We start from the raw sequence: 144,179 nt of genomic DNA on the forward strand, positions 1-144,179 counted from the left end.
CTGATAGGAATCTGTGTGTCCATTTTAGGGTTAGATATAGGTATACTATATCTACAGCAAAGGGTGATTACACGACTTTGCCCCAGCTGTCATGCAGCCAGTTGTGTCAAATTTAGGAGGCCAGCCAGGGGTGGCATAATGCATGCTTCAGCCCCTGGTAGGCCCTGGGTACACCTATGCCCTGAGTTACAGGGTCTGATAAGGTGGCCCAGTACCAATTGGTAAATGCACCTAGGGTACACGTTGTAATTTAGAGAGAGAACAGCCAGGCTGTGGGTCTGATTGGCAGGCCCACAGCCAGAGAAAGTCGTAAACCAGTGAAACAAAAGCAAAAAATCTGGGTGATCATAGGATTGCAGACCCTACTCTCCTACAGTTACATCTTTAAATACACATTTTTTTCAAGCATAGTGGTCATGTGACATTAAACAGTGAAGAGATACTTTTGTTGACATCATGTCCTTATACATCAGTAGTGACCAGCTTATGCATTGTCAAACAGGCTTTAACCGTTAATGTTGGATATGTATGTCATTTGCTGCATAAATGCAATAAATAACTAAAAACCATATATTAGTTCATTTAAATCTAAGTTTCACTATATTGTTAGCAGCATTATAGATTAAGCGAAAAACTATAGTGAAATTTCCAGCATAAATGCCTAAAATTCTTTTGTGCAATATGGCGCAAAGGCTATGTAAACAACTCATAATTAAGATTTCATATAATTATAAATATGGAATAAAAAGTCTAGAGCTAAAACATATCGGCATAAATGCCTGAAGCCTCTGTGTGCAAAATTACGCGTTTTAGTGCAAATTGTATATTTGTGCAAATACCGCAACTCGATAAATTAGTGAACTTGATTAATACACAACCAACAAGTTTGAATTTAAACAGAGCCTATATGTACAATGCAAACTGTCTTACTTGATTCCATATGGGCTAAGAATTGGGTTACATGGCGTTAAAAAAATCCAAGCCTGGAAATCCAACACCACCCCTCCTAAAAAGCTCATATGTTCTAAAATCCATTAAGTCAACAAAAAGTGCATAGTGCTGTGCAAACATGAAAAAATACGTGTAGTGGTTAAAAGATGAGAAATGAGAGGTTACTAATTGACATATAAAAATTTGTTCAAAAAATTACCAACACAGTTTTAGTTTTAAATAGCATTCCTGACCTACTACAGAAACGTGTGCATATCTTCTGTGGTGTTCAATCCATTAGGAGACTTACTATTAAGATTAAGAATATATTTAGTCTCCAGCTGCCTTAGCATGCTTTCTCTATCCCCACCTCTTTTCGGAATAGGCACTGCGTCAATGACATAATAGGACAGACACTTGATGTTTTTGTTGTGTGTCACTTTAAAGTGCCTAGCTACTGGGTAGGTGGGGTCGCTGTTGATGATTGCTCTAATATGTTGTAGTATTCTCACGTGCACCGGTTTTATGGTGCTCCCCACATACCTTAGGCCGCAGGTGCACGTGAGAATATACACAGCGAATTCTGTGCGGCAGTCAAAGTTCCCCTTTATTTTCAACTCTTTTTCGCTAAAGGGAGTGCTGTATTTGCTGGTATTAACACCAATGGTGCACGCTCGACATGTGGAGCATTTAAAAAAAAACTTGTTTTACTGGCATCCAAGTTGGAGCAGATGCCCTGGTTACTGATGGTTGTGTTAGCTGGACAGCCATATTTTTACATCTCCTGAAGGTCACCTGTGGTTTATTAGGGAGGATATAATATCGTTTTTTTGCTATGCTTAACATGTTTATGGGTCACAGCATAGTTTTGATTCAAGTGACTTGATTAGATGTTTATAGGTCTCTGTTTTATGAATCTATCACAATATGCAAATATTATCATAACTATTTTATCTACAAGTGCTTCCCTATTGGAAAGCAAAAGCTTCAAGTACAGCAACACTTGAAAGTCTGAGTTTATACAACTTAAAATCTCAATATATTATCTTTCTTATACATGTATACTCTTTCTATGTAGTTATGTATCTATATATTCATTACTTTACTCCTACTGTAGATGAAAGAAAAAAGGGGGGAAAAAGTTCTCGCTCTCCCATGCACTACTGTCTCACACTATACCTCTCTCTATATCCTCTAACTCGGAGAGCAGTCAAAATATAAAAAATAAAAAATTGACCAACACTAATATTGAGTTGATAATATCGAAGGGACAGCATATCGATGTTCAGAATATTGATGGACAGAATATCGACCAAATGGGTAAGTAATATCGATTTTTTTTTAAATCGATGTAAGTAATATCCAAGTTAGTAGTATCGATATCAAATATATCAATATTACTAATACCGATGTTACTAATATCGATATTATATTATTGTTATGTATTTTATTATGTATTTGTTATTTTTTAGTTCATAGCGGTAGGAGAGGGTTTGGGATGAGTAAATGGGAGGAGGAGGGGGATGAGTCAGAGGGAAGGGCAGGGCTTTAAGTGGGATGAAAAAACTGGGGGGTCTCTCAAAGGGGCGTGGCCAATGTAATTATGGGTGTGGCTTAAAACACCCAAGCTAAAAATCTGTGCTTAGCATAGTGTGCCGCCCGACTTGTATTTTGCTTTTCTGTCACTGTATCCAGATATATGCTACAGCAAGTAAAATCATACCTACAACAAGTCCGGACTATTGGCTTTGTCAATAGTTGTTGGTTGCATAAGATAAATATTCAGCAACTATGGCTTGTATACAATATTGAAAAAGCTTTCACTTAAAGCCCTGGTGCCACCACGACAATGCTGCTGCTCCTGAGTTTCAAAAAGAGAAGGGAAATCCAGAGAGAAAATTACTCTCTTTAAAGGATTTCCCTCCCCCACAACGCTCACCTGTCATGACGTCATGACATAACTGCTCCACTAGTGAGAAGTGAACGGTGTGAGCAGCGCACATCCATGTGCCCGCTGTCACTGACCGCCTGTGGCCGGGCACAAAACAGAGCCCTATAGAGACCCGTTTCAAGGACCCCCTTTAAAAAACTGCCGGTGCTCAGACCCGGCCGACTTAAAGCCCTGGGGAAGGGTTTAGAAGGCTTGTTTTGGGGGATCTGAATAGTAAAAGAAGAATGAGGTGATGCAAGGAGAGGTAGAGGAGGGAAGAGTTTAGAAAAGGTACTTGTGTTTGGTACCCTCCTGCAACTTGCACTCACCACTTGGCCCTTGTAACACACGGTTTGCTTCCTCTCACATGTTTTTAGGTCTCGCCTGTCGATGCGCATGCGCATCGAGCAAGGCGAGAGTATTGGGACTTATCCGCTCTTTATCCACACTGCAAGGAATCGTGGCGATTCCTTGCAGTGCCCGTGACTTTTAAGGTCAATGCGCATGCGCATTGAGCTTATGCGCATGCGCATTGACCTTAAAAGCGCGTGCACGTCCGTCTTTGTTTACCCGCTCCGCCCCCTCCCCTTCCCGCCGTGTCGCATTTCTCCTCCCCCCTCCCCTCTCTTCCCTCCAGCTTGTTTTTTGTTTATTTGACCCGCTCCGCCCCCTCCCCTTCCCGCCGTGTCGCATTTCTCCTCCCCCCTCCCCTCTCTTCCCTCCGGCTTCTTTTTTTGTTTATTTTACCCGCCGTGTCTCCGATCCTTTCGCTCTCCTCCCCCCTCCCCTCTCTTCCCTCCGGCTTTTTGTTTATTTTACCCGCCGTGTCGCCGATCCTTTCGCTCTCCTCCCCCCTCCCCTCTCTTCCCTCCGGCTTCTTAAAGATTAAAAGAATTTGCAAGCAGTAGCATGTCGAGTCAAGATTGTGCCGTTTAAAACACAAAGGAGGTTCTATCTTACCTTCCTGTTACTGTATTACGGCCGCTCTAACTGCAAGTCAGAAAGAATGCTCTCAAATGCTACTTCCAGTGACCGTAACTAAGAAAAATCCACTATCACTTTCCCTTTGAGTCACCAGGAAACACGCGCTTGGAATGAACTTCACTGCCCCTCCCACAGTTGCAAAAGAGATGCCAAATCACTTCCATGATCACGTGCTCCAATATCTGAGCACATTTCCCGATAAAGTCATCAACATTTGTACATGCCCTAGAGTTTAAATGTATAGCCTCCGTTCATTTTCTTACAATGTGCTCTTCTCCCCCCTCCCCTCTCTTCCCTCCGGCTTTTTGTTTATTTTACCCGCCGTGTCGCCGATCCTTTCGCTCTCCTCCCCCCTCCCCTCTCTTCCCTCCGGCTTCTTAAAGAATAAAAGAATTTGAAAGCAGTAGCATGTCGCGTCAAGATTGTGCCGTTTAAAACACAAAGGAGGTTCTATCTTACCTTCCTGTTACTGTATTACGGCCGCTCTAACTGCAAGTCAGAAAGAATGCTCTCAAATGCTACTTCCAGTGACCGTAACTAAGAAAAATCCACTATCACTTTCCCTTTGAGTCACCAGGAAACACGCGCTTGGAATGAACTTCACTGCCCCTCCCACAGTTGCAAAAGAGATGCCAAATCACTTCCATGATCACGTGCTCCAATATCTGAGCACATTTCCCGATAAAGTCATCAACATTTGTACATGCACTAGAGTTTAAATGTATAGCCTCCGTTCATTTTCTTACAATGTGCAGCTGCACATGAGCAAACAGGGGAGCCCCAGCATTTGTAGGGGTCCCCTGAAAGAAACCAATGTGATGAGCTCCCGCTATGACCAGAAAGCAGCTAGCACGAAGGGGAATGCAACAGTGAACCATAACAGAAGGTCATCACTCAGAACATACTACCTGCATTTTGGCTAGTTATAAAGTGCGTTACAGCATAACCGAAATAAAGAAGGGATTTAAAAAAAATCTCGAGGCAAAGAAATAATAATTATCAAGGGTAACATACCCTCAACCCCTCACCCTCACTCACCCTCACTCACCCTCAACCCCTCACCCTCACTCACCCTCACTCACCCTCACTCACTCACCCTCAACCCCTCACCCTCACTCACCCTCACTCACTCACCCTCAACCCCTCACCCTCACTCACCCTCAACCCCTCACCCTCACTCATCCTCAATCCCTCACCCTCACTCACCCTCAACCCCTCACCCTCACTCACCCTCAATCCCTCACCCTCACTCACCCTCAACCCCTCACCCTCACTCACCCTCAATCCCTCACCCTCACTCACCCTCAACCCCTCACCCTCACTCACCCTCAACCCCTCAGCATCACCCTCACTCACCCTCAACACCTCACTCGCCCTCACCCTCACTCACCCTCAACCCCTCACCCTCACTCACCCTCACCCACCCTCACTCACCCTAACTCTCACTCACCCTCAACCCCTCACCCTCACTCACCCTCACTCACCCTCACCCTCACTCACCCTCAACCCCTCAACCTCTCACCCTCACACAGTGCAATAGGTCTCGGAGCATTTGAGTTAGAGCTTTTAGATTTGTTTATGGCTTTTTTTATTTGTAATTCTTTAGCATTGGCTACAGGAAACAAAAATGCTAAAGATTTACAAAAAAAAACCATAAACAATTCTAAAAGCACTAACTCTAATGCTGCGAGACCTATTGCATTTCCAATGCTTGTTTACCTTTGATACTTGCACAAGTGCCACTTTTGCCTACGTAATCGTTTGTTCTTGTGCTTGAGTGTGTAACATATATTGCAGTATTATACCGCAAATTATACTCTATTTTCTCTTGTAGCCTGCACACTTGTCACTTTTTCCTCCTGTGCACTTTTTACTACCTCATGTATTTTTGGTAGCTCACAAGTGTCACAATTACCTTGTCTACCTCATGTATTTTTGGTTTCTCACAATTTTTACTACCTCATGTATTCTTGGTTGCTCACAATTATCACTTTACCGTATGTAACGTAACGTATGCCTCTGCAATCTGTTGCTCGTGTAATGTTCTCAGTTTGTATCTTTTCTGTTCCTATTGTGAAGCGCTCTGACACCTTCGGGTAAAGTCCGCGCTATATAAAATTGCATAAATAAATAAATAAATAAATAGTAGTGGTATGGAGATGCCCCGCCCCCCCCCCCCACACACATCTCTTTCCATACTCTCTCTACAGGACGTTTACAAAAGCCAGACTTACAACCCTCCTTATGAGCCCCCTATTACGGTCACACTTCGCTCGCTCTCCACGCGCCCTCCCTGCATGACCCCCACGTCACACCCTCTGTGCACTAAATGGTCCCGTCCGTGCAGTGACTAATCTTGCCCCCACCCCCATCACGTGTACTGAATGGTCCTTCCCGTGCTCTGAATGATCTAATCCGTACAATGAATACTCCCCCCTGCAATTAATGACCCCCCTCCGTGCAGTGAATGGTCCCCCCCTGCAATGAATGACCCCCCCTCCGCGTGCACTGAATGCCCCCCTCTCCGTGCAGTGAATGGTCCCCCTGTGCAGAGAATGACCCCCCTCCGTGCAGTGAATGATCCCCCCCCCCGCGTGCAGTGAATGGTCCCTCTGAGCTGCATCCCTGTATCTTCCCATCAATGCTCCATTCTGCGCGACCCTGGCCTCTCTTCCTGCCGGCACTGTATGCCCCGCCCTCTGACCCCTCCCTGTGCACGGCGCGCCCTCTGATGCCCCGCATGCAACACCCCCCTGCTGAACCCGCCCTTCTGCCTGTAATACAGACCCCTCCTGGCACTGCCACAGCCCCTCCCTGCGGTAACGTTGACCCCCCTCCTGGCACTGCCAGGGCCCAGAGCCCCTCCCAATAATAATACAGACACCCCCCCCCCTTTTTTTTGTGGCGGAGCCATAGCCCCTCTCGGCCTGTAGCACAGATCCCTGCCCCCCCCTCTCTGGCACTGCCATAGCCCCTCCCTGCGATGACTTAGACCCCCCTCTGGCACTGCCGTAGCCCCTCCCTACTATGATACAGACCCCCCCCCCCTTTTTTGTGGCGGAGCCACAGCACCTTTCGGCCTGTAGCACAGATGCATGCCCACCCCACCTCCTGGCACTGCCATAACCCCCCCTGCCTGTAACACAGCCCCCCCCCTCTCCTGGCACTGCCGTAGCCCCGCCCTGCAGTGCACGCCCCTCCCACCGCTCCCATCTCCAGGGCCTGGTCCTCCCCCCGCTTCCTCTTGGCTCTGCCGGACGCTCCCCGCGCCCCTCTGCCCGCAGCCGCCCCCCTTGAGCCCGCTGCTGCCCCCTCCCGGAGGCGGACTCTTTGCTCTCGCGGAGGAGCCCCTCCCGGGCGGTGGTGCGACGCCATCTTTGGTCCTCTGACAGCAGCAGCAGCTCTCGTCTTCCTCCTCCGGCTCCATCCTCATCCCCGCGGCCGCCATGGATGAAGAGTATGACGTCATAGTGCTGGGCACCGGCCTGACGGTGAGTGACCCCCCCATCTCAGCGGACCCCCCACCCCCTCCGACTATTGCATAATCAAGGCATCCTTGCCCCTCCTATTGTCACCCTGTGTTCATGCATGCCCACTTATCACGAGGTGTTAAAGCCCCCCGCCCCATGGCTCAGTCATGCCCCCCCACCCCATGGTGAAATGGTTACACCCTCGCCTCCCTTGGCATACCCACGCCCTGTTCCTGATGCCCTGCTGTCATTATTATGGTTTCTTCATGTCCCCCACCCCCGATTAATCATTGCTCGTTCATGCCTTCAAAAAGCTGCCCATATAAATGCCCCCACCCCCTTATCATGGCAGGGGTATACTTTCATTAGAAACCTACACACCCGCCCATGTGTTGATGGAATGTCTGTGCCCCCCTCCCCTGCATAGAATGTTCACATCTGCTCACAGGGGACATGGTTTGAGCCCCTTAAGTCCTGAGCGCACCCCTATCTCCCTGGCATGCTTAATGCCCCCATTGTGGGGTGATGGAGACACTATTGAGATCATAGCGCTGCTCTGAACTTGCCCCGGAGTCTGGGAGCGTAAAGCGGGGACTGCCCACAGGTCTCTTTCAGTCAGGGCAAAACTCCCGGGGATGGCAGTGCAGGACATCCTTATGTAAAGGCCATAAGGAAGTGTGTGCCACGTGAGGCACCCGGGGCTTCCCTGCTCTGGGGTCGCTCATTGCGGGGGTGTGGCTTATGCCCTGGGGTGCCCCACCGCACCCATGCCCCGCTGCCCGCGCCTCTGTACAGCTGCCTGGGCACCCATGTGCACATCTCAGCCACTGATGTGCAGCGAGAGGGAGTGTGTTCTTGTCTCATGCTGTCTCCCGGGTGCCTGTTTGTGGCTGTGTGCGGTGTCTCGGTCTGTGTGAGTCCTGTGTGTGGATCTATTTGAGGTTGTACTCTTGTCTGTGTGCGGTGTCTCAGTCTGTGTGAGTCCTGTGTGTGTGGATATATTTGGGGTTGTACTCTTGTCTGTCTGCGGTGTCTCAGTCTGTGTGAGTCTATTTGAGGCTGTATGCTTGTCTGTGTCTCAGTCTGTGTGTGGATCTATTTGAGGTTGTACTCTTATCTGTTTCTCAGTCTGTGTGTGTGGATCTATTTGAGGTTGTACTCTTATCTGTGTCTCAGTCTGTGTGAGTCCTGTGTGTGTGGATCTATTTGAGGTTGTACTCTTGTCTGTGTGTGGTATCTCAGTCTGTGTGAGTCCTGTGTGTGCGGATCTATTTGAGGTTGTACTCTAATCTGTGTCTCAGTCTGTGTGAGTCCTGTGTGTGTGGATCTATTTGAGGTTGTACTCTTGTCTGTGTGTGGTATCTCAGTCTGTGTGAGTCCTGTGTGTGCGGATCTATTTGAGGTTGTACTTGTGTCTGTTTGCGGTGTCTCAGTCTTGTGAATACTGTGTGAGTCTATTTGAGGCTGTATGCTTGTCTGTGTCTCAGTCTGTGTGAGTCCTGTGTGTGTGAATCTATTTGAGGTTGTACTCTTGTCTGTGTGCTGTGTCTCAGTCTGTGTGAATCCTGTGTGTGTGGATCTATTTTAGGTTGTACTCTTGTCTGTGTGCTGTGTCTCAGTCTGTGTGAGGATTTACTTGAGGTTGTATTCTCTTCTGTTTGCGGTGTCTCAGTCTGTGTGAGTCTATTTGAGGTTGTATGCTTGTCTGTGTGTGGTGTCTCAGTCTGTGTGAATCCTGTGTGAGTCTATTTGAGGCTGTATGCTTGTCCGTGTGGGGTGTCTGTCTGTGTGAATCCTGTGTGAGTCTATTTGAGGCTGTATGCTTGTCTGTGTGCGGTGTCTCAGTCTGTGTGAATCCTGTGTGAGTCTATTTGAGGCTGTATGCTTGTCTGTGTGCGGTGTCTCAGTCTGTGTGAATCCTGTGTGAGTCTATTTGAGGCTGTATGCTTGTCTGTGTGCTGTGTCTCAGTCTGTGTGAATCCTGTGTGAGTCTATTTGAGGCTGTATGCTTGTCTGTGTGCGATGTCTCAGTCTGTGTGAATCCTGTGCGAGTCTCTTTGAGGCTGTATGCTTGTCCATGTGTGGTGTCATACTCTGTGTGAATCTATTTGAGGCTGTATGCTTGTCTGTGCGGTGTCTCAGTCTGTGTGAATCCTGTGTGAGTCTATTTGAGGCTGTATGCTTGCTGTGTGCGGTGTCTCGGTCTGTGGGAATCCTGTGTGAGTCTATTTGAGGCTGTATGCTTGTCCGTGAGCCGTGTCTCGGTCTGTGTTAGTCCTATGTGTGTGGATCTGTTTGAAGCTGCATACGTGTGTCTGCGGTGTCTGTCTGTGTGAGTCCTGTGTGTTGATCTGTTAGATGTTGTACGCTTGTTTGTGTGCGGTGTCTCAGTGTGAGTCATGTGTGTGGGTCTGAGGTTATACGCTTGTCTGTGTGAGGTGTCTGTCTATGTGAGTCCTGAGTGTGGATGGATCTACTTGAGGTTGTACGCTTGTCTGTGTGCGGTATTTGTATGCGTAAGTCCTGTGTGGAGATCTATTCGATGTTATGTGCTTGTCTGTGTGCGGTGTCTCAGTCTGTGTGAATCCCGTGTGAGTCTATTTGAGGTTGTACGCTTGTCTGTGTGCAGTGTCTCAGTCTGTGTGAATCCTGTGTGAGTCTATTTGAGGCTGTATGCTTGTCTGTGTTTGTCTGTGTGAGTCGTGTGTGTGAATCTATTTGAGGTTGTACGCTTGTCTGTGTGCAGAGTCTCAATCTGTGTGAATCCAGTGTGAGTCTATTTGAGGCTGTATGCTTGTCTTTGTCTGTCTGTGTGAGTCGTGTGTGTGAGTCTATTTGAGGCTGTATGCTTGTCTGTGTCTGTCTGTGTAAGTCGTGTGTGTGAATCTATTTGATGTTGTACGCTTGTCTGTGTGCGGTGTCTCAGTGTGAGTTGATCTATTTGAGGCTGTATACATGTGTGTGTGGTGTCTCAGTGTGAGTCCTGTGTGTTGATCTATTTGAGGTTGTATACATGTGTGTGTGTGTGGTGTCTCAGTGTGAGTCCTGTGTGTTGATCTATTTGAGGCTGTATACATGTGTGTGTGGTGTCTCAGTGTGAGTCCTGTGTGTTGATCTATTTGAGGTTGTATACATGTGTGTGTGGTGTCTCAGTGTGAGTCCTGTGTGTTGATCTATTTGAGGTTGTATACATGTGTGCAGTGCTTAATTTGAGCAGGTGCTTTCAGGTGCTCAGCACCGGCACTTCTTTGACAGGGCCGGGGCTACAATTTCTGACCCTGCAGGTGGTGGTCTCAATATTAATTGTTCAAATTTAAATAAAAATAATAACATACATTGCAGGGTGAGTGGCTGGTAAATGTTCGTAGACAAGCCAGCATACGCCTGTCCAGGCAGGCATGATTGTGTATCACCACGTTTGTGATGATGTCATCACGCCGATCACAAATCCAAGAAGTCATCGGTAAACTATGGCTTGCATTCTATTCCCCTAGTCTGCTGCACTGACTGAGCCTAAGCCTTCCATTGGATAATAGTAGTTGGGGGCTGGCTTATGACAGAGTTGAGGCAAGAAAGCTGCGAGAGTGCATTTGGAACTTAGGAGTTATGAATGAAAGTTAGAGTGGACTTTCCACTTGCTGCAAGCCAGAGTAGCCTATCCTGCAGCCCTGCATTGTCGCTATGCTCAACGTGCTCAATGCGACTGTGGCCCAACACAACTTTTGTGCGCCATGGCGTCACCTGTAGAACCTGTGCGCTGCACCCCAGCATGGTAATTGCTGAGCGTGCATGAGTCTAGTATGCACCACAACCTTACTTACCAGCATTGGTAGCATTACGGCTGGGGACAATGCATGTGCTGTAGCAGGCAGGGCCACAGCAAGCTGAGCAGTGGTTGCCGATGATGCCATCGCCATCCCTGGACATACGAATTACAGGCAGCACTAGCAGTGACATCACCTGCTGTGCTCGAGCAGTCGTCTGTTCCGCAATAAACCCAGTCATACTGCAGATAGATCAACACACAGGACTCACACTGAGACACCACACACACATGCAGTGCTTAATTTGTAAAACAAGAAGTGCAGGTGCTGAAAATGTTGCCAAGGAGGCCACAGCTCACGTCTTTCTCCGGTGAGCCCCACTTTCAACACTCTCACTGCCTCAGTCTCTATCTTCTAACCTTGATCTGTTGTCTGTCCCCTAAGTCTTTGTTCTAAGAGTCTTTCCTCTCACCTCTCAATTTGTTTTCTATCATCTTTGTCACACGTGGTGTGTTACCTTATTCCCTGTATTTCTGATTTGCCCTCTTTTGATTCTAGCCCTGCTCTTTTTCCTCTTCACTTTTATCCATGCTCTGCTCTCTCCATTCGATCTTGGCTCTTTACTATCGCTCTTCTAGCAGTGATTAGCTGTGTCTCCTTTTTATCATCTGTCTGCTTTTTTTTCCCCCTCTCCTACATACTTTCATTCTAGCTTCTCTCTTCTTAATGCTCTCTTCTTCACATCATGGCTGCTTTCTCTTTGTTTCTGATTTGCTCTCCTTTTCTTCTACTTAGCTCTGTCTTATCTCTCTCCTCTCCTGTTGTTTCTGTCTCCTCTTTACTCCTGCTCTCTCTCTCATCTATAACACTGCTGCTGCCTGTGACCCTTGTCGTTAGCCTGTACATGTCCCTGCTATTTTGAACTCTGCGTTTTCCTGTTGTTCTTCCTAAAGAAGTGGAAGATGGCATGTTTTACTTTCTTACCTAGACCGAGTGCAAAAACAAAATGTACACCAAATGAAAGTGCTTTTTTGCATATATTTATCTGAGGATTTATTCGGCCTGTGTAAGCTGGGTCGAGGGTGGGCTGGGCAGGCATCAGGTGCATACTTGTCTGTGTGTGGTGTCTACACTGTGCGTCTGTGAATACTCATTGTGGGAATGCGGTATTTGTATCCACGTGTAGATGATGTGTGAGTCTGGATGTGTAATTTGTGCTGTCTAGGTAGCTTTTCATTCCTTACCCTGAGCTATGTGTGAAGTTGTTGTGTGTGTGTGAGTGATACACATCTGTCTGTGGGTGGTGCCCCCGTGACTCTGGACTGTAGTTGTGTGTAATCCATGTGTGTTGTCAGTGCTACATACATGATACCCTTTGTGGTGCCCGTGTGCTGTCCGTTGTGCATGTGTTGTTAGTGTTACATACATGGCCTGCGTGCTGGGCGTCTGTGGTTGGTTTATCCGGCGCCCGTTCTGTTCGTCGTGTGATGGCTGCCGTGTGTGTGACGTGTCTGTGTCATGTCGGTGCGTGTGATGGGTGTTCTTGTAGTGCACTGTAGATCAGGTGATGGTGGTGCCTCGCGGGCCCTGGAGCCCTTCTCCCGCCTTCCTCCCTCCCATCATCTTCCACGTTTCCTTCTCTCTCCTGGTGGAAGGGAGATGCAGCCAGAGCGACACGCGGCCAGCATCCACCCCCCCCCCCCCCCCCCGGCCTGCCCCAGCCCACAGACGGGCCCAGCCTGCACCAGCCCCCAGACGGGCCCAGCCTGCACCAGCCCCCAGACGTGGGCCCAGCCTGCACCAGCCCACAGATGTGCCCAGCCTGCACCAGCAGCAGCCCCCAGACGGGCCCAGCCTGCACCAGCAGCAGCCCCCAGACGGGCCCAGCTGCACCAGCCCCCAGACGGGCCCAGCCTGCACCAGCTCCCAGACGGGCCCAGCCTGCACCAGCAGCAGCCCCCAGACGGGCCCAGCCTGCACCAGCCCACAGATGTGCCCAGCCTGCACCAGCAGCAGCCCCCAGGCGGGCCCAGCCTGCGCCAGCCCCCAGGCGGGCCCAGCCTGCACCAGCCCCCAGACGGGGCCGGCCTGCACCAGACAAGCCCAGCCTACACCAGACAAGCCTAGCCTACATCAGCCCTATATGGGCCCAGCCTGCTACAGCCCCAGACAAGCCAAGCCTGCACCAGCTCCAGACGGGCCCAACCTACACCAGTCCTATATGGGCCCAGCCTGCTACAGCCCCCAGACGGGCCCAACCTGCAAAAGCAGCAGCACCCAGACTGGCCCAGCCTGCACCAGCAGCAGCCCCCAGACTGGCCCAGCCTGCACCAGCAGCAGCCCCCAGACGGACGGGCCCAGCCTGCACCAGCAGCAGCCCCCAGACGGGCCCGGCCTGCACTAGCAGCAGCCCCCAGACGGGCCCGGCCTGCACTAGCAGCAGCCCCCAGACGGGCCCGGCCTGCACCAGCCCACAGATGTGCCCAGCCTGCACCAGCCCACAGATGTGCCCAGCCTACACTAGCAGCAGCCCCCAGACGGGCCCGGCCTGCACTAGCAGCATGCAGACAGAGCGACACGCGGCCAGCATCCTTCACCCCCGCCCCAGCCCACAGATGTGCCCAGCCTGCACCAGCCCACAGATGTGCCCAGCCTGCACCAGCCCACAGATGTGCCCAGCCTGCACTAGCAGCAGCCCACAGACGTGCCCAGCCTGCACTAGCAGCAGCCCACAGACGTGCCCAGCCTGCACTAGCAGCAGCCCCCAGACGGGCCCGGCCTGCACTAGCAGCAGCCCCCAGACGGGCCCGGCCTGCACCAGCAGCAGCCCCCAGCCGGGCCCAACCTGGACTAGCAGCCAGCCCCCAGACTGGCCCAGCCTGCACTAGCCCCACCAGCCCTCTGACGGCCCCGGCCTGCAGCAGCCCCCAGACGGGTCCGGCCTGCACCAGCAGCAGCCCCCAGACGGGCCCAGCCTGCACTAGCACCAGCCCCCAGGCGGGCCCAGCCTGCACCAACCCCAGACAGGCCCAGCCTGCACTAGCAGCAGCCTTCGGATGGGCCCAGCCTGCACTAGCAGCAGCCTTCGGACGGGCCCAGCCTGCACTAGCAGCAGCCTTCGGACGGGCCCAGCCTGCACTAGCAGCAGCCTTCGGACGGGCCCAGCCTGCACTAGCACCAGCCCCCGGACAGGCCCAGCCTGCACTAGCAGCAGCCCTCGGACGGGCCCAACCTGCACCAGCAGCAGCCCTCGGACGGGCAACCTGCACCAGCAGCAGCCCTCGGACGGGCCCAGCCTGCACTAGCAGCAGCCTTCGGACGGGCCCAGCCTGCACTAGCAGCAGCCTTCGGACGGGCCCAGCCTGCACTAGCAGCAGCCTTCGGACGGGCCCAGCCTGCACTAGCAGCAGCCTTCGGACGGGCCCAGCCTGCACTAGCAGCAGCCTTCGGACAGGCCCAGCCTGCACTAGCAGCAGCCTTCGGACAGGCCCAGCCTGCACTAGCAGCAGCCTTCGGACGGGCCCAGCCTGCACTAGCAGCAGCCTTCGGACGGGCCCAGCCTGCACTAGCACCAGCCTTCGGACGGGCCCAGCCTGCACTAGCACCAGCCCCCAGACGGGCCCAGCCTGCACCAGGAGCAGCCCCCAGACGGGCCCAACCTGCACTAGCAGCAGCCCTCGGACAGGCCCAACCTGCACCAGCAGCAGCCCTCGGACGGGCAACCTGCACCAGCAGCAGCCCTCGGACGGGCCCAGCTTGCACCAGCAGCAGCCCCCAGCCGGGCCCAGCCTGCACCAGCAGCAGCCCCCAGGCGAGCCCAGCTTGCACCAGCCCCCAGACGAGCCCAGCTTGCACCAGCCCCCAGGTGGGCCCCCGCAATCCTCGGACAGGCCCCCCTCGGCCTTCCCATACAGGCTCCCCTCTGTCATCTCCACACAGTCCTACCTGCCCTCCACAGACTATGCCAATAGCTCAAACTCTTGTAAATGCGAGACCTATTTCACTTCAAAGAAGCAGCCGCCATTGTCATGGGCTGCTTGGAAAGTGAAAGCGTGCATGAATGTTGTAGGAAAGCATGTCGTGCCTGCAGTAGGAGAAACTCATAAAAAAAAACAGTGCGTACAGAGTTAAAAAGACGTACCGTGTAACAACAGAAGTAAAAGGGTCCGTCCTCCTGGGAGGTTACAAATGAAGACAAGCGGTACTAAGGAGGGACTAATAAACCCATTAACGAATCAGAAGCCAGCATTTACAAAGGACAATGACACAAGCCAATGAAAAATATGGGTGGAGAGGGCTTCAAGTACATAGTCTGATACAGCATGCCTTGCAGGGCATGCACTACCCAGACACGGCCTAATAAACGTGACAAAAATGTTGACGTACCTCGCTGCTATAGATCCATTACCTCCCATCCTATTCCGGCTGGTGGTATAAGGAAGGAGCAGAAAGGTGGCAGGGAGTGGTGGTGGGAATCGCGTACGAGGAGGGGATCAGGGAGACCCCGAAGCATGCCCTCCTAGCTGAGATGGGAGGCCTTCACTGCTGCTCGAGTAGTGGGGGCCTCTGTAGGGCAAGACTGGGGTGCCCTGGCCCTACTATGCATGTCCAGCACGGATACGGCAGGGGTGCGAGAAGGTGGTTCATTAATATGCAGAAAACAGCTGGTTTGTTACTATCCACCCTGTAACGGTTTTCTTATGCACAGAGTAGCTTCTCAAACAACCGGTTCATTACTATGCACCTCGTAGCTAACTCAAGCAGCTGGTTCAGTACTATCAACCTTGTAACTGGCTTATTATGCACAGAGTAGCTGATTCGAGCAGCCGGTTTATTACTGTGCACTCTATAACTGGCTGATTATGCACACAGTAGCTGGCTCGAGAAACTGGTTCGTTACTATACACCTTGTAGCTTTCTCCTTATGCACAGAGTAGCTAGCTTGTGCAGCTGGTACGTTACTATGCACCCTGAAAGTGGCTCCTTATGCATAGAGTAGCTGGCTCGAGTAGGAAGTTTGTTACTATACACCTTGCAACTGGTTCATTATGCATAGAGTAGCTGACTTGAGCAGCCGGTTGATTACTATGCACCCTGTAGCTGGCTCATTATGCAGAGTAGTTGGCTAGAGCAGTTGGTTCATGACGAGGCACCTTGTAACTAGCTCCTTATACACAGAATAGGTAAATTGTGCATTTGTTTTATTACTATACACCCTGTAACTGGATCATTATGCACAGAGTAGCTGGCTCAAGCAGCTGGTTCATTACTATGCACCCTGTAACTGGCTTATTATGCACAGGGTAGCTGGCTCAAGCAGCTGGTTCATTACTATGCACCCTGTAACTGGCTTATTATGCACAGGGTAGCTGGCTCAAGCAGCTGGTTCATTACTATGCACCCTGTAACTGGCTTATTATGCACAGGGTAGCTGGCTCAAGCAGCTGGTTCTTTACTATGCACCCTGTAACTGGCTTATTATGCACAGGGTAGCTGGCTCAAGCAGCTGGTTCATTACTATGCACCCTGTAACTGGCTTATTATGCACAGGGTAGCTGGCTCAAGCAGCTGGTTCATTACTATGCTCCCTGTAACTGGCTTATTATGCACAGGGTAGCTGGCTCAAGCAGCTGGTTCATTACTATGCACCCTGTAACTGGCTTATTATGCACAGGGTAGCTGGCTCAAGCAGCAGGTTCATTACTTTGCACCCTGTAACTGGCTTATTATGCACAGGGTAGCTGGCTCAAGCAGCTGGTTCTTTACTATGCACCCTGTAACTGGCTTATTATGCACAGGGTAGCTGGCTCAAGCAGCTGGTTCATTACTATGCACCCTGTAACTGGCTTATTATGCACAGGGTAGCTGGCTCAAGCAGCTGGTTCATTACTATGCACCCTGTAACTGGCTTATTATGCACAGGGTAGCTGGCTCAAACAGCTGGTTCATTACTATGCACCCTGTAACTGGCTTATTATGCACAGGGTAGCTGGCTCAAGCAGCTGGTTCATTACTATGCACCCTGTAACTGGCTTATTATGCACAGGGTAGCTGGCTCAAGCAGCTGGTTCATTACTATGCACCCTGTAACTGGCTTATTATGCACAGGGTAGCTGGCTCAAGCAGCTGGTTCATTACTATGCACCCTGTAACTGGCTTATTATGCACAGGGTAGCTGGCTCAAGCAGCTGGTTCATTACTATGCACCCTGTAACTGGCTTATTATGCACAGAGTAGCTGGCTCAAGCAGCAGGTTCATTACTATGCACCCTGTAACTGGCTTATTATGCACAGAGTAGCTGGCTCAAGCAGCAGGTTCATTACTATGCACCCTGTAACTGGCTTATTATGCACAGGGTAGCTGGCTCAAGCAGCTGGTTCATTACTATGTAACTTGTAACTGGCTCCTTGTGCACAGAGTAGCTGGCTTGTGCAGTTGGTTCGTTACTTTGCACCCTGTAACTCTCTCATTATGCACAGAGTAACTGGTTCGAACAACTGGTATGTGCTGCTGGTTCATTGTAGTGCGCCAACTAGCTGGCCATTATGCAGAGGGAAGCCGGCTCGAGCCAAGAAACCAAGAAACGGTCTCATTATGCACAGGATAGAAAGGACGTATTATGTTGCCCACAGTCTGCTCCTTTCTAAGGCAGTATTTACAGCAACAATGTCAGACGGCAGGAGGGGCTGAGATCTCAGACGGGACAAGATGAGGTTGGGGGGCAGTTGATTAATACTTTTTAGATATGTCCGTGACGCTGATCTGCTGTAATTCGATGCCATAGAACCAATTTTTAAGTCATCCAATGTTACGTATGGATCTATATTTTTTTGCACAGTGTGTGTGATTCCTCACCTCTCTCTCCTTGTTTAGGGGGTGTGGGTGGGGGAGGGACAAGTTGATGAACTGTATTGTTGTTTCGTTTTTAAAATCAATAATTTTTTAAACCTAAATAAAAAGAAATCTCAGTCAGGGAAGAGGTGGGTTTTGAGCACCTTGCGAAAGGTGAAGTGAGTCGGTACAGCGGGCCTTGCAGGCCTCTGCTCCATGTCTTGGGAGCAACTCACGTTGGTGGTGACCCATGGGAGATACCAGTCTCTCTTAGAGACGGGGTGGTTGGAGGTACCCTATGACCTGAAGTTAATGTAGCCATCAGCTGGAAACCGGCGCAGCGAAGGTAGTGGCTGCGATAGGGCAGATTTATTTGCACCCCTGACTGGACGAGCCTCGGGCGCTACCCCTAGTTTGAGAAGGCACGCAAGGAAAGTGGTACCGCCACCCAGAAAGGAAGTCACAAAGGCAGGTCCACCCTCCAGAAGCTTTCTGGAGGTCCTAATGGTTTCCGCTTCCATGAAAGGCAGGGGTGATGTGATAACAAAGTCCTGTGCAAACGTTTAGTTAAATCAATTCAAAAGGACCATAAGTAACACCAGTTTTGTTCTGGAAGCAAAAAACAAAAAAAACAGAAGACCGGGTCGACAACCAGTAATTGTTTTTCTTTGTTTTATGTGATTTTTGGTACTCCTTCCAGAGGAGACACCAAGAAGAAAACCAGCCGACACGTGTTTCATCAAGCGGGTCGTCACCCGTGACTCTTCAGGGCTGAAAAAATTCCAATCTAAAAGGGATCGGCGAACCAGTGATAATTCCAACTTGGTTCTAAACGGGTAATGTGCGCAGGAAACCGGCCATTAGTGGCAATATAGATGGTTTAAGGTAAAACTCCCATAGACCGGGAGCAGAAAAAAAGACGGACGGGTACAACCGTCAAGATCAGAAAATGCTGCAAGTGCAGTTAGGTCGATGAGGAGGTGTGCTCTGTCCGGATATCCTTACTTTGTACTTACTCCTACTCTCACCGCTACCCGTTATGTGCGCCAATTTTTCCTGTATACTGAAAACCCTACGCAGAAATCCTCAAAGGTAGCGGTGATGATGTGTCGGTTCGGGGATTTTGGCCACAGGCTCAGAGAGGAGGATTGGAGAAACCAAGAGATATGTCTAATGTTACAGGAGAGATCGCTATTTCTACCCAAGATAGTTGATTTAATCGGGATTGGGTGGAGGGTTGAGGGTCGCGAGGGTGGAGGAGCAGAGGGTCAGTGTTAGGTGGATTTAACTCCGGATACCAGGACTTCCTGACCACAAGGGAGGAGGGTCGGTGTTGATGCCTCTGAGATGGGCCTGAGAGTTTAGAGATCTGATGGCTCATGAGTGATCATTGTAGCCAGATCACGGACGGGCACCGCGGAATGGTCCAAGCGCAGGCCAGGATGGACCACGGGAAGCAGAGATGACCAGGACAGGGGTTCCGCGGAGGTCAAGGGGGGCTGGATCCAGACCAGATTTTCAGGATTTCTGCATAGTACAAATTTACACCTAATAAATCTGTTAGAACCCCTCGGGGGCACTGTGCAGTCAAGGGTTACTGGGACCCGACCGTGGTGGCTGGTGTGCTGGGACCCACCCTCCTGTGCCGCTGCAGAGTGGACCAAGTGCTCTCTTATCGCACTTGACTCTCAGGGTACAGAGAATGAGCAGGCCAAGGTGTCTTGGGTAGTGTTGGGGTTAGAGATTTAGAACTCAACTAGCACACGAGCCACATTAAGTGAATATCCAGCCCTTACTTTTCTTTTAGAAAAAAGACCTTCTTCAGTCACACTAAACTTTAAGGGTAAACATCCTTCACACCGACTGCGTTACAACGCTTGTCATGACTCTGCATTTTTTACCCCACAGCAACTTTTACAACGCAGGGCTTTACACCGCAAGCCATTACAACACATTCCCCATTACAACACAGCACTGGAGTTAGAATAGTAAATTGCGTTGTAATGGACAATGCGTTGCATTGACTTATGGTGTAAAGCACTGCGTTGTAAAAGTTGTTGCGGAGTAAAAAATGTGGGTAATGGCACGCGTTGTAAAGGCGTGCGGAGTAAAGTGTCATATTCAACATTAAGAAGCAGCCCTGCTGCGATGCATAGTACAGGGTCTACTACTCAGTAAAGTAGAAAGTTATCCAAACATTTATGCACACCGAGTGCTTTCTCCTGACTTTGCCTCGTTTGTCACTGCTTTCTCCGCGAAGCAGTTAGCAACTCCAGCGCCTTGACACCCTCACGGGTGATTTGCTGTGCTTTAGAAATCCTGATTGATTGATTCAGATCATGCAAGCACAGGCTCTGTGCACGGGGCGAGCGGTCACCATGACTGTTCATGGCAGCCTTGCCTTCTTCTCCCCGTGTCGGCTAGTGACAGGTGCGTCGGCTCAGCGAAGGACATTGCTCTAGCCCCTGCGCTGGGGAATCCGTTCCCTCTGGTTTTCGATGCTGAGATGCAGGTCTTGGGTACAGCGAAGGAAAAGTATAGGTTCTCTATCCTCTGAGGGTGTCCCCAGAAGCAAACACTCAGGTGATGTTTTGTTGACTAACATGTTCTTTAATGGACCAGAAAAACCTTCAGTCTTTTGGGTTCATGCAAGTCTGCTCCGGCACACTCCTGTGGACAAACTGTCTTTCCTCAGCAGCTCCTTTCCTAGACTCAGCGGCTGGGGTTCTCTTCCTCAGACAGACAGCTCCTGTGGGACCAGGTGCTCTCCTTCCCTCTCAGCAGTCAGACACATCTCCACGTCTCGGGCAGACCCCTCCTATAGGATCAGTTGCCCTCCTTTCCTCTCAGCAGTCAAACATGCTTAGTTAGGCAGGCAGCTGCTATGGGATCAGATTCTCTCCTTCCCTCTCAGAGGTCAGACATGCTTCCTTAGGGCGAAAGCTCCCATGGGACCAGGATCTCTCCTTCCCTTTTAGCAGTCAGACACGCTTCCTCAGGCAAACAGCTACTACGGAAACAGGGGCTCCTCTTTCCTTTCAGCAGTCGGACACGCTTTCTCAGGCAGACCACTCCTATAGGATCAGGTGCTCTCCGTCCCTCTAAGCAGTCAGACGCTTCCTTAGGGCAGACAGCTGCTATGGGACCAGATGCTCTTCTTCCCTCTCAGCAGCCAGACATGCTTTCTCAGACAGACAGCTCATAGGGGACCAGGTGCTCTCCTTCCCTCTCAGCAGTCAAAAATGCTTTGTTAGGCAGACAGCTGCTACGGGATCAGATTCTCTCCTTCCCTCTCAGCTGTCTGACACTCTTCCTCAGACAGACAGCTCCTATGGGGCCAGGTGCTTTCCTTCCCTCTCAGCAGCCACACATGCTTCCTCAGACAATCAATAGTTTGGGGAACCCAATGTACCCTTGGAGGCTTGGGCAGTGATATAAATGGTAAAAGGATCCCACAAGGGATTTGATTCACACCGATCTTTTGTTATTCAAAGATGAATCAGGGAGTTAAGTCCTAACAGAACAAAAGCCGAAGTGTCATTAGACAACATCAAGCAAAAATATATCTTAACATGAAACACACGGGGAAACCTAGTAGTTTGAGAAATATGTCTTATTTTATATATTAGGTTCGAAAATGGAATACAAGTGAATAAAATCATTCAGCAAATAATCATGGAAAGAAGTAAAATCAAATTAACCTAACAACACATGACTAAACCACTATTCCAATTGAGTCATAAGCAACAAATCTCTTGATGAGAATACGTATTGCTCCAGAATAACAGAATTTCTTAGGAATAGAGGATGAGGTCGACGTTCCGGTCTCTTCGGCTGTAGTCCATCAGACCATCTTCGGGACGAGAAAAATTATGGCTGAGAAGAAAGACTCTTATTAAAGGTAGCAAAAAGCAGCCTAGTACCATGTACTGGATCTATGGTTACTGCTGCGGATGAAGTACTGTAATGTAAGAAAATTAATTTGGTCAGTGAAGCGCATTGGATCTGGAGCCCAGTGGGGAGGTTGGGGTCCCATGCTTGGACAGAGTTTTCCCAGCGGGATGGGGATTCAGTGTCCCCAGCTCCGGATCCAGTTCGTGCTGGTCCCTTCTCATAACCTTGTTTCCTTTCTGCAGGGCCAGTGCTCTTGCAAGGTGATGACTCTCACTACAGCTATTGATAATGCTGGCGTCGAGCAAGAGTGTCCCTAACACGAGCACAAGGAGTGTGAAGCGCTTCACCTTGCTGTCGTCCATCTTGCTGGCCACTCCAGGAATGACAGATGGACAGGCCCTGCCTAGAAACGCCTCTCCCTTTGTCACCTGAATCTGATGATTCACGCTGCACCCTACCATTCACCAAATGGCAGTGCTCAGAAAGGACTCCACAGTAGGCCTGGGCGGTAAATTCCGTTCCGTTCGCGGAATTTGGATCATTTCGCGTTCTGTGGCCAACGCAAAATTGCCCAAAATTCTGCGTTCCGCGACTTTGCAAAATTTTTTGCTTGACTGCGCTCTCAAATGTGTGTTCACGAGATATTTCCCCACGAGCACGCAATCGGCGATTGCGAACAGTAAAAAAGCACCACGAACAAGCAATTCCTCGTGTCCGCAGAATTTCTGCACGTTCGCAGAGATTTTTTACCGTTTCACAGAGATTTGCGTAACGCGATTCTGCAAATTCCGCCCACCTCTACTCCTCAGCAACCCCTTGCTAACAAGGAACTCTTTGAATTTCTAAAGGTTGCTCTGTCTCCATCCCTCCCCACTTCAATGTCTGGCTGCAGCCTTTAGCCCTAGAATGCAGGGAACACATTTCCACGGTCTAGGAAAGCTGCTTCACAGCCGCCATCTTGGGCCATGTCAAAGCCAAAGGCAATCCAAAATGGATCCCACTGGCTGGAAGCAAACATACACCCATAACCAATATTGAGTCCGGCCAGCAGGCACCGTACACACAACATGCACTCAACACACACATGTGGATGCCACTTTATGGTCTGGGGTTGCCTCGAGCAGGCTGACAGTGCTTGCTCTCTGTTCTGGAAAGCAGGAATAAGGCTGTTCCCACACTAAAGATTCAAGAGCAGTGTGTGTTCTTGGACAGAGATGGTAGCCACGTGCCGCGACAGCCGCATGCTTTTGAAGTGCCCCACTGAACCTCAGAGGCAGGCTCTGGGTCCATTTCGAGCCTTTGTGCATGGTTTTGTGGATTCTGGGGCCTAAAGAAAGTCAGGATACCAGATTCACTTGCAGTTAGGTAACTAAGGGCAGGATGCAAGGTCATGTGCAGTCCTGTCCGAACAGAAGCTAAATTAAGGACCTGAACATTTGGCATGGGTCCAGTCCTTCTGCACCTATGTTGGACACCCTGAAATATAGTAAGCTTTTTTTGTGTCCTCCCACCCCACCCCCTCCTATAGAAACTAGTTGCTAAGGGGTGTGGTAATCCCTAAAATGGTTGGGTATCCGATTCCCTGCAGCTCTAAATAGATTCTGGATGCAGGGAAGTTTTGGGTTTGAAAATACTTTCCATCTGTAAGTGAATCCAGAGGCACACAGTAGTAAGCAAATAAGAGAACATTTTCTTGCGCTGTACGGTGTAATAGTCTGTGTGTCAGAATGAGGAGAATGGAGTTGGGGGACTGCAAGGGAACCTTTACTGTGCCTTTTTGAGTGTAGTTTGGAGTGTGTGATGCCCACATTGTGTGATGCAAGTGAGTGACACATCTCACCTGTCTGATGCAAGTGATTGACACATCTCACCTGTGTGACGCAAGTGAGCGACACATCTCACCTGTTCGCCCAGACGCACTCGAGGATGTGTGACCAAGCGTCATGGGCAAGTCACCTGTTATTGAAAGACAAACACACCTGGCCCTCCCGCCTGACTCCACAAAACAGAGTAAATACTGTAAGACAATCAGTGATTCTTGTCTAGGACACAGGCTTTAGCAAAGAATTTACCTAAGGTGCCCACAATAGGTCAATCTGTCCAGGCATGTATGCCGCAGTGAGCACACAGAGGCGTAGCCGCACTATTGGTGTATGAAGGTGCAAGCGCCTCGGTGAACGGTTCATGGTGGGAACCAGGCCTTGCAGAAGTGTCCTCGAAGTGCCCTGAGGTACAGGCCTCTGCCCACAGCCACGGCTGGCTGCCCTTCGGTGGCATCGATGAAGGCTACTAATGGGCGTACTAACGCAAGAGTTGGGGACCCCCTCGAAGTAGGATCATTTAAGGTCAGGGAGAAGAGGGGAACACAATAACACAATATAAAGAAGTTCCCTCATGACCTATCTTGTTGTATCAAATCTATGAGTCAGTTTCAACATGGGCTAACAAAGTGTGTCTGAACAACAACAAAGTATGAAGAGAAGGCATAACAATTCTATGAAGGTTTATTTAACTTTTTTGGTTTATTTCCATATCAAACATTTCTTTACTTTTTTTAAATATAAAAATATTATTTCAAACACATACAAGTGAACATGATGGTTAAATAAAATGTTAAATACAAGACATATTTGAATGAATCACCCCTGAATGCAAGTTCATAAGAAAGGAAATCTTTCATACATACTACACTACACACATACAACCTCGTGTAGGAGAACACCAGTACGCAAAGTGCAAACTGAGGTAGGTGTGCAATCAACCACTGCTCACCGATAGACAGTGGCATGCCACCTTCAGCTACAAACACACACACACTCACACACTCACACACTCACACACTCACACACTCACACACTCACACACTCACACACTCACACACTCACACACTCACACACTCACACACACACACACTCACACACTCACACACTCACACACTCACACACTCACACACTCACACACTCACACACTCACACACTCACACACTCACACACACTCACATTCTCTCTCTCTCTCTCTCTCTCCCCATGATGACGCTGAACCGAGCTTCCGATGCCTGGGTCCAGCAGATCGAAGTCGCAACGGCCACCTGCTGTCATGCGGCAAACATCCAAAGAGCCACCATCAGCCGCACAAGGATCCTTGCGTGTCCCATGCGTGGTCGGGTGTGTCATAGCTGAGCACAGCGCAGGGCTTGGGCTCTGACCTCCTCAGGAGTTCTGCTTCTGGAGGGCATTGGGGTTGTGGCTCTTCTAAGGAACCCAGCACCAGGGGTTTATTTTAGTTTGGTTTGTGATGGGAACTAGAGCCAGTTCAGCCTCCTGGCGCTTCTCCAGTAGTCAGTCTGGCAGATAGATTTGAGGTTATTGGTGCAGGAGAAGCCTCCTCTTAATGTAGAGTTTTTACCAATAGGCGCTGGAATCTGCTCCTCTGCGCTGAAACGTATGGACTTTGCCTGTTAACTTCTGTTGATGTTGGTGGATCGTGCGTGAGTGAAGGATGTCTACGCTTGCTGCTGGTCTGTGTGATTGGGATGCTTGTCCGTAGCATGGTGCTACGGTGGAAGACCTTGGTCTTCTGTGGTCTGGCTTCTCGTAGAGTCGTATGCACTGGGTTGTCTTGGAACCAGCTCACTGAGACGCTGTGGCCAATCCCATTCTGCTGTATCCCTGGTCATTTCCTCGCGACTGAACCTCAGAATGACACTTGCCCTAATGTGTGAGCCTCTTTACCGCAGCCGCATGTCACACCAGGCTTCGGTCCAACTGTTGTCATCGTAGCATCGCAACTTCGTTTAAACATATGTCGGGAGCATCTCCCTTGCTACTTACATAGAGGAATGTGTCTAAGGACAATCTAGAAATGATGTGACAGTGGAGAGCAAAATGCTTGACAATGTTTCTTGTACAATAGTACGGCCATCGCCTAAAATTGCGCTGGGGCCGACAGAATGACTACCCAAGGCTCTTGCTTGAGAGCGGCCCAGATTCTGGGTATGGTCCACTAAGAAATGCCCAAGACAAGGAAACGGCACAAGGAATCCAGCCTGTATTGTTTTTTTCTATGTTCGGCCGTCTCTTCTCTTCACTAGAATTCAATAGAATCTTCCAAATGGAAGAGACACCAGGGTGTATCTTCAGCAAATGGGGACACCGCTGAACAGAAACACACACCTCAGTGCGACGGTCAGTCATTTCATTGCGTCTTGTACCTAGCGATCCACAGAAATGTGGGACTGTTAGTACAGTGGCCTCAAGTACTTGGTGCGTGTGGACTTTGTTACTTGCCCTTGTCGACGAGGCTACTAAGAACATTCAAACAATCTCAGACCATTTCATTGGGCAAACACTGACTTCCCCCTTGCGGGCACCAGAAAGAAGTGACCATAGCAAAGGCGTGCCAGATGTTGTTTGTCAACTGTGGCTATCCAACAAAAATAGGCTCTATTCTGGGAAGGGCTTTGAAAATACACTGTTCCGAGGAGTGTGATCCTGTTAGAATAACCCCTGCCTACTGTCTGCATGGGGAGGATCAGACCAAACTTGTTAACTAAGCACTGCCTGACATCCTGAAACCACACCAGAATTCAGTGTTGAGCCACAATGGCGCCACCCTCCACCGCGGGGCATACCTCTCATTCATATTTAGACGGTCACACTTTTTTTTCCATCAGGCACCTTTGCATATGTGCTTAAAATACAAACTTCGGGTTGACCTGCCACATGTCTGAAAGCAGACTTTGCAGCAGAAGGGGGTCAAGTGGCATTTGTCCACTGTGATCCAGGGAGGTCCTGTCCCCCCCTGGACGGCATTTGTCCACTGTGATCCAGGGAGGTCCTGTCCCCCCCTGGAGTGACAGCACAAAGCTGGCCTGTATCCCAGCTGAGGGACAGCATGGGCTCACAGCAGAAAGCTCTCGTGATGTTGCTGCTGAGGCAGAGCCAGCCAGTGGCTGCAGGTCTCAGAGGGCTTTCCATGCTCCGAAGTGACTGGCCGTCACAGTGAGGCATGTGTTTCTGCCCTGTAGGGTCTACATGTCTGTAAGATGGCGCCCTATGTCTCTTGCGATTGGAGAGCTCCATTGAATTCTAGTGATGTGAAGAGACAGCCTAACAAAAAGAACCAACTCAGGCTGGATTCATTGTGCCATTTCCTTGTCTTGGGTGTTTCTTATTGGACCGTACCCAGGATCTGGGCCTCTCTCAAACATTTTTTCCATACCACACAAGGATGCTTTTTCCCCATCCCTTTTGGGGAGAGATATTTGTCTCACTCTTGGGGGCACTTGGTGACGGATGTACCCCTCTCCTGAGTTGGCACGGCTCCATGTGTTTAATGTCACGGAGGCTTAGCGATACCTCAAAACGCTATTAAACCCCGGAGTAGTATTGCCTCACTGGGGCATTGCCCAACTGTGACGCACTGCAGACCATCCCACATTACACGGTTGGGTGTGAGGCTTGAACAGACAATACTTCTCGAAGAACAGTCTTACAGAGCAATGGTTTGCTCTCAGAAGCTCCAAAACTTTGGGGAGTCCTAGAAGGACCAGTACCTGACCACCCCGTCTCTCTCGTAGCCTCACATTATTCTTATTCTTATTGTGAGTTTTATATAGCGCTGGCTAGACCCGAGGGTATTAGGGCGCTTTAAAGGCTACGCGAAGGCCAAAATAAAAACATAATATGCAGCACTGAGGTAGTCAACAATCAAGTAAAAAGAGCGAATAACAATACAATGTAGAGGCAAAAACCTGGTCTGGACCCAGCTCCCTTGACATGGTTACACATCAGCCATGCCTTGTAACGTGCTCCTAATGCCTGTATCCCACCGGCTCTTGACTAGATGCTTCGCTCCCACTTCCTTCAGGTCAAATTTTGCCCCTCATGAAAAACTGTCGCTGAAGTTTACCAAACAGTTTGTTTCCTTGGTTCCTTTTCGAAAGATGTGCTACTGTAACCATATTGTTATTTGTATACCTTTGAATTCTGGTAAATAGTTCTATTAAAAAAAAGATTGGTAAAAGGACAACGTTTTTTAGGTTTTGCGCCTAGCGTTGCAGTGTGCAGCACTGCACGCGCAGCGAGAGACCTCAAGTAGGGGCTTCAGAAAGCTGACCACATGCTCGTGCATGTGTTTTTGTTTTCGTCAGCTTCTCTTGGCTTTAGCGTGGGTCTTTGTAAAAAAAGGCAGCACGCCATTGGTGAAAGGCATGTGCATGTCCCAGCTTCTTTACAAATGTAACCGCCCATGTCCCATTGGTGTCTGTTACGCGCAGCATTGGCATCTGAGACCTAAAAATAAGCATGTGTTTCTAATTAGCGCGCGTTCGCTTTGCTGCCGTGCTCCCTCGTCCCCGCTCCTCTGTTGTGCGTGCACACCACTGGTTTTCCCTTACCTTGATGCTTGCACACTTGTGGTGACCCCAGTGACGCCCGTGGGAGGAAGGGAAGCGGGGGCCCTCGGCCGGCTCTGAAACCACGCAGTAAGCTGCAGTGCGAGGCAGCGCTGCAACCCGAGCACCGGGGGTTATTTCCATCGGGGACCCGAGCAGTTACATTCCTTCTCTTCTGCAATCTCTCAGGCATGCGCGTCCTCACTACAGCAGCAGATCAAATCCGCGCAAAAATATGAGGAAATGTGATTTTGATGAACTGCGATGTGCGGGAAAAAGGTAAACTCGGAAGGTAAAACCAGTTCTGCAGAACCCGGGTTGTTTCTCAAGTTAGTGTCAGACATGCGCGAAGCATCTAAATGTCCTTGTAGAGTCGTTTATGAACTTTTCTGAATGTTTAGGAAGTGAACTTGCTGAATGTGTAAACATTGTGTCTTAATACCCCCTCCCCGCCCCCCAGAGTGACGTCAGTCAGTACCACTCCTCACATCTATCCACAGCCTGTGGTCCTGATGCCAAGGTCGGTGCCCCTCCCCCCACCTTACGTTCTTATTAAGATATATTAATTCCTCATATATCTTAGAATGACATAGATGTCCAATGAAATGTGAAATTTTGAAAATGTCCAGATGTCGGTGGGATATTTGTAAAATCTGTAGAAAAATTGCTGACAAAGTAGGTAGAATATACTCTGTATATCTGGATTGCGCTACATAAAAGGATGCATGATGTGGGTGGTCTGCTTGATTATCGCATTAGATGGCCATGGTGGAGGTCTGTGCTGCTCAACATGTGGTGAGATGGAATCATAGCTCACACAGCTGGTTGGAATGATTCTTTGGGTTGTATTCAATATGTCCGTGCCTTGTACTGTCTCTGGTTGTCGTTGCGTCCTTGCCCTGTCCTGTTTCTGGTTGTCGTTGGATCCTATCCGCCGTTCGTCCATGGCACAAGATTAATGTGCAAGGGCGCCACACATGATCACGGCGCCCACTGAAATTTAATATGCACGTGCGCCGCGCTTGATGTAGCATGGCGCCCACTTTCATCATTATTATTCTTAAGTCATCGAACCTGGGCCTCTCAGTGCCCCATTTGAGGGCGGGCTCACCGTCAAAATCACTAGCCCGCGACAAGGGACAGAATAGGAGCAGTAGCCTGGAGCCAGTGGCAATGTTCCCTAACAGCACCTAACGTCAAGAGGACTCCCACCCAGCGCTGACAATTTTTAGTGATTCGGAAAGCATGACAACGGAATGAAAGTTACCAGTTCATGTGTTTTCCGAATGTTATTTTTAAATATCCGCATTTTTGCTCTGCATGGTCATTATGCGTCAAAATACTCTGGTACGTAATTAAGCATTCCAGTCAGAATAATTATAGAGTAGCTTCATGTTTGATGACGACTGAAGATAGGCTTGCAATATGAAATGATTGGGCTTAAACTGCACCAAGATTGCTTCTATAATGGGTGGTATAGAACTGCACCTGGAGATAATTTTGGATTTCAAAATGGCATGTTCTCTTACAGGTAGCAACTGAATGAAAGTTCCATGCCTATAAATATAATTGTTCATAATGGGACAATTGTTATTCTTATTGGGTATAAATTACAGTGTTGCATGTGACACCCAGCTGCTTCAGGGAGCTAGAAAGGCATAGCACCAGGCTATCGTCAGAAAGCCAAGGGGGCTATGCAAACGATTAAGGCAGCAGAATTTGAGTTGTCAGTATAAGTGCACACAATGTCATCTTCACTCTAAGGCCGTTGTAAGTAGAGGATCTGTTCTTAACCGTAAATCATAAGTAACACTATACCAGTCCGTATCGCACTGTATGTCTTTCTCATCGAAGCCTCAAAGCACTGCGAACAAGCATTTGCAATGCAATAATTCTCGCATTACTAAAAGTTTGAGCTATTGGCGTTGCATTATTATTTGCAAATCCAATAGCTCAAACTTTCAGTAATACAAGACCTATTGCATTGCAAATGCTTGTTTAATATGCTTTTGAATGAATAGGCCCTTTAAATGAAGTAAGATGGTACCCTCACTCACAAAAGGATGCAAACTCCTCACCCACGCTAGGTGGCTTGCATCGCCATATTGGCACTCGAGTGTCCGCAAACGTTGCTGTTCAGTGGGCTCACCCAGAGCTCTGGTTTGTGGGAAATTTGTTTTATGTGAGAAGGGTCACACATTTATTTTAATTGTATCAAGTGTAAGGATATTTAAATCCTTTATTCTATGCTAACCATGACTTACATAAAGTTAAAAGCAATAAAGGGTGGACTTGTGAATGAATTGAAGAACCCGCCCTCATCACTTAAGTGAAGGCAACATGTTTCTGTCCTCTACATATGTGCCTACTTGTCACAGGGCTTTTATTAGTATCTAAAGGACCCTGACTGTGCAACCCATCCTACCCAAGACATCAGGTGTAGTAGATGGAACATTACTCCTGTTACCATGGGATTCAGATGTACAGGAAAATGTCCCTAACAAGATGTGTCATTTACAGACGAGACTGAAGGCGGTGGCCACAAGACACCCTTTAGTATCCACTGGGAGGGGGATGTGTCTACTTTTTCTGGGTAGCCCGTGTCGACTCACCAGTCTCTGTGTTGACCAGTGTACACTTAGTGGGCAGGCGAACTGAGTAACAAGAAGCTTGCGATGGGCTTCAGAGATGGTTTAAATGATTGCGTAAAGGGTGTCGGGTGTTATTCTTGGAAAGGGTGGGCACAGTGTCCTTCATTACTGGGGGAAGTCATAGGTATACTGAGTTTGGAGGCCTCTTTAGTCAAGAGATGACCAAGGAGATGATGTCTGAAGAAAGGAGTTTGTAAGTCTTTCATGATATTAATTAAGTGGAGAAGCAGGAAGGATTCAAGAAGCCCTGATTAAGGGTCTTTCTTTGAACTGGGGACCTCCATCCTGGCTTAGGCTTGTCTTTGAGTGAAGACGGGAGCCTCTCAAGATGGTATTTGCTCATGTACGCGTGCTCATTGCTGCCGATTATCGCGTTTCCTTTGCTTCGAGTTTTGAAGGGAATTGGACTTGGAGTGGTGGCCTGCTGAGGGTGATCGTTGGTTGGGGGATATGGTTGTATGTGTGGGTGCATTTGATGATTTCAGTGAGGGTGGGCAGTATAGACCCCTGATGTTTTTGCATCTCTTAACCTCTGTGACACTGAAAAAGCCTTAGATGTTCCTCCTTCCACCTGCTAACTTTCCAGGGATGGTCCATTCAACATCTGGTTCACAGAGGGCCCCTCCACAGTAAACATAAATAAAACACCTCTCTTTCATTGTTAGCTGATAAATATTTTCTACATTCATTGCTGGCTCCTAACTCATCTCTCTTGGAGACCCCCATGGTTGCCAAGCCATATAGCATGGAGAAGGCCTGACTGGCCAATGTCTCTGAAAAGTAAGTAGGCCTTTTGTTTACTTCTAGGTCAGGCGTGCCAGCGTCGTCATGATAGTGTCACATACTGACTGAGGCTGGGCTGTGGTTTGTGTTTGCAGACCTGGGCCATGAATTTGGACAGAATATTAGCCTGTTTTTGCTGGCATCTGCCAGTATGTCTGATGTGATGCCAGTGTGTACTTGCTGCTGTTTATCTATAATAATGGATGGATTGCCAGGCTGTTGTACCTGATGTTGATCTGGGGATGGTTAGATGGCAAACCTGCACTCTGCTGGCACCAGTCTGTGACTTTGGTTGTAACTGGGTACAAGTGAAATTTTAGCTTTCACGTAATTCGTAATATATTGTTACCTGAAATTGGAAAATTATTAAATTTGCCCAATTTTGCCTCTAGAAAAATTATCCTGCAGAAATATATTTTACAAGAAACTTCTTTCACAAAATGTAGTAAGTTTAAAACAATTCTAATGATTGTTCACATATTTTGCTGAGGGGAAAATCTGAAAACTCCCTTTCGCTGGGGAAAATAGACTACAAGATGCTGCCTTGCCATATATTACACTGTCACAATACGCAGAGAAAGGTGTGGATTTTTGACCCAGTTGGCTCAGAAAACAAAATTGCCAAAATGTTATGTGCTGCGTTATCTTCCCTCCCAACAAAATTATGGAAAATCCTATGCACGCTATGTAGGAGATTCCATTTATTATTCAGTTTCTGAACAACGTAAACAAATTACTTTATCTTTCAAATGCAACCTGTTTTTTTTTCTAAAAAAGTTGAAAATCATCTAAAATGTTATAGTATTTACAAAAATGTTAATACCTTATCTCAACTTTAAGACAAGGTTGAAAACTCGGGTAAATAACAAGTGATAAAGAGCTGAGAACCCGTTTAGATTTTTGGGCATAATCTTTTGGGAAATAAAATATCTTGTAAAATAGTTTTTTTTCTCTTCGCTGACCGTACTTGGGTGAAAAAAAACCCTAATCAAAAATGCAACTTCATTTTATACGTATTACAGATAGTAAAATAGAGAGACACCTGAAATTTGAAATGGATATTATTTGCCATTTTGGAGACTTAAAGAAAGTTTTCATTGAGCGTAATGAGGCAAATGGCAATAGGCAACTTCACTGAAGTAGCCCCTACAGCCTTGATGATGCACCTATAGAAAAAGTTGCATCACTTTACTGACCAATCAAATTTCAAAAATAAAAAGTGGCGTTCTAAGTCATTTAGGAATGCATGTTACTACTGGTGACTTTTAACATAGGTAGTGGTGAAACTATGAAAAAAACTTCAGCAGAACCATTCCAAAATGTTTGATATCTCACACACCGCACCAGGGAACCCCAGAAACGCAAAATAAAGGCCTCTTTCAAAGGATTGCTCTATTATTTAATTGAAAACACTGCTAAACTCCATGGAATAATTCTGCAGAAAGTGCCACTGAGCTTCACCTGATAAAAAGCCAAATCCTTGCATTGGGATTTAAATGTTTTGGGTCCAAAAGTTTGGGGAAAAAAGTGAACTAACGTTGCTAATTGATGTACAATTATGTACCAGATTTCAGGTATATAGATGGATTTCCTAAGAATATTAATCTGGGGACTATAAAACTATGAAAATATTCAAGAATTTTTGAGCACACAATTTGTTACATTTGCAGACGTCAAAGTGCCCAGTTTCACGAATCCCTCTTTAGAATGACGCGCTGCTCTTGGCTGCATCTGAGTTTGACTGGAATGTCCATTTGTTGTTCGATAATGAATGTTGTCTGAATCCTCCCATGTTCTTGCCAGTAATCGGCTATTATTGCAATAAAGGTGCTGTATGTTAGAGAGTCATCCTGTTCTTGTACACCTTGGAGAGTTGGTTGGACTGCTTGTAATTTTCCTGTTAGCGTTGGCTGGAGAGTAGGGTTTGAACGACACTCCGTTTCGTTGTCATTGATGAGTTTTGTCTGAATCCTACCATATTCTTGCGAATGTTGATATATTGATATCATTAGATTGCTGAATGTTGTTCCTGCTGTTGGGCACCTCTCTGGTTGGCGGTCATCCTGTTCTTGTAAACTTTACGTAATTGTTTGAATGCCTGATCTTCTCTTGCTGTGTTGGTCAGAGAGTAGGGTTTAAATAACAGATAGGTCCTGTGGGACTTAAGCCCTTAATATAATTTAAAAATCTATCTGTCTTTTCATGCTGATGCCAGTTAGTCAACTCACTGTGGCACCGACCGCCGATACTGGAAAACTGTCGGCTTCTTGGTCGTTCCTCATTTGACCTTCGCTCCCTGCTCATCCCTTCATTGCCTGCACGTATCTAAACGCTGTGGCAAAAACCCTGTAAAAGGCTTAGCCTTTGCTGCTGGGCATCTTGGTTGGAATGATTTTGTGTGGGTGGTAGAGGTGGGATTGTGTATCCAACAGTGTGGGACATCGAGGCGTGCACTGCCACAGATCTCCTTCGTTTCTCTACTCATCCCAAATCCTAACTTCGACCTCTGCTTTCTCTCTTTCCTTCAGGAATGCATCTTGTCGGGCATCATGTCTGTGAATGGGAAGAAGGTACTACACATGGACAGGAATCCTTACTACGGTGGCGAGAGCTCGTCCATCACCCCTCTGGAGGAGGTAAGAGCACGACCGCTGCACAGCAGGGAGCGCGCATTGCGCAGCGTCGAGGGCTTGACATCGCTGGAAGAGCCATCCTTGTGGGCAACATAGCAGAGAGCGCGCAGTGGTGGGGCTAGGAGGGCTTGACATCGCTAGAAGAGCCATCCTTGTGGGGACCGTAGCAGAGAGAGCGCGGTGGTGGAGCTAGGAGGGCTCGATATCGCTGGAGGACACCACAGCAGAGAGAGCGCAGTGTGCAGCGAGGAGGGCTCGATATTGCGAGTAGAGCCTTTTTTGTGGACACCACAGCAGGGAGCACAGTGCTGAGGCTAGAAGGGCTTGGTATCGCTAGAACGAGACTCGTGTGGACCCCATAGAAGGGAGTGTGGTGCTGGGGCTAGGAGGCTTTGATATCTCTAGAAGAGCCTTCCTTGTGGACACCCCAGCTGGGACGGGGAGTAGCGCAGCGAGAAGGGCTTGATATCGCTTGTGGACACTAGAGCAGAGAGAACGTGGGTCTGGGGCTAGGAAGAGTTGACAACTACTGTACGACAAGGTGAGTTTGTGGCTGGGCATGAACACGTGTTAATGGCAGGGACATCACTGTAAGAACCTTGTCTTTATGACAGGGAGAGGGTGAAGTCATTTTCCTCTTTATAATAAAGCAGTCTCCATGAGGTCATACATTTGCTATGGTTTAATACTATCGTGCTGAATTCGCTGTGAAAGGTAGGTCAAGGCTTTTATTTGAGATTTTTTGGAGTGGGCCCATCATCTATTGCTGATCCTAGCCATGACCTTCTTCACCAAGTACTCACTGCTGGCGATTGTCTGACGGCAACATGTACGTATTTATTCCTGTGGTATTTGTGTAGCGGAAATCGGGCAAAAAAGCAGCAAAGCTCCGTCTAGATTTAAAACCAAGGATATAGTCAACGAGTGATGTGTAGATCTTGTACTCCCTGTAACAACAGGACCTGGTGAGCCCCATTGACAGACAAGACACTCACCTGATCTTACACAGTTTGGTAACTGTATCATGAAACTAACTACTTTGTGGTGAGGGTGTCCTCTGTGGGTAAATGTTGCTCCCCTTTGCTTATATTTGACTTCCATGGTTGGTTTCCACCTTGTTTTTGCGGACAGCTGTATAGTTCATCACGGACTCGGAAATCTTCCATTTACGCGTGCTTTTGTGGGGCAGTCAACATTTCTAGTAACTCTACGTCCATCTTGTTGAAGTCCTAATCAAGATTTATCATATTATACATCTGTTAAATTCAAGAGAAAACGCAAAATGCCAAAACATCGCTTTTTAAGTGGACCTTTCCACTGCTGCCCGCGAGTCCAGTGGTAATCAGGTGCAGTCACATGTATGACCATGACACTACTGCCATCACAGTGGGCCCCACAAAAATGTTATTCAGCTCTTATAGCAATGTTACCAAAGAACACGTGCCGGCTTACGCTTCTTCCACAGAGACTGACGATGGGAAACAGAAGAATTTATCACCCAAGAGTTTGGATTTAGTTTCATGAGCCCAGAAGTCTAGGATTAAATTCCCACACATGAATCTGCCACCAAGAGATATTTAGGTGATAAAATAGGCAAGAAAACCGGCATCAGAAGGGCAGCTCAGTAAAGTGGACGCATTTTGCTCTCTGGTGTAAAAACAATGGGTCTCATCAACAAACAACATTGAAAATTAATGTCGTACAAAGCCCCTTGTATCTACTAGACAATAAACGTCTGGCATCCATCGGTCAGACCTCATTTATCTCCAGAAGACTGGGGCAGTCAAATCCAGCCAGCCATGTAAACATTTGCAAGGGGAGAGAAGATGTCTCCTTCACGTACAGTCACAGCGCCAACTTGGAACTGATATATCCTGTTTTAGGGAGTCTCGCGAAGTCTCCATTTGTACCAATGTGTAAAGCGACCTTGAAGCACTTTACTAGAAAGACAGCACTTTTTATCGCTATTACTTCTTTATATAGGTTTAGTGACAGTGACTCCCTAATAATACAAGGACATTATTTAGCATTGCAAGAAGTTGAGGTAGCTTTGAAAACAAATGTTAAATGCATTCCCAAGGTACAATCTAATTCTCATGTGAGGTCCATTCAGTTGCAATTTTTCTTACAAAACTCAGGTATGGTTGCAGAAAGACATCTGTCTACATGGAACATCAGAAGTGTGTTTGTGCTCCATGCAGGATACTAAACCAGTGAGAACCACAACAATGCTCTCTGGCCCACACTCCCCTCAAAGAAAGGGAACACCAGTCTCCATGAAAACAATTCAGTTGTGCCCCTCCTTGGCAGGGAAAGCAACTGAGATGAAGCTAAAGTTACCTTCAACAAGGAAGGAAGGAGCTGTGTTAACATACATGGTGCCTCCTCCATGAATGCTATTTGAGAGCAGTAACGTGGTGACGTAGATGCACAGTGACCGGGGAGTCACAGTCTCAAGGAGAAGCTCAGGTCGGGCAGAGCGACACTACTTCTGCTTCACACCCTCCTCTACAAGGGACACTGCTACTACATAGTTTATGCAAATCAAGGAAATGTAGGCTGGCTTCACACTGCAAAAGAAATAAGATATTCGCTTGTAACAATAGTTTGGGTGTTTGAAATCTTCTAGATTCACATGGGACACTCCACTGCCCTGGTGAAGAGCCGCGCGCAGGGAAATAATCTTTAAAACAACAAAACACTTGGTGTGTGTACTGTAAAGGTAAAAAAGAGCCTGGATATTGAGGCCGTGTACTGGGGCATTATGGGTTTGCGTTCGAGGGCTAATGACTCATACAGGGGCCACCTGTGGTTTACACCCAGAATAAAACTTTGTTTGATCTGAATAATATTTGTTGACCCAGTCACTTGAATGTTTGGAGAATTAAACCGCGTGCACGTCAACTTGAAAGCTATTGTTTGGGTAAGTAACAGGTTTCTTTTCATGGGCGCGTTTCTACCTGTGCCTTACCGCTTCCTGAGTCCAAGTGGTTCCGACCCCTCGCTTGCTCCTCTTGTTTTCACCTTGAAGGATGCACTACGCTGTCTCCTTCCAATATCCCTCAAGCTGTCCAGGTGGTCTCATTTACAAGCCACTTAAAGGGTGTTTCTGCTTGTTTTTGAATTGGTGTCTTCTGCAGGTTGTGTAGAAGCAGGCGCAAATAGAGGTATACAAGTTCTTAGCATCTTTTATTGGACATATACTCGACAACGAGAGAAAAACTCTGTTGTTCTTAAAGAACAGAGTTTTTCTCTCATTGCGGTGGGTATCTCCATCGCTATTCTTTCCTAATTTACTGGGTTCTTTGTTTTGCTAAAATTGTACATGTGAGGATGGCAAACCCAGTTATTCCTCTTCCCCCCCCCCCTCCCCCCCCCCCCACACACTTTTGATAGCATCTTTTATTGCCCAATGTTAGTATGAAGCTGGGGGAATCGTACATAAAGCCATATGTTTTTTACCATCGGAATTAGTGCTTTGAAGGGCAGAACCCTCTTTGTAGGCACTCTGAAAGGACTCTCCCTGAGAGAATCTCATGTTGTATTGCGCCCGTGTACACTACCCTGGAAGCAGAATCTTCAGATAAAGTTGAGGTTCTGCCATGAGACACCCCTGGATGTTCATGGCCTCTTACGTAGATGACAAACTTCTTGGTTTGAATGTCTTGGGGCTCAGGTCTGCATTTCCGGCTCAGACGCCCTACTTTTGCTCATCAGAAGGAACCTGTTCCTTGTCTGTGTAGACAGCAGAGCTCCACCCTCCAAGTCAACAAGCCGCGGACGTGCACACTCCACCTTCTTGTGTCTCTTGGACAGGGGGTTGTGTTCCATGCTCTCGTCATGGACCTCATGTATGCTACCCTCATAGCGGGGCGTGAACTAGGAATGTGGACAGGCGCACTCGATTACATGAACCCATTACTCGTGCGGTCTCTGCAAGGTAAAAAGGATTTGGAACCATTCGGGTGAGTCCCAGATAGACCTATCCGCAAAACATAGTGCCCCCAACACATATCTCGGTGAGCGAGGGGCATGTTTGTGTGGGTGTGATCCCGATCTACCATGGCCGAACATGTCCCTGTGTGTCTTTCCTACAAGGCATGCATTATAACGTGGGTCACAACTACGGAATCCCCTACATCGGCTGAACAAAATAAGCATGGTGTAGTTAAATGTAAAATTAAAAAATAGTAAATATGGACTTACCTTGATTATGCTCAGCAAATCTTGACATATTCTTGTTAACCCAGTTTATCCCTGGTGACGCTCTCCTGGTCTGCTCCTGCCTTGCTGGTCAGTTATACACCTTGTTGTGGTGCTCTTCCAACTTGCTGCACCAGAAACAGATTCCCTTGGCCACCTCCCCTTCTGACAAACATACCCTCGCTGGGTGATTTCATTTATTATCTCTATGGTAATGGCCTCCGTGTCCTCTTCTCTCCCACCTCACTCTGTGCTCAGGTAAGTAGCTGCTTCTCTGAGACATTGGATTGCCACACCGCGCCCACCACCAAACACAAGCAAAACCAAGATCGTCGACTTTGCTTTGTCTACTGCACCTAAAAACATGAAATCCTCTCTCTTCTCAAAGCACAAGTCCATCTTTCCATCGCACTCGGCCTGCTGCTTCTCCGTTGTCTTATACAGCGATATGTGCTCTACACCTTTGTCCTCTCCTCAGTCTAATAACACAGGCCGACATCTTTCAAAGTCTGCAACCAATCCTCTTTTCACTCCAACACCTGAGCAATGCCTGCATGAGACTACCCAGCAGCCTCCTTGTTGACCATGCTGCCATCTCCTAATCATCCCTTATAGAGTCCTCCAAGCTCCAACCTGCTTTGTTTTCATCTTTCCCAGAGTGCTTCCCTTACTGATGCCAGGCCCCTGCCTTCTAGTACACGCTTCTCATCTTTGAGTTCAAATCAGCCGAGTCTTCGCCCCTCCTGGTCTAGACAAATCCTGTATCTGTGGACCCTGGTTTGGCCCCTTGTTCATAAACCCTACATGGCTTCAACGATCCCGCTTCCTCCTCTGTGGGATCGGATCTCCTTCCGTTGATGAGATTCACTGGAAGAGGAGCTCTCTGAACCCGCTAGCCATCACTACTCCTCAGCACCGTCAGGACGCCCCTCAAGCACCTCCTCCCTACACTGAAGAGCCCCACCATCTCCACAACCCCATGGTTAATGCCCCTGGCACCGTGCATTGAATTAAACGCTGCAGACATCATGGTATAGTGTTCACTGTCAGGGTAGCCATCAACTTGGGGAGAGGAGTTGTCTTAACGGCTAGGGCGGTCGTCCTCGAATCTGGGGAACTGGGTTCGACTCTCGGCAACGACGCTGAACATCCTGTGATTCTGGGCAAATCACTTAATCTCCCAGTGCCTAACAAAAAATTAATGTGTCCTTCTGTAATGAAACTGGTGCTATGTAAAGCGCTTCGATACCCAATACCTTCGGGTCAAGTTCGCGCTATATAAACTTACAATCCTCCAGCTAGCATCCTATCCCTCAAATACTACCGGGGACTGCGGTATCTTGTCATCCTTCTTCACTCCCCTAATTCTCTGCCAAGCACTCACCTTCTGAAAACACCTTGTGTTAAATTCTTATATGCTGTTTATTGTAACTTCTGTAAGCTTTACTGTTCATTATGGTCAACAAATAAATACAAGCACAATGTAATCGTCCTTTAAAGAGGCTAATTTGTTACCCACGTTGGCTGCAGGCAAAGGCAATCTTTTTGCTGCGCCCCATGCGTTCAGCAGACACCGGGCGCGGGAAACAAGTTCTAAAGGCGTAGTTCGGCCTGATCAGGCCATTTTGAATAAATATTTTAACTTAATGTGAAGGGCTAGCGGCTACTACCAGACAAAAGAGGTGGTGCGGGGAGGAGGAAGAAGGGGAATAAAAAAAATAAAAAAAACACTTACCTTTTCGCCGGCCATTGCCTCACCTCCGTCTTCTTCAGCTTCCTTCTTCCTGCAGTCCTGGCAGCAGGAAGCACCTGGCACCCAGCCTCCCCACGGCCAATCACAAGGCTACAATGCAGCGTTGTGATTAGTCTGAGCACCGACGGGGACTGGGAGGGTTTGCATGTTCCTCACCAGGCTGTGTAATGCAGCGGAAGATGCAGAGTGCGCATGACTGTTTGGCCGGCCCTAGTCACGCCCACTTAAGGAGTGAAAGCCACTCCTTCCCTGCTCTGCCCAGCCCCGCCCAGAGAAACACTGAATTCAATAGGAAAAAGGTAGTGATCATAACGGTACGTTATAATCATTGTATTTTTCCTTTTGATCAGTGGGGCAAATCTCCTCCGCCATTGAGGAGGAGCCGCCTGCCCCTACAGAAAATCCACCCCTGAGAGTTTTCTCATGTGTGTGAAAGGGGGCTTGGGAGTAGATAAACACAGTACTCCCAGTAGTAAGGGCAGTAGTATCGCAGTTAAGTCCCGCCTTCGTTCACGGTGACTACCAGTCTCCTTCGCTCTACCCCCAGGTATGTACACCCGCCGTACGAGGAGGAGGTCACCTCAACGGAGTGGACTTGTGGGGCGCCGGACAGCACATGACCTAAGCCCTCAATGTTCTGCTGAGGCCTGTGCTCTCTGGCCCTCAACAGAAGATGAGGAGGCCTCTGCTTCGAATGGTTTCTGCACATCACGGCTGAGCGTTCGCTTGAGGCATCAAAGAGTGGCGTTTCTTTTTTCTTCGTGTGTAGCAATTATTTTATTAGTAAAAATTGAGAATAGAGCAATAACAACAAATACAGTGGCTTGCAAGTCGAGCTTAATTCCATATTACAGATGTTAATTGTGTGGTACATGCGCCAATAACAAACTATATTTATTTACAGTATTTAAGAAAATATGGAAAAAGGGAGAAAGGGATGAAGAGAATAAGCTATAGAAAGAAGTAGGTAAGGAGAGGAAAGGAAGAAGGAGAAAGAAAGGGGAGGAAAATCTGGAACTACAAAATGGAAGATAAACCGGTTCTGCGAAGTCTAAGTTTATTAATCCAGGTGGGAGGATAGAGGAGGCGCAGTAACACTGACGAGGAAGACTTCAGAATCCATGTGAAGTGGAGTTTGTCTGTCTGACCTTCGAAAGATGACTGACTGCACAACAATGTGTGGTGAAACCTCTGCAACGTCGATGCCTTTGACACGCGGTGTGATTGTTATTGTGGTGACGTGGGTGCCTGTCAGGTGAGGAGCCTGCTCTTGTCACACGAGGGAGGTTGGTAGAGCCGAGGCTGCTGCTGCCTGTGACCCTGTGGAGTCCATCACCGCTTCTCTACCTCCTCCTGTTTGAAGTCCTTCCTTGACGGCCCTTGCTCCAGCAAATCAGTGTTAGTTCTGAGTCCCCCCTATGTGGCCAACATCCAGATGTGCTCTAATATCTCAGGCTTTGCATCCTGCCTTCCTGCCCGAGCGTCCTGTCCCTGGACAGGATCCAACTTCTTCTGCTTAAAATTGGCCGAGGCGGAAGTAATGATTATTTGTGCAAACAGCACAGAACGGGTTACCCATTTCACCTCATGTGTTTGCTGTACACGAAGACCCCTCCGTGTTTTCCTAAGGTTAGGGATGCTGGTGGTTGCCTAAGTAACTCTTAGACGTGGAGGCAAATGGTAGAGCACTCTTCAATGTCTATCATTTATCGTAAATTAGAGATTCGAAAATTGTATTTATTGATCAGGAAATTCAAAAACCTTTAATTGGAGCAGTTACAAATTTAACTTCTTTCTTTTATTTTTGTCTCCCCGGTCTGTTTCTCTTCTACAATGATTGCAGAGGGCTGAAGTTAATCCAATCTTCGAAAGCCCCGTCAGTAGTTAAAAGTCAGGAAGGACCAGGAGCTGCCTGCTGGTGGAGCCCAGACTCTGATTCAAAGCACGCGCTTTGACGCATACGTACACACCTGGCGTGGCACCGCGTGCCTCAAGGCAGTGTGCACTTAGACAAAGTGAAGTCTTACCATCTAGCTCTAAACATCAGACTCTCCACGCTCAGTGCTTTTGAACCAATTGTCACTTAAGCTGAAAATCTAGATTTGCATCCTTCTGACCCACACTTCTTGCCTTATTCCTCGGTTGCTTTTGAGGTTCCATAGAAGGATTTACACAGGTGAGGGCCTGGAAATGATTTTGTTAGCAGTGTGTGCTAAACAAGCAAAGTAAATTATATTTGAGCCAAACTTAAAAAGAATACTTGTTTTGAAACCTTCAGTTGATCCGTAAAAAATGAAGGGCCCTCAACAATGTGAATTGATTACGAAATGTAAATCTTTAAAAAGGTTCACGAGAACTGGCTAACTAAAGACAAATGCTGGACGATGCACAAAATGTGGTGACCTGGTTACTAAAGAACAAGTTACTTACCTTCTGTAATGCCTTACCTAGTAGAGACTATACCTAGCCGCAGAGTCCTTACCTTTGAATTTCCCATGTGTCTGACTGGATCCGGAACCTTTTTTGAGCAGTACCCCTGTATGGCGTACTTCGGCTCAGCATGCGTCGTCTGCATCGTCTGCACTGGAGTCACCTTGTGATACCTATATTGGCGTCCCCAGCCCCAGGCATGTTGACGTTGATTCTTTTCTCAAGCCTGAAGACCTCAGTTAGAAGGAATGGCAGAAACAAGATGCACAGAGGAGCAAGAATGGTGCACAATAGTATCTAGCTGTGCTGAGTTTGTGAATGCTGGAATGAGTGCGTTGGAAATGCATGGGAGACCAACTCATTTTGAGGGCTTTATGATCTTGTATGAGGGGTACCTGTCCTGTTGAGAGGCCTCTATCTCCTGTTGACCTGGCGGCGTTTACAACCCTTTGTGGTGTCTTGACAGGTATGTTACAAACCCATGCCTCCTGTGTTTCCGCGCTGTCCATCCGGCACATGCAGCCAGTGTCCGTCTCTCTGACCCTTTGTGTCTTTACCCCACAGCTCTATAAAAGGTTTGACATCCCAGATGGACCCCCAGAGAGCATGGGCCGAGGCCGCGACTGGAACGTGGACCTGATCCCCAAATTCCTGATGGCAAACGGTGAGTATCATTTTTCTCCATACCCCCGCGGTCCGTCTGCTGCGCTCCATTCCCCTAACCTCGCTTTCCCCGTGTCTGAGGCTGAGCTGCACACCGCGCTCCCAGAGGCTGTCATCGGTGTGTGCTGCAGCTGCAGAGAGTTGTGTGTGCTCTATGAAGCGCTCTTGCAATGATCTTTATGGCGTGTAGTTTAACAGCCGGGCTTAAGACACTGTGTCCCACGTGTCTAGTTGTGAGTCTAGTGCACCGTGGATCATGTGGATGTCTTGTGTGCCTAGAACGCTTCACGTGCTGCAGTGGTTGACTCCAGAGCGTGTTTGTGTAGACTTGCAGCAGAGAGCTGTGTATGTGCTGTTGATCTTTGTCATTATTACTCTCCTCTGCCAACTCTACCTTCTCTCTCCTCTTCATTTATCCTTCATCTAAATTCCTTTTATGGATCTCTCTCTTTTTACCTCTGTCTCATTCTTTCTCTCTTCACTTCTTCCCTAGCATTCTCAACCACCCTATTTCACTCCCCTTGTTGGCTAATATCCTTCCTTCTCCTTCCTTGCTTCTGTTCCTTGGTCTCTTCCACTTTCCTTCCATGCTCCCTCTTCTCACTTGTGGTCCTTGTTTCTAATCCTCTTTGGTTACCCACTTTCCTTTTGTATTCCCTTGATTTGCACCCATTCGTTCCTCCCATTTCTTGCTTCGTCTCATGGTTGTCCCTGTGTCGTGTCCATTCCAGGCCAGCTGGTGAAGATGCTGCTGTACACTGAAGTGACCCGTTACCTAGATTTCAAGGTGGTGGAGGGCAGCTTTGTCTACAAGGGAGGAAAGATCTACAAAGTGCCTTCCACTGAGACTGAGGCCTTGGCTTCCAGTGAGTACCATCTTGCATGTTGTATCTCAGTCGTGTACACTGATCCTGCACACTCACCATCTTACCTCTTCCTGATTGGTCATACTCTCTTGTCCAGGCTTGTCCTCTCTTGTTGTGGACTAGGGGTCAGCGTTTATTTACTTCAAATAAAAATCATTTCTCAAAGGTTCAAAAAGGAATTACAAAATCAAAAATTCAAATGTTCACCACAATTCAATTTCACAATTCATATTTAATAAGCATAAGGTTACGGAGACTCAAAGCAAATTTCATAGCTCCAAATGTATAAATCAAAGCATCTGGTTCTAAAAATCCAAAATACATGAATAACTCTTGTGATTCAAAGTCATCTGTATTGCATTAAAATTTGAACGTGCTCACAGTGAAGAGGAAAAAAAAGGTATTTAGGTAAGATGGGGGTGATGAGATAGGTGGGGGACTGGGTAAAGCTGGTGGGTATACAACGTTTACAACAAGAGCGTTACAACGAAGTACCATTACCACGCGGTTATAACAACAAAAGTTGTTACAACGAATTGCGCTGGGTGGCGCTCAAGGATAGTAAATCATTTAATTTACTATCCCAACACCTTCCCTACTATCCACGGGGACTGGTGTTGGAATAGTAAATTATATTTTTTAAATTTGCGCCCCCCCAACGCAAGTCGTTGTAACGACTTGCGTTGGTACAACCGCGTTGTAATGGTACGCGTTGTAAAAGTGTGCGTGGTAGTGACGTACATCCAGCTGGTGTGACAATAACACAATCACATTACAATCAGAAGAAGACCTTTACAGTCTAATAAGATCTGCGGTCCCTAGATCTCTTCACACATAGGATAGGTTTCTCAAACTAGTTTGATCCTATGATGCGAGAGAGTTGAGTGACCAACGTTTCGACCCCGCTGGATGTAAGGGTTAGTCACGCCTCATTCTTGGGTCTTCATCAGGACATTGTAGTGTGGGAGCACTTCATAAGCGGCCTCCATTTGACCGTCTGTCTGAGACCTTCAAAAGTTCCTTGGTTACTTGTTTAGTTATGGCGATGTCTTGGCAACTCGGGGTATAAATCTCCTGGTTGTCGTTCATGAAGTCCAATAGTCTATTTCCATGGCATAAGGCATATGGACTATTTTTAAGAACTCTGTTTGTTATGCAAAACCCAAGAATTTGTTTAAAACATGTTTTTCCTCTGGTGTTTTCTGGTCATTCGAGACACTTTGCACTTGATTTAATTCAGTGTATGTAAAACAATTGCAGGTGTTATTTGCTATGTTTGATTATGATCAATATTGTTTGAAATCATAATGGTGGTCTGGATTATCAGTATATGATTACAGCATTCATTCCATTTGACTATCTGGAACCATCTAAATGATTTATTAATGGTTTAAGCAATACCTACGAGGGCCATTGTTTCAATTTAGCATTTACACTCAGGCCTCCTAGGTTTATGGATCGCTCTTGTAGCGCAGTAAGACGAGATCAGGAGAAAGGTGGTAAAAGGAGAAATAACCACTCTGTGCTGTCGCAGCATCACCCTGTAGGCCATTTGGTGGCGCATCACTACTGTCAGCCATTGCTCCTGTTGGGAAGTCGAACAGGAAGTTGCAGAAACTCCTGTGCCAGATGTGCACCCATGCGTATTTTTCTATTTCTGAATGCGCATCTTCTTCAATTAGGAAACTGGTCTTGCACAGTGTGTGTAGTTGGTCAATTGGTTCTGTTTTGTTTGAGGCATTTAGCTCCATCTCGCTGAGGTCGTCTGAGGCATGTGCACCTTCCTCACCCTGCAGCAGGCACGCAAGCGAAGGGTTCAGCATTGGCAGATAAGAAATGGGATGGAGTGTCCTTGCATGGAGCACTGGAACTTCAACAAAGTGCAATTTTTAGTTCCTGTTGGGTCCGAGTTTGATGTACTAATCTGGAATGAAACATGTAGAAGGATGTACCTGTGATGAATTTTCCTTACAGTGCAGCATTCTGATCGAAGGTTTAATTTTTTGATGACGTACCCTGTTCAGCTTAAACTGCTTGTTTGTGTGCTTCCTTTCTTCTCCTCCGTGGCTATAAACACTATACTTCTTCTCTTCGCAGATTTGATGGGCATGTTCGAGAAGCGACGGTTCCGCAAGTTCCTTGTCTTCATCGCCAACTTTGATGAGAATGACCCTAAGACCTTCGAAGGCGTGGATCCCAAGGACACCAACATGAGAGATGTCTACAAAAAGTTTGATCTTGGCCAGGATGTGATGGACTTCACAGGGCATGCACTCGCCCTGTACAGGACTGATGAGTACGTATCCGATGGCCGGCGTATCACACTCTGCATAGTTGTATAGATAGTGAGCACAAATAACCACTCTCTCTCACACTTCTTTATGTCACTGCTACACACTGCGTCACATACCTTGATAACCAACCCTCAGCGGCCTTCACGTGCAACATGAAAACACTTTCACGTAGTACTGAATCAAAGACAACATTTTGTAGTAGGAATGAGAGAAGTTTCTATAACTACTACCCTGTAGAATAATTTCCAAATAATACATTGTATTATATTCTATTGAAACATTTACATACTTCTATGTGGGGCCCGGAAGCACTTTCCTACATGGTTAGCATGCTACACCGGATAGGATGTGTTTTTGGAAGGCTGATGTCTTTGTTTGGTTTATTTTAAGGGTCGTAACATTAAGCAGTGTGCACACTAAGCTGGTTACTGCACTGGGATGCCCGGTCTGAGATATTTTGTTAAACGTTTATGGTCCTGCACATTCATATGTTAGAGGGAGAGATGGCAAGGAGATCTGCTGGCATGAACTTTATCACTAACATCCCATACATGAGTAATTTTGAGATGTCAAGAAGTGGTCATAGTACATCGCTAGAGAACTCCTGCATCGCAGTGTTTGACTCGTGGTATCGAGGTCTCAGTCCATGGTTGTCTCCAGACCTCTTATCGCTCTTGATGTTGTTGGAGGGGCCTCAAGTTCCTTGGCCCTACGGTGGTTGGCTGGTGTTTTTTGCCATTGTCCATAGGTCATGACCACTGTCTTAGCGATGTTGACCTTTAGGTAGTTACTCCTCATCTGTGCCCGTAAGGCACAAAGGCTGTTGTCAGTTCTCAAGTTGTAGTGGTCTTCCGGGTCAAACATTGTTAGAATGATTTGTGCATCGTCTGCGAAGTTGTGACAGGTGAGTTAGTGGAACAAGTGGTTGCAAAGGCTGCTTCTGTGCCTCTACCTGACCTGATTCCAGATTGTTAGTCTGACATCAAGTCATTTTCCTCCACAAACTTTAAAAGTTGAGTAAACACTTTGTTTTCTAATATTTTACCTTGGAACGAGCCATTAGACATTGGTCTGTAGTTTTCCCAGGTCGAGTGAGTCAAGCTTTTTCTTTCTGATGTTGTTTTTCAGCTACGATAGGAATTAACCTATTTCTAAGGACTTGGTGAGTAATCATATAGATACCTTTTCCTGTTTACATTGTGCCAAGGACTGGGTCAAAATGCGATCCTGATGCTCTTCTTGTGATGAGTGTCGTGGAACTCTTTACGAGATGGTATTGAAAATATAAAGTGGTGGAAGAATACTTTTGACCTCATTTTTGGTGGTTGAGTCCTATGTCGGGACAGTGCCAGTTGTGTTCACCGTAAAGTAATATTCTAACTTTTTAATGTGTGAGATCAATTTCATGGAGATTTTGTTACAAAAAGCCTGCAGTTGTGATTTTTCTTTGTTTTGGCACTTTGGACTGCAGAATATTTCTAGAATCGTCAGCAGTGGCGTAGCTAGACCTTTAGCCGCCCGTTGCGGTCTCTGCATTTGCTGCCCTGCAACGGTCGCAGGGAGGAGCGAGGGGGGTTGGGGGTGCTGGCGATCCCTTCATTTGATGCCCCAAAACGGCTGCAGGTAAGTAAGACCGTGATGGCCGCAGGTAAGTAAAACTTGTGTTCCAACCCCCCCCCCCCCCCCCCCCCCCCCTTGCTACGCCACTGATCTTCAGGGCTTCCCTACAAGGGCTCCACAATACAGTGGGCGTATTAAATAATCCGGTTTGCCTATCATAATTAGCTAATGTTAACCGGTTTAAAGAGACACAGTAAGTGTGCTGGAATCAATCTCCCATTACCCAGAATCAAAGTTACCAGCCAATCCAGTTCAGAAAATGGGTGGGCCATGCAAATAGAAGGAGGTTTTCATGGGAACTTTATTCCATGTGACACAATGTCAATTTGTTAACTTTGTTTACTTATTTTAAGATCTATTATCACTGCCCTTTGAGTAAACATGTAATGTTTTTACAACCTTAAAAACACTTTTTAATGTAGTCCTTGATTGATAGAATGTTTTTTTTACATCTGCCCACTGGGTCTGTTTTTTGTACCTTGGGTCAAATGCTGTTTATCAATTTCCACTCAAATGACTCGTTTTGTTCCAATAATGGGAAAAGCGCCAATGAATTAATTTCACGTAAGGGTATGCAGACCAATTGTGTGGGTCATTATCTTTGCCTCTCCTATTTCTGCCATAGAGACAAAATTGTATTTAGACTCCATCTAAGTGTTGGTCCAATCGGAGTGGTGGACTTTAATATAAATCAGTCACATCAATGTTTTTGGGAGCTGCCTTGTGATAGGTCACTCAGTGCCTTTCCTGATGCAGAGAGAGCTTTGGAGGATGTGCTGTTGATAAAGCAAATGCTTCTTGTGTTTTGTCCTCAGCACTTGGTACGGTAGAGTCATGTTCAGAAATTTCTAGGTGCATGTCCACATATGTTAGGGCCCTGCTATCAAATGGCTAATGTTGCTTTTACTTGCAAGCCCCAAAGCTTATTGGATTCACTGGGCACCTGTAATTATAGCAATGACTTGGGTGTGGGCTAGCATTAAATTCAGTTTTATGGAAGCGGGCATTTCTAGAGAAGTCAACATTTTGTTTTTTTTTAACGACTGATCATGGACCTGGCACTCCTAGCAACGAGGGCAAGACTTCCTCTATAGTTCCCGGAGTTCCAGTCAAGTCACCAGAATATTTGCCGAGTTAAACAGCATTCGGATCCTTTCATTGGCTGAAAGTTCAGGTGACCTTCCACCACATCACAAAGTGCCTTTCCCTTGGCAACAGGAGCCCAGTTCACCATTTTGTGAAGAGATCTGAGGTGCCGCAATTATTCAGAGGTGCATTCGGGAAGCTGCAATGGCTCTTGGACGCACCTTCGACACCCCTGATCTGTAGTGCTTTTAAGTGGTGTACCGTGTTACGAGTGAGGACTGTTTTCTTTTTGCCACTGCTGCTGATGCTGCTAGGATGACACTCATCCCAGGATATTCGGCATAGGTCATGGCATTTTCCAAAGCAGCTTATTTGATGAGTTTTGGTCAGGCTGCAGGCCCCTTCACTTCAGCTGAAGCTCCTTTGCATTTGCCAAGTGTAGCACCCTATGAAAAGCTAGACTTTTAGCTTTTCTGCTTTGATATTTCTTCCATGTACAGTGTCTTTCCAGGTACTACCCCGGCTGCCTCCTAATGCTGATCTTGAACGCTCGCTCCCTTGCGTTGATGATATAGGCTGATCCTTTTTCCCATTGTGACCCCACAGCTACCTGGACGAACCCTGCCTGGAGACCATCAACCGCATCAAGCTGTACAGCGAGTCCCTGGCCCGGTACGGCAAGAGCCCTTACCTCTACCCGCTGTATGGACTCGGCGAGCTGCCCCAGGGCTTCGCTAGGTAAGGAGTCTCACGACGGTCTGTGCTATACCCACCCATATCACTTTCTTACATTACCTATCAAGGGAGGAGGAGGGGCATGCAAGCACAGCATGAACTGTAGCAGAGTGCCCACTGCAAAATCTCTGAGAAGCCTGTTCTTTAGCATGAATGAACGAATGGATGTGTGAGCTGCCTCATACCCAGCAATGTGGTTTTGCTTTCTGCTCCTCTGAAATATTTTGCAGCGGAGGGTTTGTGGCCAGAGATGCATTTTAGGTTTATTGTTTCTGGTTTATTAGGCTCAGAAAGGTTGATGTCACATCCAGCCTGCCAATCGAGTCCCTTCCCCAAAAGTGGAGCTACACCAAAGCCTCACCCTTTAGAATATTTGTACATTTAAGAACCGCCCGGTTGATGCCCTGTTTTCTCTCTTTCTCTTGTGCAGGCTGAGTGCTATCTATGGAGGAACCTACATGCTCAACAAGCCAGTGGATGAGATTGTGGTGGAAAATGGCAAGGTGGTGGGTGTCAAGTCAGAAGGGGAGGTAGGTAATGCTTCAGCTGGTGCTTGTGTCCTGGCATGCATGGCCAGTCTGTGTTGGCAAAGGTAGAGGAAACAGTTGTAGCTTGAACTTGTGTCCGCTGTTCCTCGCCTGCTCTGCATCTTCAGCAGGTTCTCTTGACCTCGCGCACACAGCTCACTTTGCATCTGAGGCCGAGGTAAGAAGGGCTTCTGGCCACGCTCAGCCCTTAGGCAGATGCCCCACCCTGCGTTTGAAGTGTGGGGTAGGGTGTGGATTTGTCTTGCCCTTGGGTGCATTGTTAGCAGTGGTGTTAGTGAACAGATTTAGTAGTCGGAGGCTTGATTGACAATCTAGGCTGAGAATATTTGACTCGAGTGGGCAGAGTTTACAGGGTTTTTAATTGTCCACAGCCCCCGGGTATGCAATTCTTTTGTGAAGAATGTGGAGATGACTCTATGCTCGGGGCTCTGGAGGCTTTCACCTCTGTATAGGCAGCCACTGATAAGGTCGTTGATATGCATCGCCTCGATGGCCAGGTCCAGGGTGATTATGTTAGCATTCTTGAGATTTACAAATGGTGAAGACATATGATGGGAATTTGATGACTTTGTGCTCTCGGATGGGAGAGAATTAGTATGGTCGCCAACATGTTATGCCCTTTTACCATCAGTCCTGTTAATGGGTAGGTCAGAGGGCCCAGTGTTTTCCCTGTAACTATTGATCAAGTTTCAGAATGACAATGACATAAGGTTGTCATAGATGTTAGGTTGGCCAGGTGATGCGAGCCCCCTCCAGACCAGCAATAGCTCTTTGTTGGAGTTCCCAGTTTCTAAGATGCCGGCTGGGAAGTGAGTCTGTTTGATCCAGAGGTAAGTTCTCGTGTACTCACGGTGGTACCCCGCCATTGCATGCGGTCTTCATTGGGTTAAAACTTAGCCACAGTCTTTCGGGCGCTCTGCCCATGTGTGTCATGTAGTAGAGTTCATCTGTGGAGCACATGTTGCCCTTCCAAGAGGTGTTTATTTTAGGTTTGAGGACCAACCTTTTCCAGAGTGCACAAGTCTCACATCTTGAGTTGAGGAGGCTGATTCATTAATTTTTGCAGCTAGGAGCACTTATTGTGGGGTTCAGGCTGAAAGTTGTGTGTTCAGGATTCTCAGTCAGCAGCTCGGCTTCTATGAAGATCTTTTTTGTGGCAAATATTGAACTGGCGTAAATTAAGAACCAAAAGAGAAATGTCAACTAATTCAATGACCTGCAAGTCCAGCATAATTCCATTTTGAGATACAAATGCTGTTTGCAATACATGTACCAATACCGAACAATACTAAAATATAAGAAGATAAGAACTAAAGATAGAAAGGAGTGAGAAAATAAGCCAAAGATGGAGAGAAGCAAGGAAAAAGTAAAGGAGGAAAATGAAGGGAGGGAAGTCTAAACTACAAAGCACAGGAGAGAGGGCAGGGAAATGGATCATGTAGGCGAAGCCCAAGTATTGTAATGCTGGGGGGAGGGGTGCAGTTACAATGACGAGGCAGAATCAAGAGTCATGGTAAATGTGGGGGGATGGTAGGGGGTGGCATCCCTCAGCAGGGGAGACCATGTGAGAAGAAAAATATCTGCTTTGTCCATTATGTTGTAAATGACCTTTTCATAAGAATCGGTCTTGTACATATCCGCAAGTCATTCATAATGCGACAGCTGTTGTGGAGAATGCCAATGTCTTAAAATACAGATCTTGATGGGGCATTGTCATAGTGTTATGCAATCATTAATAAAGTATTGTAAGGGAATTTTGAGGATGGATTAGGGCATTGGCCTACTTGTATGAGGGTTATTATGTGGGCATTATGAGGTCTTTGATTAGAGTACTATCAGAAGGGAGTCGGTGTCTGTGATGCAAGATACAGATTGTGGAGAATAGGAGGTTGAGGCTGTGCCTTCTGTCATGAATTTGCTTGTCTCCTCATTGGCCAAACTGTAGATTTTCCAAGTCTTCCAAACTCCTGGGCCCCCAACGTTGAAGGATTATCGGTCTCAATATTTAGTGGGCTTATGTTGCAAACACTTCTCAAGATCGAATAGAAGGGGTCATCGGCCCAGATATTCAGGTTGTCCATTCATAAAACCATGTTTCAAAATGGTGGGGCATGTCCTGGGCGCAAGATTAAGGATGTCTTTTTTAAAGAAAGTGTGAAGTTGCTAGTGGGGGTGGCAGGCCAACATGCACTAAGATGTCCAGGGTTAAGATGCATTTGATTATTAGGTATTGGAAGACTATAACTCTCGAAGATTTTATTTATTTTGTGCGATGCAGGATTTGAGTAAAGGAAGGGCACTCATCTGCTCCAACTTTGTGCTTTGTTGATGGTCATGATGTTGTGCACTGGCAGTGGGTCAGTAATAGCTGAGCTGGAGGCGATGATGAACCAGGTCTCACCGAAGGCCATGAGGTTGAGGGATTTATCCCCTGATGCGATGACACTTAATAGTTCTCACTACCAGTAGAATGTGTGCTAGAATGTGTGCTGAAAGCATGTTTGATAGCAAACTGTGCAAATACAAGGGCTCGCTTGAATTAAATTGTCGTTAGAACTCAGTGCTGAGTCGGGGATAGGCGCAGCGGGGATCATGGTGAGGAGATTTTGAATAAAGTTGGTGGGATTGTGTCTAGACAATGAAGGTAAGTGGGGCAGAGTGCAAACCCTTCTGCCCCTTTCAGATTTCAGTAGGACTTGAGCATCTGTTCACTTTCTGGTGCCCGTTTTTAAATTCTGGTAGTCTAAAAGGTTAGAATTGAGGCATAACCTTGGGAATTTGTGGTCTGATCGTCCATGTTACACAGTGGTCATGCCATGCTCCTTAGGAGCTTAGATTGAGAGTTTATACGTTTGCCGACCCGAGAGAGAGCCTGATTTGAGTCTTGTTTGCTTTTACTTCAAACTTCTAGGTATCTTCCACAAGGACACAATATTGTTCTATGCGAGACCAGGACCAAGTCCCACACAAAGGTGTTACGGTGCTATGTCCTGCCGGCAGACTGAGTCATGATTCCCCTGATTCTGTAATGAAATAAAGGCTTTGGACCAGGAGTATACACGTCTTATGCTTTCTTTGTTCCGCTTCTGCAGGTGGCACGCTGCAAACAGCTGATCTGTGACCCAAGCTACATTACGGATCGCGTTCGCAAGGCTGGTCAGGTCATCCGTGCCATCTGCATCCTGAGCCACCCAATCAAAAACACCAATGATGCTAACTCCTGTCAAATCATCATCCCCCAAAACCAGGTCAACAGGAAGTCAGGTGGGTGAGAGAGCAGAGGGTGCACCGGGCTACTCAGTGCTCGTCACCGCTACATGTCGAGGATGGGAAAACTTTGGATATTGGTGGACTACCAAGTATAAAGAGGATGCTTGCCTTTGGTAATGGCAGGAGCGTATGCAGCCCATGCTCTTGATTAGAGAAGTGTAGACAAAAACAATTCCCAACTGGTATCATGTAGAGACAGTTTCAATTGTGTATGCCGTGGGCATTACAAAGAACAGAAACAAGGAGTCAAATGATTCAGGAAAAAGTGGTATTATTCACCAAGAAAACAAATTTTTCTTTCATATGAAATTACAGTTAGGAACAGCACTGTAAAGATCAGATCTTATAACAACCCGGTGGCACTTGGTGCAAGGTGCTATATACAGTTTAGTGAGGTGAGTGTGCAAGTGCTTTAAAAACAGCATAGACGACGCATTAAACAAAGTATATACATCAGATAAAACTCCACAACACAAGTTACAGTCACTTGGAAGAACAATTATTCCTTGTGGGAGCTTTAAGCGCGGGATGCGTCATATGATTCAGGCTGTGTGGTCGACGGCGTTTCGATCCCCTTTAGTCGGGATCCTCATCAGGACAGGGTTGTTGATGGGTACAGCGAAGGTAGCCAGGCAGGAATGCGTGGCTGGCGGCACTTCGAAGTAATTTTGATCGAGTGCTGATCGCGGTTCTAAGTAGGACTGCTCGCGTGGTGTTGGCTGCGTCTGAAAATTCAGGGCAACAGAAGGCAATGGTTCATCTGGCGTCTGAGACGAGATAGAGAGAACCATTGGTAAAATATGGGTCATTATGCAGCCTTGGTTGTGTAGAGCGAATGGTTGGTAAAAGATGGGTTGTCTAGCAGAACTTATTTATCCTTGGCCTGGGTAGATCAAATGGTTGGGAATAGATTGGTAGTTGAGCAGAACTGGGTTCTGCTCGGGTTAGGGAAAGCAAATGGCTGGTAAAAGATGGGTAGCCAAGCAAAAGTGGTTTCTGCTTGGGTTGGGTAAAGCAAATAGTTAGTAAAACAAGGGTAGTCAAGCAGATCATATTTCTCCTTGGGTTGGGAAGAACGAGCAGTTAGTAAAAGATGGATAGCCGAGCAGAACTGATTTATCAGTGGGTGAGGCAGAGCAATGGGTTGGTAAATTGTATAGTCAAGAACAACAGGTCTCTGCTTGGGTAGTGCGAATAGTTGGAAAAAAGATGGGCAGCGAAGCAGAACTGGTCTCTGCCTGGTTGAGGTATCGAGTCTAGATGGAACCTGACACACTGACGGGTTCTGGGCTCCATTAGGCTGCACAGAGAATGAACAGGAAGTTTTGGGAGCTCCCGCCTCCTTTGGGCTGTCATAAAGGTTGTGGCCAGATCACTGATAGGAGATGGGTGTGCGCTGGTTACCATGAACGGTTGGTTACTGACACTGGTTGGGGTGTGTTATTTTTGCAGAAGGGCACTGTTTGTTCAGGCATGATCTGTGTAGTGTCTTGGGGGCAGTGGGGGTGGGCTTTCTTTATATTGATGTGTACATCTTTCTCTTGCCAGACATCTATGTGTGTATGATCTCCTATGCCCATAATGTCGCCGCCCAGGGGAAATACATCGCCATTGTCAGCACGACTGTGGAGACCAGCGAGCCCGAGAAGGAAATTGAGCCAGCGCTGGAGCTTTTAGACCCCGTCGACCAGAAGTAAGAATGGAAGAAGCTGTCGGGGAGTTACTTTCTTCTTTGAGGCTATTTAATAGTGAGGCTGCTGATTCCACTCATAGAGATGTCACAGAGGCGTAAACACAAACTCTCACTCGCTCATCACTGTGCTTACAGAATGCAGAAAGATGGGGGGGTTTAAATGATTAGAGTCCCGGAGTCATCAAACACACCTCATACGGAAATACGGAACATATTGTATAAGGCGCATCCCACTGATTCACCGTTGTTCTGTTGTAGTTTTAATTCACCGTTGTCTTTCTGTAATTAAACGTCCAAGAGTCCAAGCAGGTGAGCCTTAGCTATTCTCCGTAAAGTAAGGATTTACGCGAGTAGAAACCTAGACCCATTGTTTACTAAGACAACACCCCTTATCCTTGAGGTGAGTTGAACCGGTAAGGGGAATGCCCATGCTTTATGGCCCCGCAGGAATGAGGCCTGTGTTCTTAAGCTACAGGACTGTTATAGACTGCCTTGGATGGCTTGGTGTAGGCCATTCCTGAGAGATGTTGTACTCCACAGAGCAGAGGTCTGCAAAGTGCTTTCTGCGTTCCCCGGTGCACATGAGGTCTGCTGTTGTCATTGCACGTTATTCATGTCGCTGGATATCTGGTTCTTCTCAGCCAGGCTTACCGCAGGGTGTTGGACCAGTTCAATAAACTCTAACTAAAGTGAATACATAAGTGCTGGACCACAACACTGCTTGTCCCTTCCATGCTTGGAGATAGCAGATGCAGGAAATCTGTGCTGGTTGGCGAGTCCCCCCCCCCCCCCCCCCCCCCCCCGATACTCCATGGACATTTACGTACTGTCCCCAGGTTATCAAGGGATTTCCCTCCAGGCTTGCTATTATGTCACCGATATGCCTAAAGCTACTCCGATTACCATCCTAGGCTTCCCATCGGACAAATGAAATCCAGAATCTGACCCGCCGGTCACTACTGGGCATGTTACAGTTCACATACTGGAACGCCAAGGCTCCAAGACATGTATGGAGTTCACAGGGTGCCTCCGGCCTGTTCTTCCCATAGGTGACTAATTTAATTAAATGGTGCACACAAAGGACTAACTCTCCTAGTATATACGACCACACCACCCAGACGAACAAAATCAGTTGCTTGATTCTTTTAGGGATCGTTCCATGCATGCAATGGTGGCCTGTGCTCTGGTGGGGTCTAGGACTGCCATTCTGCCCACCTGTCTTTCTCTCTTACCTTCCATATTTCTTTGTTTTGTTTTTTCATGCTTACAACCATGGTAAATTTTCCAAATGCATTGTCTTGTCATTGCAGGTTCATCGCAATCAGCGACCTGTTTGAATCAACGGATGACGGCTCCGAAAGCCAGGTAAATATCTCTGTGTTAAAGGGTATTCTTCCAACCTTGTAGGGTCTGCACTGTCTGAGAGATCAGCAGAGAGGAGAATAGGTGTGTCTGTCACATGTCATCCATCCTCTGATCCTTTATTTCAATTCTTCTAAATCCAACAGTCACACGCACACACCCATGATAGTAGATGTGTGGTAAGAGTGATTTCAAAGTACACTCTCTTGGTGTCATAATGCACAACACTGGGGCACCCATGTGTGAGCGGAGAGAGCAGTCTGCCTCCGCATGAGTTCAGAAGACAAGTGGCACCTTAGCTGCAAGAAACCCTTTTTATTGCACCCTTCATCCCTTTTTATTGCTTATGGAGGGTGCCATTCAATAGACATAAAGAGCTGAGGAACTCTTTCTGCAACTGGGCCAATGGTGTCACCCTAGCAGGCAGCAGCATCAGCAGACCACCATTCTCCACTTTATTAGACCTACTGGATGACACTGAGACCTACTGGATGACACTACATACCTTTCCAGTGGTATTCATTACAACTGGTAGCAAATGATTGTCAGCGGATGAACAGCTGCGTCTCGCCTCGTGCCATCCAGAGCAGCCCTCCCGTGTCCAGACCACTGTTTCTCTTCCCTCTAGCCAACATATTAGAAATCTGTCAGAACTCCAACCTATGCTTCAGACAGTTCAATTCCACATATATGCCGAGCAGAAATAATTCATTGTTAAGGGAAGTTGTGCAAACGTTATTGCAAAATTCAGTAGAAGACCCTGGGAGGGACCATTCTTGAGTTTCCACAGGGTTGTCTGTAGACGATTCTGCCTGGCATTTCCTCAAGCCAGCACGCGGGTAAAATGGTGCTCAGGAAACACTGCGCAATCGCCCCTTCGACGGGAAGCAGTAATTACTCTTCCTATGGTGGCAAGCACTTCTAGGCCATTGTGAGCCTCATAGGGCAGATGTGGAGCAGACACTTATGGAATGACAACTTTTCGTATCCCTCGCCAGGACCTCATGAGAGGCAAGCGGAGTATGATGCGTCTCTCAAACGGTCTCACCTGGAGAGATAACATAGCTACCTTGATCCCTGCACTACAGGATGGACATCTTGTGAAAGTTAAGCATCCTTCCCAAGGGCAAGCTACTCTGATAGGGGAAGGAATTTGACCTGTGATGTAAATCAGGGATTTAAAACCTCATCCTTCTGCAGTTAAGATGCCGTGCCATGCTTCATTGTAAATTGCTGAGGCAGGCACATAGTTTTCTTCAAAGGTACTTTAATTAGACTTTTCAGCCAACAGAAACTGTTGTTCGAAGAGGAACTTACTGGGTGTTTGAAAAGGATGTTTCTTCCAAGATTTAAATGTCTCTGTATGTGAGGTCAGTGTGCTCAGCGCTGAACACACATATCTCGCTTTCAAGCTCCTGTACAAAGCTGACACACAGTTGGTTTCTTTGAAGGTAACTTTCACTGTTGACATGACTTGTGCTTGAAGAGTTAGTGAGATTCATGTTTTTGATTGAGGACGAGAGTTCACCGGCTCCCACGCAGATATGGTACTCCAGAAGTTACTGTCAAGAGATTGCTGGAGTTTTATTTAAAGCAGCATACTTTGCCTGTGTTCTACCATTAAACACATATGATTTCAAGACAGTCCCATGGAACTATCTTTAAAAGATTAGAACTTCAAATTTGTAAAGCATAACTTTGTAGCATATGCTTCTGCTACGCATGGTGCAGCAATTTTTTTTACTAATAACAAACAGGGGGAGAAGCGCTCGTATAATCGTATGAAACAAGAGTCCAGCAAAGACCTAAACTTGAAACCGCAAATGAGTCACAAATAAGAGTTACATTGATTTCAAATCAATAGATATAGACCTCTCAAAATACACGTAATGAAGAAGTTCATTCTTTATTTCAACTTTAAAAGCACGGACAAGGACACAGCCAACGCCTCAGACACTTGTACCCCGAAGAAGTCCCAATGTTTTGGTACGAAACGTGTTGGCTGTGTCCAAGCTTTTGCTGTATCTTACATCGAAATGGAAATTTGAATTAAACATATTTGTTTGGAAACATTTTATTGTAAGATAAAATTGATCTTCAATTATTCCCCCCTTCTATTCTTTTTTTAAAACATGTGTTAGAAATACCTGAAAACTGCACCTGAACCTCTACTAAGTTTTGATCGCATCCACATTCTAACACCACCTTAACCCATGCCAACCCTAACTCTAACCCTATTTATTACTCTGACTCCAAGCCTGACTGACCATAGACCCAGTGTTACCCTGTCCCTAACACAAACCCATTCCTGTCCAAAGACCTGCCTTTTACTATTGACCTAAACCCAGGCCCTTGCTCTAACTTCATCCCTAGCCCTTTACTGTGACCTTACTTAATCTTTTCCATTACCTTCTTTAGTCTAAGCTTATCTCTGACTTTAACCTTTGTCCTGAATCTACACCCAAACCCGACCTTATGTCTAATGCTTTCTTTGACTTTTGATTGGAGTTTATTCAAATTTTGATGAAATGCATTACTCTGAATTTTTCTTTCTCAGATTTTCATTTAAATACTCTCATTACATTAATTTTCTTTGTAAAGAACTGAGTGTAAGTGGCAGGATTTCGTGGAATTACAAAGGAGCAAGAATGTAGGCTTTTGGGATTCCTCACCTTGTCTTAAATTGTTAGGGTTGTGGGTGGAGGTGTCTAAGGCAGTGCTTAGTTTTTATATATATATATATATATATATATATATATATATCTATCCAGGGCCCTTGCCACTGTAGCCTGCACCACCCTATGTCACTGCCCTGACTGCCAATGCCATACCTACACAACTACTGAGTCTGACCATCACACTCCTACAAGTGTGACAATTCACACTATTCCTTGCCCGAAAGCTATAAGAATGGCCTGGGCTGCAGGTATGTCATTTTTAATGTAGATTTAATTAAAAATCACATTTTTTGCTTTTCTCTACATTAAACAAACAGCTCCACCATGTCGGGGAACTGTCATAAATATCGGTCTCGACATTTAAGTGCTAGTGCTGAGCCCCGGAAACCACCAGCTCAAATTAAGCACTGGTCTGAGGTGCCTATTTGGACGTATCTGTGTAGTTTGTCAGGAATGAGATGAACCAATTGAGGGCTTCTTAGGAGATGCCAAGGTGGGAGAAAAAGAACATTATGTATGACTTTGTGAACAATGGTATAGAAAGCTGCAGAGAATAAAAAAAGGATGTGGAGACAAAGTTCACCTTTGTTATTGATTTGAAGGCTGCCGTCGGGTTACAGCAGTCATTGTTACTTGCAGTGGCGTAACGAAACTTGAGGGGGCCCCCCTGCGAAGTACATGGAGGGGGCCCCCCATTCTCCGCGTCCGTCAATAGCTCTCAAGCCGGCAACCCGCCATACTGCCCATGAAACACACAAAAACATGCCTCCCTATGTCTTTAGTCGACCCTCTCTGAAATCCAGGACATGTGCTAAAATTGTCGAAATCTAATGGGACAGCTCGTGAAAAACCTGGAGTGTCCTGGCGAATCCAGGACACCTAGTCATCCTAGGCCCTCCAGAGGTTGGTGGCCTGTGCTCTTCTCTAGTAGTCAGTGCTAGCTTCGAGGCAGTGGCTCCTAGTGAGGCACTGCAGCAGAGGCAGGAGCCAATGAAAGGTACCAAGAGGAAGGATGCACCCATGGACTATCATTTAGAAGTCGCCAGGGATCGCACCTGCGACACCTTGCTACCAATGGCCCTCCCCTTGCGACCCATGGCACTCCCCTTGCAACCCATGGCAGGTAGATCAAAATGAAGAGCAGAAGGGAAATAGGATGCCGATAAGAACTGTTTACTTTCAGAAACTTCTTGTGTCAGCCGCTTTCTGTTTTGTGAAATAAATATATTCATCCCAGCAATGGGAAAAAACTTTCCTTAGTTGTCTTGATTGCAAAGATTAATACAATATACAATCCTTAAAATGTAAAGCCTTATTCCTCTATTCTGGCCAGATAGATAGATTACAAATTACAATGCTTTGTAAAATGAATAGATGGCCCTGAATAGGTGTGCCCCTGGTGACATGGCTTATCTGGTAAACTTACTATACATTAATAACAGCCTAAGGGTCTGATGAAGAGGAGATTGCATATCTGATAGATATTGAGAACAGAGCCAAATTTTGCAATTATAAAAACTTTACAAAAAAAATGATGTGACACCCCTGCCAAGTCAGCTATGCCAGGTTTGACGAACTCCAGACAGTCCTGACCTTCGAGCCAATAGCATGTTGCATTTTTGGAGATGTTATGAATCTCCCTCACGTATGAGGTTGGAAATCCCACCATTCAGTGTGCTTAGCTGAAGAGCTGTAAATGGCTGAGGGTATCACACTTGCTATATATCAATCTCAAATAGATGTATATATTCACTCCCTGTTTCTCTCTAGAGTACGCACACGCACAGCCTGGTCATTTGGAACCTCATGACTCTGATTTGCGGAGTCAAAGGATGCCTACTCGGGCTTGAGGCTAGGCTACTATGCTTCACAGGTAGGAAAAGACAATGAGGAGACAGTGAGGGAAGGAAGAGGGCAAACACACAGCAAATAAAGAGCATAAGGGCGAAGCTGAGTGAGACAGAGACAGAAGGACAACAAATGGAATAGACTGGCAAAGAGAAAAAAATTGACATATAGAGGGATATTGAGGAGAAAGAGAAAGTGAGTCAGACGACTAAACAGAGAGCAAGAGAGAGTATGAGAGAGATAGAGGAATATATATATGGAAAGACAGAGAGGGCAAAGCAGAGCATGAAAGTGAGCCTGGGTTAAAGAACAAGAAAGTGGAAAAGGTAGAAAAAGAACACAAGCATGAGAGAGAGGGGTACACGCATACAGTTTCTAAGCACTGTTATTAAGGTTACAACTCAATGCCAGTATTATTTTTTTATTTTTTTAACTCTTTTGTTACAGTGTTGGCATTTCTAGGTGAAATAAGTGCATAACCTTGAGATGAGCAACAAGAACAAGCACACAGATGCACATAAGAGGGTGTGTTTTCATTCTGGGCAATGAGGACCTACGTGGTTTGCACACGACTGCAATCCCTTCCTTGTTTTATGGTCATTGATACCCTCAGCTGTCTCCGGCTGTGCACCTGATAACACTTAAATTAAGTGCCCATGTGCTGCTTTCAAGCTGACCAAGTTGAATCAAAAGAACTGGACCCTCTGACAAAGTCTGAATCAGAGCTTTGAGTACCAAGACATTAGTAAAGGAAAAGCCAATAGAGCACATTGTATGTGGGAGCTATTCTGTTGCTGAAATCTGCCATGTATCTGCAGAAGCGGTCAATAAAACCTTATTGATAATATTGTCCAAACTTGGACCCTGTGGACTCCTCAAGTCTGAAACAAACTCATGCATCCATGATGTCACCAGCACGTGGTTAGCCAAAGCAGAAGTGCACAACGATCTTAGGATCATCTGGTGACAGTGAGCTCATCCAATCATGTTGGACGAGTCCCTCTGGCGCGTGCTGAGATAGACGTCACAGGGGATTGACTCACGAGTGGCACGAGGTCTTGTTAGTGAAATTGCTCTTTAACACTTGCTTACACGCTTTCATTGCTGACCACAGGGCAATGACGTTTAAAAGAGTTCCTGCTTTTATTATTTCTTTTGTAAATCGTTTATAGGAGTGGGTTTTTAACGTGGTGTGAAATAAGCTTTTAGTTCTATTTATAAACATATATTGAAAACTGAATTTAAAAAAAGCTAACTGGTCGAACATCTAATTTGACTAGTAGGAGCCAGAACCCTGCCTGCTCGATGGTTTGTCCCCCTCTTGTCCTTCTTCTATTTCTCTACACAGTCCTTCCATCCCCACTTTTCAGTTTCTCCCCTCTGCCTGACCCCTTCCCTTCCATCAGGTCTCTTGCATCTTGTGTTCCCCGCCCTCCTGGCCTCTTGGTCCACTAGTGAGAGGGAGTCACCGGCCCTGGCACAGAGATGTGCCCTTTGGTCCATGAGCCCTGCAGGAGAGGCCTTACTGAGACACCCCTCGCTCATCCCTCTCTAGTGACCCTCGTTTCAGGACCAACTGCTTATTCCTGTGTTTACATCCAGCCCGACAAAAGCCGTTTAATGAAAAGTTCCAATTTGACCAGAATTGCATTATCAGGCGGCATGACAATACAGCTCTTCCTGCCTTACTTTATGTGTTTCTAAACGCTGTAAATAATGGGCGATGGCATTATCCAATGTCATGATTCTCAATTTACCGGCCTCGGAAGGATGTAGAGACAAGTCGGTCTCGCAAGGATTCAGGCTATGAACTGCAGGTCACTGAAGTACCATTGAGAAAGTTCTTTTAAAAGTAGATATAATAAAACTTTGTTATAAAAATTGATACTTTATAATTATTTTTGAACTTGTAAATCTTGAATATTCCTTTTTCTATGTGGAATACATATTTAATAATCGTATACCGTAATCGGCTCTATGATCTTTTAATAAAAAAAAGAAAGCAAAAAAAAATGGACAATGCCTCGGAAATATGACAAACAAGCGTTTTCACTCTGGGTTTGTATGTGTAGTTTCCGAACTTTCAACATTTTGGCCTTGAATACGAATGCGTCATTATTTTGGGATTCCTGCGCAAACACCTGTTTGCAAACATTGAACATACAAGAAATTTGCCTCCGTTATGTTTCAGCAAATAAGACTTGTGGAAATGCAGCAGGTGGAAACAACACAGTGAATAACCAAATGTGCAGATTTTGGAGCAGAAAGCTTCACAATCCACAGTTGGTTTTGGGGGGAGAACTTGTATTCGGTGCTGTTTGTCACAGCTGCTAAAATCAATCTTCAGGACCCAGTGGCTGTTCTCACAGGTTGCCGCTAGCACTGTCCCCTGGCCATTGGGGTACTCACAGGCTGCAAACAGCACCCATTCCCTCCCTGCCCCCTAGCGTAAGCTGCACCCACAGGAGACCCACAGGACACCTTCCTTTATCCCATGTTTGGGCCGCACTCACATGGCCCCCGTCTCCAGCCCCCCAGCCCGGGCAAAGCTTCTGTCAGTAACTGCGTCAGAGCCAATGTAGGTCTGCTTTGGGTACTCACAGGCAGGCAGTGTGAATCCTCCTTGGCCCAAGCCCCTCTGTCCTGCTATGGAGCGGAGTACAGGACTGAGCGCACAGGTGCTCTCCCACAGGGGAAGAGAGGGCAGAGAGTAATGCCTGGCATCGTGCAGAATAACTTGCCCTGTGTTGACGCAGAACGGAGTGAAACCTTCCGCATAATCAATCTTCCACTGCAACATAATCCTGGTCCCCCCAAGCCCCTCCACCCCACGCAGAAAGATCCCTGGGTTAACACGCCTATTTACAGAGATCCCTTAGAGCAAACTTCTCACAGCTCTCTGCAGGTGAGCTGAGGAGGCCCCCTTCATGTACTGAAGACTGGGGACCCGCCTCACCGCCGGGGCTGCGGGGGTGTTTGCTACGCCCATGCCTCTCTCACATGCATTTCAATTTTTTAATATCAATACTCATACCAGTTTAGGGTGTCTCAACACTTTACATCACATATATGTACAGTGACAATGAATCATACGTGTGTAAATCAGTCTATAGGAAATGGTAAATAAAACAATGAGCATTAAAAAGTGTAAGACTCACATCATCTATACTAGAAAGCAGTATATTTTAAGATTGTTTGGTCTGGAAAAGCACAAACTCCGGATTTATAATCTACCACATTGCTTGGGGTTGGCTTTACTAATAAGAATTTATTTCTACCCAAACTAACCATTTTTAGCTACATTACGATAATTAAAGACTGGGGAAAAACATAACATTTTAACCCACGCCATCCAGTTTGCATGCAGCTATGTTATGACAGTTAATAGGTCACTGTGCTATATTAGGACTGCAACTTATGAACTGCAAATAACAAAAGGATCTCAGTGACAAAAGCAGTAGCCCACTGAGCTATCCACATCAAATACAGCTCTGTTGTCTGCAAAGGACGTGTTCTTTCCAGCAGGCAAATTAACCCTCTTCTCTACTTTATGATGAGTCAAAACTGCCACTAGAGTAAAAATCTGGATCTCTCTAATTACCAGACTTATTTTGAAATTTGCCTGAAAACTGCTCCATACACAATGAACTCTGCAGCAGGTGCATTCAACCACCCCTTGCACCCTGCCAGTACTCCTGATGCATACAACCACCCCTTGCACCCTGCCAGTACTCCTGATGAATACAACCACCCCTTACACCCTGCCAGTACTCCTGATGAATTCAACCACCCGTTGCACCCTGCCAGTACTCCTGATGAATACAACCACCCCTTGCACCCTGCCAGTACTCCTGATGAATACAACCACCCCTTGCACCCTGCCAGTACTCCTGATGAATTCAACCACCCCTTGCACCCTGCCAGTACTCCTGGTGAATACAACCACCCCTTGCACCCTGCCAGTACTCCTGATGAATTCAACCACCCCTTGCACCCTGCCAGTACTCCTGATGAAGTCAACCACCCTTTGCACCCTGCCAGTACTCCTGATGAATACAACCACCCCTTGCACCCTGCCAGTACTCCTGATGAATACAACCACCCCTTGCACCCTGCCAGTACTCCTGATTAATACAACCACCCCTTGCACCCTGCCAGTACTCCTGATGAATTCAACCACCCCTTGCACCCTGCCAGTACTCCTGGTGAATACAACCACCCCTTGCACCCTGCCAGTGCTCCTGATGAATTCAACCACCCCTTGCACCCTGCCAGTACTCCTGATGAATACAACCACCCCTTGCACCCTGCCAGTACTCCTGATTAATTCAACCACCCCTTGCACCCTGCCAGTACTCCTGGTGAAATCAACCACCCCTGGCACCCTGCCAGTACTCCTGGTGAATACAACCACCCCTTGCACCCTGCCAATACTCCTAATGAATACAACCACCCCTTGCACCCTGCCAGTACCCCTGATGACTACAACCACCACTTGCATCTCGTCAGTACTCCTGATGAACACTGCCTCCCCTTGTATCCCTCCAGTACCCTTCACGGACTTTCTTGTGTTCATATTCTAATTGCAGGTACTAATGTTTGTCAACCCTCTGCCAATTGAGGCCTCTAAACTTTGAAATCAGGATGATACCAGCCTGACACGACATTCAGATGAAAAACATTCTTTGCACATGCTTCCTCGTAGCTTACTAGATTTCTTCTCAGGCTCCACACGTGTCTCTACTGCAGCCAAACTTTGCAGATACCTCGCTGGGCTCAGGCACCTGCTGGACTGAACCTCTCAAACTTGCTAACATGTCCGGTTTTCTAACACTTTCTGCAGACCTGTCACCTGACCTACTCCTAGAGAACTGCAATAGTTATCATAACTTGTTGAAGAATCGGACTTCAAACTCACAGGTTTCTTGGCAGCTTGCTGTCTGGCAGATGAGATGGTATGGGAAAATAGTTTTATGTTTACCTTTTAGCTGTTTTGTGTTTAATCAAACGTCAGCCTACTGGTGAAAGGTAAGTGCTATTGCACTGAGTATCGTGTTTCAACACACCAGTGACGTTGTAAATGATAAAAACAACGTATAATGCTACAGCATTACTACAATAAGCCTCAACTATGTCGGATGATTAAAGTGGCTTTTCACTGCTTACCTGCGGTCTGAAAAGAGCAGCCCTGTGTCCTCGTGGGATACCACTGCAGCGTTTCCGGGGATGTTCCTCGCAAGCACAGGCACCCCCAGATCCATGGCCTACAGAGGTGGGTGGAGCAGACACAGAGATCAGAGATGTGTGCAAGTAGCGTGTCACACACATATCCACACGTGTCACTTCTCTACAGAAAGGAACCCTGCAGACATGGTTTCTATGGCGAAGTCCTCCTGTGATGTATGTAGTAAGAAGACCCATTTCCGGTCTCACGCATATTTCCTCTGAAACCAACGAACAAAACCTGGGCTGCACATTGGCACCAGGGCCCCCACCCCCTCCCTTTTCCGGCCGGGCTCTGACGGAAGAGAAACAATGTATGTTGATACTTTGTTTCTCTTCAGTCAGAGGGAGGGGGCGAGGGGCTCAGAGGAGCAGGCTGCAGACTGTAGTACATAGGTTGGCTTTCTAGTTATCTCAAGAATGTGTTTACTGTTCCCATTCTATGTTCCATGTTCCACCTTCCCTGTTTCTCTATGTGCATTCCACTCAGTGGCAGTTTACTGGCTTCTGCTGCTGTGGATGGTCTGCTCTTATGCTGTATCCTACTTCCAATAAACGAACCTGTGGAAATCTACTCTGTCTTTAGACATCGTTTACTACAGTATTTTGGCGACGCTTCTTGAACCCCTGCAGTTTTTTTTTCATCATCTCGTCACAGCAGAGGGACGCAAGAGCAGACCGATTCGAGTTGGATCTACTCTACGCTGCCTCAGAAGACCTGACAGCCTCTAATTGGACATCGCAACGGAACTGGCAAGTGTTTACCTGCGCCTGTCTCCGTTTTCCCTCGTTTTGTCCTTCTGTCGTCTTCTCAGCCTGCCTCCTACTCCTGCGCTGCCGCTTTCACTCTGATGACGCATTGGAATCCTCCGGGGGAGTCAGCGATTCTTCCTGTGACGTCTCTTGGAGCTTTCCTTCCTGTGCGCGACTCATCCTAACGCGCCGCGTCTTTCAGGAACTGGCGTAATAGCGTGTCAACGTCATCGCGCTGAGGAGCCATTGTGGGTTTCCATGGTATTAGCGTGTCAACGTTATCGCGCTGAGGAGACATTGTGGGTTTCCATGGTCACCGATCCGACTCCAGCAGAGCAACGACGATGCGCTCGTCTTATGCGCATTTTTCACAAGTAAATCATTGTTGTTTGTAGCGCTTTTGCCTGGATTACGCTAACTATTCATTTCGTACTGAAACTTTGCCATTTGTTTTTAGTTTTGTGTTATTTTGCCATTAACATCATTTAGTACAGTCTCTGCCTCTCACCACAGTTCTAAACATGTCTGACCAACCTTCCTTTCACTCTGGCTCTATTGTCCTACCACCTAGTTTTCTCTCCTCGCCTGGCCAGCCCAGCATATCATGGGAAGACTGGTTTCCCATGTTTGAGAATTATCTGGATGCCTTGGATGCCCAAGAGTTTTCTGCCAAACGCAAGAAGGCACTTCTTTTGGGTTGTCTTGGTAAGGAAGGACAACGTGTCTTTAGGTTCCTGCCGCAAGTCCTAGTACCTGGCGCACAAGCACCATTGGATGAGTATAAAGAGACTGTGTCTCGTCTTGAGATCAGGTATGCTAAGGAAGAGAACCTAGTTATGAACAGATATAAATTCTACACCAAAAGTCAAAGAGCTGGTGAGAGCATAGATGACTTTGTTTCTAGACTACGAGAAATGTCAGTGAAATGCAAGTTTGGCAACATGACTGATGAACTGATCAGGGATCAGCTCATTGTACAATGTAATAACAAAAAGATCCAGGAACGTCTTTGGGCAGCCAAAAATCCCAATCTGCAAACAGCAATTGATTTGGCAAAGGTTGTTGAACAATCCCAGGGGTGTATGAAAGAGTTGGAAAAAAGAGCTATTTCAAGTGACGTTGGTGAGGTGTCTTGTCATTCGGACATGTTTCCTAGTCAGGAAGATGATGATCAAGACGAAGTCGCTCTTCTTAAACAGAGAAAGTTCTTCAACAAGAAGACTGTCAATGCTAAGACTAATAATACTGTTAAACCTTTTTCTTCCAGGCAATGTCTTAGATGTGGCAGTCTTGCACATGCTTCCGATTCAAAGTTTTGCTTTGCATCCAAGCAGGAATGCATGAAATGTGGTAAATTGGGGCATTATGCTCGTGTTTGCAGAGGTAGAGCACGCTCCTCTGTTTCATGTGTTAATGACATTCCAGGGGAAAAAGATGGCACTGACAAAATTTTAGTGGTTGGTAAGGACTGTGATCTTCAACATGAAGACCAGAAACGCAGAAACAGACCTAAGGCTCTTTTCATTATTAATGACAAGGACATTTACTTGATGGTGGACACTGGTTCGCGTTACACCATTATTCCCAACTCCATGTTTGTTGATTTGTGGGGTGCCGGTCCTCTTTTCCCTACAGATATCTCTCCTGGTGGGTACCAGGGTGAGCCACTAAATATCCTTGGGTACTTCGAGGCTAACATTGTGTTCTCTACGAGACATATTTTTGGAAAGGTATATGTCTCGGAATCTGGTCCTGCTATCCTTGGTTGGATACACCAATATGATCTTTGCATTGTGGTGAATCCTCGAGCTGACCCTCAGGTTATGGTTGTGGAGGACACTGAGTTGTCTTCTTTGCTCGCTAGATTCAAGAATGTTTTTGGTGAGAGTTTGGGAAGGCTTAAGGGCTATTCACACAAAATTATAGTTAAACCCAATTCAATCCCTGTTCAGCACAAGGTAAGGCGCATTCCTATTATCATCAGGGATGAGGTCAAGGGCTTACTTGATGACATGTTGAGTTCTGGGGTCATTGAACCTGTAGAGGCCTCCCCTTGGGTTTCGCCCATTGTCGTCACCAAGAAGTCTGACGGCAAACTCCGTTTCTGTGTCGACCTTAGGTCTCTCAACCACTGTGTTGTCGCTGACACCTTCCCGTTACCTAATATATCTGAGCTAGTCACTACTCTTAATGGGGCAACATTTTTCTCTAAATTGGACCTAAGGAGTGCGTACCACCAAATTGACTTACATAAAGATTCTAAGTCCCTAACAGCTTTTATCACTCCTTGGGGTACCTTCCAGTTTACTCGTTTGCCCTTTGGTCTCAAGTCAGCAGCTAGCGTTTTTCAACGCATGGTGTCAGGTATTTTTGAAGGTGTACCTAAGGTGGTCTACTTCCAAGACGATATCCTGATTTATGGTCTTACTGAATCCCAGCACAATTTCACACTCAGTGTTGTCCTTGAAAAGTTATCTGAGGCTGGTCTAACTTTACGTAAGGATAAGTGTTTGTTTGGTGTGTGTGAAGTTGACTATTTGGGCTACACCATCACTTCCTCTGGCATAAAACCCAAAAGGAACTTGTGTGAGGCTATTCGTTCTGCACCCTCACCTTCTGACAAAGACCAACTTCGCTCTTTTATGGGTTTAATAGAGTATTACTCTAAGTTTGTACAGAACTTTTCTGATAAAACTGTGTCAATAAGATCTTTGCTCAAGCGGGGTGTGGGTTTCACTTGGGGACCTGAACAAGAAAAATGTTTTGTTAACATCAAAGATGAGATTTGTGATGCCAAAATGTTATCTCCCTTTGATGTACATAATAAGTCTATTGTCACAGTTGACGCCAGTGCGCATGGTCTGGGTGCTATGCTGTCCCAATTGAGTGGTGGGTCAGAGGTCACCATTGCTTTCGCCTCCAGGACCCTCACCGATACTGAGAAGAACTATTCTGTTATCGAAAGGGAAGCATTGGCTGCCTCTTGGGCTGTCGAATACTTCCGTACTTACTTATGGGGCATGAAGTTCATTCTACGTTCTGACCACAAGCCCCTCATCAAAGTCCTCTCTCCTGGTGGGGCCGGAAAGGGTTCTGCTCGACTTATGAAGCTGGCAGCTAGGTTGCAAGAGTTTCAGTATTCGGTGGAGTACATTCCTGGTTGGAGAAACGTCCAAGCCGATTGTCTTTCCAGATTGTCTTTGGATTGGCGTGCTCCTTGTAATTCAGTTGTGTCGTTAGATTTGGATGATGTAGCGGTAGCCTCTGTTGAGGATGCTGTTTTTGTGGGAGAGGGTGTTTTTTCTTCCAGTGACTGGTCTAGGGAAATGTCTGCTGATGCTACTCTTCAAGAAGTCATTAAACTTATAACATTGGGCTCTAGGAGAGAGAGTTCTGTCTCTGTTGCTGTTCGGCCTTATATTAAGGTCTTAGATGATCTTTCTATTGTTGGTGACATCCTTTTTAAGGGTGAGAAATTTGTGCCCCCCTTTGGTTTAAGGACCAAGCTTTTGGCCTTGGCACATGAGGGACACATGGGTCAGACCCTCACCCAAAGACGTCTTAAGGATCACTTCTGGTGGCCTGGGGTTGACTCACAAGTTGTAGATTGGGTTGTAAATTGCTCTCTCTGTAGAGAAGGGGAGAAGCGGTTGAAAACTGGCCCGAAATTGGCTGATAGTGCACACATTTCATCTCCAAATTTGCCCTGGCATACTATTGCTCTTGATTTTATTGGCCCTATGGGTGAGCTAGGGGAGAGTGACAGATTCGCCATTGTTGTTATTGATGTGTTCACCAAGTGGTTAGTGGTTCATTTTACCAATGATATCACTACTTCCAACTCCATCAGGTTTCTGGGCGACCTCTTTAAGGATGAGGGTTTGCCTTCTGTCTTAATCACAGATAATGGTCCACAACTCATCTCCAAGGATATGGAGACTTTCTTGAAGGAGTGTGGTGTTTCCCATCACCACACATCTTTATACAACCCTCAGGGTAATGCGGTCTGTGAAAGAGCCAATAAAGTGGTTAAGGGTATTATACAGATGGCATCTAGTGGTGGTCACATTGTTAGGAAAATGGTGAATGAAATGCTATGGGCATATCGTACCACTCCTTTGGCTAGTGGGGATTTGTCCCCATTTCAATTGATGAGAGGACGTGATCCTGGTCTGAAACTAGTTCCCTCATGGATGAAGGATGTCGTTACTCTGCAGGCTCAGGGTAATTTTCCAGATGATATTCAAACTGATGTTGATTTTTCTTCCAATACCACTTCCTCTTCTCCTTTTTGTGTGGGAGATTTAGTCAAAATCAAATTGGGTAGGTTAAAGAAAGGCCTGTCCAAGTTCAAGGGTCCATTTAAGGTCAAGAAGGTGCTTAACCATTGCGTCATCCTTAACAATGGTGAATGCTGGAACTTCAGGAGAGTTGCCCTCTACAAGAGACAGAGGACCTCTTCCTCCTTGGTCTCCGTGCACCCTGATGCTTCTGATGCCTCTGTTTCTTCCACCCCATGCCCAGTTGATTCTGATACCAGTGGTTACTTGCTGGCTAATGATATTGATGGTCACCTAGTTTTTAATAGTGTTTCCCTTGACTCTCGTGCACAAGATGAAGTCAATGTTTCTGGTGGGGGTGATGCTCCTGCTCTGTTGCAGGGCCCGGTCCCCATTCAGAGTTCTTCTCTTTCTGCACGTCCTCTTAGGCCTCGTCGGCCTCCTACTTACCTCCAGGACTTTATTTGTTAAGTTTCCTTTTGTTTTGTTTTCTTTTCCTTTTGTTTTTGTTTTTCAAACAACAGAAAGGGAGAAGATGTGTAGTACATAGGTTGGCTTTCTAGTTATCTCAAGAATGTGTTTACTGTTCCCATTCTATGTTCCATGTTCCACCTTCCCTGTTTCTCTATGTGCATTCCACTCAGTGGCAGTTTACTGGCTTCTGCTGCTGTGGATGGTCTGCTCTTATGCTGTATCCTACTTCCAATAAACGAACCTGTGGAAATCTACTCTGTCTTTAGACATCGTTTACTACACAGACAGCCTGCATCTGCTTTGGAGGGAGAGAGGCTTGCTTCAGCGCAAGCCTCTCTCACAGCTCTCACCGAAGAGCTGAGGTCAGGGGGGCCCCCTTCATTTACTGAAGAGAGTGTGGCCCCCCCGCACGGCGGGGGCTGCAGGGGTGTTTGTTACGCCCCTGGTTACTTGGACCTTTAAGGGCTACTCTTATTTGTAGGCGTCCACTGCCAGAGCAGATCCTGATGAAAGGAAAGGTCTATGCTGTTGCGGATATGTATGTCTGAGGTCATATGTACTGTAAACCTTACTACAAAGCAACGGAGTGTTGTACAGTTTAGTTTCACTAGTTGTCCCATGTTTCGCTATTTTCCCTTTACTGTGTCGACAAGTAAAAGCAGTATATCTGTTTTTACTCCATCTTAGACTTCAGGCGAGTATGCTTACTGACTTGTGATGCCCGGCATCAACAGGGCGACATTGTAGGCACACAGAAGCATGCCCACCTGGCATTAGTAGATTATTCTAATGCCATACTGATGTGAATAAAATGCTGATAGAGATCCAGCTGTACAGGTGAGTAACATGTTCATCTAACTCATTCTTGCAAAGTCCTATCAAGGGGCTTTACTCTAAGCACCACCTCCACCTTGTTGCCTGCCTCCAACGCCTCTCTCTTTCTCTGTCAACCTCCCTCTCTCTCCAGGTCTTCTGCTCTCGCTCGTATGACGCCACCACCCACTTCGAGACCACCTGCAACGACATCAAGGACATCTACAAGCGAATGACCGGCACGGACTTTGATTTTGAGAACATGAAGCGCAAACAGAACGACGTCTTTGGGGAAGACGAGCAGTGAGGCAGGAGAGCGGGACCTCCTCCGGCCCCCGCTCTACCACCACCATCCACCTGCCCACCTACTCCCCCCGGATCTAGAGCTGCTGCTTCCCATAACTTATGATGACGACGTCTGTAATCCCTTGAACCCCTTTTATCCTCTCTTGGCCTGTCCTTTCACATTCCAGACCACATAACCACAGGCTGCTGGAAGGGCCGTATACAAATATTTACGTATATACTGTCTACCACTTACAGAAAATAACCATTCCATTCTGAGCTAACCTTCTAGTGCTCCTCTTCTTTCTTCTTTGTGTTGCCTTCTCTCCTCCCCATTCACCCTTTCATCCATCACTTCAGTTTCTATATTTCATGTCATTGGAGGGGAGGGGTTGTCTTTTTTTTTAACTTGGTAATTATGCTGTATTTATTTCTTTCGTGCAAAAAAAATAAATAATTAAAAGAAGGTTCTGCGCAGTGACTCGCATCAAGCCAGGGACCAGGTGCCATGTCATTCACTGGCACAGAGCCTATTAACTGGCCTTTTTCTTCACATCTGACTCGGTTTGGATTCGCCCCTAGGGTCAAAAAAATTCCTGATGGCGGAGGTGTTTGTGTGTCCCTCTGGCACTGCGTGCCCTGCCACAGTAGCTATAAAACTTCTGTCTCCATGAGCATCGACTAGTTGGCACCTTTGGTGACGGTGCGTTTGCAGAATGTGTGTTATAGATTCTCATGCGGAGCTGCTATGTAGTTTTGTGTTCAGAATATTACAACCTGTTTTTCTCGATTAGTCTTTTTGTTTCCTTTTCAGGGTTTGTATGTGCTGGGAGCTCTGCAACTAGCGAGAGACTCAGAGTAAACATCTTAATCATCTCATTGCCTACCTTCTGCCCTGTCTTACACTTTTACTTCACCTCCAGGAGGATATACCGGTAGCAGAAGCCACTTAGTAGGGATTGCTGCATGAGCCACTATTGGTCCTTAGACAATCCTGTTGCTTGGGAGATGCAAGAGGTGGGGTAGCGTTGACCCAACACGCTGCCCTCATGACCTACACATTTTGGGGCTATTACAAGGAATGGCTGCCATGCCACACATGCATTTAAGCTTGCAAAATACAACTATGTGTTGTGTCTGATCATGAAGCTGTGTCTTGCTTAGCTGCCAACTTCATAAAGTTCAGACAAGGGATATTTTGAATTCACAAGAGTCATACTCTGTAATGACAAAAATAAATATATAACATGTTTTTACATATAGCAACTAGAGCTTTGAGGAATGGGCAGGCCTTCCCTTACATGGATAGCCGTAGTGTTGAGGACATTATTGCTTTCTCATGAAATTGCCAGGTGTAGCAATACCCCTCTTCTCATTGGTTGAGATGGCACTGGGAAGTGATGGTTCATAAGGCCAGTGCTCCCCATTTCTCATGGCTGCAGTCTGGGTACTCCCTTCAGCTTCTGGGGTGCTTTATGAAATGACCATAGGACCTTCAGCAATAAGGCAGGGCTGCTGATATATCCCCGTATAAGAGGCGAGTACCGTCCGAGCTCCCTAAAGGCACATATTCAGTACATTAGTAATACTGTCCAATCTGGAGGTGGGCAGGCTTTCTGAGGTCTTGACAAGTGCTCGGACGGTTTTGACACTCTTGGCAGTGCTAAGGGTAGAATACTGTCAAAAAAGTTGCTGTGCTTGGTTTATGTAGTTTGTGTCATTAAAATCATCATAATTTTTTTTATAGAGGTGGTGGGTTGTGATGATTGAGCAGGGACTCGTGGCAGAGAACGGGTAGTCTTGCGGAATAATTTTGGCTGATTCCTGAATTACTAACATACTGGTATAGAATACTTCCATATCTTGTCCATGCTCCTCTAAGGAGGCACACCTCACCAAAAGAAACACAATAAATATCAGGTTGAACATTGATTGCGATGCGTATGGAAAAATCATCATTAGGTATGGCCGATTGAAGTAGAATGCACCATAACATTCGCTATTGGATTCGGAAAGTTTTAGTGATAGTCACTTCTTGAAAAAGGTATATTCCTACGCATCGGTCTTACAAAAAATGCTCTATTGGTTTCTCTTGAAGTTGATAATGAAATAGATTTTTCAGGAAGGAGAGTGCTCAGATACTAACTGTTCATAGAAGTGGAAAGCTCCAATGTTGTTCTCTCTTGGAAGGTAATTGAGCTAATATCAGTCATTCTTGTACAGAGATTGATCCCTCGCCAGATGCTCTTGTTAAGTACATTTTGCCAAATGTCACTCTTGGGTAAAGTCTATTCCCAGAAGTTGCTCTCTGCAGACAATATCCTAATTCGCTTTCAGGTGATAACACACCCATGAGTTTCCCTTGGGTTGAAAATGTTTCCATAAATCTCTCTTGGGTTGAGAGTAATTCAGTTAGGTCCTTTTATGCAGAAATATCCCCTAAAGCCAGTACTGGGTGGAAGAGTTACGATAATGATAACAGAAGTCAATCTAGGATGGAGAAGGTGCCTACACATTGTAATTGGGTGGACAATATTCTAATAACACTCTTGGAATTACAGATTCTTATACTAATTGCTTCTGGGAGGGAAATGCTGTAATAACTGTCCTTTGAAACTAAAATGTTTTCATACGTTGCTCCTAGAAGGCAATATAAGAGTTCCTCTTGGCTTTGAAATGCAAAAGTGGCTCTTGGAAGTGGAATGTAAGATTTGCTTCAGGTAGTGGAATGTACAAATTACTCTTGTAAGTTAAAAGTGAGAGCTGCTCTTTGAAGACAACGTATGAGTTACTCTTGGAAGTTAAATGTGAGAGTTGCTTTTGCTTTTTGAAGATAGTGTAAAAGTTACTCTTGGAATTTAAATATGACTGTTACACTTTGAAGACAATGCAAGAGTTACTCTTGGAGGTTAAATGTGAGAGATGCTCCTGGAGCAGGAGTTTCCCCTGGAATGAAACGTAAGAGTCTTGAACGTTAAAAGTGAGAGATGATCTTTGAAGACAATGTCAGAGTTACTCTTGAAAATTAAATGTGAGAGTTGTTCTAGGAAGGGGGATTTCTCCTTGAATTGAATGTACAATAAAAGTGAGACTTTCTTGGTGAAGATACTGTAAGAGTTACTCTTGGAAGGTAAATATGATTGCTGCTCTTAGTAGTTACATTTGAGAGTTGTTCTTGGAAGGGGAGTCTCTCCTGGAATAAAATGTAGTCTTGGAAGTTAAAAGTGAGACTGGCTCTTTGAGGACTATGGGAGAGCTGATCTTGGAAATGGGTTTCTCTTGGAAACAAATGTAAGAGTCACTTTTTGAAATGGAAAATAAGAGTTGGAAGAGTGTAAGAGTTTCACTCTTGGAAGTAAAATGGAAGAGCTGCTCTTTGAAACCGAAGGTTGATTTATCAGGGAATCTAATATGAAAGTCGCTTTTGGGCAAGGAATATAGAAGATGATCTTGAAAGAGAATTTAAGAGCTATTCTTGGAAATATAAAGGGAGAATTGATATTTGAAATGGAGTGTAAGAGTTGCTCTGGGAGTCAAATGTTAAATTAGCTCCTGGAGTGGAATGTAAGAGCAGTTCTTTGAAATTGAATGCATGATTTGGTGTTGGTAGGGAATGTAAGACTCGCTTTCTGAAGTGCAATGTGAGAGTTACTCTTGGAAGTGAAATGTAAGAGTTACTCTTGGAAGTGCAATGTGAGAGTTACTCTTTGAAGTGGAATGTGAGAATTACTCTTGGAAGTGGAATATAAGAGTTACTTTTGGAAGTGAAATGTAAGAGTTACTCTTGGAAGTGGAATATAAGAGTTACTCTTGGAAGTGGAATATAAGAGTTACTCTTGGAAGTGGAATATAAGAGTTACTCTTGGAAGTGGAATATAAGAGTTACTCTTGGAAGTGGAATATAAGAGTTACTCTTGGAAGTGGAATATAAGAGTTACTCTGGGAAGTGGAATATAAGAGTTACTCTTGGAAGTGGAATATAAAAGTTACTTTTGGAAGTGCAATGTAAGAGTTACTATTGGAAGTGGAATATAAGAGTTACTTTCTGAAGTGCAATGTGAGAGTTACTCTTGGAAGTGGAATATAAGAGTTACTTTTGGAAGTGGAATGTAAGAGTTGCTGTTAGAAGAGAATGTAAGAGTCGCTCTTGGAAGTGGAATACAAGAGTCGCTCCTGGCAGCGAATGTGAGCCTCTCTTTTGGAAGTTGAATGTAAGAGGTGCCTTCTCAGGATATGTCAGACTCACTCTTGGAATTGAATGGAAAAGTCGCTCTTCTAGGGGAATGTACGAGTCACTTCTAGAAGTGGAAGAAAATCGTAGCTTGTGAAAGTATGCAAGAGTTCTTTTGTAAGGAAATGTAAGACTATTTTGGGAGTGGAATATAACAGTATCTCTTGGAAGGGGGATTTTTTCTGTAAACGTTGGTATTGGGAATGAAATATGTCCATATGAGGTGCTCCTGGGAGTGGGATTTTCCTGTATTCTGTGCTCTTGGAAGTGGAATAAGCCAATAAGTTGATTTTGGAATGTGTCTGGGGAATGTTACATCACCCATAAATAGTAAAACACCTGATGCCCTCCAGAGCATTCCTCACCTGCAACAGACTGGAACACTAAACTGGTGAGAGAGAGTGTCCCAGAAGTTGTATGTACGGAGAAAATTCCAAGGAAAAGAGGATGCTGGAACAATTCTCCAAAAGGCGATTCACATTTACGTGTTACTGTCCATGAGATAAAACTCATGGCCTAAAAGATTCAAGTCAGTCAGTCAAAATACTTTTTGTTTATACATCTGTAATCCCATTAGAAGTAATCCCTCAAAAATACATTAATATGAAAACTTGTTAATATTGCGTGGTTGCGCAGCAGACTTTAAAAGAAGACCAGGCACCTAGATGAGACTTGGCGCAGAGGCTGGCGAGACCTGAGATGGACAATTCAAAGACCTTGACTTCCACTACACGTGGAAGGAGTAGTATCAACGTTACAGGCCTATGGCTGGCGTTTCCACAAAGGGCCAAGTAAATTACATGGTGAACCCTAAACAAAAAAATTGATTTTGTCTGAGACTCAGGAAGTCCTTGCTCTGGAGCTGGGCTACTGAAGATCATATCACGCTAATTAGGAGCAAGGAACCGTCTAATAAAAGTGGAGAAGACCCTTCAGGGAACTATCTAATGAGATGTGGATGGGAGTCAAGGATAAATGTCTAAAGTAGGTCGGGAGCACAACTGAGCCATCCGAGAAGGATCCGGGCAGCGACAGGCCAGAAGAGAAATATAACGGTGGAGCAAAGACAGAAACAAATCCAAACATATAACAGTCTCGAGCTACACAGGATGCAGGAGAGGAACCACATGGAGGAAGGCCAGTCTCCAAGCAAGATGTTGGGCTTATCTATACGCATGGCCTGTAACAAGGCAAGGATTTAACCAATGGCCGCAGGCTAGTGCAGAGTATTTGCAGGGAAAATACACCAGCCAAAGACACCACTGAGGCTGCAAGTGAAGCAAGTAGGACATTTTTGGGAAAGAAGTATGGAAACCATTGCAAAGCATGCAATGGTGTTTAGTAAGGCGTAAATACTCTTGCCACGATGGATGTGAGAGGGCGCTTGTGTTTTTCATTGACTTTGCCACTACTCTGTAGCACACAACACCAGAGTTTTTATCCTCCTGAGACTTCAGTGCAAGTGCAGACTTGCTGTTCTGTACTTGCACAGAAGAAACTCGCTCTCCACCATAAGTGTTAGCGCTCAACAAGTGATGGGCACCGTGCCTGCACCGGCGTGTTCCCAACAGTCATTACCTGCATGTGGTTGATTTGCTGCAAGTGGTTTATTACCAACTGTGCATTACTTCCTGCTTCAAGTGGTTAGGACTGAAACTGTTACTTGTAAGGCAAGCAAACAATAGAGCATTCAAAATACAACATATAGATATGTATAAATATATAATATAGCAAAAATAAAGAAAATCAACGGACGTATATTACCGGTCCGGAACCAAATGGTAAAAAAATATAATCTAACCTTGGTATGGTGAGAGGGGCCTCTGTAGCCTTACATCAGGCGGCGGACTGCACTCGGACACTCCCATGTCCACTCCCAGAGATTTCTACTTTGATAAGAACAAGTAGTAGTTTCAACCACTAGTTGTGGGAAAAATGCACATAATGTGAATCTGCAACACAACAAGTTGCAAATAGTTGGTTATAGGTAAGTAATATTTTCCTTTTTTATTAAGGCAGCAGGTGGGTTGCCAATGATTCAACTGTGAAAAAAATTTCATCCGCATCACTTTATTTTTCTAAAATTTCTTTCCGTTTTGTTGTTTGTGTTTTTCTTTTCATTTCTGACAAAGTTTTGATTGGTAATTCCATTCACAATACGCAACTTTCACAAAGGAAATATTTTTTTATTCATCTAACAGTTAATAACCATTAATTGGTTTTCCGCCAATTCCCGCAGCAAAAAACAAAACAAATAGACAGAGGAATAAATAAAAAAAAATAGGTACAATAAAAATGTGCTCTTACTTTGGAAAATTGTCTGTCTGTCCTTAGAAAGGTAACTCTGTGAACACTGGAGTTGCATGTGTACTTCGATTTAAGAGATTTTGGGGGCTGTTTCGTTAGGATTGCCGCTCTTGAGTTATGGTTCCCAAGCTGGGTCATGTGAAACTCACACAAGGGGAACGGCACTCTGTCCCAAACCGGTGGGTGTTAAACTAATATTCTATGTTATCTCTTGGGGTTATTTACACCTTGTATACTGAAAATCTGCTCTGTACTTTGTCCTGTCCTGCCTTTGCCCCCCCTGATTTCTTGGTTTGTGTGTTGGCCCCTGCATTGTCCCCAGATGAAAGTGACAAGTGGATGTTGTCCATTTACTGTGTATTTGACCACAATAGTACAAATAAAAACATTGTGGAAAGAATAGTGCAAGATTTCATTTGTTCTGTCCGCCGCATGCTGAGTTTGTCTACATTCCAAGCTGAAAACAGAAACAGATGGATAATAATAGGTGAGTTGAGGGTAAATGTAAAGGGTTGTATCCGTGCCCCATTTTTAGGGTAAAAATCGATAATCATTTACTTTATAAATGATTTCCATTTGCATTCATGCTATTTGAATATTTGCAGCTGGTGTGGCTGCAGATTAAATGTTCATTAACAACAACAGGGGCAGCCCTGTACACCTGAACCAGGGGCAATCCATAATTGGTCCTAACAACGGTTCAAGGTATCAATATCAATTTTCACAAACATTCAATAACAATGCATTAATGAAATAGAAAAAAAGAGAGATAAAAAAGAAGAGGAAAAGAAAACCCCATAAAAATAATTAGAAAAATATATACATTTTATTCATTACATAGTTAAAAAAAAATCTGAGATAATGCGCTCAGAAACATACACTGGTACATAAAGAAATTAATATACAATACATAACCAGACAAGTGGCAAACAGAAGGAATTACACAGCAAGGGGAGTTCAGGACAAAACTGAAACCACAACAAGCAAGACTATGTGTCCTTCGTTAGTTATGGACACATATGCTTCGACCTTTGTATAATTACATGGTCATCATCAGGACAAAATACTTTTCAAACTGAGCCATGGAGGAGATGCTTTGAGCAATATAAGTTATATGCGCTACACCTTCTGGTTGAGAATGATGGGATATCTGGCATCCTTTTTAAAAAGCTTGAATCTTTTGGTCATTCGGTATATATGCAGTATACCACCTAAATCTGTGAAATCATCTAGGGTTGCAGTACCCCCTCTAAATAGATTGTTTGGACGCTCAGTTTGAAGAGTATTTTGTCCTGATGATGACCATGTAATTATACAAAGGTCGAAACGCCGTAGACGCATATGTGGCCATAACTAACGAAGGACGCATTGTCTTAAGTGTTGTTTCAGTTTTGTCCTGAACTCCCCTTGCTGTGTAATTCCTTCTGTTTGCCACTTGTCTGGTTGTGCATTGTATATTAATTTCTTTATGCACCAGTGTATGTTTCTGAGCGCATTATCTCAAATTGTTTTTTAACTATGTATTGAATAAAATGTATATATTTTTGTAATCTTTTTTATAGGGGTTTTCTTTTCTTCTTTTTTCTCTTTTTTTCTTTTTTCTGTTTCATTAATGCATTGTTATTGAATGTTTGTGAAAAAAAATTATAATTCTTTTTATTTCAAATATAAAACAAAATAAAACAAAGACGTATCTGGGACATCACATTCAGGTACAATAATAAGCAAACATTTTCGGATATCAGGATTTCTGTAAAAAACAATGGGCGGGGCCATTGAAACATCGACGCGTAGATCGTTCAATAATTGTTGACTGCACACAATTAAGCTACATTTGATGCACTACGGTACTCAGTCCCCGCCACCCCACAGAACAGGATAAAGAAAGGCGTAGCGCCCCAGATACGAAAAAACGAAATCTGGATAAATGACAAAAATATTTACGCCACAGCCTAAACTAACTACACTAACACCCATCCCCCCACCCTGCACCCCTGCATATGGCTTTCGCCAAACCCCAACTAGCAGTGTGCCTGTCGCCCCATCTAATTAAATACTAAAAATAGAAAATAAAGGAGGGCACCTTCGTACGTGCCCCCGGTCCCCCCTCCCTCCCGCCAGAACCAAGAATCCCCCAGAGTAAATCCACAAATCTATTCAGAAGCTAATTCAGTACGCAACAGGGGAAACTGTAAACACCGCCCAACCTCCCACAAGCATCATGGAAGCAAATCCCACATCCATCAAGACCACAATGTCAAACCCCGTCAATCAGTCTCATCCTTGACCCTTCCAATCGGACGTGCGAACCCCTTCCGGACAAACTGCCGCCACCACAGGATAGTCAAAATACGAGAAAAGTGCAGCAAAGTTCAAACTGAGATCAAGCAAAGATGTTATGTCACTGAGAACTCCATCAGGTCCAAGGACTCTCCTCACCGTCATGAACTCCCAACGTTGTTTCCTCCGCCATCGTAATGGAACTGGCGGATAGGGAAGGGACGCAGTTTCAAGCCCAAAACAGTTCTCATCAAAAGTCTCCGGAAAGGGAGCACCGATTAGTCCTTCCACAGTCGGCGTTGATAGTAGGCTTGACGATCCATTCGAAGAACCGATCTCGCTCCTATCGGCCATCACACTGGCCGGAGGCTCCGACACCTCTCGTTGCACGGGGCCTGCTTCCTCTATCAAAATGGCCATCGTGGGTATCTCAAGCTGTTTCATTCCTTGTAGTGGAGCAGGGTCCGGTCCAATCCGCCCAATTTCAAACGAACGCGCTATCATTTTATGAATAAGGACTTCCACGTTAGTATGAAGAGCCCCAATTGCCGCCAGCACAGTTTGCAACGACGGTTTATTCTCAGTCCGCTCCATTTCACGTCCCCCATAGAGCCCCGTCTCCCCGGGGGAACAGTCAGAAGTGGAACGGACAACAGCAGAGGGGGACTCGATATTATCAGCGGCATCGATCTGCGCTTCGCCACTGCAAGCGAAGATCCCAGCCCAGCGAACGCCGGCGGGTGGCTAACCGTGCCACCGGGTCAGGGACCCCCGCCCACAGCCTCAGTCGTCCATCGTCATCCCTCCTTCGATGTTTACCAACTCAGCAGACCGCCATCAAAATCGGGCCAAGAAAACCTCCACAGCAATAGACCGGACCCTGCCACGCGCTCACGGCCGATGTTGTTCAACTGGAACCCGGTTGGGCCAGTACTCGAGACCCCGGTTTCCAAGCTGGGCTAGGCCGCAAACTTTAACACAATATAACTCTGTCTACCAAACCGGTAGAAATCTCGGGATCGCACCATCTAGCTGTAGTCCGGTTCATACACACTGAGGCAGGGCGTAAAGACAGGATAAATGACAGGATCATCTGGCAGGAGACTGATGTCGGCGGAGCCGGGAGCCTAAGCAGCCATCTTTTTCGCTAGCGTAGTTCCTCCCCCGATGTTTGTGAAAATTGATATTGATAACTTGAACCGTTGTTAGGACCAATTGTAGATCAAATGTTATCCATTAGCCAGCCATCTTTTGTAGGGTTCTGAATATTTCAACTTGTTTATGCCAAAGACTTTTGCTTTTAGGAATGACCCATGATCACATACCCAAAACTCACAATGCTTTATCACAAAGACTCCAACTTAGATTAATAATTTCCTGCAATTGAGTTGCTACCCAAATTTTGGTGATGCATCTTTGAAACGGTATTACAAAAAGAAAATCAACATTTTATTTGCTAGAAACAAATGCAGATGGTCCCAAACGGCTTTGAGGACCTCTGCTACACATCAGGCTTGGGAAAACACCAACTTGACTAGTGGACACTTTACAAATCCTGCATGCTTATCTTTCAGAGAGCATGAGAATGACACTTTGGGGTGTGGGGGTGGAAAATACACCATTTTGATTCTGTCTTCAGTCATTTGAAGTAGGTGCAATCCAATTGGCATCAGGTTTGTAATCTGTGCTTTCCTTGAGATCACGATGAAGAAAGCTGTTCGGCTTGTCAGCATTTTAAGTGTAAATGAACTATAAGTAACTGTTGTGATCACAGAGGGGCGCTTACTCTGTCGCTACAGCGTCGAAGGTTGAAGATGAAATATCTTTCAGGGCATTTGAGGACATTGATGTCAACAAGATCTCGTATGGTCCTAGAAGAGCACAAAGAAGCACATTTTTTAAAAAAAGGGCTCTGATCCTAAACTGAGGCTCAAAAAAGACCACAGAGGGTCCATTGCAGCTTATAAAAAGCATTGGCAAAGCCAATAAGTCTCACTTTTTGGATTTGCCAATTCAGAACTATTTGCTTTCTATGTTTTTTGCTAGTGCTATACAGCAGCAGCAGCAAAAAGAAAAAAAGGCCTGTTTGCTGATGCTCAACAGCAATGAGACCCGACATTATAGTATTATGATAATGGTGGCTAAATTGTGCCATGTGGCACAAAGTATGCGACACAATAGCAGTAACTTTTACTACATGTGACTCGATTTGTTTCAAGGATCTTCATATGTGTGCAATTTCTTGAAATTCTCTTTTATGTTAAAAGTACGCTACAAGCACTTTTTACACAAAAAACAATAAAAACAAACTTTCCTTTGCATGTTGTAATGAGGAAACGTGATGCAAACGACTAACAAAGCCACAAAGGATGAATCTGAAAATAAATAATGATCAGATTTTGGAAGAATGAAAATGAAGACAGCCACTTCATCAATCCTTCCTTGTCCCAACCCTCCGGCACAGCATTCTGGGACAATGGAATATGGCAACTTCAAATTGTCTGTCGGAAGAGTGTCCCTGAGAACCTCCGCTCCGAAGCTTGATGACACTGCTGCCTTACCCCTTCCCACGAAAACTCCAAATGCAAGCCCCTCCTGTGCTTGTTAAAGAGGTCTGGCCCTTCTTTGTTGCATTAGGCCTGTACTGCCCCTGTTCAGGTGCAGAGTGACACGCTAATTAACAGATGCAGATTTCCTCCCCATCTCTTCCTTTCCCAGGATCTGGGTCAAGCACTGTCAGTTGTGGGAAGGTCTTTGATCCCTCTGTTGGGAAAAGAGTAATTAACTTGGCTGAGTAGGGGTGAGAAAGGCTATGAATCTGATTCTGAGCTGAGCCAGGGAAATATGACAAATCTTAGTGTCATAAGGTTTGTATGTGAGGTATTTGGGACTGCACTTTCACACTTGGGGTGAATGTTTATCCTCAAATTGGTATCTCGCTGGACAGTGCAGGCGGTAATAGTGCAACACTGTAGGGCAGATTTTGCCTTACGTTTTACACTATGGAAGTACCACAGACCTTTAATAAGCACTACAGACCTACACTATGAATGCCAACTCACTTTATAAGGCCTACCCTGGTCCGCACCAATCCCTGTAGAGTTCCTTCTGGGAGAAGCTACCTCTGTACAGACAACGGGTTGCGCAAGATTGTAGTCTCGCATCGTACTGGCGTATGCATATGTGTAAGCAGTACAGGGCTTATTGCTCTAGCTGTGCAGCATTAGCCTTATCTTAAGTGCGGACACTGGTGGTTAGCGTGCTCAGTCCAATTACCATACATTTACCATAACTGAGACTCGAGTAGTGGGACTCACACTAAAAGTCCCAAAAATGGGTGTTTCTAAGAAAAAACTCCTGGGAGACTAAATGGGTGATGATTGATTGAATGGGTGGAACAGATGTACTACGTTTGGACACTTCTGCCTCTGGGTGCAGCTGCCATTCAGGGTCTGCCAGCTATGCTCATCTGCCCTGGCATTCAATGATCTCACCAGATGATTAGCGATTAGGGAGATGCTCTGACGTTCCAACCAACTCCAAAGGCGTAGAGCCTACTGGCGCACGGCCCAGTACCTTAATCCGTCATGCTTGTTGCGGTGCCTCATGGCAGTGGTATTGGTTTTGTGACCCTGTACCAGCTTCCCCTTGATGGACGGGAAGCCGGTTTTCAAGCCAGGCAGAGGGCCCGCAACTCCAACAGGTTGATATGGAGCTGGGTTTCTGCTGGAGATCAGAGTCCTCTGATCTCCACCTCTCCCAGATGACCCCTTCCCCCAACCCAGCAGTCAATCTGTCATCACTGTCAGCTATGGGTGGGGAAGAGAGATCAGCTTGCCGCTGTTTTGGTAGAGCAGCCACCACTGCAGATCTTGTGCAGTCTCCTCTGAGAAGTGAATGACGTCTGACTGGTTTCCTTGCTGCCGGCTCACTGAGACTTCAGGGCCCGCTGCAGCCCCTGTGCATACCACCTGCTGACATTGACAAGCAGGATGCATTTGGTTAACAGATCTATAAGCCTCAGAGCTGCTCCCACCGAGGCCAAGACCAAAGCTGAAACATCAGAATCCTATCCTAAATCTCCAGAACTCATTGCGATGGAGGAAAGGACCTTCACTGTACAGAGTCCAAGTCAACACGTATAAAAGGAAGTCTCTGAAAAGGAGTCGCATGTGACTTTGGCTTTTCGAGTGAGTTCGGAGGTGTGCCGTCATATAGAGGTGAACTACGACTGACTATGGAAAACCCGCCTCCAAGAGCCAGGTACTGAAATAGGGGGAAACTAGTATTCTGAGCTTCTGAAGATGGCCAGCTACCGGTGCCACCATTTTAATAAACACCTTGGGGCAGTGGTGATGTCGAAAGGGAGCATAACAAACAAAAAATAATTGTAGCAAACCTCGAAATGCAGGTAACGTCTGTGGGGATGCAGGACAATCACATGAAAGTATGCGTCCCACATGTCCAAGGCTACCATCCATTTACCTGGTTCGAGGCCAGACAGAAACTGGCCATCGTGAACATTTTCAAAATGTCCTTCCTCAGGAAGACATTCAGAGGGCAAAGATCCAATACAGCATGAATCCTTCATTCTTTTTTGGGATGAGGAAATAGCTGGAATAACAACTGGACTCTATTCTGAGTCTAGAACCTTATCAATTGCCTCTTTGGTCTGTAGAACTTACACCTCCTTCAGTAAACGGATAGGCCCTCCTCTGAGGGCCGCCATGTTGAAGGAGTTTACTGTGGCTGGGTGGAAAGCAACGAAAGGGCATAGCCCTGCAGAACGATCTGGAGGACCCATCCGTCGGATGTGATGGATTGCAACTGTGGAAAACTGTGTTGGATCCTGCCTTAGACAGCACAGTTGTCCACAGCTAGGTGTGAACTAAAGTGGCTTGGATGATGATGCATTAAGGGATGGGGACTGGGAAGATCGATGCCCCTGATGACCGTTGCCTGCCTTATCCTCGGCCACAAAAGGGCTGCGGTAACTGCAGTGGGGGTGGCGGGCCCTGGCATTGACTCTACACCAACCCTCTGGAGTAGACTAGGAAGGGCCAAATGTGATGGGAAACTGTCTGGCAGGGTTCAAGAGACCAACTTTCCTCAAAGTGTTATAAGGCAGAGTCCGCTTTTTTGCCAAATAGGCAAGATCCGCTGAAAGGCATATCCATGAGGGATGCCTGCACATCTGAAAAACCTGCAACTTGAATCCACGCTAGTGGATCCAATGCTCAAACCATGCCAGATAATTTGAGCTGGGGAAGCCATATTTTTTTGTGACTTCTGGCAAGACCTTAACCCAGAGGACATGGATATGTTGGCCTAATAGGCAAACTGCATTGACCGACCTCAAGGCTAAGCTGGCCAAAGAGAACATTCAATTTCCGAAAAACTAAATTCTTTTTTTTGTAATCCTTGTCTAGGCGGGGTTGTGGGCAATAAATTAGGATTCACTTTTCTGGTGGAAGCTCGGGCCACTAAACTGTCAGGAGTAGAATGAATCAGGGTCGCCAGGTGCCAGTCTCTGGCGTCCGGCCATCAGCCGGTTCACCAGTGAGCAAGATCAAGGCTTAGACCAAGTGCCCATCAGAGTATCAGTTAGGACTCTGTTGAATAGAAGTAAGGGGTCGGACAAAGCAGGCCAGGTTGCAGGGTTTCTGTAAGGAAATGTTTCTTCACTTCAGCCAAGGTAGTTTTAGGTTCCGGACCTCAGCAGCACGGCAAAGTACCTAAGCAAAGGAAGCACTCGCTTCCATTGGTGGCCCAAGAGGGAAAATCGGCCCTGTATCATGGGAAACGTCATGTCCAATTCCCCCCTGCCAATCCATGTAAACACTGTCATCATCATGGGGGGAAGGAGAGAGGGTAGAAATCATCCCATTGTAGGAAATGGAATCATTATTTATGGTCGGTGACTACCGACTTTAAGGAACAATCACAATCCTGGTTCAGGCGAACCGTCAAAGTCAATAAATAAACCTGAGCTCAACCCCCTGCTAGTACACAGCAGACAGGCTTATTTTAGGGCAATGTATAAAGTATTTATGCAGCACCAAAACAGTAATAACGTCGAAATGCAAACCAATACAAATCCCAAGCAGAATTAGAAAAAATGAGTAAAAGTTAATAAACGCAATGACACAAAAATCCAACAAGAGGAACCGGATATATGATTTTTAAGGTAGAAATAGCACCAAAAAAGCACAAAGTGCCAAACATAGTCAATGGCCATGGTGCACTGGACCTAGGAGCAATTTGAGGATGACCGCATAGGAGCGTGAGCCCGGTAATCAGTCGCCCTGACAAGTTCCTGTCTGCTAAATTTTTAGATGTCTGCCAACCCAGCGAACATCTATAGCACTGGCAGAAACCTAAAGTGTGAATTTGCTTTGGAAACTTTTTAAAAATCAACGCCTTTTACCATGAAGCGAGGGCATTTTGCAGTTTTCATTGCCCGTTACTGCCATGTTTTACCTGGCGGTGATGGACAGCGGAAACTAACCATGTGCTCGCCCACTCTAAATCATGTGAGCAGACAGGCGGCCAAAGCTCCGACAGCCCTTACTCTGTCGGGCCATCGGAGGTTTATGTCGATGGCAAAGACTGAGCAGGGTCCGCCATCTACATAATCAAGGTCCGCTCAACTCTAAATGAGGCGGGCGCACCTTCAGTTTGGCAGAGAGGTACTCGCTGTGCTGCACATGTTGTTGTTGCTCTCTTTTCAGCTGTCATTGTCAAGCACGCACCTCGGTACAGTTACCGCCTTGTACTTGTCTTGTCGGGCTATCAGGGCTCCCTGACGGTGCTGAAGGCTGATGGAGTTCAGACCTGACTTGGCTCGTTCGGACCAGTTCAGCGCTATGGCCAGGACGTCCGGCATGGTGCTCCGGGTGCTGCTGCTTGCACAGCTGCGCTCAGAGGTTGCCGGGTTCCTGGTGTGCAGCACGCACTTTTAACTTTAAGTCCAGGCCCGGAAGACAATCAGGACGCCTGCTGCACAGACATGTGACAGATTGGACCATGGTGTAGTTTGATCCAAGATCCCTGGTGGGGAGTCACATCCCGGGCTGCCAGGATGAGGACTTAGCGGAAGAAAAAATCCTGTACTCTACTAGTGGCAAAAACATGTGTCCACATCACTTTGTGGCCCAATCACAGGAGGGTCACAACCGGATATCATCCCCACATGAAAAGATAAGACAACAGCTGGCCTCAGAGACAACTCTCAATCTGTTACAATGTCATTCCAGGCATTAAAATGAATAATTTAGCCGGGGCCAGGCTGAGATTTCATTTCTAAAGCAACCAAAGTCCCCTTTCCTCAACTAGGTCATTACTTTTGCTGGGGGCTGTAAAGTCATAGCGCTAAGCTTTCAGATTGTGTATGTGTAAAGTCTCTGGGGGGGGGGGGTTCAGTGTACTTATGAGTGATATTGTATTGTCTAAATATGTGACACTTTAAGACACACTTATACTGTGTCTAATTCAATGTTTAAATGATGACTTAAACAACAGGGTTAACCAGACGCACTACTGTAGATAAGAGTTAATTTTTCTGAAGTTGTGCGGTGCTCCGGGGTATCACTCTCTGACGTGGAGTGTAAATTAACAATACTGAAGGGTTGCACACCCACCAACGTGGGATGTGTCCCCCAGGCTCCGTTAACTGTCCTTCAACACGGAAGGTTTCTTCAAAGTAATCGAAAAATGTAAGAACAAAAGTCTTTATGATGAAAATCTTTGTTTTTTTAATTCATCTCGTTGTCATCACAAGATTTATAGTTTTATGTATGTCGGTTCATCCATACACAATTTTTAAACAATTTCACATTCCCAATGCATTTCGGCAATGTAATTGCCTTCTTCCGGGGATAATTCTGTAACAAAGAAAATTACAATGCACTCCGCATAACAAATAATGTTTGATCAGCTCAGTTACTATTGCACTTATCGGTAACACACAAGCCAGGCAGGCGTCATTGTTCACATTCCGTTTTTTTTAACGAGCACCAGTGTTCACATTGCATTTTTTATAACGAACACGAATTTCTTATGCACGTATCCGGTCGTAAGATACACCATCATTTTTTTTTTAATAAGACAGCTGCCAGGCTCTTATAAGCGCATGTAGATACATAATATTGACATATGAAAAACACGGTTTCACTGGGGGGCTTTTACAAAAAAAAATATGTTTGTCAAGTTGACTTTATTAAAGATTGCACCCCTTTCTTTAGATGAGCCATGGGTAAAGAAAGGGGCGTGGCCAGCATTAAACTGAAAGTGTATAACGCGCTTGTAACCAAAAAAGTGAAAAAAAGAAAGAAAAACATGCGTTTGGGCCGCAAAAAAGAAACTAAAGGCACGGCCGCCACTGTATCTGCATGGCGTGCCATGAAAAAAAAAAAGAAAGTATTGGGGGAGAGCGTGTCCTGCCTGCTCAAAAACAATTAAACAAATAGTGCTTTGAGGCTGTGATTAAAGCTTACCGAGTAACAACACATGTAGGTGGTGTCCTGATGGGAGGTTCCAAAATGAGACAAGGCGGTACTAAGAAGGGACTACTAAGCCTATTGACCAATGAAAAGCCACAGTTTACAAAGGACTATGACAAGCCAATGAAAAATATGGATGGAGAGTGGGCGTAGCTTCAAGTCCATACCAGAATACATCATGCTTCGCAGAGCAGCGCTTGCACTGCCCAGGCTCGACCTAAAAACCCCTGGACTGGGCAGCACATCACACCTGGACCTAGAAAACTTGGCACTTCTGTTTGGCAGAGCTGTATGATGGTCCGACTGCCAGTGCTAACCACCACTGTCCTGCTCTGAGAGCTGCTGCAGTGCTTTGTGAGTCACCATGCATAGCAGTGAAGTATCTAATTATGCGTGGCAGCATTTCAGTGCTGTAGGGAAGATACTAAAGCTACATTTCATGATACTAGCAGACCGTTTTTCTTTGAATTCTGGGACTTGTAGTCTTGTTCATTACCTTATAAAGATTACTACAATTCCCAGAATTAAGAGAAAAAAACATGGACTTGAGCAGCATATTAAGCATGGCCCTTGTGTAATGTAACTAGTGTTCATGTAAAGCTCTCTAATACCTTCGGGTGGAGTTCACGCTATATAAAACTGTAAAAAAAGAAAGAGAAAAAAACGTGGCAATTATGCTAACCTGAGATGCACTGTGAGTGATAAGGATAAAAACATGCACTTCCATGTGAGCGCTCAAAGAAACAAGCATTTGCAATGCAATAGGTTTGTAATTTACGCAAGTTTGAGCTATTGGCATTGTAAATGACAATGCCTTTTCTTTATGTTTTTGTTTTTAAAGCATAAATAAAAGGCAGTGTCATTTACAATGCCATTAGCATAAATGTGTGTAAATGCGAGACGTATTGCATTGCAAATGATTGCTTCTTGTCCAACCTCCACATCTCAGGCAAAGCTACGTCTGGAATTCTGCTTGACCAAACAGCAATTTTTGCAAAAATCATGTATTATCGGCTTTTGGCATGAATGCAAGATTGCAAAACCTGGCTCACTAAATTATTTTTATGTCTCTAGCTTGAGAAAAGCAGATCGAAAAAGAGATTCCCACCACTCTGTCAAGCTTCACCGAGTGCCAGACGTGCAAAAAGCCTGGTAAACCAAGTCTTTACAGCAACTGCTCAAAGTAATACAAAGTTAGGAAACTTGTGCTATTTCATTTAAACCAGACTTAAAATTCGTCTAATCGCTAAAACACATCTGTATTACTATCTCCCTGAAACACAATGCAGACTTACCTGGCAGAAAGCTCTTTAATAAAATCTAAAAAAAAAATGTTATGCAAGACTTCAATTTGACACTGGAGAGATACGTCAATATTGGAAATATCAAAGATCATCAGCTGCCTGAAGGCTGCGTGCTCAATAGAAGGAATCTTTGGCTCACATTCGATGCTGTTGGGACTGTTGCTCGCAGCCTTTCGCCCGGCTGGTGATCAGAACATGTGCTGCTGCTGCTGTGAAGGTTTGCTTTAACACAGCAGATATGGCACTGGCTTATGGCCTGGCAAAATGTACAAATATAGCATAGAGTAAACCGAACACATACATTCAGCAACCAAAGGTTCTTTTTTAACTGTCCTAAACTGTCCAACACGTTCGCCTACGTGTCTCAGTGTTACAGTATATCCTCAGCATGAAACTAACTAATGAGTTTTGACTGTCAGTTTTGCATTTGATTTGAGCTGTGTAATGTCATGGATATTCTAATGGTTGCAAATGTGCCGAGAACGTCCAATGCAACTTTTTTTTACAGCACTTTAAAAAGATTTACATATCAAGGAAGTGTTCCATCATTTGCAGCAGTGTGTGGGCCCATTAAATTGAGGCAAGGCTTTAGATTTTGCACCCATAGCATATTACTAATGCTGGCTTTGGAGCACAGAGACTCTTAGGAGCAGCCCCCCAAATATCACTCACTGGGTGCTGCCCTGACCTCCCTGAACTCTCCTTCGAGGGGATCACTGCTCCCTCCAAATGTAGGAGAATCCATCAGCACCAGTTTAAAACTGCCTCTTCTTCTTACGCTGCTGCACCCTCTCCTGTGCAAGGGGGAATTTGTAGAGTCATACTTGCTCTGGAGAGACCGAACTGTTTTTGTAACTAGGTACAGCAATCTGGCTGTGAGAGGGGTCACAATCCTCACACGGGGACCATACACCTGTCTAAGAAATAGGGCACACAACTATTTAATTCAAAACGCCCATGCACACTCTTCTGACTTTTCGGACCCAGGAACTAAATGCCAAGCCTGCTTTCCACGACTGGTGAGAGAGAGAGAGAGAGAGAGAGCGAGAGAGAGATGCAGCTTCTGTGTTCTGCCTACTGTTACAGGCAATCTTACTTCAGGCGAGCTATTTAATTCACTTGAGAAGACAATTCTAGGGCTGCTTTGGACACTGTTACAATTGCCCTTCGTGATCCTTAGGAGATTAGGAACAGCCTCACTGTAGTAGGCCCTGCTTAAGTGATGTGGAACTACAATTCAACTTAGACACCACATTACTAGCAATGAAAAATGGAGGGTTGTTGCTTGTTGGGAGTCTCACATTCAAGCTCCGCAAGGGGGTGGAGAATACGTTTGTTTTAGTGAACCTGCAGTAGCATCTACTGTACGATTTAAGTTTAACTTTCTTTAGGTTTTAAAGTGTTCATGCAATTTGTGACTGCATTTTAATGGTGTTCTGAGATGTAAAGCTGCTAAGATGATCCACGTCATGTGTGGCATCCTCAACTTGTCCTGCGTTTGTAGCCAACATTACGTTTACTTCTGTGACATGCAGTTTCACCAGTAGACTGTGTGCGACAAATAGACATGTTGAAAAAATCACAAATAGAAAGATATGCGAGCTTTTTTATTATTCAAGAAAAAGTGTGCAGTTTGTGTTCTCATACAATCATCAGAACAATGCCATGTTGTCCTTAACTGGTATGAGACAGTCTGATTCAAGAAACGGTTTAATGACGGCGTAATGGCCAGAGTGGCCGACTTTTGGACAATAGGCTCGAGCATCGGCGTTGGCTCAACATAGTGTGATTCTGGGCAAATCACTTATTCTCCACGTGCTGCCTACCAAAAATGAATGTGTCCTTGTGTAACGTCACGGGTGCTCATGTAAAGCGCTATAGTTTTTGCTATATAAAACTGCACAAAATACAAATAAAAAAGCACGCGAGACGTGTACCTCAAAGCCCCAGCCACAGGAATTTATAGAAGAGAGAAAGAGCGGCTTGTGTGACACGGGGACAGAAGGTCAGCGCCCCTGGCTCTCTCCTTCCCCATGGCCTGATAAGGTTATCAGAAGCAGTGTTCTTGTAATGGCGGCAGCATGGAAGCTCCGGCGCGTAGCCCATTCTGGTCCTGCAAGCCTTGGAGCTATCTTCGGATTGCAAGGTATGTGAGACAGAGGGCAGCAGCGCGGGAAGAGGGCCAGCGATGTGGTGACGCAGCTTTGTTTGGAGGTTTCAGCACCGTGTCCGCAAACACTCTATGAACGGGTGCTCGTGTAAAGCGCTATAATTCGTGCTATATAAAACTGCACAAAATACAAATAAAAAAGCACGCGAGTCGTGTACCTCAAAGCCCCAGCCAAAGGAATTTCTTCACCCTTCAACCAGTGCGCCTCCTTCAAGCGTTCATTCAGCAGGAAAATGTATTGCAAGCGGAACAGGAGGTAAAAGCGGGTCTGAGTTTATTTTTTGCATAGCGCTTTCCGTTTGAGTGAAAGCGCAATGCAAAAACTAAACACGCGCCGCCATTAACAAAGCCCCTGTCCTGGCTGCGCACGTCGTGCAGCCTTTGTAAGCAGAGCAGGCATGCAAGTGGTGCGCGCGCCACCGCAAGACATCTGTTTTGCATTATCGGGCACGATAATGCAAAACAGATGTCGGGCCTGCAGGTAACCGACACCAATAGGCCGTGCGCGGAGCAATGCGCCCGCCTTTGGCCAATTGCCTGCTGTCTTTGTTAAAAAGACGCACGCAAAGGCCAATAGCCTGGGGCAAAACGAAAAGCACACGCACGAAGGTGTGCGATTCTTAGGTTAGTTTTAGAAGCCCCCACTTGATGTCTTTCGCCAGAACAGCGCATGTGCGCTGTTACAGGCTTGACCTAAAAAGTAATTTCATGATGTGAGCTCTGGAAAGATGCAAGTGATCCAATGTAAAGGATGGTTAAGAATCTACACTGCACCAGTGACACAAAAAGGACAAAAAATGCATAAGCAGCATGCACATTAAAATGATAAGACCCACCCAGTGATAAGCAACGAGCTGAGAAAAAAAACACTCCATTATTGTTGAGGACAATAAATCATAGACAACAAGCAGGTAAAAGCGGTAAAAATTGGCGAGACCATATCAAATAAATATCTAGTAAGATGGCGCCCAGCGCTGGTCAACTCACGTATACCTTAGTAAGCACTCTAGCTCTTCGAAAAGTTCTGTGCACGATTTCTGGACGCCCTCTTGCGGCTGGCAGCGCACTCCCTGCATTTGCTGACATGATTTGTTTCTGATTGGTGGCGTTTTACGTGTCTCCGGAAGCTTTCGGAGTTTTTTCATTGTAGCGTCACCAATCTAAAGATGGCTGCCGCGCCTGCGCAGTAGTTCACTGCGTGTCGCAGCTGCGCAGTGGTGTTGTTGTAGTTGTACCCCGAGCTGTGCTGTTGAACCGGAGCGTTGAGCAGCGGAGACCCGGGGCACCGGCACCGGCACCATGGCGCAGTACAAGGGGGCGGCCAGCGAGGCCGGCAGAGCCATGCAGCTCATGAAGAAGCGCGAAAAGCAGCGCGAGCAGATGGAACAGATGAAACTACGCATAGCCGAGGTCAGAGTTGAGGGTGCACGGCAGGGGTCAGAGGTCACGGGGCACAGGTGTCAAATACGGAATTCCCAAGGGGAAGAGCAAGTGGCAGTGCTCCTGGGGCTTTTCCAAAGAGGGGAACCAAGGATAAAAGGGGGTAGAATGCTGGTGTTCCGTCAAGGAGCACGAAAGTTCAAAGGTTGAAGGGGAATGACCATTGATCACTCTAGGGGCCAGGGGAAGGGTCAAGGGGAATGGCACAGGACCCACACGAGGATGGTCATGGGGATCCTGGATAGCTAGAGTAGGGTCTAAGATGAATTTGAATGAAACATTTCCTAGTTAACATGAAGTTTCAATTCTATTGAGGACACGAGGATTATGCATACCTTTCTTCACCCTATTAACAGCATGTTCAAAAATAAAGTAAAACACAACGCATCACTGATCTACAACTCCCATGAATACCAGGAGTAACCATGGCCACCCATAGTCCAATCACATAACAGTCCGATAGTCCATATAATACAGTCCATGCAGTAATCCTTCTTCTTCACTGAAGGAAGTTAAGCCTGCTGGACCTTATTCCGGTTTAGAATCCAAACCTTAGAAGATTTGGATAGAAGGTTATAAATCTATCACGTAATTGATTTCTACCGTTGCATCCAACACTCAGGAAAATTTATCAAATACCATGAGCATATCAATGGACATGACAATCAGTATCATAATGTACTCTAGGCATTCCATTACCCACATTAGATACTGATGTACATAACATGTTTGGTTATCGGGTGCAAAACAATGTTCATATTAAACCACAAGCATAACAATATATAGAAATCGTGTACAATTACAGTACGTCCCTGATAAACGCAGGATCCCGTTTTCTAACCTGTAGAAGCCATGTAGACAATTGCATAAGCCTCCCCCCCCCCCCCGGAAGGGTGGCATAGCGATATCATGCCGGAAGGGGGGGAATAATCATCACCACCCCGTCCTTAATAGAACTGAAACTTTCCTTCGTGTTAACTAGGAAATCTTTCATTCTCAGTTAGGACCAGAGGCGAGGATTATGCATTTTTAAAGCTCACTTACCACCAGTGCATCTGTGTCATGGATTTGCTAAAAGTATAACTTTTTGAAAGTGGAATCAGAGGACCGATCCACCGCATTCATGATATCTTCCAATCTGCCCCCTACCTTCACAGCCTTGGAAGACTTACCCCCTCTAGTGGAGTATGCCCCAAACTCACTGGTATCAATACCGGCCTCTGTCATGACTAGGGCTCCCGGTTTTATGGTATTTATTTTTTTGCCTTTTCCGTCTGTATTTATCTGTATTTTTTTTTGGGCATTTTTTCTGTATTTATCCACATTTATTTTTGCCACACGCAAAAGACGACGCTACAGCTAGTATTTTTCCACATTTATTTAAATTGAAAATACAGCTAAAATAAAATTCCTTTCTACACTTGAAGTTGAAGGCCTTGAGTAAACTTAGTGCTGCACTACTTCTATAATATACAAGAAATGCATTGCATTTGTTAGTATCACAGTATTAATTGATCCAAATTTCGATTGCCATTCTACATACATTAGCTGCATTTTTTTAATGTTTCCTTACCAGTGCTTTTGTAGCCATTGTTCATTCAGGGCCCTTGTTCCCTTTAATCTGCTTGTCATTGGATTAAAAATAAAATCAAACAGCCCGAAGCACACCGAGCAAGTGCTAAAATCTACAGAGCTCTGTATGCCGAGACCATTGCATTGTAAATGCTTGTTTTAGGACTTGTGCCAAGCAGTAGGGTCTTGCATTAGGGCCTAAGGCCTCCTTATTTCAGGCGAGTGCTCAGCCACCAGGCACCTTCCATTTTTTCTTCCTGCCAGGCCCACACTACAAAGCTGTGCTCCAGCCGTCGAGGAACAGCTGGCCGGGCTGAGCCGGAGGCTGCCCCTGCCTGCCTCGCAGCTTCTTCCAGTAATTTCAGGGGTAACCCGAGAGCCCCCGAAGGGAGACCACCAAGAGGCTTCATTTATCCTCGCGGCCGCATGGGAGTGGGCGCGCCGGACCTCTCGGGTGGGCAGCGGCCCGGTGCGGTTGGCATCTGCACCGGGCACCTGTTGGGAAGCAGCCAGGGGGGAGTTTAAAGAGTGCTGCAGACACAGCACAGCGTACGGGCCGCATAGCTGCTCCCGGCCCTGGAGATGGGCGCTTTGAGGCATATCTTATTGATGCATTCCTAATGCAGCATGGGGTCTTCGAGGCACGTCGCCCATCTGGGGCGTGAGGGCACGGGCCTGCATGCCTAGAAGCAAAGCACCAGCCAACGTCTTGCAAAGCCGGTCTTTGGTCTCACGGGTGGGGGCGGTAATTCTTTTCAATTCATATGCTTTAGAAATGCTCAGTTCTCTCATCGCCAGCCGCTCTGAGACTTTTGTTGCTCTGTAAAAACATATATTACTTTCTTTTGTTCAGTTCAGTAAAACTCGTATGGCCGGGTCTGTGCAATCCAGAATTTAAGTACCCACATTTATTAACAATAACCTTACCATACTAAGCTACCTTATAGGAATTTAATAACAATAATATTTTTTTATGTATAGTGCTTCTACCGTAACCAAGGGCGAAAAATAACAGATGGTATTAGTGCTCAATATAAACGTTCGCCATTCACCAGCCTCAGAATAAAGGACGGCCGAGTCAGCAGCGCAGAGATTCGAACACCTGACCTTCAAATGACTGCATTTCATAGAAGTGAGCATCTGAAACAGAAACCATCATGCTGGCTTTTTGGAGCTAGAATCGCACTTTGCACTTCTTTGGAACTCCACTGGATTCAAACGCCCCTCCCCACCCTTGCACAGGCTGTGGACAGCCCATTGTCATTCTGACTGCAGATGATTACCACATTTAGAATGACAATGGGCCGCCGCCTGCCTTTAACATAATGTGCACTGCAAGTGTCTTTGAGGCGAGTGACTCGCTTGGCGCCAGAAGATTGTAGCAGGAGTTTAACTTGCACCCGAGGTGTGCTTCCTCACTGCTTCTTAGCACATGCCAAAAGGTGACCTCATCCATATACCGTTTTAGTAGTATTTTTCCTATTTCTATATATAAATACAGAGAATGGAAAAATAGTTTTCTGTATTTATGTGTATGAATCCGTCAAAACGGAAAACCGGGAGCCCTAGTCATGACCCATCTCATCCACCTGGCAATGGTCAGGGAAAACACAGCCTTGGAGGGTTTTTTAATGGCAATCAGCTGTTGCCGCTCCCCTCGAGGCCGCACCGCCAGTGTCATGTCTTAGTAGGCCTTCAGACATCTCACCACACACAACTTAAAGGAGTCTCCGGAAAAGCTTGATAGGATAGAGGTAAAGATTCTAGCAGACAGATCTAATGCCCTCACATCTGAAGATCTCTTGCATGAGATGAGGCAGAGCAATATTTGCAACTTCGCCGATATTTCCTTCCTGGACAGATATTGATTGTCCTGCCAAGAGGACAACATGCGTAAGACCAAATTGACGTCCCAAAGACACGTGTAGCAGGGTTCGTGAGGGGGGATGATAAATTCTGATGCCCATGAGAAGTTTACTTACCATGGAGTATTCCCCAACCGGAACATAATTCACCGATGTATGGCCCACTGAGATAGCCGATCTGAAGGAGTTGATGGTACGATCGGCCAATCCTTCCTGAAAAAGGTCCGCCAAGAAGTTCACCACTGGTGCCCACAGGATCCAAGTGTCTCTCCACACACTAACGCACCCTTTTCCTCCAAGCCAATCTATACCTCTTGGTGGTCACCGGGGCCCATGCCTGTTGGATAAGGAATTCAGCTCCCTGCAAAAGTCTGATGTCCTGCCAGCGTTGCCTGAAATCCTCCATGCCATGAGATGGAGATGTATTTACAACAAGGGGTGGTGAGGGACAGAGTCTCTGAATTAAGCAGAATACTCCCACCCAGTCAAGAGATCAGGGCTAGATCCAACACCGTTTTTTAGCTCACTGCACCATCCCAGTTTCAGAACCTGGCTGTATGCAAATTAGTCTGTTCCTGTCCCAGTGCATGATGGGAACAGGGCAAACCAAACTACAAAAGCCAATTCTTACACTGGGAAGGAAACAAGCTACCGGGGACTGGTTTCTGGCATTTCAGCCGTCTTCGGCCCGGCTTGCTTGAATCCTGATGGTGCAATGAGCAAGGGACTCGCATCTGAGTATACCCTTCCACGCTTAGGGTGGACAAAAATATTTACAACAAGGGGTGGTGAGGGACAGAGTCTCTGAATTAAGCAGAATACTCTCACCCAGTCAAGAGATCAGGGCTAGATCCAACACCGTTTTTTAGCTCACTGCACCATCCCAGTTTCAGAACCTGGCTGTATGCAAATTAGTCTGTTCCTGTCCCAGTGCATGATGGGAACAGGGCAAACCAAACTACAAAAGCCAATTCTTACACTGGGAAGGAAACAAGCTACCGGGGAACGGTTTCTGGCATTTCAGCCGTCTTCGGCCCGGCTTGCTTGAATCCTGATGGTGCAATGAGCAAGGGACTCACATCTGAGTATACCCTTCCACGCTTAGGGTGGACAAAAATATTTACAACAAGGGGTGGTGAGGGACAGAGTCTCTGAATTAAGCAGAATACTCTCACCCAGTCAAGAGATCAGGGCTAGATCCAACACCGTTTTTTAGCTCACTGCACCATCCCAGTTTCAGAACATGGCTGTATGCAAATTAGTCTGTTCCTGTCCCAGTGCATGATGGGAACAGGGCAAACCAAACTACAAAAGCCAATTCTTACACTGGGAAGGAAACAAGGTGTGGCAGGGTATACTCAGACATGAGTCCCTTTCTCACTGCTCCATCAGGATTCAAGCAAGCCGGGCCGAAGACAGCTGAAATGCCAGAAACCGGTCCCCGGTAGCTTGTCTCCTTTCTGGTAAAGAATTGGCTTGGTAGTTTAGTCTGCCCTGTTCCCATGATGCACTGGGCCAGGGACAGACTGATTTGCATATAGCCAGGTTCTGAGCTGGGATGGGGCAGTGAGATAAATAACGGTGATGGATCAAGCCCTGATCTTTGGACTGGGTAAGAGTGGTCTGCTCAATTCAGACACTCTGTTCATCACCACCCCCTTTTGTAAATCGATTTTGGCCACTATAGGTGTGGCAGGGTATACTCAGACATGAGTCCCTTTCTCACTGCTCCATCAGGATTCAAGCAAGCCGGGCCGAAGACGGCTGAAATGCCAGAAACCGGTCCCCGGTAGCTTGTCTCCTTTCTGGTAAAGAATTGGCTTGGTAGTTTAGTCTGCCCTGTTCCCATGATGCACTCGGCCAGGGACAGACTGATTTGCATATAGCCAGGTTCTGAGCTGGGATGGGGCAGTGAGATAAATAACGGTGATGGATCAAGCCCTGATCTTTGGACTGGGTAAGAGTGGTCTGCTCAATTCAGACACTCTGTTCATCACCACCCCCTTTTGTAAAATGAGATGGAGATGACCATGGAGAACCAGTGGGTGTGGCTGGCCCAGTGGGTCCAACAAGATCTCTTCATATGATGGAAGTCATACCGGGGTGGCCCACGCCAGTTCCAAGAGAGAGGGGAAAATGCTTGAGATCGCCATACCGGCATGACTAGGATTAGTGAGGCTCTCTGGCCCCGGACTTGAGCTGCTACCCGCTGGATGAAGAGAAAAGGAGGGAAGGCATAGGCCTGATCCGCCGACCAATCCTGAAGGAAGGCATCTACTGCCTCCACCCCCGAATCCGATCTCCAGCTGAAGTAGCAGGGTAGTTGAATGTTCCATCTGGAGGCGAACAGATCCACCCAGCATGGCCCCCAAAGTGCCGTCAGTGCCTGAAATACTTTTGGGCCAAGTCTCAAGTCGCTGGCATCTCTGAGGTACCTGGAGTTCCAGCCCGCAATGGAGTTCTGCACTCCTGTAAGATACTCCGCTGTTGCAGAAATCTGATGTTGGAGGCAGTAATGCCAGAAGTCCTTGGCAAGATCCGCTAGGGCTTGGGATCGGGTGCCACCCAGTCAGTTGATATCTTGCACCACTGTCATGTTGTCCATCCGCAGAAACATACAGTACAATACTCTGTCCCTCGTAAGGGCTCGACTAGCAGATGAGCCCGCTAGAAGCTCTAGACAGTTGATGTGGAGAGCTAGTTCCTCCTCCATCCATCTGCCTCCCATGGAGGTCGACCCACATCTGGCGCCCCAACCCAGGCGACTGGTGTTTGATTCTATCACCAGGTCCGTACGGGATCTGACGATCGTCCGACCGTTCCATGCCTCCATGTAGTCGATCCACCATCAGAGTGCCGTCCTGGCTTCCTGAGTCGGTCTTTAGCACAGAGTACATGAGTCCCCTCCAAGGGTTCTGTAGTGTAGCAGTCCTGGGAATATGGCCTGTAACGAGGAAGATAACAAACCAACAATCCTGGCCAGCTGACGCAAAGAGATTCTGTCCTGTCTGAGAACCTTCCTCAGTACCTTCTTGATATTGGAAATGTTTTGTTCCGGTAGATTTAGGGTCACTGCCTTGAAATCTAGGCGTAAACCCAGGAAAATCATGCTCTGTTGTGGAACCAGGTCTGACTTCTGTTGGTTGATGATGAACCCTAAACTCTGGAGAAGAGAAATGGTATTCAGTATTCAGATGAGCTATCAATCGGTCTCGGGACTGATCCATTAGTAAGATGTCGTCCAAGTAAATGATCAACCTGATGCCCAGTGTCCGGAGATGCTACACACACAACTGGTTTGAGGAGTTTGGTAAAGCAGATCAACAAAAAGAGAGGTAGGGAGAGTAGAAAACACTCTTAGTCCCCAAAGTTATTAGAAAAGAGACAAAAATAAAAGCACTTCACAAGGGATGAACTTTCACCCCATAGACCGCGGGAGACCCGGTTCTGAGGGCTGATCAGGTGTACATTCGGGAGACTGGCGTCGTGGGCGATGTGCCAAATACGACGTCCCCTCCCTCCCGCGGTCTATGGGGTGAAAGTTCATCCCTTGTGAAGTGCTTTTATTTTTGTCTCTTAATCAGAGACTAAGAGGCTGTGTGCGTCCCGCCTTTTTGGTTGGTGAAGCCCCCTCGTTTTTTTGCACTTCACAGACACCTTTTTACTTTCAAGTCCTTTGGTAGGGTGGGCCTTAGCGTGCCCATACCGCCGGGGTTTATTCACTCTAGGTCCTGACGAATGCCAGGTTAATTACACCATACCGGCTGAAACATGTTGACCAATCACTTCTTCACCTAATGTTATTGGAAGCAGACCATCCAATTAGTTGGCCTTGCTTACCAACACATTTTTAACCTTGCCCTTGATGATCATATATTAAAACAATTTTTGATACATACAAGGCAATTTTAACTCACCACCTCACTCTGTTCACATAACTCACCACATAGCCCTCACCTCTTCACGTTACCAGCTCCGCAGCAAATCTGGCGTTGCAGCACACTGGGGTGACATTCGGTCACACCCAGTGGGGCCCGATGATGAAGCAAGTCACCGACCAGGTCGGTGAGTGAGGGCTTTCATAACAAACCTAATGGGCTTTGTTGGTTTCTTGTGCTCCGTTTATATCTGTACCTAATTAATACAGGAACACTCTTTTGTTGTTGTTTTCGAGTTTGGTAAAGCACCATGGTGCTGATGACAGGCCGAATGAGAGTCCGGAATTCGACCATTGCGTGGTGTGTGAGTAGGCCAGGGGGGCTCAATTAATTTTACGCCACAGCCGTAGCGTTTTAGAATCCCTTGGTGGATTAACAGTGACAATGCACTGGGAGTTTCCCTCGGTAGAAGATTAGAAAAGCGGGACAGCACTCCACGTGTAGATTCAGAAAAAGCCGCGTCCGTCAGCTTGATCTGGTACAATGACCCGATTAATTGAGCCCCTTTGGCCTACCAAACACACCCCATTCGATTGACAGCCTGTCAATCCAATGGGTCCAACTCAAAGGCTTTTGCTGGCCTCCAGCTTGCGTTCATGAGCGCGTGGATGTGCACAGGTCATCTGGCTTTCTGTAATGGCTCATTAAGCCTTACAGCGCGTGAATCCTCTCCCATACCCCCTCCCTTCTCCCACTCCCTCCTCGTCAGCTTCTCTCATTGTTGGATCCATTTCACAGGGAAGCAAATGAAAGAAGGAAAGAGAGGTGGGCTGCTCGCACGCTCAACTTGCGGGCTTGTTTAATGTTACACTAACAGTTCCCATGCTTCTCGTTTGGTTTTCATTTGCTCTTTGCCACAACAGTACCAGCTCTTGTGAAGTAATGATGCTTTGGGTAGACGGCTCCGTCACTGAATTGCTGTTGCTACAAATATCTGAACAATCCAATAACTCGGTCTCTGATTTGGTTTAGTCCTTTCTATTAATTGATCTTAGACTTACAGATTGAATATCCTTGAAGCAAGCTGGGAGATCAGTTCTGTTGATTCTACATCAATGATAATATATTACGCCTCATCTGAAAATCCATGACCAATGAAATCACCGGAAGCCTCTCCCATGCCTTTCCTCCACCTGGTATTAACGTGCACCTGATGCTTTCTCCATCTTCTTCCCTTTATCGATCCGTTCTTCATGAGGTCCCCACAAGAGAATACTAATGAATTGTTTAAGAAAGCAAGAAGAAAATGCCACATTTCAAACCCAATAGTTTCTCTCTCCTGCTGATTTTTTTATGAATTTCTATTTGAGGAGCTCCGGAAATATGTCATAATCCCGCCTCCTGTAAGGTCAGATTCAAAATAGGTACCATGTTACACAGCTTTGAATTTAATTCAAGGTGTCTGTTACTGGCAGAGTTTCTAATGGCATACCCCAACAAGTCCTGGTTTTGTATATAGCATGGTAAGATACTGAAAGTCAGTGCGATACTTCAATTGTTCCTTCAGTTCTTTCCCTATCGATGGAGCCACTGGACTTCGGCAGCAAGAGGGTCAAATTATGTGGCTGGGTCGGCAAAGGTTTCACCTCATTAATACCAGTTTAACACCTAAATAAAGCATTCAGTTTTCTCCAGAAGTCAACAAGAGTTGAATGAAGGTTTCTTTCCAGGGCCACTGGAAGTATGGTGCGTGTGAAGTTTTATTACATTTAGACTTCCGGGTCCCAAAGTATATCATTATATTGTCGTTCAGGGTGATGGTTATTCCAAAAACTGATTCTCCCCAGAGGTGTAGCCTCAGTGTCTAGGAGCTTAAGGGGTCCACAGTATAACTGTTTACTTTATCAGAAAGATGGTTTTTGCCTCGCCCCCCTGCCAGACCTTCCCAGCATGGTCAGATCTTGCCACAGTGGGGAACAGGCCAAGCTACCCCCAGTTCACCCATGCAAGACTGGCATTGGTGATAGCTTCAGACTCAACCTGCTAGGGAAGGATGGAAATTGTTGAGCACCAGCATTCTTCCTTCCTTTGTAACTGAGCTTCCTTTCATTTTGGATGATGGACCCTTTAAAAACAAGCATTGGTTTTAAAGCAAGTAGGTCTCGTTTTTGGGACCTTATAAGTATTTAGTTATGCAGCACAATATCCTTGGTGCAACAACATCAACAGTTGCATGGCTAAACATTTATAAGGTCCCAAAGGCGAGAACTATTGGCTATGCCAATGCTTGTTTTTTTAGCTCTGCGACTTCCCTGCAAAATTTTTGTTATACCTCATTTCGATACATACATAGGTACCTTAGCTGTAACCACCCAGGATTAAAAACATCTTACCTCGATTGCTCACCACCCACTTTGTAAATGTATTTCTTGATATTATCAATACATAAGTGACAGTCAATAAAATCGCCAAACAGTGACAACAAACTATTAGGTCTACAACAATTTGCCTACACTTGAGACTCCACTTTGTCTCTTTAAAAATCACCCTATTTTTAGCAGTTTAATTACAGCAGTCAGTCAGAACTTTCCAGTATTGTAACATCCACATACTATATTAGTTCTAATGTGGTATAGTTAACAGTTCAGATTCACTTTTATTTAGAGAGGTGAACCTGGAGTGGTGCAAAAACAAACTTTAGATCTATGCGTGACTGGCAGCAGTTGGGAGTATTTTTCAGCACAGATGTTATATGGAGCCATTGCCCAACTGTAGGGTTTGAACCTTGCATCCAATGAATAGCTATTTCTTTTTTGGCTGGTGTTTGGAAAATAACAGGGAACATTGGCTAGATAGCCTCGGAGAGCCACAACTGGAGAAGCCTGTATTAAATGATCTCGAGTAGCTCAGAAATTTCTTGACAGTAGTTTGAAAAAATATGCATTGTCAAGCGAAGTGGGCATGGCACCACTGGCATTCATGGGGTATTGAGCAGGTGTAAAATACAGTAGATACAAAAATGTAAAGTGATATAGTCTGTGGCAGTAATTTATTGATATAGCAGCCATTTGTGTACATCAGAATTTTAACCATCTAGTGACAAGTCCACACTCAAATCTGCCTCCTAGTGCTGCATAGCCAGGACATATCTCTTTGATCTAATTAGGCTAGATGCCATCCATCGGAATGTGCAAAATTTCAAACTTCATTGAGCATCAACATTTCTGGTGGCTCACTGGGAAAGTCTTTGTACATGGCTTGGACAGCATGCCTAATTCTGAAGTGTAGAAAGATGTTAAGCTGCTTGGTATCATCCATCGCCTGTACTGTTCCATCCGTCAGTGTGCTTCGGCAGCCTGCTCTGCTTAAGATGTGTCTTCTGACGTAGGGCAGTATCAATTTTATGTTGGTTTAAATATACCACAAAATATATCAACGGGGAATGGATCACTTGTACCTGTGTAACCAGGGTAGTGGTTCTGTTCCGTCTTATTTAAAAAAAAAACCCTCATTCACGTACATAAGCCGGTATACGGTATATCTTGGTTCTCCGCCTTACTAAAACGTGACAGCACCATCATCGGACTCTTTGTATGCTTCCTCCACCTGGAGGGAAACACTGGTTATTTCAGTAGTGATCAGTGATAAAAAAGTGAGGGTGTTCAAGTGAGGTGAGTTTAAAATGACCTTGTGCTACCTAAACTGTAACTTTATTCTGTTTGGAGCGGAGGAAAAATAAAAACAGTGTTGTGCGTGTGTGGACAGGTTACTAGTCCTCCGCACTCATTTGGTCAACATGTTTCAGCCCCTTTGGGTGCCCTAAGGGTCGGGGGCCTTCTTCAGGACCTTGAATGGGTAATGCAGAGCGTTGTCCCAGATTTAATTGGCCATAGGTCAATAAGTACCTAGAGCTTATGTACCCTTGATCCGATCGTTCTCATTACACTGGCGGAAAATTCATACTGGAGTGGCGGTTGTGAGAAGTTGGCCTAGTATATGGTGTTCACTATTCTAGTGATCACCTTGCACCAGTCCAAACAACCCTTATGGTGATGGTTGTAAGTCAACCTTATAGACCAGCTATCCTAGTGGTAGTTTGGACAGAACAGTCTTAGGCTAAAAGACTCTAGAGGGCGTGTAAAGCCAGCTGTTTTACCATATGTAACCCCTATATATATGTATTTATTTCTAACACACTCCTCTGAACTCTTTATGAGGTCAGAGGCCAAAGCACATAACAAGATACTGTTATTATACGTTAAGTTGCACAAATTACGGTTAGGCCCTAGGGACGAAGCAAACCATATACCAAGAAAGTGGTATAAGTACCACGTCATGAGAAAAGGAAAGGCCTAGGGCCTAGGGAATCGCTGGGGCTACACTGTCTTAACAATAGTTTAGAAGTAGGAGGCCCACAGGCGGCGCGTGCAGTGTCTTTACACACACGCGGGATTCAATGCAAAGTCAATGGGAACTTAGAAGTTAGATTTAGAAGGATTTAGGGCACTTCCGGTTTGGCTAGGAGGAAACAACTAGAGACTTAGACACTTGGATAGTCAATACCCTTGGGAGCACCGAAGTACTCTCGTTACCTCACCCAGGGACGGCGGATGCATAGGTGTGAAGAGGTGTCGGCTTTCGTCGTTGAAGCCTATGGAGACCTGAAGAAAGATGCTGCAGGCGACCAGGAGGAAGATGTCCGGGTGGATCCAAGGGTGGATCGAGGATAAAGAGGACGTGAAAGCAGAGGGGACAGAGTCTGGGTCACTAGCCATTGACCGGGTGAAACCAGGAAGGAACCAGACGAAGTTGAGAAGCAATCGGGTGCTGTCTTGATGCTTGCCTTGGCAGCCAAATGGACCAGGAGGCGTCGACGACGACCAGGTGCTGGGGACGGGCTGTCCCATGAAGGATCTCGCAGATGGAGGGGTCAACTTCCGGATTGGAGTCGACAAGCCTTGGCAACCCACGCAGGATACAACAAAGGTCTGGGGTGCTTCACCTTTGCAGGGAAGCAAGGGCCAGTCTGGAGCAACCAGACCAGCGATGTGGTTCAAAAGGATTGTCATCACAGAGGCTACTAGCCAACAGGCCAGCAACCGGACAACGCGTCAAGCAGAACAAAAGCAGAAGGGCCCCACGCAGAACTTGTGGAGTGTGGGGGGCTGATCTTCGTCGCAGATGGAGCTCGGGATCGGGGCTTCTCAATCCCCAGTGCACAGCTTCAAGGGTGCCTCAGGAGCTGCACAGGTAGCAAGTTGCAGGCTTTTCAAGATGTCCGGTCCCACGTGTCTCGTCGCCTCCACGGATCTCAGCTGTGCTGCAGTCGTGAAGAGAGGGTCAGAGAGGTCTGAAAGTTTGGGTCTTGTCAGGGTCTGTGCTCTGGTTCCGGCGGGAACGTCGACAAAGCAAGCCGTTGATTTGATGGATGGTGCCTGGTTGCCCAGGGTGGTCACTCCTTGGCCACAAGGGAGATTCTTCAGTATTCAGCTTAAGCAGAATGTCGAAAGTCCAGAGTTTCGTTTCGGGTTTCAGTCAGTACCAAATCTAAAGTCTCAGGACTCAGCTCCTACCTTTATACACCTAAAAGGGGCTGGATTACTGACTAGGTCCCTCCTGTGGGTGGGACCAGGAAGGGGGTGGTTACACCCCCTCTCCTTTGTCCAGTTTCGCGCCAAAGCTGGGGCTGGAGTGCCCCAGCAACCGGTTTGGACTGGGACATGCATGGAGCACCTAGTGTGCCCCAGGCAGTGTCTCATTCTATTCAGCCCTCCCTGTCCCAATACACAAAGTCTTGTCTGGGGTGGTGCTCGCACCTCCCCAGGCAGGAAATCTACTGTCCAAACCTCCGTGACTGGAAGGACTCCCAGCAGCAGGAGGTCAGACTTGTCGGTGGCAGCAGCGTCCATTTTGTGACGCTGGGGCTCTGGTTAACTTTAACCGGGATAGTCAGCAACAACACGTCTTCTCCCTCTAAAAGGGTGGAATGCTACCCCCGTCGCCAGAATTGGCGAGGGGGTAGTATTCCAAAGCGTATGACACCTTACACGACATGTTTGGATAAAGCCAAACCAAAGTTAGCATTAACTGCGAGGATTATAATGCACTTAAAAGTATATGGGATGGTGATATCATAGAACAGCTATAAGGACATGGTTCCGAAAGCTGCAGACAGGCTCAGCTAATGCTAGACCACCATCTCGCACATAACCAAGCACTCTGCCTCTTGGATTGTTAAGGCCTGCCATAGGAGTGACTTATAGGTTACTATGTATATATATATATATATATATATATATATATATATATATATGTATATATGTGTGTATATTGTGCACATATTACAGAGTTGAGTTGCAACAGCGACTCTAGTTATGGTTGGGTATGAGTTTCCATTGGAAAGGCAAGTTTTGCTTTACTTGAAACTTTGGTGCCCTATCTCAGCTCAGCACTATTGAATCAAATGGAAACTGGCTAGGTTTTTAGCACTTTCAATTTCGTGCAGACGTGTCCAGGGTGGGATGAAAGTAGATAGAGGGCCAAGAAATGAGTGCTCTCTATTTTAACTCTCAAAGGAGACTAAGCCCTGTGCTACAGTAAAATCAACTAAATGGAAGTACACCTAGGCCCAGCTTGCAAATATATCTTTCCTGAAAGGTGTGCTTGGTTTGTTGTAGATCTGTCGGTAGTTCATGAGCAATTCGCATTATAAACATGTGTTCCTTGGCCTTTGAAGGATTAAATTATAGAGATCTTGCTGGTTAAATAGCAGGTCCTCTTTAGATTTGCAAAACCATGAAGGATCCTCATATCCCTTACAAAAAAGGTACGTAAGTGGAAAAGGGAACTTTTTTTCCTACTGTCTACTGCGAATCTGTAGCGGCTGTCACAGAAAAATGTTTGGCAGTCACCATTACCCAGCACTGTGCACAGAGTGACACTTTGGGAAACATTAAACCAGCTACATAAAGGGCAGGTTGGCCCCCAAAGAGACTCATCCCCACAAGATTTAAAAAGAATTAGTATAAATGGATTAATCTATCCAGAATCCTCCCTAAACATCACAGATCCTCCGAGAGGTCTCATGATCCACAAATACTAATGACAACGTTTAGCAAAACAAAAATCCGTTCTTTGTACCGCCGCTGTCTATGGCCGAAGGCCATGCTTAACAGGAGTTGCTAGGGCCAAATCCGCTTACACTCAGCATTCAGGGCATTGCTTTTCTAGAAGTTGAATGGAGCACATTGTCCCAAAATAATAACAGAAATTTATAGGAAACAGCTCTGATAAAATAACATTATCCTTTGCTTTGGGCATAACACAGTGTTGCAAAACAAAACTGAAATTCTCACAAAAAAATGAGTTTAAAGTGCAGTAATGGTTACAAAATAAAACTGAAAACCCTCTTAAATTCCCATGTCACGCCACAGCTTGCACGCCTGTCCTACAAACAATAACTGTTAAACCAACTGCAACGCTCATGACATGACAATGGAGCAACAAATAAGAGAACTTCGTACGTATACAAAGAGCCCAATACTCCATCCATCTGTGCCATTCCTATACCTATCCTCTATACATTTCATTTATCGAAGTACTGAGCAGCAGGGCAGTCATCCACCACATTGCAGAGAATCTAACCTGTTAGGTGTTCAACTGTTATTGAATAGGACTCCTGACAGGTGTTAAAGTAAAGAGTGCCTGGCAGTGTATATATATATCGAACTGCCCTGACTGTGCCCTGGCCACTCATTCAAGATGTTTAATATTTCTGCCCATGAGCTGTGAAAGCATTAATGATGGGTAGAAACCTCTGTGCTAAAAACGACTGGTCTTTGAGTGGCGGGCTCCAGGATTACGAGCTGAGACCGGGTAGCAAGCGAAGGAAGAGACACTTTGGACTGAAGTGTTTTAGATCAAGGGCAGAGTAGAAGGCAGTAGAAGGTAAAGGTTCTGTAGATTGAAGGGTTTTGGGACCGAGGGGCAATACCAAGTGGCGGGCAATGATGGGCTCTGTGGATTTAGTTCTGAACAGTCTAGTAACATCTTATCCTATCCCATACAGGAAAATGACGTGAAGTCCAACATCAACAAGAAGTTCTCTGCACATTATGATGCGGTGGAGGCTGAGCTGAAATCCAGCACAGTGGGTAAGTGCGGAATGACCCTGTAATAGGCCTGTTTTAGTACCTCCTGCCAGCGATCTCCCATCAGTGCCACTTGCGTGTACTGCTTCATCAACCAATAGTGTGCTGCTGGGCTGATAGCATGGTATGCAGAGAGTCTACATTGTCTTCTAATGCCCATCCTCCCTCTCCATAGGCCAGGAAAGATGCAGCATAGTACCACTCCTTCTACATCTATGATTAGTACTATGGAAACATTATTGGGTAGGGCTAGTTTCTGCAGACGGGCCTTGCTAAAATTTGTGCCTAACTTCTCTTTTATTTTGACAACTACAACTTGTTTTGTCTTCAGACTCTCCAGTGTCTTGATTCTATTACCTGCAGACATGGTGGTGACTTTTATTGGCATGCAAGGAACTTGAGAAATGTGCTTTTCCAGGCTTGAGAAAAGGGCTGTCCTGAGGATGTCTTGTTTTGTTTCTCGCCAATAGGGTTGGTGACCCTGAATGATATGAAAGCCAAGCAGGAGGCTCTGGTGAAGGAAAGAGAGAAACAACTTGCCAAGAAAGAGCAGTACAAAGATCTGCAGCTGTGAGTATACCAGTGACCCCTCTCAGCACTGCTTATCTCTGTGTACGTACCCCTTTCCTTCTTCTCCGCTCGCAGGGTGCATCTCCCCATCCTGCACAGCTCCCCACGATTTACGATGTGAATGTGGCTTTATCCCACCCTCGTCTTTCTATATATTTCTCCAGCATGCCAACACATCTGGACTGTTGCTGTGAAGTCCAGAAAAAAGGACAGCCTATTTCCTTGATGCGCTACATCACCCTTCTCACTGGACATTCTGAGGATAGTGTCCCGGTCCCGTTAATTCAGAAGGCGGGCAATTACCGGTCTTGGAGGGGCTCCTTGTAGAGGACTGGCAGCCAGAACTCGTGTTCTAGCATAGCAGACAGGCGCTCAGATCCAAAGATTTCTCTGAGCAGGTCTTCAATATACGTCACCATCCTGCCTGTGTTCGTTCATTCTGGAAAACCTGTGATTCTGATATTGATACGGTGGGATCGTGCCTCCAAGTCCTTGTTTTTCGCCTGGATGACAGCAAGCACCTTCTCCATGTCATGTGTCTTAATAGTGACCACTTCCAGGCCGTCCTCTAGATGCGAGATACGTTTTTCTGCTTCTCCCAGTCTCGCGCCCTGTTTGTCCAATTTAACAGACATTCGGTTAAGAGCATCAATTTTCCCATCAATAGCCTGCAGGCTGCTCTGTATGGCCAACAACATTGATTCCAATGCAGTGTTACTCTCCGTCGGGGCCTCCAGTTCAGAGTCCGAAGTGACCCCCCCCCCGTAGTGCCTTGTTTGATTTGCGCCGTTCAAAATTGAGCCACTGCTGCGACTTATCCGGCTTTCCTATTATGCAGCCCGGTAATGTCCCCAATAGACTGCAGCCGACCACTTTACACGGGCCGGACGCCCGCCACCACCTGCGCAGGTGAGCCGTTGCACAAACTCAAAATGGTGGTCCTTCTGGATCCGCGTCAAAATCCAGGCAGTGATCTCCAGTCCGCGACACAGAACCCCCACATGCGCCCGCCAGTCACTGCAATGACAACGATAGTGACACTGTGCAGTATGCAGGCTGAACTATGGCCCAAAATTAGTCAGGCTCTCTCTTAATTAGTATGCAGTTGCTAAGGTGAATGACAGGCCTTGCGTTTCACACACGCACCTTCCAGAGTTTTATCTTAGGTGCTCAGGCTCCGTGCGCACAACGTGTCCCAGCTACTCTTCTGAGGCCTGCAGGCATTTTAATAAACTGGGTCCTCCACCCAATCCAAGCTCCAACCAATGAGAAACCAGCAGTTTAATTATGTAGATACCTTGGCGCTGGGGCTCAGGTCTCCACAGCGTTGAAATGAACAAAACAGTGCTCTGCCTCGGGGCTCCAATCCAGGCCTTTGATGTCACCTCCCACAGCGATACAGGCGCACATGAACTTCCCAGCGGGATCCAGCGTGAGGCGCACTATGTGCTGGCGGCGTGCTTCAGTGGAGAGGCCCAGTGCCCAGCTCCTGATCAGTCTCAGTGCCACTAGCTGTACGCCCCGCTCCACCCCCAGGGGGTGAACACTCGCCACCTACGTATGCAGGGGAGCTGCGTACAGTGCACAGACACCTCTGATGCTCCACCGTCTCCTGGGGGTGTGCGCCGTTGGCAGCAGTCCGCGGCCTACACAGTCTCGCCCTGCAGGATTTTACCGCCACCTCTCGGGACGCACTGTGGGCCTCTGAACGCAACGCGGCTGGTCCAGTCGGCTCGCCCGTCACCCGCCGTCAATCCGTGCACCCAACAGTGTAGAAGCCTCTATGCAGGGTTGCGGTCGGCAAACACGTTGTTCAGCTTCAGCCCCTCAAGGCCTGGGCGCAAGAGCTGCGATGCAGCCGGCCGCTGTCATTATGCCTGCACTCTGATTTGTTATTTCTTCGCCTAGCAGCACGGTGTAAGCATCCTCACAGTGCTTAGGATGCAATGTAGACGTTGCCCCCGGATTCTAGGGCGAAGGATGGCTCGATGAGCGCAGGATATTGGGCGGATAGGTAGTTCAGCCGGCGGAGCTGTACTAAGGCACAGCCATCTTGCCGTGCGCCCTCTATCGCCCCCCTCGAGGAGCCACATTAGTTATTCTGGAAAATCTGTCAAAAACAGCAGTAAATCGAACTGTTGTATTTAATATTCTTTCTGTACACCACTTCCTTTTATAAATGGAACATAATAATATTAAATATTAGAGAATTTATTTTTTTGGGACTGAATACCCTCTGCGTACTGCCGTTTTTAGATGTGGGAGCTTTTCGAATTGCTTTAGTAAGCAAACTTAGACCTTTACTCTACTGGCATGGACTGTGGTCCAATGATAAGCTGGCCTCACATAGGCTTCCCTTTGTGAAATTGCTTTGTCTCAGTGTCTGCTTGAACATTTCTTGGCTAAGGTCTATTAAGGAAATGATCTTTAGGCTCGATTTATCTGCACTTTGGAACTCTCCTGCTGCTGCCGCCCTCACTTATTGAGCTTTGGTAAAAAAACATACTTGGGGCTTTTTTTGTGGGACGAGGAGTTGAGGAAATGTAAGCCAGGCAGTCGGACAGATAGATTTTTGTTATCTCAAAGTGGTTCCATCTTTTGAGCCTTTTTTGGATAACATCGCTACCCATTAATAGTTTTTGTCTCCGCTGGGAACCAATGACTGCAATAGCACTTTATGTCCTTCTTGCAACCTGGAGACTGAAACTTTATTCCCCAATTCCTCGCAAGAAGTGGATTAAACCAATGTGTCTTCCGCTAGGTATCAAATGAATAAAACATTTGTTGAGAATAATGAGATCTTATATGGATAATATGATCTTTATTTGTGTCTCTAAGTTTGTATCCTCCACATGGATCATTCTTAAGAAAATTATTGTGCATAAGTTGATTACTGATCCAATGTGATACATATTTAGTTGTAGCCCGACTTCTGGAATTTAATGCATATTTTGCTCTGTTTGCACCTTTGCACTACATAACCATTTAGGTGCAGTTTATTTTATTGATCAATGTTCATTACTTGGCTACTATCTTGCATTTGCATTTTGACATTTTATATACACATTATTGTCGATTAGGTGTTGCTTATAAATGGTTATTTTACTCTTTTTTTTAAAAAATTTGAAACATATTGAACACTTGTATTTTCCCATTGAGTTGTGATTCCCTTGCTCTGCAGTGGTGAATTGTCTTTTAATTTGGGATCAAAAGTTGCAGTGTTTTGTACCTTTTATTGTGTTTTGATTTGATTTGTTCCTGATTGTAATTATCTTTAGCAGGCCTAGACGTAGTTCACGGACTTTTGCTACGCGGATCTCCGCGAAGTGAAAAACTCCGCGGAGTTATGCAAGTGGCGGAGTGCAGTGTGAACTGCCTTTCGTTCTGGTCTTGTGCCGCTCGGGTAGAAATTCTACCTGAGCGGTAGCTCGTGCTCGCAAACGTACCATTTGCAAGCGGGGAAAATACTCTTCTGCACTACAGGGAGTGACGTTTTCTGCACTCCGTGAACTCCGTGGAACGCGGAGTGCAAAAAACTCCGCTAGCGGAGTTCACCGCCCAGGCCTAATTTAGTTGATTGCTTTACTGTGATGTATGTTTGTTTTTCAGGAATTTTAAATCCGTAATAAACTATATTAATTAATTTATTTTGGGACTTATGTATTGCATCATATCCTTGTTAAAGGCCTCTGTAAGTGACCGCACAGTTGTGAAACAAATCGCAGATTTGTTCTGTTGCATTATTTGATAGAAAAAAATTAAATGCGGAATTAGATTGTGATGTTGGGTGAAGAACTAATTCTCCAGAATAAGTAATCTAGTGCATTCTTCATCTTAAAATTATTCTGGTGACCGAAAGCGAAGCTCACGTGATATTGAGTCTCTACAGGAGTTATTGTTTTTAGGTGACTTAAAAAGAGACACACAGTGAATCTTTAGCGAAATAAAAATAGGTGTCATACTCTCAACCTTATTATTTATTCCTCTACTGTAAATATTGTCTGGAGCTGTTTACCATCCTTTTCATGTTTGCCTCCATGCAATGCCCTGTCAGGACAGAGGCCTGCCTACTGCACGTAAAATCCCCTGAAACCATAGTCTACAGCATATGTGGATCAATCTTGGAGGTCCGGAAAACCATATTAAAACCAGCATTTAATGCTAAGGGCTTGGTCGATCCAGGCAGGCCATCCTCAATCCTTCGGATATTCAACCTAATTTGCAGACTGGTAAAATACCTGACAAGACTAGAATAAAAAATTAACCATCCAACAGACGGTAATATATCCTGTCTGAATCCGATTCCCTGAACCCCTTTACCTAAGACTTTGCTTGCACTGCCACTGTATTGTGAACTGTATTACGGTCCAGCACTGGCACACTGCGCGCTTTATGTGGATGAACAGCTCCCGAGTGGTCAAGGGGGCAGCTGTCCCAGCGTTTATGTTATATTATGTTATGTTAATTTCAATTTATATAGCGCCAAATCACCGACAGGTCTCTTAGCGCTTGCTTTGGGAACCCGTCCTGGCTTTCCCTGTGAGATAACCCCTACTGGGCATCCCCAAGGTGAAGACCAGGCATCCCATCGCGGTGGGGCCATAGTGGAGATTAAGCAAGCTATTGCCCAGAGTTGCAGAGTGTGAACCCATGATCCGAGGCGAGAATTATCGAGTCCGTGGACATTTTGAGCTCAAGACCCTGCCGCGTCGGGAATTGAACCCTGGTCCCGGGTCTGACCTCTGCATCAGGGTCTGCCTCCTCTAACGAGTGAGCCACACTTCTCCATCAGCCCGTCAAAACAGTAACTAGGTTTGGAGCTTCATGTTGTGAAATATTAGTACTGTATTTGAAAGCTGTCTTTCTGTATATTGTTTGTACACACAGTGTAATGTATAATTGAGCCACCTCTATTTTGCCAAATCAGCTTTTTTAAGCACTTTAATGTTTTAAAATTTTTTTATTTGTTTTATTATTTTAGTGCAAACTTTTTAACTATAACACTCAAACTTAAAACATTCACCTGCTGTATTTGAATTTTTAATGCTCTGCTATGTTGCAAGGTATGGATTTTGGGGCTTTTGCTTCGGCCCCCGCACATCTACAGATTAGGAATTTTCAATCGATTCCCTCTCGTTCCCCTCTCATTCCAGAAAACTGGAAAAACAGAGGGAGAAGGAGCGGAAGAAGGAGCAGAAACGGAAGATCGCCAGCTTGTCTTTTACCATCGATGATGGTGAAGAGGAGGAGGATGATGATGATGATGATGATGACGACGACGATGAAGATCTGGATGACATTGAGGAAGAGATGGAAAAGGAGGGTCAGGATTGCAGATATTTCCTAAAGCCCTTGTTTATTTTCCCTCTTGTGCTTTTTTGTGTGTAGTGATGAGTGTAGCATGATCAGTAATGCCTGCGGTGAGCTGTGTTGGGTATTTGAGCAGTTTAACGGTTGGGGTGGATTCAAGCATCAATCTTTCAAGATGCGTGCCCAGTCAAATGTCCTATATTTTATTGTATGAATGCTCACAGTGACACTGTTTAAATCTTCCTTCATTGGTTGCTCTTGCCCTGTGCCCTGGGATGAGTCAGCGGTGCGACAATGCTTGCCATTGTGTGGTCTTTGTTTGATTTCTTTTGTGCTGTTGCTTGTATTTTCTCATTATCCTGTACTATATTCCTCCTGAGCCATCGCTTGAACAGCTGTTGTACTGTTGCTTAATCTGTTTAGTGAATCTGTTGAATATTTTGTGTGCTCTGTTTAATTTCCCCTGTGCCTTCATTTGAATTTCAGTGTCCAATAGCTTTGTTTTTCTCATGGGATTGTCTTGATTTGTCATAGGATTCCTTACACTTTCTTTATGGGCACTTGCATTTCTGTTGTACTTTCCCTTGTTGGACACCAGTTGAATTTCTTTTGCGTCTATTGAATATTCTTTCCTGTATACTATCCCTGAATCGCCTATGCCCTGAAGCTTGATTTTTTTTTTTGTGTACTTTTGCTTGACTTCGTTAATTATTGTTTGAATTTCCTGTGTGCAGGAGTTTAAATTATTATTCTGTCATACATTGACTTTCCATTCTGCCATACATTGACTTTCCATTCTGTCGTTGACTTAATTTCTTCAGTGCTTTTTGCGTGGATTTCCTGTTCCTTGAATTTCAATTGTGCATGTTCTTCCTTTTTTCCCGGTGGCTTGTACCAATGCAGGATAATTCTTTGTGCATACACTGATGTTTCCCTTGTGCCAGTCTTGAGTTTATCTTTGTGCCTGTACTCCACTTTTTCCCTCTTTGTGCCTGTGCTTTGCTTTCTGATCTGTCCAGTGCTTTGCTTTCCTATCTGTGGCAGCGCTTCGGTTTCACATTTGAGCCAGTCTTCAGATGTTCCATTTGTGTCCGTGTTGTATTTTTTCCTTTGTATCAATGCTTGTTGTGCTCAGTGTGAATGCTTGAACTTAGTGTGCCATAAGTTGGGTGAACTTTTTCTTTGACCTTCAGTGATTCCAATGAAGAAGAAAAAGAAAAATCTGGGCAAAAACCCTGATGTAGACACAAGTTTCCTGCCAGATCGAGAGCGAGAGGTGAGCTCCTCCTCAACCTCTGTCAAGTGCTTTAATTTCCAAGCCTAGATATCAATACCGTCCATGTGCTTGCGATTGTGTACTGATGTATACTATCTGGTGCTCTCAGTGGGCCCCTAAACCTCTCTTAAAGTGCTGTCACCTTCTCCCGCTCCTAGTTACTCTTCTTCCAGCCCCACTTCAGCTCATCACACGCTCACTATGACTACCTTGTTGCTGTTACTATCAGAGCATGCAGGTGACTCTAGCGTCCTCGCCTTGGTACTCTGCTTGGATATTACCCTCACCCCCCTCTGAAGATTAGTTGTATCAAACCTGTTGCTCAATGTTCACCTTTACCTTACTTTGCCCTCGCCTCCCTAGGAGTTCTGGACATGGCCTGCCTCGCAGGTACATTTTTAACTCTTTTTCTCCTCCATGTTTACAGGAAGAAGAAAACCGACTGCGAGAGGAGCTGCGCCAGGAGTGGGAGGGCAAGCAGGAGAAGATTAAAAGTATGTAAAGCAGCTAGCCGTGTTCTGCTGTGCTCAGTGTGTGTGATCAGGTCTCGCCGTCCCAGGACTTTGGCATGAGTGATGCCTATGATTGTACAGGATGGGAAACTGCCTTTACAACAAGGCTTTTACCATGCTGTGTCTTTATCAACCATTTTTCACAATTATATGTCTTTTTCAACATATGCCTTTACCACGCAATTAAGGTGAGTTAAGGAGTGTGGGGGTTCCCCACAACAAATATATATATATATATATATATGTGTATGTTGGTCCATTCCCGGGCAGTGATGGCGCTCTTTATGCCTGTGGTGCGTCGCTCGCGGCAGAACCAATCCCCAAAACATGAAGACAACCCCTCTTGAACAAGAGGAAATGAGCCGCACACATAACAGTGAATCAGGCTGATTTTATTGCTATTTCAAAAGCACTGGCGTTTTTTTTTATTCCCTGATGCATTTCGGTGTTCCAGACCTTTTTCAAAGGGGGAGCCAGAGGCATTCAAGAGGCTGTAACAAACAGAAACCCAGTTTGCTGCTTAGTCAAAAAGATGTTTGCCCCCTGGTGGGCGCCTCGATGGATTTAGCAATTGGGCATTCTGGTCTCTGTAGTTCGTTCGCAGTCCCGCAATACCTACCCTCCAGTGGGTGATGCTATGGAGTTTGTAGTGCTTTCGAATCTGATTCTCGTGATCCCCATGCATACTAACTTTATAGTTTGCTTGGGCCCGTACCAAAGTCCAGTCCTTGGTTGCGCCGCTGCCCTTGTTGCTCTCGCAATCCCACAAAGTTGGTCCATTCCCGGGCAGTGATGGCGCTCTTTATGCCGGTAGTGTGTCGCTCGCGGCAGGACCAATCCGCAAAACATGAAGACAACCCCTCTCGAACAAGCGGAAATGGTAATAAAATCAGCCTGATTCACTGTGATGCGTGTGGCTCATTTCCTCTTGTTCGAGAGGGGTTGTCTTTATATACATATACATATATATATATATATATATATATATTGTAAAAGCAAATGCGTTCTAAAAAAATGTGCTGTAAGAAATAAGTTGTAAAGGCATGCAAAGTATTCCCCTGCGTTTTTCTGTCATACAAATGTACAGGATGGGCATCTCTGCATTTAGTTTCCTCTGCCTAAGGAGTGCTGCAACATTGGGCAACCAGAGGTGGTGGCAAAGGGTGTTGCTGCTTACGTGCATATTAGACGCTAGAAAGGAAAGCGTGGAGAGCTTCCTGGGGCAAGGTTTTGATCTATCGTTTTTCTGACCTTTTGGTGGCTAACAATGGATTTGCATGTCTCTCTGCAGGTGAGGAGATCGAGATCACCTTCAGTTATTGGGATGGCTCTGGGCACCGCAGGACTGTGAAGGTATAGCTTGCAATGTCAAAGTATCTTCGCCAGTATGTGCTGGTAAACCCCCCACAAATTTCGGGGGTGTGTCCCAGAGTATGCATACAACACTCCAGTATATTTCTCTACATTCCTCAAATATGACCCCAACAAGTCCATTCTTGCCTTGAAATGTCAAATACCTAACTCTGCCTGGTTATGGTCTTCAAAGTATACTTAAACCTGTTTACGGCCCTCAAAGTAGCTTGTACCTTCTTGCAGTCAGGGCAAATACATCTGAGTATATGTAATGGTATTTGCTGAATATCTAGAAGTGAAATAAGATTGAGTCTTATGTCTTGAGAAGGTTCATCAGAATATACCTCAGTGTGTCCATGTCCTATATCTTGACCTGTGCTAGCCATGTGCCTCATTATATCACACCCTGTACATCTACCTGTTTCAGGAAGGCATGTTTAAACGTTGAGGAGTGGTAGAGCCATTGCACATTGTCAGGATATTAGGATTAAAGGAATGGTTGGACAATCTTCCTTCGGTAACATCCACTGAAGTGCCTTAAGACAGCCAATGTATTTACACCAAAGTTCACATCAGAATATTCTAAGATTTACAGTTTCTAAATATTAGGGGCTGTCTACCTGTAAATGTATTGAGCGAGCCAATCGGCAACAGAACAGACATTTCCCAGTAAGTTTACAGAATCTGCTACGTTCTGCTTGATGAGCAATATTATATCCTGGTACCGAATGACCCTTTGGAAGGGACAGGCACTGGATTACCAATAGTTGTAGGACCCCCATGTTGGGCTAGTAGTCTTTAAGCTAGCTTGGTGAGTTTATGCACTTGCTGCAAAAATATTTGTGAAGCTTTGACTCTTGGCATTGCACGAGTGTGACTGTTAACCAGTTATGGGCGGACTTCGTGGTTATTTAGTTACGTGCAGACTCCGTGGTGGTATTGAGTTATGTACTGAGTTATGTGAAGACTCCCTGGTGTTACATCCCAGTGTTAGAATTAGTTTGACATTATAACCAAAGTGCTGAAGGTGTCCAGTGCACTGCACTTCTGCTGTTGGGATATTTCTAGAAGGCTCCCTGTTTTCTGTTTTTACTGACTTTTTCAGATACTTACAGAATTTATTTTTAAATGTGGATAAAAACGGAAATGGAGTTGCTTTTTGAGTAATTCTAAATACTGTCTGCCATGACTGCCAGGCAGTAGATATTTGGATTGATAAGGGGGTTGAAAAGAAAGGGATTTTAGTAAAGCGGCTTTGATATCAGTAGGTATGCTCAAGGTTGATACTGTAATGTGCATATTTTCATATAAGTGCACTGATTTATCTACCTGCAGGTGTTCACAGCGCTGAAACCTGGCAGACATTCAAGCTTGAGTGCATATTTATCGGTTAAATAAATGTGGAAATATCCTAGTTTCAGCTTAATGTTTCCACGAAACCCAAAATAAATATGTATAAATACAGATAAAATTAGAAAAAAATAAATATGGATAAATACAGATGGAAATGGCAAAAAAAATACCATAAAACCGGGAGCCCTAGATATGAATATAAATTGTGCTCTATAGTTCACAAGCACTCATGTCCCGCATGCAATCCTTAGTTTTGTTTCTCTTATGCTTTTGCAGATGAAGAAGGGGAACACCATGCAGCAGTTCCTTCAGAAGGCCCTGGAAATCCTGCGGAAGGACTTCAGTGAACTCAGGTGCATCTTACTTAACACACACTGCTGATGATTACTTTACAGGAAAATGTTGGGGTGTTGGATTATAATGTACGTAAGTGTGAATAAGCATCATTATTGGACACTGTTCATCAACCAGCCATCTTGGATTTCCGTAACCAACCTTCCCTTTATCAGTAGAAGAGGGGTTGATGTGATGGGCATCATTCCAGGCTGCAGTATGAGATCCTGGTGTGGGGTGAGGCTCAGCTTGCTAAGTTGCTGAGATTTCATGTCCATCACTTCTGAAGAAAGGTGTTATGAAGGGGGGTTGTCCAGTTACTGCAGTTAGAGTAGATCCTGCTGCTCTTGGCCTCAGTGTCGCGAATCTGACCTGTTTCCCTTCCTGTTGTGTAGGTCGGCTGGCGTGGAGCAGCTCATGTACATCAAGGAAGATCTGATTATCCCTCATGTAAGTCCTTCCTCTGCGGTGCGGTGCATACATTTAGATTAAGCATCATGCTTTGTCCATTATCTTGCCCTGTTCTTCTCTTGAAGTTAAAGAGCTGGCCTCTCAATCACTTGTATTTTCTCATATTACTATTTCTTGAATCTTTAACATTAATTAAAGTATATTTTTTGGAGAATAGTAGCAAAGTCTTCTTTTTTTTAAATCGTGATACAAGCTTTATTTCGACAACCTGTGTCATAAAAGCCAAAGACAACATTTTATAAAAACAAATAGTGTCAAATTATCATCATACAGGAGTATGCTAAAAAGTGATGTAATATGTAGCCCTTCTGGGTACTCTGCTGCACCCTCAATAAAAACTGCAGTGTCCTGGTTCCACGTTTTAAAACGTTCATACATATCATATCGATAAAAACATACAGGAGGTACAATAAAAATAGGAAGGGAAAGCAACTTGACAATCCATCTAGGTGGAATCAAGTATCTGAATACAACCCCCCAGAAACCTTATAGAAAAGATCCAACAGCAGCATTAAAAGGAAAAAGCGAGGGGGGAAAAGTGTGAGTGCTTAGCATAAGATTATGGGACTGAGGGGGACAAAAGTGGAGCCCAAAAGTGATAGTCAGCATGTTTTGGCAGAGTGCTGTCCTAATCCTAACCATAACTTCTGTCTGATGAGCCATGCGTGACTTCAAAACTTCACAACACGCAAAGTAAGGTCTTGCATCGGTCCTGAGAATGCACCGGGCAACCCGATAGTCCCGTGTTCCCAGCTGCTGGCACAGTGGTTTTAGCCACTTGGCCCTCGCAATGTTATAGGCCTTGCAAGCAAATAGAACATGGGCAACACTTTCTAGTGGGCCTCGCAGCAGGGACAGTTCTTTGGTGTTTGATTGTGTGAGTGCCATTTCGCTGAGTGTGCCGAACCTACAGTGGATGTATAACATCCTGTCTTTAGGGACCTGAATGATATCTAAAAAGGGCTCTGGTTGTCTAGTCTGTTTGTGAAGCTAGAATTCGGCTGTTAGTCTACCTAGGTTCGGTTTGGAAAATTCTTGGTGGTCCACCCATTCCCAGTGGCGATGTCTTAGCTCTTCTTTCGTGGGTGGCTGTTGCCTATCCCACTGTGATTGGAACCCCAAGGCTGTCATCGTTTTCTTAACATAGGGGATCCAGTATTCTGAAGCTGTCCCCAACTGCTTCAGAGTTCTAGAAAAGCAACTAATATAACATTGTATCACATCTATAAAGCTAGAAAGTAATTTTAGGCAGGCAGGGATAAGCAGCCGCAGCTCTCCTTACCTTTGGATCACTTTCCTTCCTTAGAAACATCCGATTCTGCACTTTTGCTTGGAGTTGGGGACGCTAAAACATGGACAGTCCTTGATGAAAATGTGCCTAACGGCAGGTTCTAGAAATTCATGTGCCTTTGATGGTTGCATTGCCAACTTTGGACATAAAATACCATGTGTTGTAATCCCAACTTATATTTATTGACAAAAATTGTGGGATCCTGCCCAAATTTCACTTCCTCTGCCTCAGTATCTTAGCTTTTAAAGTTGGGCATATGTAAAAGGTGAAAAACAAACACTACATTAAACAAGCATTTGCAATGCTATAGGTCTCGCATTTGCGAGATTTTCAACTATTGGCATTGTAAATGACAATGGCTTTTATTTGTGTGTTTTGAAAACAAACCTGCAAGCAACGTCTACAAGTACAAAGTGCACATAAATAAAAAACGTTGACATTTGATTGGCCTAAAGATAAAAAAATACAACAGCAGCTTTCAACAAAGGTGATAGAGTGAAGTCAAGTTGGAAGAAACATGGCTAGGGGTAATGCTGATGTTGACTGATTTAAAAATAGCGGTAGATCACCATTGCACAGGTTTCTACAAAGTTGTGAGGGCAGTATGCAAATGACCTGAAGGAGGATTGAGGTGGTGGGGTTTTGTGAAGCACTCTTTATATTTTTTTCTAATTTATTTTCAATACAGTTGTGCAAAATCACAGTACATCACTGGTTCAGGCATTTGTTTTTAATCGTTTTGTTGTCAATTATTAGCCTTTCATTTTGTGTAAAAAGGTAGATTGGATCCACATAACAGCAAGATATACCTTAAAACAAGCAAAGTGAAAGGAAAAATTGAGAAGGCCAACTGTATTTGGAGTATAGTATAGAGCAGGCCAGTATCCATAGGGTGATCACCGCCATCCAGGTGACCAAGAACGCCGTTTCAAGCTGAGGACCTCTGTGTGTTAACTAAACACATTCTAGGTGTTGCAGTATTGTTTTACCTCCATTACACCCAAAAACAGTAATGAACTGTGGCCATGTCACTATCCAACTAGATCAGAGCACTTTGTACATTACAAACATACAAAAATAATTACACACGTAATTTAGATATCTGGACTTTTACAGCAAGTTACACATGAGTAACACTGCCTTGCAGAAGACATGACGGTGCTCATAATAATTGGGTTGCTTTTGTGAAGGACAACGGAGGTGCTCAAAGGAGGAATGATTGGCTTTGAGAGGCATGGGTAGTAGAGTACAAAATCAATGTTGAGTTAAACTCTATACAAGTTTTTTTTTTACTCGCGGAAGATGAATATGGGAAAGTTAGTGGGCTAAAGGAGTGGCATGTAGGCGATCGTGCCCAGGGGGTTTGACCAGCCATCAACAGGTGGCCGACAAGATGGCCATAGGAGGTTTGGGAGGGGCGTGAGGTCCTGGCTCAATAGGCAGAGATGGGAAGGACTGTGTGAAAGGCTGAGCTGTGGCCTCTGCCCTCGTAGCAAGCCTCTCGCTCATTAACTTCCTATGTTTACCATCACCGGGCTGGCTGCAGCGCAGGCTGTGACCGAAGGCAGCACATTGGCACTTATTATGGCGGCTCTAGTCAGGAAGGCCCTGACAGGCAGAGCCCAGGGGGAGCAGTGGCAGGCTCAGAAGGGGTGGCTTTGTGAGAAGATGGTATAGTGGAGAGGGCCGGTAGACAGATCGTACAGCAGGTAGCGGAGTCAGGATGGGACATACTTTGAGTTGGAGGCTTGGATACATGTGCTATGAGGTACAGAAAGTCAGGATGGGGGTCGTTGAGGAGAAGCCAGTTCTCTGTAGTGACAGGTAGCTGGGATGCAAAGAGTCAAGCGAGCAGGGCACAAAGGGGAAAAGTCGGGGTGCCAGTTAAAACACTAGGATGTGTGCCAGAAGGAGGATAAACCAGGCATGGAGACCAGGCAGGCCATGCCTCCCTTACCTTGATGTGGAAGCGCAGTAGCGCCAGGCGGATGCAGTGCGCCATGCATACCGGCGGCAGGAATCGGAGCTTTGGCGGCGGCATGCCCTTGTTTTACAAGTGACTGACAATCTGCTGCACCGTCTGGCGCTCGTTGCCCTGCCGCTTAGCCCACTTGTGCAGGCGGCCCTGTTCCAGTTCGCCGTTTAGCACACAGAGTTTGATGTTACCCTGGAAGCAGGCACTGGCTAGTGCTTCCAGCTAGCCCAGCATGTGGTTTCTCTGGCCGCTGCTTACCCAGTCGTTGTAGAAGCTGCCATAGAGCTGGTGCAGGCAGGTGTTGGCATCCATCAGCAGCTTGGTCTGTGGAGTCCTCTGCCAGAGCTAAAATAAAAAAAAATACCAGAAAGTAAAAGCGGCGCGTTGTACCTCATGACTGGACTGCCTGAAATGCAGCAAACAAAAAAAAACAAAAAACGGAAAGTGAAAGCGCGACATGCGCGCGTTGTGCCTCATGACTGGATTGCCTGAAACACTGCGAGCAAAAGAGACACAACGCGCGTGCACATCCCCTGTCCGGGCAGACACGGCAAAAAGGAGCGAGGGAGGGAATAAACATGGCTGCCTTCCAATTAAAAGTACGGATTTTTCATGCGTGCCAATCGGAAGCATGGGTGGAGCTTCCACCCCACTTCCGAAGCGAAATCGACTAAAATAGATCTTGCAAGCTAGCAGCACAGCGCTGCGTCACTAGGCGAGACCTAAAAATAGGGTCTTCCCTGTTGAGTCGTCTATAATCTCTTAAGTTTATGAGGAGACTTGAAACATGCAACAGGACAGAGTCTACCGTATTTATGGGGTGAAACCCTTGACAACAGGCTACAGGTGTGTGTAGCTTGCAGATGATAGTCGAAAACATTACATTTTTTTGTCTTTTTATATTGAACTTAGAGACTATAATAACTTTTACATTTTAGAACAAGTCTTTCGTTTGCAAAGTGTAAGAATATACAAATATGGCAAGGTGCGTAGCCCACATCGAAAATGCTCTGAACTAGCTCATCTTCGAAGTAAAAGTGGTCTCATCTTGGCTACCTTGCTCTGTGTTGCCTAAGTTGGTTGCAGTTCTGCTGCTGTAGTCAAACATGTTTGTTTGGTAATAAAACGTTTTGTGTATGTGATCTGTGCCACATGACCTTGTCACCATGTTGTGTCCTTTTCTCTTCCAGCACCACAGCTTCTACGATTTTATCGTCACTAAAGCTAGAGGCAAGAGTGGTAAGTTAGGCCCCGAAAGGAGCTTTCGTGTGTTTGCTGTGTGATTCTGAGCTTTGCTGAGTTTTCAGCCAGTGAACATGATCTTTCCAGTCCATGCTGGTCCTGATGACTGCCTGACTTTCCTTACAGCTACCCTCTGGGAAGCAGTATACCTTCCGTTCCTCAATGTTCGTAGTTCATAGTCTGGTCTTTCCTGTTGCTGTTGTCCTTGCAGAGGTACTTGCCCTGCCCCAGCCATTTCGTAGTTGACTGAATGATCTTTTCTTTGGCTGCTTAAGGTCATTAGTGTCTGCCAGTCCCTGTTAGTCGTAAGGTAAGGAGTACCTGATCTCTCCTGTGGCTTACCGACTGTCAGCAGTACCTCTTCGTCCCTGCTAGTCTGGAGTGAGCGACTCCTCTCTCTGCTGACTGTAAGCGGTACCTCCCAGTCCCTGCTTGTCTGGAATGAGCGCCTCCTCTCTACTGACTGTGAGCGGTACCTCCCAGTCTCTGTTAGTCTTGAATGAGTGCCTCCTCTCTAATGACGGTGAGCTGTACCTCCCAGTCCCTGCTAGTCTGGAATGAGCGCCTCCTCTGTACCTCTTCGTCCCTGCTAGTCTGGAGTGAGCGACTCCTCTCTCTGCTGACTGTAAGCGGTACCTCCCAGTCCCTGCTTGTCTGGAATGAGCGCCTCCTCTCTGCTGACTGTGTGCGGTACCTCCCAGTCTCTGTTAGTCTGGAATGAGCGCCTCCTCTCTGCCGACAGTGAGCAGTACCTCCAGTCCCTGCTAGTCCGGAGTGAGCGCTTCATCTCTCCTATGGCTGCCAATAGCTAATAGTACTGCCCTTTCCCTGCTAGTCCGAAGTCACTGATCTTTCCCGTGGCTACTCGCGATGGCCAGTTCCTCCAGTCTGCACTAATCCTTAGCCATTGTCTGATCTTTCCTGTGGCTACTTAAGGTGAGCATTACTACTTGATCCCTTCTTGTCTTTCGAGAGTGTCTGGCCTCTCCTGTGGCTGCCAACAGTGAGCAGTACCACCATATTTGTTTTATTGCCAGACAAGAAGTCTTAGATTTTGGAAACAAATTAAGATACATGCATCCTCCAATTAAAGACCAAAAGGACATAAACGCATGACTTAAAGGGCCAAGAGGCAGGGCTTGAGGTGGATGCTTTACTCTTGGTTGAATATCCTGACCTGGAAGGGATGTAATAACCAAGGAGATTTGATTAGTCCGACTCTCGGTCAACTGGAAGGTTTGTGTCTTCATGAGAACTCTTGAACTTGCAAACCAATGTGAGCATTGACGGTACAGGGGGAAAGGCAAGCACACTATCCACCAGTTTACCGAAAGCGCATTCCCTTAAGCATCCCTTTGACAGGGATGCATTTGTTGCCATGTTCACTTTTTGTTAAAGAAATTAGGACTATTTGGTTCTATTTTTCCTCGGTCGTCCCCAGCTTACAGGACAGGGGCTCCAGGAGACAGTCACCAGATTCCTCCATTTCTCGAGACATACTGATCTTACAGGAACCCTGGAAACGTTCTTGTTCCGAAGCATCCCTGAGAGTACAAAGACCTGCCCCATAAACCTCACCATTGAAGTCTTTGAACATTCTTGCCACCAGGTTTGGGAAAGGGCTAAAGAGCTGGCTGATCTCAAGAGTCAATATTATCTGCTTTTTGTGGACATACTTTTGATTGTAGCCCAAATGATGTAGTTATTACAACACATTTTTAGCACCCTTTACCTTAATTGAAAAACCCCAGTCACTGTAGTATTCTAATTTGTTTTATAATTGAAGAGCAGCTTGAGTTTTTTCTTTCTTCCTCTAAAAAGTAGTCATGAATGTTATTGGTTAAACTGGATCCCGACCAGGGACCAAAATAATGGAAATGGCTGCAGAACTGAAATGAGACACAGTAATGGATGTTACCTACCTTTTTAACTACTGGGTATTCCTCTGTGCAACATTCCATTCCATCAATCCTAGATCGGCTGCACTGTTAAAGGACCAGGCTTACTTCCTCCACTTAGTCGTTTTTCTATGTAAAGGAGGCATGGCCTTGCTGTTCAGGCTTCACTGCACCTTTTGGGGCTGGGATCATTCTGGATTGCATGTGATGGGTTCCCATCTATTATGGCAGAGAGTCAGCAGTGAGTAACAGATTTCCATCTGTAACATCTTTGGTTTCTCATAAAGACTCATTAATTGGAGGAAGGATGTCAAGCATTGCCTTGGCATCTGAGCTAAAACTGATGGATTGAAATGATGGCCTAAGGAGTTCAATGTACTTCAACATGGACTCGACATTTCCACCCATAGCGTGTGCACTTTTGGTGCCCTTTATAGTCTGCATCCAGTTCAGCTTATTGTTGGTTTACAGGGTTTGCTAAATTCCATCATGTAAGCTGCCACATCTTATTCAAACAACTACAGATGCATTAGTAGTACACCGATCAGCTCAAAAGATTCACCAAATATTCCTTTAAGCCATATGTTGAACCCACGATTTACTAAACAAAGTTTATGTCAGTTGCTAAAGATCAGTTCATAAATGTAAGTAGCCTAGTTACCACTTCATTCCTCTTGCTAGAAGTGGTTCGAAGGCCCTTGCATTAAAATTACCCCCATGATGTGAATTGCTTAAGTAGCCTCCCGCCCTTTTATTTCTTCAGAGTGAGGGTAGTTCATGATTTTCTTAAAAGGATGTTGTTTTCCTTTTTGTGGACCAGCTCTGGTATATAAACTTCAGTGTAGGGTGATTTATTTGCTGCATATACATTTACTCCTTAAACGTGGTTTATATTTTGATGTTCAAGAATCAATCTCCGTTCAGTGTAATCCCCCCCCCCCCCCCCCCCCCCCCAGGGAGCTGTCCGAAAAGTTTTCTTCCGTGAATTACATAAGCTTAAAACGGATTTTGTTGAATATTTCTTTCGATTAGGCCCATCTTGGTGACTAGTACCTCGCTTTAAATACTGGCGAATGAACTCCACATTCATTGGCTACATTTAATCCTTTAAAATCATTTTGCAAGCCCTGCAGTCTAGATTCCAACTCAAGAACAGACTTTGTTGGTCCGGGCGCCCTTCAGAATGTTGTTCTGCCTCCACACCCAAATACCTGTAGTAATTACTCACAACTTTTTAATTCTTTGCGGAGCTGTATATATATATATTTAGCTGCTTTACAAATCAACCTCCCAGGTAGTGTATATTTGATTAGTAGGGCAGTGCTTTGGCAGCAGTCTGGCTGCTTGAACTTGAAGGCGTGTAGGAACAGACGTTTTTTCACTGCTTTTGTTAACTTTGGGAAACCTAATTTGAGGTGGAGTGGGACAGAATTCCACAGGAAGATTTCTACCCAAACATTTGAATCTAACAGGGTCGGTGGAGAGTTTGTTTTGGCAAATTCAAGTAGAACATCTTTTTTCACCTGAGAGTTATGGGGTTTAGAGGGTTGGAGCGTTGGAACCTTCTGTCATGGCATACAATTTTGCATTAATTTGGTCGTTCGGTCCAGGAATCAATGGGGAAACGTTAAGGAGGGTCGGATGTTGGTAGTGAGTTCTCTTTGTGGTTTGCTCACCATTTTGTCTAGAAAATGTTCATAGATTTTAACACAGTAATAAATTCTGAAGCAAGGACGGCTCGTTCCTTTGAGACAGTATTAGCAACTGAAGGGTTCTTCGAAAGGCACATCATTGGTAAAATGCATTTTTGTTAATGTTCATCTGAAAGAACATTGGCAAGTTTGAGCTTAAAATGACCCCTATGTTCACTTTTAGCGATGGAGCCAGCTGACGACCCAAGTATTGTGGCCAGCCAAAAGGGAGTGCAACCAAAGAGCCACTGACTTTACTGCTCCTAGGTGTGTTGGTTAACTGCCTATGTATCTGTAGTAGGCCTTGCTATAGTAGTCTAGGTTCTTGGCTGGTATAACATTTACCGGTGGAAGGTGGTCTGAGACCATGTCGACCCTTGTGGGATTTTGTTGCACGTCCATGAAGCTAGGAAGGAGGCCGGTTTTAACAGTATGTACCTCTACAGAAAAGTCAATGTATAGAAATCGCATGTGACCTCCCTTCCTACCAATGTTCTGCTGGTTTAAATTGTTGGTCTATTGATGATGATATTGAATGAAGGGAACTCTAGTTGTTTGAACACCAAGTTCTAAAAGCTTTCTTGCAATGTAGATAAACTACAAATGGAGATTTCAAAAGTGCTTTAAAGGCATATATTAGCACATGTAACTGTAAAGACTTTATACATACCACAGTATCACCGTTACAGGTGAGCAGTGTTTTTAGCTTCCTAAAATGAAGTTGCACAAAGGATGTCACCGGCTTTAATGTGCTCATGCACTCCGCCGCTTTTCCTAGGATGGTGTTTACACAGAAGCCGCTGATTGACATCACTGGAAGGCTTACGTTGTAATCAGCCGGGTTGTAAAATGCTGGAAGACCAATTTCCGCTCTTGAATAGATAGTGGTCGGATCTGATGTTGCTCTTTTGTGCGTATGAGTGAATGAGGCTTCTCCACAGACACGCCTCAGTGTGGTCAGGCTGGAATGGGCTTTCAGAAGGTGAATCTTATGTTCCTTGTAGTTTTCAAGCTGGGTGGATCCCTGCTGAGTGCTGAGGATGGAACTTTGTATCCAAGGAGCAGAATAGACAGTTGCAGAGATGCCATCTATGGAGTGTCCTATGAATCATGATTAAAGCCAATTAGTGTCTGCAGTGATGTCGAGTTTGGCATAACTGCTTGCTGAAGGGAGTCGGGCAGGGGACTGGGAATAGTATACCTCGTGCAAGGGGTTGGTAATTTGTTTCTCATCTAATCCTGGTTAATAAAACTCTTGCCTCTTCTCTCTTTCTATACAGGACCTCTCTTCAACTTTGACGTCCATGAAGATGTCCGGCTTCTGAGTGACGCTACCGTGGAGAAGGATGAGGTAAGGATTGTATTGTACTATTTTGGAAGCACCGTGGCTGATTGAGGTAGTGGCGGCCAGAGAAGGAAGGGGGCAGTACTGCTTAATCTGGGCCCGCACCCAACCTGGTTTCCTGGAAAGCGGGGTTTTACCAACCAGTTTTACAGGCGCTCTGCCTGATGCCTCCGTGTTTTTTCCTGGTGCCAGGGGCTGTCCTGTAGTGTCAATGAGCCTCCTTGATTGCTCACACCCCATCCTGACGCCGTGCAAATTAGATGGAAAGCTCTTTTTTGTGCGTTATTTTCCAGTGTAAAAGATCAGCGTATGTTACTTTAAAGTGCTTCCTTGCTGTCCCATTTGTTGTATGGATCTCATTAAGAGGCCTGTTTCATAAATGTTACTCAATGTATGCATGCTATAGGTCTTTGTGTCCAAGTCTAGTTGTACATTTTCCACTCATGCATGGGCCATTGTGAGTAGGGGGTCAGGGAGTGAAACCATCTAAAGCCACCTCACAGACTGAATGAATGATTGCTGTTTGGGGGACTCTTTTGTATGTTGTGGATGGATGGAAATGTACTTCATGGGACTAAGGTGGAGAATATGTCAGCGTTATTTTCCTGCAGTGAGTGTGTCAATGTAATAGTTGCTGTCTTCACTGTTATAGGCCAAAGGTGATAGTGCTAAATGATGGGGGGGAAGTGGTTAATGGCCAGTGGGCAGGAAGACGCTTAACACCTTTCATGCACTCACATACACAGGCCTATTGTCTCTGGCCACCAAGCTGGCTTCACGCGGCTCAAGAAGGCTTAGTATGTAGCAGGCTAGAGCCACAGTGTGCGTCCTAAGCCCTGGAAGTACCTTCTCTTAAATGGATCTGTAAGGGCTGAAACCTGCATACCTTTTGTTTGTGCCCGTCTTGTAAAATGTGTGTCCTCCTAGAGCATTGCAGGTCCTGCAGTGGAACCACGTTGCTTGAACAGACCTTCTGAAGATAGTGCCAATTATTATTCCTTCCTTCCTCTCAACTGCTTTTCTTATTTCTCACTTTTTATCCCATCTTTATCTTGTTCCTGTTTTTATCACTGTCATGCACTAATGAAAGTGATGTTCCGTACTCTCTAGTAGTTGCTTTGGCAGCTGCCTTATAAACGAGCATTGACAAAGCCAATGGGTCTCGCCTTTGGGTCCTACTGGCTTTGCCAGTGTTTTTTTTTTTTTTAAAGCCTTTGACATGGCTGCAAGTGTCATCTTGTTAAATAAGAGGCCGGCATCTAAATTGTAACACATGCGTTTTTTCTGTTTAGTTACTAATTGGAGTTTCATTGGTAAATAAAGAGGGGGAAAAAAAGACACAAAAGCTTTTTTTAAATATATATTTTTTTAATATAAATCTGTTGGGGCAACAAGTGCGTGGAAGCAACATGTAGGCTTTCACATGCATGCTTGGGGGAAGAGACGCAATGAGTGACAGCAACGTGGAGCGAACAGGTACAAATGCACTGGTGAACAAACAATGAGGGAGGAGTACAGTGGCGGGGAGGAGAAGCAATGGGTGAGAGGAGGATATTAGTGGTGATAAACAACAAAGCAGTGGGGAGGAGAAGCAACGGGCGAGAGTCTCATCCGGCAGGGGTGAAGCACATGGACGAGAAAGCAACGGTGGGAGTTCAAGTGGACGAGTAAAACATGGAGGTGGCGGGAGAAGCACATCAACGACAGAGCAACACAGGAGAGGGAGAGAAGTGCAGAGGGAGACAGCTGTGCAAAAAACAAAAAAAGTACGCACTCATGGGTTTCTTAAATAAAAAGAAAAAAAAGGAGTGCTTGAAAAGTGAAAGCATAGAAGCTAGCCAATCAAAAGTGATGGTAAAGAGGCAGTGCTCCATGTGAGGGACAAACACATGTTTGACTAGCTGGGACTTGAATTAAAAGCAGGCAAATGAGGGGCAGGAAAGATAACCAATGATAAGCTGTGGGTGGGTTCCAAGCTTCTGTAAGTTCTTGGTATTCCCACAATATGTCTTGGCCTAAATATCATTTGTTGATTCGAAAATTGAGTGTGAGTAATCTGTGTGTTCTACTTCCTCTTACAAATATGCATTACCATTACCAGTTCCTTCTGTAGTCTCGCACAGTACACGCTTTACAGAGCGGCATTGTGGGTGCTGTATCTTCTGTTTGCAGTATGTGCCTTGCTGGCAGCCCTATCTGTGCCCAGAGTAAGCTGTGGGTGCTGTTTCTTCTGTTTGCAGTATGTGTCTTGCTGGCAGCCCTATCTGTGCCCAGAGTAAACTGTGGGTGCTGTTTCTTCTGTTTGCAGTATGTGTCTTGCTGGTGGCCCTATCTGTGCACAGAGTAAGCCGTGGGTGCTGTTTCTTCTGTTTGCAGTATGTGCCTTGCTGGCAGTCCTATCTGTGCACAGAGTAAGCTGTGGGTGCTGTTTCTTCTGTTTGCAGTATGTGTCTTGCTGGCAGCCCTGTCTGAGCCCAGAGTAAGTTGTCGGTGCTGTTTCTTCAGTTTGCAGTATGTGCCTTGCTAGCAGCCCTATCTGAGCCCAGAGTTAGCCTGCAGCAAGTGAATGAGGTTACTGAACCTTAACGTTATTTAGGGAGTGGGAAGGGAGAGGGTCGGTTTCTGCTTTCAACTCTATAAGTGAGTGCCACGCCCTAACCTCTTCTTTCTCCCACCCAGTCTCACGCCGGCAAGGTTGTTCTCCGCAGCTGGTATGAGAAGAACAAACACATCTTTCCCGCGAGCCGCTGGGAGCCATACGACCCAGAGAAGAAGTGGGATAAGTACACTGTAAGGACATGCCATAGTTGCCTGTGAAATGTCTCTTGTTCTGCGTTCTTGGTGTGCCTTGTTTAGCGCTGTCCTTCCAGCCACCCCTCCTCATCCTGGAAGTACAGCGTTTGTGATCCCATCTTTTGTTCTCTACGTTTCTCACTGTTTCATCCGATGCTTGATGTTCAGATTTCAAGCCTCTTCCTTTATAATGCCTTCGCTGCTCCCCATGTCCCCAAAAGTTTTCTGTGGTGGGGCCGTGTTGCACAGAGCATTGCCGGCTTGTATGGTGTCACCACCATTGCTACTTCTGTTTTTTCAAGCACACTAAACCACTTCTAATGCTTTCCTTTTTTTCTCTTCTGCACACAGATCCGATGAAAACTGCTCCAAAGGGTAACAACAATTTGAGTCCCTTCCAGTGATTTCCTTTTCCAAATGCATTTTGAAAAACACATCGAAGAGGTCAGACCCCAGCTACTGCGTAACTCCTAATTGTCAAGAAACGAAGAACGCTCAGGCCTTCATAGTTTGGCTTGGGCCTCATCATCCCATGATGCATTGCTGTCTCTGGATCCACACAGCCCCAAGTGAACACCAATGTTTTTATAGGGTCAAATCACAACAATTTTTTTTTTAAAACTATAGATACATTCCCACTGAAAGATGTAATTTCAGCAGTTTGTGGAAGTGTCTCCGAAGTAGACGGTAGCAGTTACTAGATGAACTATTGCTTGCCCTCCATGTATTGGAATGCTGGAATGGGCTAGCACACTCCCATTTACAAACCGGAGAGGCATAATACAAAAGTAAATTCAGAAAAAATCGAATTTAAGACAGAATAAGTTTAAAAAATATTGAGTGCTCTCTATGTCTTTTAATTTTTCAGCAGACTTTTCCCAATTTAGAGTTTAGCGGATGGGTTAATCGATCCCGCCTGCCATTTTCTAAATGCCATGGGATATAATGCACTTGTAACACTGCCGACTGGATGTCTGTCACCTTTGTGATGGAGTAACCTGTCTGCCGAACACTATTCTTACCCCTAGACTTCATTTTGTTTGTAGGGTCTTACTTGTACATAAAGTTGTGTATTGATAGAAAAAAGTTTTAATGTAGCAGTATTATTTTCTGCTGTGTTGCTCAGTGTTTCTTGTTTGCCTTGTATCCATGTCGAGCGGAATAAATGTTATTTTCTTTAATCTATTCTAAAGTGAGTTAATTTTTGCTGGAGAGAGCAGTGGAGAGGAATGTGATGTTTTACAGTGCTCTATCTATACACTTCTTGCATTGAAGCTGTGTTTGGCCTATCCCCTTGTGGTATGGTTTAGTGGTGTCATTACCTGCCCGAACTCAAAGCCTGCTGCAGTCCGTCTAACCAGCTCAGCGTTGATAACTTGACTCCTTTTACACATCTCAATTGAGAAACGGATACTAGAAACTAAACTCATGAGTACTTAAAGAATGCACCGATCCTGGATTTTCAGTCACCGGCAATCCTTGCATTGGAAAAAATTCCCCAGATCCTGATTCTTTGTAATACGATTTGGAGTTAATGCCGCACATGTAGCTTTTTACATACTCAAATGGCACTTTGGTGCACGAAAACGTTTGTGATAGTGGCCCATTGAGAATAATTATGACCACATAATCTGAAAAGCAAGTTTTGCAGCGTGAATCTTTCTGGATTCACTATGCTGTGCATTATTCCGCGGTCTTGTGGTTGGGTCCGGAATAGTAGACTTTTCTTTTTTTTTTCATAGCCCAGGTGGGCGTCGACATCCCACCTTTTGGTGTATTTCCAGTGACGTCAGCACGCTTCCTGCGGAAGCACCCACTCTTGAGCGCCATCTTCATATTCTTTTTTCCGCGGTTGGGTCTGGATCGTTCCCGAGAGTGCTCCAGACATTTTTGGAGAAAAAGAAGAAAAAACGCAGTTTTTGGACGAAAAACATTGGAGAAGACTTCAGGAGACTACATCATCGAGAAGATCAAGGAAAGAGGGAAGAGAGTTCCAGAACTTCGATTTTCCATCGAGGAATGCGAGCGCAGGGGGCCCCCTGAACGCATGAGATGTACAAGACTCCTTTCAAGTTCTGCGCGAATTGCCACCACTAGTACGCACAGAAGGACCAGCACCCGGTTTGCAACCTCTGCCTACCGGTAGACCACGAGAGCAGCGACTGCTCCGCCTTTACGCCGAAAACTCTTCGAGTTTGAGCGAGACAGAGATTAGCCAACGCCACGATGCAGGGCAAGGGCCAGCCTCCATCCCTTTGAGACCTGGGTCTATCTTCAGACGAAGAAGACGACAACGCCGCCGACTAAGACGACGGCTACACGGTCATAGAGACCGATATTACGAAGACTCCAAAGAAGGTAGGAGACTCTACGGTCCCTAAAGCCCAGAGAGACCAAGGGTCTCGAAAGATCGAGGGAAAATCCTCGAAAGCGCCGGCGCCGAAAGCTACGGCGCCCGCACCTAAACCCAGGCCCAGCGGATCCTCTGAGAAGGAGTCCCCGGCGCTGAGAGCTGAAGAACATCTAAAGCCGTCGAAAACGTCTCCAAAACGCAGAGGGAGAAGGACCCGAAAAAGGCCCCAGCGCCGACGCCGAAGATAAGCTCGGCGCCGAAACCTTCGACGCTGAAAATTTGTTCTGCGCAGAAGAGATCGGCCGTCCTATTAGACGCAGATCTGGCTGCCGAAATGGCGAAGAAGAAGAGGAGTCTCGAAGCAGAAATGGAAAACATCCTGCAACGAAAAAAGGATTTCGACGCCAGTATAAAAGACTACATAATCCCGACCAAGCCCAAGCCACAGGTGCATGAGGTGGTCGAGGAGGGAGAGGATGAAGTTGAGGAACAGTCGGGGAATGTCGAAATATTCGACGAACCGGACGAAGACGAGGCCTTCGACTACTATGAGGAGGACGACGACCGCAGGACGCTTCTGGGTTCGGCGACCTCGGAAAGCCAGGAGATCGACTGGCAGTATGTCGACACAGAGAGTCCCAAAGAAAGCGTCGACACTTATCCTTCGAAGCCTTCGCCGCCAGATGACATTGGCGTGTACAACACGGTCATCAGGAATGCAGCGGCTGTCTTCAAGGTGAAACTCGAAGAGCAGCAGAAGGCTGACTTTCTCCTCGAGACATTGCTCCCCACACAGACCAAGAGCCAGTACCTGCCAATGCTAGAAAGTGTCATGGCACAAGGGAAAGAAGCCTTCAGGGAGCCGGCTACTTGCAAGGCAGTCACCCCAAGGACTGAAAAGAAGTACAAACATTCATCCAAGGACCCAGCCTATATCCAGGGCACGGTCTCGGCAGACTCAATCATTGCTGCCACAGCAAGGAAGAGGGCTAATGTGTCTACTACCTCAGGACCACCTCCAGACAAGGAGAGCAAGAGGATGGACTTGGTAGGGAGAAGAATTGAGAGGAATGCTGCGATGCACTGGCGAATGGCCAAGTCCAACGCACTACTAAACAGACATCAGTACCAAATCATGGAGGAACTGGGCAAGTTGATGAAAAACATGCCTCAGGAATTCAGAGAGAGAGCTGAAAACCTAGTCGAAGAGGGGAAGAATGTGGCAAACTCTTGCATCAAGACAGCTCTGGACGGAGCGGACACCTCCAGTAGGCTCATGATGATGGGCATCACAGAAAGAAGACAAGCCTGGCTCAGGGTGTCAGGCTTCAAGCCAGAGGTGCAAGACAGCATACTGAACACCCCGTTCAACGGACAGACCTTGTTCGGGCCCCAGTAGACAAAAAGCTCAGCCAACTAAAGAAGGCCAATGAAACAGCAAGGTCCATGGGGGCATTGCAGTTCAGAGGGTCCAAAAGGGGCACCCCATCACGAAGGCCCAACGGCAGGGGTGGGAACCAGCCAGGAATATCGCACCAGGCGTTCCAACAATCCCACCAGACGGAAAACCAAACACAGCAAGGCCAGCGGAAGCAGTCCTGGTAATACCAGCAGAGGGGGCAGCCCTTTTGCGGGAGAGGCAATGGATGGGGCCAGAATAGGAGGGGAGGTCAGCAACCCTCCACCAAGTGACTTGGTCAGGCAACATGTGCCCACCCAAATAAGAACTCCCAGGGTGAGGCACGAGAACAGCACGCAGGGGTCAGGCGCACTAAGTACCTGCGGGCACGTGAGACCAGTGACAGGAAGACTAAAACATTACTTCCAGGAGTGGAAGAAAATAACTTCAGACAAATGGGTTCTAAACATCATGCAGTTCGGATACTGCATAGCACTGGAAAAGACACCAACAAGCAGAAAGCCAAAGAGAAGGCAACTAGCAAAGAAAGAGCTGCAGCTACTCCAAAAGGAAGTGGGAGAGCTCCTGCAAAAACAAGCCATAGAACCAGTACCTTACAGAGAAAGGAACAGAGGGGTGTATTCTACGTACTTCCTGGTGCCAAAGGTATACGAAACAATGTGACCCATCCTGGACCTAAGGTTCTTAAACAAATTCATAAGAATGCAAAAGTTAAAAATGACATCCCTGCAAGAGGTGCGCTCTCAATTGCAAAAGGAGACTTCATGGTCCCCATAGACCTCAAGGATGCCTACCTAAACATACCAGTCAACAGAAGTCACAAACATCTGCTCAGATTCGCCATAGGGGAACACCACTATCAGTTCACAACCCTAGCGTTCGGTCTAAAGTCGGCGCCAAGGGTCTTCACAAAGTGCCTAGCAACAGTCGCAGCACACCTAAGAAGGGAGGGAATACACGTATACCCTTACCTGGAGGACTGGCTTATATAAGCAAGGTCATACCAGATATGCAAGGAGCATGCACAGAGAGTGGCAAGAACACTTATGGACCTGGGATTCTCCATACACTGGGGGAAATCCTCAATGGAACCAGAACAAATAAAGATCTTCCTGGGAGCTCAGATCGACACCGTACAGGCCAGGGTGTTCCCAAGCGAGAAGAGGTCAGTTGCACTGGTGAAGGAGACAAAACTTTACCAGAGGGGGCAAGCTTGGACAGTGAGAATAGCGAGCAAGATCATGGGCATGATGGCATCATGCATTCACCTAGTGCTAAATGTGCGGCTGCACATGAGACCCTTGCAGGAGTGGTTACAAGGGCAATGGTCACAAGCAACAGGACGTTGGGAGGATCTAGTGGTTGTAATGCACACAGTGCAGAAAGAAATTGCATGGTGGAACATGGAGAACCTGATAAGGGGAAAGCCTCTAACAACGCCAACGGTTACCATCACTACAGATGCATCCCAGAAGGGATGGGGAGCTCACATGGAGAAACTCAAAGTGAGGGGTCTGTGGACACCAGCAGATGCGATAAAGAACATCAATTTCCTGGAGTTGAAGACAGTTTTCCTTGCTATAAAAGCCTTTCAGACAAAACTGTACAACCAGAGGGTGTTGATCCAGACGGACAACACTACAGCAATGTTCTAAATCAACAAGCAGGGTGGAACACAATCGGCCACGCTCTCGAAGCTGGCACAGGAGATATGGACTTGGGCCATCCCTCTCAACATAGACCTGCTAGCCATTCATCTTCCAGGGAAGGACAACGTAGAAGCAGATTGGCTCCGCAGATAGACATCGGCAACCCACGAATGGGAGCTCAGTGCACAGGAGAGAAAAAGGCTGTTCGACAGGTGGGGGACACCGTCGGTGGACCTATTTGCAACACGCCAAAATGCAAAATGCCGAAGCTTCGCATCCAGGCGGCTAGGGAGGGGTCCCTGGGGAATGCCCTATGGATAGACTGGTCGAGGACATTTGCTTACGCTTTTCCCCCGATACCACTGATTCACAAGGTCCTCAGCAAGTGCAGAGCGAGCAACATGATACTGATACTGGTCGCACCACAGTGGGCCAGGCAGACATAGTATTCGCAGATCATGGAGATGGCACAGAGCGCACCCCACAGATTCGGAAGGTGAAAGGACCTGCTCACCATGCAAAACGGGCAGGTGCTACACCCAGAGCCAGAGAGCCTGAGCCTGGTAGCATGGCTCCTGAGGACATAGAATTTGCGCATCTGAAACTACCAGAGAGCACCCTGAGGGTACTTCGGGAGGCACGAAGGCCCAGCACGCGAAAGTGCTATGTATCGAAATGGAAGAGATTCACTCTATGGTGCAGGAGAGAGAAGCTGCACAATAAGATGCAAAGGGACTCAACGGTGCTAAGATACCTCACGCACCTACTAGACGAGAAACTAAGCTCATCCTCCTTGAGAGTTCACTTAGCAGCAATAGTCTCTTACACAAGAGGGGAGACGTGTAAGAGTTTCTTCACCTCACAATGGGTTAAAAGATTCCTGGAAGGAGCTAAGAGGATTGCGCCTGCAAAGAGGGTGCCACCGCCTGCATGGAACCTTAACCTGGTACTAACAGAACTGATGAAACATCCTTTCGAACCAATTCACAAAGCATCCCTAGAGAGGCTAACAATGAAAACCACTTTCCTGGTAGCAATCACCTCGCTGCGTAGGGTAAGCGAACTTCAGGCGTTAATGTTACAGGAACCCTACATCCAAATTCACAATGATAGGGTGGTAATGAGAACAGACCCACACTTCATGCCGAAGGTGGTGTCAGGGTTCCACATGAATCAAACTGTACAAATACCAAGTTTCTTCCAGAAACCAACAACAAGCGCTGAACGAGCTCTTCACACCCTAGACGCCAGAAGGGCTGTCATGCACTACATTGAAAGGACAAAGGATCACAGGAAAACTAAACAATTCTTTGTTTCCTACGCAATAAGCTTCATGGGAAACCCAGTAACTAAAGGCACAATTGCGAGATGGATCGCACAGACGATACAATTCTGCTACAAACAGGCTGGGGAAGAACTGGCAGGGGGGACACGGGCCCACTCTACCAGGAAAAAGGGAGCTACAATAGCTTTCCTGGCCAACACACCCATTCAGGACATATGCCTGGCGGCAACATGGGCTTCAGTGCACACGTTCACTAAGCACTACTGCATGGATATACAGATGAACAAGGAAGCACAAGTCGGACAAAAGGTGCTTCAACATATATTCAACAACCAACGCTCATCTTCCACCCAGCTACCAAAAAAATGAGAAACCGCTACAAAGTCTGTGCACAGCATAGTGAATCCAGAAAGATTTACGCTGCAAAACGAATAGTTTCTTACCTGTCGGTGTAGTTTTGCAGCTTGAAGATCTTTCTGGATTCACTAGCGAACCCAACCTACCTCTGCCAGAAAGATGAGGCTGGAGAGGAAGGGGGTTGAAAACATGGACAACTACTTGAACAAACAAGCCTTGAAGGTTAAAGCGGTGAATGACTTACTAGAACATTGCCATTACTTCGATAACAGAACAAACATGAGAAAAAAGAATCCGAAGATGGCGCCCAAGAGTGGGTGCTTCCGCAGGAAGCGTGCCGACGTCACCGGAAATACACCAAAAGGTGGGACGTCGACGCCCACCTGGGCTACGAAGAAAACAGAAAAGACTACGATTCTGGACCCAACCACAAGACCGCGGAATAATGCACAGCATAGTGAATCCAGAAAGATCTTCAAGCTGCAAAACTACACCGACAGGTAAGAAACTATTCGATATTTTATTCTGAACTTGAAAAACTGTTTCTTATATTTCAATCATATCATGGAATCCCTAGTATCATACCGAAAAGTAGAGCTTCTTCAACAACAGTCTTTTGCGGAAAATCCAGGGGAGAGCAGCAGAGGCATCAAAACTTCCCTCATCACAACCTGGAACAGCCGATGTCAATGGATGATCTGCCAAAAACATGATACTGTAGGAAGATAGCATATTTTCGTTTTAAGTTTTGTAGTTTGATTGCCAACACTCTAAGAATTTGTGAGAGGAGTAAAATAGAAAGATTTGTAGTATGAATTAAATATCTTGAAGACCTAGCGCTTAGAAGTAACTGCAAGGCTTCACTAAGCTTAACAAAAAGCTCTTTAAATAAATCTCAACAAAGGGTGTGCAAAAGTACCCCTCTGCAACGTTTATCATGCATCGAGGTTTCCTGAAAAGTTTCTTGCCAGTGTCAGAGGGGTGTTATGTATATAAAAAGAAGACGTGATTTGTGTGCGCAATGTGTTGAATTCCGCCTAACCTGAAAGTTTTGAGGAGTTCTCACTTGAAATCTCGCACCAAAGGGACCTTGAGTTTGGATGCCTCAGCCCGGGCCGTTCCTCATGGTCACCCGGCGTACCAAGATTACAAGAATGCCTTGTCACCTTCCCTCCGATAGGTATTGTTGGGGTTGGTGTGTGATGCCACACCACCCAGATCCTTCCGCCGGTCTATTGGATGTGACAAGGCTGACTTTAGCCTCCATGCGAACTGTCCTCCTTCTGTACCCTGGATGGGGAACTGCAGGCCCATGAGGGTTCAGCGGGTCCATGTGGTACTGAGCTCCTACCTGGCCAGGTTAAAGTAAGAGCAAGCCAGGGGTGCATTCCCCTGATCTGAGCTTTGTTTGTTGGCTTGAACCCACAGAGATATCAATGGGGCCCGTGGGTATATAGTTAACACCACATACATCACACATTCGTATTGGGTTTACACGCTCTCATTCAATTCTGTGAGGGCGCAACTAAATCGCAAGCGTGTTGTAGACAAGGAGTCTCGGTTCGTAGGGAGAAGAAAAGGGTTTGCTTACTAAAAACGTGGGTCCATTTCTGCATCGATGCATATGCACTTGGAATCCACATGGAGTGCACAGACACCCACTATAAAGATTGCGAGTAGTGGATATGTTTTATGTCCTAGTGGCTAAGCTTATCACTGAAGTGAGTGTACGAATACTACAGTTCACTGCCTCCAATTCTACGAGGCATACTTTGAGATGTGGGTAATTCTCACGCTATGTATAAAAAGTATTGGGAACCTTAAGAGCACTTAACCCTCGAGAGAGCATATTTCAGTGACGCGATTTTCTTTGTCTGTGATCATGTGTTTGTCTTTTCAGATGTTTTCCTTTCAACGAATGGGATGAAAGGACGCCTGACCGTGAGTACATGGTTTGGTCACAGTGATCAAGGGTAGGGTACACCTTAGCGAGTGTATACCTCCCGGGTCGCGTTCACTGGTCCTGACGAAAACCTGGTACTATCAACTGCAGGTTGAAACATGTAGACCTTTTTTACTGCCCTCTTTTATGCACGTGTTTGTTCACTGAAAGATACCGAAGGTCAATTTAACCAAGTACGGCACCTTAACAATTCTTTTAATATTGTGTAGTTGCCCCAGAATAAAATATTTGTAGTGGGTTATATCTGGCCAATTTTTTATTAACACCTTTTCCACTCCCTTTCACAACAACAAAATGACCTGCTCCACTGCAATCAGGTGTCGTAGCACACCAGAATAGCATTCGGCTGTTCGGGTGGGACCCCAATGATGAAACATGTCACTAACTAAGTTGGTGAGTGAGGGGTCTTCTTAAGAAAGGACAATTTCCTTTCCTATGCACTTCTCCCAATACCACGAAGACAGTCAGCTGTGTCCTGGGCGAAAACTAACAGCCTGATGGAACTCCTTCAGCCAGGCCAGACTTTTTCTGAGCCTCTTACCTTTTAAAGAGGCCTTGATCAATGACCTACTAGAGGCTTAGGCTAAGCCTTTTAGCAGCCCTCCGGTTAACAAGCAAATTGCCAGACGCCATTGACGGCTTGAGGCGATTCAACCTTTTTGTTGCAGCACTCGTGAGAGTCTGGATGATGGCGTTGGACACGCCGGATGCTTATTTCCATATTCCAGTTCTGCCAGCCCACTGGCGCTACCTGCAGTTTGTGATGGAAAAGGAGCATTTTCAGTAGGTCCTGCTCCCCTTTGGTTTCACCAGCGCCCCTCTGATGTTCAGGAAAGTGATGGCATTGGTGGCAGCACACCTTTGGAAGTCGGCGGTGCCAATCTTCCTCTACCTTGACG

The 144,179-nt window shown here is 46.0% G+C and overlaps 2 protein-coding genes across 2 annotated transcripts; both read left to right on the plus strand.

Moving 5' to 3' along the window:
- Window positions 1-7,085: 7,085 nt before the first annotated feature.
- GDI1 (GDP dissociation inhibitor 1) lies at window positions 7,086-73,608 on the plus strand. The gene is made up of 11 exons (XM_086940291.1): window positions 7,086-7,335; window positions 34,161-34,268; window positions 43,216-43,315; window positions 44,046-44,180; window positions 46,278-46,476; window positions 49,787-49,918; window positions 50,346-50,445; window positions 53,556-53,727; window positions 55,282-55,426; window positions 56,737-56,791; window positions 73,012-73,608. The coding sequence occupies exons 1-11, from the start codon at window positions 7,291-7,293 to the stop codon at window positions 73,162-73,164; spliced, it is 1,344 nt and encodes a 447-aa protein (XP_086796417.1). The 5' UTR covers window positions 7,086-7,290; the 3' UTR covers window positions 73,165-73,608.
- Window positions 73,609-95,136: 21,528 nt separating this feature from the next.
- FAM50A (family with sequence similarity 50 member A) lies at window positions 95,137-135,438 on the plus strand. Its single transcript, XM_086940292.1, has 13 exons — window positions 95,137-95,345; window positions 110,759-110,843; window positions 111,311-111,410; window positions 116,564-116,733; window positions 117,914-117,996; window positions 118,424-118,490; window positions 119,800-119,861; window positions 121,491-121,567; window positions 121,943-121,997; window positions 126,475-126,523; window positions 131,396-131,466; window positions 134,140-134,250; window positions 134,605-135,438. Exons 1-13 carry the CDS (start codon window positions 95,235-95,237, stop codon window positions 134,611-134,613), a joined length of 1,050 nt encoding a protein of 349 aa, XP_086796418.1. The 5' UTR covers window positions 95,137-95,234; the 3' UTR covers window positions 134,614-135,438.
- The last annotated feature ends 8,741 nt before the right edge of the window (window positions 135,439-144,179 follow it).

This window comes from Lissotriton vulgaris, chromosome 10 (genome assembly GCF_964263255.1).
Source record: "Lissotriton vulgaris chromosome 10, aLisVul1.2, whole genome shotgun sequence".
Classification (NCBI taxonomy): Eukaryota; Metazoa; Chordata; class Amphibia; order Caudata; family Salamandridae; genus Lissotriton; species Lissotriton vulgaris.

Bases quoted from the DNA above. Each gene is read 5' to 3' on its own strand.
- GDI1 (XM_086940291.1), top strand. From the start codon at position 7,291: ATGGATGAAGAGTATGACGTCATAGTGCTGGGCACCGGCCTGACG. The intron at 49,919-50,345 runs GTAAGGAGTCTC...TCTCTTGTGCAG, and splicing joins CTGCCCCAGGGCTTCGCTAG to GCTGAGTGCTATCTATGGAG. The intron at 50,446-53,555 runs GTAGGTAATGCT...CCGCTTCTGCAG, and splicing joins GTGTCAAGTCAGAAGGGGAG to GTGGCACGCTGCAAACAGCT.
- FAM50A (XM_086940292.1), top strand. From the start codon at position 95,235: ATGGCGCAGTACAAGGGGGCGGCCAGCGAGGCCGGCAGAGCCATGCAG. The intron at 118,491-119,799 runs GTATGTAAAGCA...GTCTCTCTGCAG, and splicing joins CAAGCAGGAGAAGATTAAAA to GTGAGGAGATCGAGATCACC. The intron at 131,467-134,139 runs GTAAGGATTGTA...TCTCCCACCCAG, and splicing joins CTACCGTGGAGAAGGATGAG to TCTCACGCCGGCAAGGTTGT.